At 39.8% G+C, this 128353-nt stretch overlaps 4 protein-coding genes and 1 pseudogene across 12 annotated transcripts; 1 reads left to right on the top strand and 4 right to left on the bottom strand.

Annotated features, from left to right (window-relative positions):
• Window positions 1-2709: 2709 nt before the first annotated feature.
• On the bottom strand, window positions 2710-26645 carry LOC120544431 (SH2 domain-containing protein 4A-like). The gene is given in 9 exon segments (XM_039778164.1): window positions 2710-3978; window positions 3980-4029; window positions 10160-10442; window positions 12103-12141; window positions 13169-13271; window positions 13457-13601; window positions 17030-17600; window positions 18294-18448; window positions 25966-26645. Coding segments are annotated over 7 exon segments (975 nt in total). The 5' UTR covers window positions 17217-17600; window positions 18294-18448; window positions 25966-26645; the 3' UTR covers window positions 2710-3810.
• Window positions 20350-29589, bottom strand: puraa (purine-rich element binding protein Aa). The gene is made up of 2 exons (XM_039778166.1): window positions 29402-29589; window positions 20350-24636 (listed from the first exon to the last, which is right to left on the bottom strand). The coding sequence occupies exon 2, from the start codon at window positions 24553-24555 to the stop codon at window positions 23698-23700; it is 858 nt and encodes a 285-aa protein (XP_039634100.1). The 5' UTR covers window positions 24556-24636; window positions 29402-29589; the 3' UTR covers window positions 20350-23697.
• A 1809-nt stretch (window positions 29590-31398) lies between these two features.
• Window positions 31399-101701, top strand: nrg2a (neuregulin 2a). 5 transcript variants are annotated; one of them, XM_039778161.1, is made up of 11 exons: window positions 31399-32047; window positions 63411-63576; window positions 64715-64833; window positions 84259-84379; window positions 88567-88625; window positions 92202-92225; window positions 93832-93934; window positions 94245-94368; window positions 94509-94636; window positions 94903-95124; window positions 98523-101701. In XM_039778161.1, the coding sequence occupies exons 1-11, from the start codon at window positions 31639-31641 to the stop codon at window positions 99175-99177; spliced, it is 2130 nt and encodes a 709-aa protein (XP_039634095.1). In that variant the 5' UTR covers window positions 31399-31638; the 3' UTR covers window positions 99178-101701. The 5 variants fall into 5 exon arrangements, with proteins under 5 accessions (XP_039634095.1, XP_039634094.1, XP_039634097.1 ...); XM_039778160.1 differs by lacking the exon at window positions 88567-88625 and adding an exon at window positions 88102-88178; XM_039778159.1 differs by lacking the exons at window positions 31399-32047; window positions 88567-88625 and adding exons at window positions 52298-52516; window positions 88102-88178.
• A 5030-nt stretch (window positions 101702-106731) lies between these two features.
• LOC120544407 lies at window positions 106732-109033 on the bottom strand (annotated as a pseudogene).
• A 12758-nt stretch (window positions 109034-121791) lies between these two features.
• Window positions 121792-126577, bottom strand: slc22a6l (solute carrier family 22 member 6, like). 5 transcript variants are annotated; one of them, XM_039778111.1, is made up of 11 exons: window positions 126158-126577; window positions 125557-126067; window positions 125363-125466; window positions 124998-125152; window positions 124699-124867; window positions 124428-124551; window positions 124207-124322; window positions 123897-124111; window positions 123683-123791; window positions 122332-122437; window positions 121792-122081 (listed from the first exon to the last, which is right to left on the bottom strand). In XM_039778111.1, exons 2-10 carry the CDS (start codon window positions 125953-125955, stop codon window positions 122356-122358), a joined length of 1473 nt encoding a protein of 490 aa, XP_039634045.1. In that variant the 5' UTR covers window positions 125956-126067; window positions 126158-126577; the 3' UTR covers window positions 121792-122081; window positions 122332-122355. The 5 variants fall into 5 exon arrangements, with proteins under 5 accessions (XP_039634045.1, XP_039634043.1, XP_039634044.1 ...); XM_039778109.1 differs by having other exon boundaries at window positions 122332-122535; window positions 126158-126576; XM_039778110.1 differs by having other exon boundaries at window positions 122332-122535; window positions 126254-126576.
• Window positions 126578-128353: the final 1776 nt, after the last annotated feature.

Raw genomic sequence — 128353 nt, 5'->3', positions numbered from 1 at the left:
TGCGTGAGAAAAACAACACTATTGAACGGCCTCAAGATCATGGTGCCCCCTTACAGTTTGGCGTAAACACGGAAGAAGGATTTAGTGTCGGTCAGTGCATAAACGACAGTGAGACGGGTGCCCTTGGCAAAAGACAAGCATGTTAAACTTAATGGGTTCGTGAATCTGATACCCCAATAAGAATCCACTTCAGTGCCAGTCACTATTCCTTTACTAGGACATGCAGCACCCATGTGTATATCAACCTGTGTCTGGACCATGGGTCTACCGCTGGTGTGTGAGTTTGTGTGTGTGTTCATGCAGACCTGAGAGTAGGAGTTAATGCAGGCAGGGCTGTGGCAGTCCTCCCAACCTCAGCCAGATTAATCATGCAGGAGAGGACACAGCAGGCCCCCGTTTATTCTTGCCTGGGGTGAAGCTGCCCGCATGCTCTGTATCACATGGCCTCGCCCCCTCTCACCTTTCTCTCTTACCGGGGTGCTGTGGGCTGGGAAGAGGGGAGGAGGGTTATTATGGTGTGGTGGAACGCCACAGCACGCAGCAGAGCTTTCTCCTCCACACTGTTGTTTTTTTATCTCTTCCCCCCTTCACTTCCTTCTGTGAGGGGAGGCAGAAAAAAAGAGAAAAAAGGCGTCCATCTCTCTCCGCAAAGGAGACAACAACAGCCCTATTTTTTTTATCTTCCGTCTGAGGGCCCTGACGACAGCAGTGGCCAGGCTCGGTGGAAGAAGAAGAGAAGTGTGTGCAGGGAGGAGGGGGTGGGGGGCATCCCACCAAGGGACTTGCCACAGATATCTCCTGGAAACCTGCTCGACGGATGTCTGTGTGCATCAGAGAGATACAGCCACAGCCATTGTTGGGCTCATTGGGAAACAGAAGAGATTGAGGCAGGCATCGCACAGTTGCGTGCTTCAGCATTTTGCAGTATGTTACTGGTACCTACAGTGTGTGTGTACAGTGGAACCTTATATGATTCATGTTGGGGTAATATTGTGAATTCTTCAGGATGAGTGCTCCTCACTGTAAAATTGATTGTAAACCAGTATATATATATATATAAACCGTATGCTTTGGGGATTGCTTCACTGTGGACTGTTTGTCAAAGCAGATGCACTTTTGTGAAACATAATAGCGACACTGGTGCCTACCTATATGTTGGCCTACACACATACAACAAGATCCATGTGCATTTGGACAGTAGTGCATTGTTTGGATGCCTGCTTTACTGCCAGTCTTTTCCTAGCCTGACAAGCCAAGCCAGACCACACATCAAGATGTTGGATCTGGGAACTCACCATTGGCAGGGCTCAATCGCAGGCGGGATAAACGGCTTGTCTTTCCAAATTCCCTCAGCCCTCATAGCCAACCAGAGCAACACTAGTTGATAGATTAAACTTTTACCTATCCGGATTCGGCCAAAACTCCGTTAAAAACTTCCTTTTTTTTAAGAATGACTTCCAGTGCCGTTCTTTGTTCTTTTCTCAAAGAAAAGCTTAACTCCAAGTCTTCAAGAGTCGCGGCCAAAGCCGATTGAGAAAGACCGCTGTTAGCCAGCAGCAGCAGCCATCTTCTTTTGTTTTTGTTACTCTAACCCCAGATTCATGAAATAGACATTATCCTGCCAGATAAATGACAATGAAGATACTATACAGCAGCAAAGGGAATTTGTGACTTTATCATTAATTGTTGCTACCTAGCAGAGTTTCAGGAGCAGGGCCACACCTCAAACACGCCTCTTCCGGTATTCCTATAGATACCCACCTAACCCTCTCCTCTCATTCGTTCCCGCATTCTGCACCCCCTCCCTCTTTCTGTTCCTCTCCTTTCTCCTCTTATTTAGATCCTAAGGTGGTCCGTCGTGCCGGGCGTGATATTTCTTTTCCCACTATGGCCACACTACTATTGGCCAGGTGTCCATGCTTACATGTACAGGTCCTATCCCCTAACCCTAACCTTAACCACTCAAGGTGAAATGCCTAACCCAACCAATCGATCTGCTTCATAGGGCGGGTCTTGGCGTAGCCATAGTGGGATTAAGTAATTTTGCGCCCGGGGTGCTACGGGTAGATTCCATACCAAATCCTCCCCAAACGCGCGAATAAACATCAAGTCAACTAATGACTACAAGCGACTTGCGTCTCGTATTCCAATCATCTTTCATTATTAAATTGTTTAAAACGTTATCTGGTTGATGGTGTGGTCCTTGCTAATGAATCACATATACAATGTTGGAGTGTTGCTTTTATTCACCCCAGTAAGCTGATTTGTTACAGTGGAGATGTCCCTTAAACAGATTAGCCTACTGCCAAACATTAGCCAAGGTAACTGCGATCTGAAATGGAAATCACAGACAGAAACGTGAAAATATGGCACACAATTTTAGCATCGGCAAACTTTTTAGCATCGAACGAATTTCATTTCAAAGCTGTGGGAGCATTGCTGGAAATTAAGCAGGAATTGTCTGAACAGCTAAAATTCAAATTCAAATTTTACACTGGCCCTGGTAAAGCATGTTGCATCTGTATTTGTGGAGGCTGACAGTAAAAAAAATTGCGTGTATTCACAGTGAACTAGCTGCAAACTAAATGGCATGTTAGAGTTTTGGGTTGAATTCTCATCAATCTTTCTCATTTCCTACAAGACATAAACAAAATATATGATTTTGTGGAAGAGACAGAAATAAATATAATAAAAAAGCACTTTTAAGACTTTTAAGAGTAGGTGTACAAGTTACACAATTTTATTGTTTCTTTGATTGCACCATACAAACTTGAAATCAAAGATAAAAATGTTTAATTTTACAAGTGAGCATCGTAGTAATGTTAAACATCCCATTACAAAACATATTTCCCCCTATAGAAAATGTAAAAATGTACAACCGCACATATCTAGAATAGTACTGAAAAAAATGCAGAAGAGTAACACTGGATTATTTGGCATCAACTGTCTAACTTGATCCACTGGGAGTGACAGACGATGAATTTGGCACTGTCATTGGTCCACAACAGGTCACAGTGAAGCTCCTGCCAGGTGGCAGAGGGAGACATACATTGCATTGTGACAAATAAACAACCTTAGAGTATTCCCAAAGAGGAGACAGCAAGATGAAGGAGGACCCTACTGTGCCTTATTCCACCTCATTATGCCTGCCCATGCCCATTCTGTTGTCACTCGTGTATCTGCATATGCGCTCATGCAAACTGTCTCATAAGAAACAATGCAAAAAAAATTCAAACAAAATTCAGAATGTTAACACATCTCCACCACAAGCAGAAAAACAGTCAGACTAAATTCCACAGATTTTCATTCTAGATCACTGCTGAAAACTGTAAACAAAAAAACCCCCCAAAATCCTCAGATTCTGTTTGGGTCTGGTCATAAGTAATACAAATAATGTCAATGGTAACAATATTGTGTTTATAGGGTTTATGAATTGGACAAGAAATTGTGTGTTCACACAGCCCTGCCAAAGCATCAACACCAAGTGAATAAATGTGATAGTCATCAATTCCCTGGAAAAATACATATACATTGCATTCAATTGCTTTGGAATTTCTTTCCCACAAAGAGTGTTTACAGTACTGCAGCATCCAATAATAAAATAAAACCATTACATTCAAGCATTTCCATTGCTGGGTTTAGGAGTGACAGCAACATTGTGAACATTACCATGTTCTTCTTTTCCACCTTTGGGAATTAACCCACTGGCTGAAGCTCCAAATTAGGGGCCTGACGTTGTCCAGTGTGTCTTTATTTGAATCACTGGGATGCTTGAAGCTTGGTGGGCGTCTCTGCATCAGTGTGTGAGGATTACCTGACAGTAGGTGTGGTCGTTAGACGCAAGTGGCTAGGCTTGGTGGGGAGAGGAGGCTTGATGCTGCGAGAGGGGGTCTGTGTGGGGGTTGTAGTGCTTTCGGCACTGAAGGTTTTCATCAGCTGAGCTACCCGGCCGCCCTCGCGAGTTGGTGTGCTCCTGATGACCGGCCTGCACCAAGGCAGCCCTCCGAGATGCTTCTGATGCACCAATATCTGAGAAAAGAGATTGTCAGATTTCCTTAAGAGTTCTAACATATGGGTGACAACCTGACTGACATACACACAGCGGTGATTCATTTTGATACTTTATTTATGTATTTATTTTAAAAAGTAAAAAAAATATATATATTGAAATTTGGAGTGTATATTTCGAATATTTCAAAATTGGCTCAAAATTAATCATTTAAAAACTCAAAATTCAAAAATACCATCTGCAGAATCTTTACCAAAATGTATTTAAACCTTTTTGCGTACTTTTATTTGTCAGTGCATTTGCAGTTTCCTTGTTTTAAGTGCTACTCTCTGCATCTGCCATACACTGCACGGTCATGAAATAAACTCTTCTTTTTAACTTCCTTTTTTAGTACATAACCATTGCTTAATATGAATTTTCTCTTATTTTTCTCCTCGTTGTGTATTATTAGGGGTTTTTTTCTGGGCTGTGCCTGTCTTCAAGCCAGGACCTTGTTTACTGTAAACTACAGCGGTTCGTGTCTTGTTGCAGCTGGAAACACAACACCTTTTGGGATCATGAGAACATAAAATCCAGGTGAAAATCAGTTTAAAACCATAAACAATGAGAGTTACAAAAGCAGCAATCCAGTCTTCACACACCAGCCGATAATTTCCTCTCTCCAAATACTGCGCCTACATTTTTCCTCACTATTTTCTACCTGCTTTTTTCTCCTTTTCATTCGCCTCCCTTTATCCCACTCTGGTTGAGCAGAGGTCATCCTCAGTGGAAGTATAGTAGGGACACAGCTGGGTGTAGTTGGTGTGTGCATGCGTTCGTGCGTGTGTGTGTGTTCGTGCAAGTGTGTGTGTGTGTGTGTGTGTGTGTGTGTGTGTGTGTGTGTGTGCGTGCATGCACGCTTGCTGAGGTACTGTGTTTGGAAGAGGGTGTAATTGAGGGAGGAATGGAGGGAACAGGAGTAATGGAGGGGAGGGAGGGCCACAGGGACGGCAATGGAGAGCAGACAGACGCTGCTCAGACACCAGAAGGCTTGAGGAGCCACATATTTTTAGCGTCATCCCCGGGGGACAGAGATATGTGAGAGCGCCCGTGTGCACGGCTACAAACGCACACAAGCTCTCTCTCTCTCACACACAGACACACACACACACAACACACACACACAAAATGAAGTGAAAACATGCACAAGCGTACACACAGTTTCTAACAGTTGAATTTCAAAAGACACACATACATTCTTATGTTACACTCAGGTCCGTGAACGCTCACACACACATAACACAAACGTGCATCTTCGCACTGCCATCCTGCTCATGATCACGCATGTATGTAGCCATCTTGGACTAACAACACGGCAAAGAACATAATCACACACATGGGCACAGAGGTAGGGTACAGCCAAAACCACACAGGCACTCCCAGGGCCAGGAAACCTTAAAGCTCCTGATTTCTCGCAGGCATGAGAGTGGGTACCTAAAGTTGCCTTTAAGCTTGTATTATTGTTTATTTTTGTTTACTCTCCTCGCTCTCACTCTCTCTCCCTGTGGCTCTAACACCTCCCTCCACCTTTCTCTTCATCTTCCTCTCCCCCTGCCTTGCCCTGCCTTCCTCTGCCCCCTGACCCGCAGTTCCTGTGTTAATGTCCTCTCGCCGCACTGCGTGGGCTTGCCTCTGATTGTCTCGTTGTGTTGTGTGGTCACCACGGAAACCCTGGATAGGCTCCAGCAATTGAGGCTGACACACATTCAGGCACGCACCGAGCACACATGCAGTTAAACTCAGAGATACGCACAAACACAGACACAGGCACATACACACTCATGGCCAGAGAGTTTTTTAAGCTCAGAGCCTTGGTGCAGGTCTGAGCTGAATGCTTAATAGAGAGACAGAGAGATAGAAAGAGAAGGAGAGGAAGAATTTGTGTTATGTGCATGGACTGAAATAGCTAGGCCTAATACAAATATACATATATATTGTATGTATGTATTTTTGTATATATTATTTATATTGAAGCAAAACCCTAATACCCTCCCACAGGTAACCTGACTAACCTGTCTAAACACACCCAAAAAATGCTGAAACCCCATGCCTTTCTGCCTGAAACTGCCCAGCAGCTGCACTCTTCGCCCTGTCAGCAGAAACAGTCATTAAAGCTACCTGCAAAAACACACAAACGCATTAAATCACTCGTCAACAGTGATTAATCTCCCATTGGGCATTGGAACGCCACTCCTTACATCTCAGTCCAGCTCGTAAATGTACAGCAGGAGGACAAAGAGGGGGGGGGAGGGGGCGGAAGCAGTGTCACTGACCAGGCTAGCACAAAAATTAAAGACCAATCTATCTCTTTAAAGACCTCCACGTCTCTGGCAGAAAGAGAGGAGGGGGGGGGGCTCGGGTGAGGAGGTGGGGGGCAGAAGTGGGGCAGAGGGCAGAATTCCCGAGCAGCATGTCTGTGGACTGAAGGGCAGGGAGGAGAGGAGGGGTGTGTGTGTGTGTGTGTGTGTGTGTGTGTGTGTGTGTGTGTGTGTGTGTGTGTGTGTGTGTGTGTGTGTGTGTAGCAAGCAGGGGGGGTTGCCCTCCTGTATGGGGGCTGGGGCCCCTGTCACTTATCAGCTCTGGCTGAGCGTCGCCCAGGGCTAGAGTCGGGAAGCAGCGCAGGAATGTGTGTCCTTCCCTCCGAAGGTGAAGACAGAGGAGAGGAAAGCCGACCGACAGACAGAGAAGGGTTTATAAACACATGCATACACATATGAACACACATCGCCAGCTGCTGGAAATTTATGCACTTTCATGCTCACGCACATTATGTGAAAATCATATGACACGTTAACACACTTTACACGCTCGCTCCCTAAACCTAAAATACCTTATAATATGTCCCTCCTCTTTAGTTTTTATGCAGATGACACGTACCTTTAACATAGCATCAAGTTATTGGTTAGCCTCATCAGTTTCAGTTTTTACAGATTTTAAAAGGAAAAATACCCAGTTTTTTTTAGAAGGAGTAGATTGGTTTATACTGATTTTCAGCCAGATTTTGTACGCCCTCTGCCCCAAACAGTTATGTTTCCTGCTGAGGGAGGACACAGATCATTGCACTTTGCAGAAAATTAGGTCCTCTTGTGACCTGACAGCACAGAGGATGCTTCAGGTAATAGACACTGAAGATAAAAATGGCGAAAGAGGGATTAGTCATTATTAGCAATTCATTTTCATTAATTAAATTAACATTATTTCTGTTAAATGCCATTTTTTTGACAACACTAAAAATTACAAAGGAAATTAATAAATTAATCAGATTAACTCTATCCAACCCCAAAATCCCTCTAACTCTTTCCTGACATTTGACAGCTACATCTTCATCATCGTTACTTTCAATGTGGTACTATGTTTTATGATGTCCTATCTGGTTTAAGCAAAGCATTATTAGTTTTCTCATGGCATTCAATCAACTTCTTGAACTTCTCAAGTGTTATACTCTGTAGGTCAGAACATGTTTAGTCCAGCTCCAGTGGGTACATGCAACTACAATGAGTGTCACTAAAGCAGATTATTAAGTTCATCTTCTACAAGTGTTGTGTGGGCCACAGTCTCTGCTCACAGGATGCAGGAATCCCTGTCATTACCCACATTCAAAAGAAAACAGCTGAGGCATGAGCCTTATCCTAATCGGCCTCCTCCTCTCCTTTGGAATAAGCTTCCTGCCATTGTCAAGGACAGACACTCTGTCAGGATTTTTTGTCCACAGTCAAGACACATTTATTCTGCACTGTGTTCAGCCCACCTCTAACTCCCACCAAACCAGCTGTTCCTATCCCTTTCTTTTCCTTTTGCCTACATTTGTCTATTATTTGCTGCCCTGGCATTGCTCACTGGTCTCATATCCAGCCACCAATGTGGGTGCAGGCACGCGCGCGCACACACACACAAACACGCACGCACGCACGCACGCACGCACGCACGCACGCACGCATGCAACCATGATTTATTGGAATTGTATCTTTAGTTTCTTCTTTATAACTAGGTTTTAGTCATGTGTGTTCTATAAAACTGTTCTTGGTACAATTGATAAATCACCCTGAAAGTACTGAGCTCACTGCACATGCATCCACATACAGATGTCTTACATGACGGTATTAAGAGCAGAAATTCCCTACTATTTAATTATGATATTCCATGTTCAGTCCAGTCTAGTTCAGTCAATATCTGCAAACAATACTTCCAGGATTTCACCTCTTGGTGTACAATATTAAGAGCTTGTTAGCTCTCTTGTTTCTGGCTTGGAAGAGATTTGCCGGGCCCCCAAAATCTACAATAAACTTCCAGGAATGTTCAAAAGGAACCAGACACCAAAGAGAGGGAGAAAGTCAACGTTTTTAGGGTTGATCATTTTGCCCGTGTAGACACAAGATTTAACAGACACTGTTGTGTCTGTTAAAGATTTTAAAGATGTATCTAATTCTGCATTCATTTCAAACCAGACTAGTTAAGCATGGCATTGACCCAGCAAACCATGCACAATCAGTGTTCAAGGGAATAACAAAAAGGGCTCCTGCAGATGGACCAGGGTTGCTATGTATGTTTCATTCTGTCTTTCTGTGTGTGTGTATACTGTTTTGTATTATTATTTATCAGCCACATAAGAGAATATGATAGTTTTGACATTTTACTCTCCCACAAAACATTCAAATACTGAAGAAGTCTTCCGTTGCACTTAAGCTTCTCTGTTGATTCGTATCTGAAACCACTCAATGTCTTCCCAGAGGAACAGTTGCAGTGTGAATGTGCTGTAGGATGTACATTTTTCCAGCAGAGGGACCTTATGGAGATCAGATTTTCTATCCAACTGGACTTTTTTTCAAAGTATCATTGTTTTCCACTAGATGGTGCTAATTTCACTCTTTCATTACTAATGTTTTCTAAATAACTGGGTCACTGTATGGTGAATGAGTGGTCAATTCATGAAATTGGGTGCTGTGTTCAGACAGAAAGCTTGGGAATCACAATGATAATTCAAACAAGAAGTAATCTGTGCAACATACTGTAAGACGCAATGACAATTATATTATTTTAAATTAAATTATTATTGTTATCATTATATAACTATAAATGATATTATTCATATCGAGGCCTAAGATATGAAGAAAAAGATCCTTCCTATCTACACAATGAGCATCTGCATGGACAAAGGCAGAGATTTGCAATACCATAGACCATACATCAGACCCAAAAGACAGATACAGTATCCCACTGGTTTGTGTAAAATGCTTGCGTGCATTACAAAGTTCCAGTTGTTACTGGTTTAATAACGACAAAAGGCTGCCAAATAGCACAAACAACATTGTGTAAACTCTTAAACTCTTGTGTGTCTCTTGGCTTAAACAATGTGTGCAATCCACAACATATGACCTTCTTTTCACATACTTTTCACATACTGATAAAAAGTGAATGTAGGGTCTCATATAATATCAGTCTGTCCTCTAGCACCATCATTTTTCTGGTTATATGAACAATGCACCTCAACAAAGCTAGTGCTTATTGACGATTCCGCTGCTAACATGCGCCCTTGACAAAAGGGAAGCCAAACGAGCAGGTGTGTGTTGGCGATGTGGTACCACAACACAAATCCCAGTCATAGAAGCTTTTTTCCCCCTCTAGGCTGGCCTCTTTTGACTCTGCCAGTCCATAAAGATTCCAGCAGGCTGAGGCACTATTTGGCGTGCTCTTTAGGTTTGGAAAAATAAATCCTTTTTTCGTGCTGCAGCACTGAGAAACCTGTCTAGTATGAACTTTGTTCAGACTGGTTCTGTTCAGCTCTCTGCAGCCATTATTGCTCACAGAGAAGAAGCAGTGGAAAGGGGTTCTTTTGTGGTGATTGCCATGTAAGCTAGTTGCAATAATGTAGCCTCAATTTCTAACCCACATCTGTGTTCAGTCTTTCTCCGTAATATAACATCTGACTAAAAAACATAACAGAAGTTATAGAGTAAGATTCACGGATATCCAAATTTCAGGAATACCTGCGTTAGCTGTGTATCCATTATGTCATCATGATGGTGATGTTTGTGTATATCTCTTGGTTAGTCAGCAAGTGAAAGACTGTGGGGAATGGAACCGTCATGTAAGTGTGATGCTATGTTCACTCACCTTTCCCACCCTGTGATTCCTGGGGCTTGTGAGGTTCCTGTGAGTGCAGGCCACCTTTGGTTGTTCCAGAGTCTATTTTGACAGCGCTGCTGGGGGAAGGGGATTGTGCATCGGTGGCCAGCCTCAGATTTGCCAGGCCAGGTCTCGTGTTGACAGAGCCTGGTGCTGCATTTGCAGAAGATGGTCTCACATTGACAGGGCTAGCTCTCATGGGAGGCCTGGAGCAGATGGAGGACTGGGGAACTGACTTCTCCTCAGTCGCACTGGCTGACTTCGACTCAGGCTGCAAAGGGAAGGGTGACAAAAGAGGACAGAAGAGCGCGATCAGTGTTGACAGCTAATTCACATACAGTGGAATTACTGTCATGTTTGATTAAATCATTGGAAAAATGATTCACCAAATTACAGCTCTCCAATGACTACACTGCGCCACAATGAAACACATAGAACTATGACCACTGATTAAGAAGTAAAGGATGTGTGGAGTAAAAATTATAAGGCGTCTTGGAAATCAAGCAGCCTCGCTAATCTTCCTTCCTGATCTAAGGCTGTCTTAATCAACAATCTCACTCTCTTCTCCTCTCTCAGGCCGACTCCTTACCGCTCTAAATCAACTGGAGAAAACCTGCAGCAGGACTAGCAACAGCCACTAATACATCTGCAGCACCAAACCAGCCTCTTTCCCGTTTCCAGAAACAAATCACTCTACCTACAAACAAGACATTCAACAGAATAATGAATCTTGTAAAGGTAGGCTCAGGCTGTTAGACCGGCCAGACCTCCTAAGGCATGGATGGTCATTGCCACATCAGTCTGGGTTGCCCAGAGATGTGTTTGGGCCTGTAAAATTATGGTATCTATCTATATATATATATATATATATATATATATATATATATATATATATATATATATATATATATATATATATATATATATATATATATATATATATATATACAGTATATATATATATATATATATATATATATATATACAGTATACATAAGAAGTGAGGAGAGACATCTCCTTCTGTGGCAAAGAGGAGGGAAAAACGGATAACCGAGGAGAGCTCACGCGCCCAAACCTCAAGAGACTATCCCACAATCCCATCCATCTGCGACTGACGCATTCTCTATCTCTGGCGTTTTAATTCCCCGATCAAGTTCACCAACCATCTGTTCTAGGGCAGTCCAGAAATCCTGCCTTGTCTGTGATTCAGCTGTTCTTGCAGCGCGTGTCACCTGCACACCCACACCCACACATTTGCGTGCACATAAACACAGAAAGAGAAAGAAAGCGAGGGGAGATGGAGCGCACACTCCCCAGACAACCCAAGGCTGGAGCGATGATGGAGCCAGTGGGAGGACAGTTCAGTTCAGCTGTTCCCCGGAGAGAGCTGCGAGGGGTGCAGCAGCTCAGACGAGCGGGAGCACAGAGAAGGAGAATGCTGGGAGAAAGCTGATCTGCAAAGAGGCTGGGAGTGAGGGGACAGCTGGCCTAACCACTATTTCCTGTAGCTCACAGAGGGTGGGACTGCCATGAAAAGACACATAGGCACACTAAAGCCACATTTCAGCCAAGAGCTGAGGAGTGGATTGCTATACTGTTCGTCAAATCTTGCTGCGATATATGTGTTTTAAAATGTGTTTTTTAGTGCAGAAGACACTAGAAAGTAAACTGTTCTTTGCTTTATAAACCACTGAGAATGTATACTAAGAGCAGTAAAAATATGTTAAATGCTAAAACTGGATTGCAGCAGCATCTATACAGAAAAACCTACAATTACTTTAATTCACAAATACGTTGTCTGCTGCTGGAGGTGATGAATGCTCACTCACTGACACCTGTGGGTTTAACAAAGACATTACACGAGTGTTACAGGCCATGATGCAACCCCAGAGCACAGAGCTCAATTAGAGCAGGCAGATGCTTCAACTCACCGGCAGAGGGAGTAACGTGCTCGTCTCCCCACACTTCCCCTGTTGGGAGAGACAGTGCCATGTTAGATGATACTAGAGGCGACACGTCATCCTCCTTAACTTTGAGTCAGTTCAGTACTTGAATGAGCAGGGAAGAACAGAGCAAGAGTTTAAGAGTTAAGTAAGAGTTAATCATATCAAATATTGCAAAACGTATTTTAGAAACATATATGTGCTGTGGGTGTGGTAATGGGACTGCAGGAAAATCATTCTGGCTGGGATGCTTATATTTCCACTGAGTGAGCAGTTTGCAGCTTTAGCTCAGAGAACCATCGTGGTCAGGCCAGATGAGACCCCGCTCTGGCTCAGTGTGTGCAAGGTTGCCATGACAATGCAGCAAATCTCTTATAACGTGAAAAAGGAGTCCTACCATCCATCCAACCACCCACACACACACACACACACACACACACACACACACACACACACACACACACACACACACACACACACACACACACACACACACAGTTTGTCTGACTGACCAGTGATTCTATATATCTATTCTATTTATATCAGCTTTTTTTTATATCTTTACGTTCATATACAGGTTTGTTTGATGAAATAATAAAGAGGCCAGAAGACATATTTTTATTTTATTTTATTTTTATGTATAGGAATATGTTGTAAGATTTCACTTTCTATGCATAGGCCTATTTAGTGCTTATGAATTTAGTGTATATGAATACAGGCCTAAATATGAGTTGATATAAATAAGAATATTTATAGTAATATGTCTGCATTAAAAATATTGTTAGTTTTACTTTCATGATTTCAATATAATTTGTTTTTTTTTTGTTTTAAGTGTCTTATCTGTTGTCATGTTTATTGATTTGTGTGAACCCCAGCATGAGCAGCTCTGTAGTACAGCAGTTCTGTATCAGCTAATGGGGATCCTAATAAAATCCTAAAATCCTAATCCTAGACAGTAGTTTCACATGAAATCATTTTTGTTCCCCAGCTTGAAAATCATTACGACGGACAACATGATTTGGTTTCTTAGGGCCACAGACAAACAGCTACACACCTTTAAATTCAGTGAAATTCCAGGTTGTGTTTCAGGAGGAAGGTTCTCTCTCTCAGTTCTGACAGGTTCTGTGGTTTTTCTGCTCTTCAAGATGGTTTGGTGGCTGCAAAACATAATCAGACCACGCCATATCAGGATAAAGTTTACAACAAAAAAAACTGATAATCCTTCAAATCACAGTCTGTAAACAACACTGAAACACTAATAGATACTTCCATGTTACATGCTGTTCACTGCCTGTAATCTAACAAATAACCCTGTCTGTGTTAAATTACAAAAGTATATTACTTTGCATTGTTCTGAAGACTCTGCGCCTTCTTTTCTCCAAGTCCTGAGCAGATGAATTTGGAGCTCAGCTCATCCACCTCCCCGATCACAATGACCGCCACATCTCCATCCCGGCCGAGAAGCCAGCTCACATTCTTGCTGTTGGCTGGAGGACACACACACACACACACACACACACACACACACACACACACACACACACACACACAATAAGAGTTAGTTGGCTATTGAAACACTGAGCATGAAAATGTTTATAAATGTAAATTATGCAAAGATCCTTTACTCAAAGAGGGGCTAAAGAAACGAGAAAATAAAAAAACACAATATCATATTTTTTTAAGGAAAATACATTGAAATCAAACTTAATAAAAGAAAGATTTTTGAAGTAATGTGTGCCATCTAGGAATTTGACCAACATTTGTAGTTTTATCCAAATACTACTTTCCTGCCTACTAGGGGTGTTAAAATGAATAATTGCATCGTGATGCAGACCTAGACGATTCTGCATCAATGAGGTGACAGACCACAATCGGTTAGTGCCTACTGATGTTACTTGTTGATTTTTCCGTCGCTGCTTTTTTTGTTTTTGCCTTTTGTCTGTTGTGTTCAGACTCACCATTCAGAAAGTGTCTTTTTTAGGAGCAGATATCCAGATATGGAATCGTTGACAGGATAATTGTAATCAAATCGAATCGTGAGACCAGTGAAGATTTACACCCTTACTGCCTACATTCTCTGACCTTTTCAGGATATTGAAAGTCATAATTTGTAAACAATTATTTTGAGGACCCCCTCGAAATCGGATGATACATCTCAAGGGGTTTATCCTAATAAACAAATTTGAACAAATACTGTATAGATAAATATTTCAGGTCTCTCATATAAATCACTTGTAGCTCTGTTCGTTCTGAGATAAAATTGTCAACTTCCTCACCAGTGTATCTGATAAATTGAGGTTGCTGTTTTCGTTTATAGACCGACAGGAGCAACAGCTGGTGGGGCCCAAGAAGCAGATCACAAATGCATGAGACAGGACTTTCATATGGATGATATAAGCTGAGCTGACAGGGGAAAACCCTGCCCTTGTTTTTGTATAACTATACTTGTGAGGTATATATTTCATTTACTGTTTGTCATTCCCTAATCTGAACTAATTCTGACATGAAACCAAACTTTTAAACCTAATCCCAGTTCCTAACCCTAAAATACCAATACATGAGATGTGTTGTTACACTCTCTTTATTTGTCTATATTTGGGAGGACTTTGAATCCACACGAGCACAAGCGTGCAAGCACAATAGGGCACACACACTTTCACGACAAACAGCAACGTCACTGCTTTGTGACTAATGTGGGAAAGTATAAAGTTACTTTAGTTTGTTGAGTTAAAACAGGACAACATACTTTCATAGTGAACTGGTTTTGCCAGCCTGCCCTGTTGGTCGTATTGTAGCAGGGCATACCAGGATGACTATGAATAAACAGGCGTCAGAGCATACCTTGGTAAACAAGTTATCAGCCCAATCTGGCAGCTACAATCACAACACTATTGTCAGGTGAGACGAATCCTGTCAGCTGAGTAAAGAGACATTTTGAAGATTAATTGTGTTGGCATAGGTCATGGGTCCTTTCTGTAATAAACAATGTTAAGACACTGTTTCAAATGTACTTCCATATCTTAAGAACAAAGCCAAGGTGACTAATCTGAAAAAAGTTTAGTCACAGAAACTCTTCACTGAGCTGTGTCTCTGTCTCAAACGAATCTCACCAGTCTGCATATACCATAAACACGTGGACACAAACACGTCAGCATATAGTCAGAGTCAACGCCAGCTTAACCACAGCAAAAGTCCCATGAACAAACTCAGCATGAACAAACTCAGCATGTGAGCCCACAAGGCTAGCCAGATCAAATCTAACTCTCTCTTTGTTTTTCAACACACATACATTTCCTGCACACTTCCTGTTTCGCTCCCTGCTAATTGTGTGAGAGATTGAGTGTTGACTCACTTCCTATTTTTACACAGAAACACAAACTAGCCACCATTTCCTCTGCGCTGTAGACGAGGGCAGCCCGTGTGGAGAAGAGTTGTGACCACGTGATCTCAGCCTGCAGTCTCCATCCAGCCTCCTAAGGACAGCTGCATTGGTCATTAAGAGATAGAAAGAGTACTGTTCTCTCACTCTGCACCACAGTTGATAGTAAGTGCTTTGTTATGAGCCAAGACAAGACAGATCACATTACGATGTCACTCAGAGTTAATGCACCAACTGCAGCGTGCTTTTAATTAGCTTTAAGTCATATTCAAGTGGGATTTTAGCAACTGCTGTATCCCTCCAAACGTCATCTACAGTAGTGATCCTTCTTTGGAATATAAAAACAGAACACTGTTATGTCAGAGTCATTACACAACCCATTTGTCATAGTAGTACTTGCTACCACCAAAGAGAAAATGCAGACGGGCAAGATTCTGTAGTATGCATCAAACCAGTTTCAGGACAGCCTTTTGAGTTTCTGGTTATGTTGTTTTGTTGATTGCTGCATGTATTCTGTTGAGTCCAACTGTCACTTTTAAGCGGTAGGCAGTTCCTGATAAACCCATTTACTTTTTACACTGCTTCTGCATTTCACCCCTTGCTGACATTTTTTTTAAAACTTGTCATCTCTGTCTATCTAGTTTCCATCAAACGCACATTCCAGATATGAGTGACACCTCTGACCCACTGAATATTCTTCTCTGTCGCTCTTAGGCTTACCCTGTATGGTGTGACTGGGAACAAAATGATCTAAGTGAGAGCCCGAGAGCAAAACTATGTGCGTGTGAACACATACACACACACTGCCACCTACTTTACATTCACCATTATGTAAATATCTATCATAACAGCACATCTTAAAACACTATTAATACATGCCTCTTATAGTACCCTCATTTCAGGGTGAATATTATTTTCCCATGACATGTACTTTACTTGTGTAAATGTTAACATCACTTGATATCATCTGTGAGTGTGATGTCAACATTAATCCACCAACATCATCAATCTGTCGTAATTGTTTAGGACTTCAGATATAAATAGAACTTCATGTAAGTGAAGTATAAATGATCTTTGGTTTCTGTCTGTGTATCATGCTGCATTACATACACATTAATGTGGAGCAGCTGGTGTTTGTTAGCCCAAGTTTGTATTTCAGGAAACTTTTAACTTGCCAAATGGACTTCAGGTAAACGCTGTGCCTGTCTTGGCAAACAGCTGTTGAGGTGTTGAGGTGACAGTATACACAAGCTACAGCAGTGACAGTACATCCAGCAGCAAAGGATATCTGTCATAGCCAATGCACACATGCTTCTGCAGTGCTTTGCAACTGTCAGGTAATTCACAGCAAACATCTTGACTAAAAGGATTGAGAATGTAAGCCTTAAAAAGGGGGGCAGATGGTTTCTGTGAAAAGCTTTGTTTAAAAGCACGACAGTCAGTATGCTTGAAAAACTAGAAGCTGCACCATGTTGCAGCAGCTAAACAGGAAGAAGAAAAGTTCACAAAGGTATTGATGTGTTGTAGCATGGTTACCTTGTTTTGGCTTTGTTCGCTTGCACTCGGCGTCCCCCCCTTCTCTCTCTACTTTCTCCTCCCGTTCTTTCCAGCGCCGCACCTGCTCCTGGCGCATCTTCAGGAACAGAGTCTTTTTCTGGTCCTCATTAAGAGCATTCAGCACATCAGGGTCGATGTACATGTCCTTTAAAATCTGCTGCAGCATGCTGGCGGCTGAATGGTGGGTTAACTTGGTACCACCTGGCAAAGCGGTCGGAGGTGCTGTCGTTTGGCCAGCAGCTTCTTGAGGTAAACAATGTTGGTTTATCGCCTCATGTCATCAGAAAAAGACTTTCATGGCTTCTTTAATTCTAAAATCCCTCTTATTGAGCCACAGAAATTCGTCTTCATAAATAAAGGTGGATGCTCATCCTCCCACACACACTTATGTGCATAAGGTACAATCTCACACGCGCACACACACACACGCGCGCCCACACACATACACACACACACAAAACCCTGTTTCCTTTCTGTGTTGTGCTGACAGTTTCCCTACCCTACAAATATGTCAGTTTCCTTTGTCTTTGGAGGTCATCATTGGCACAATCTACAAGAAGAAAACAGAAAACACTTGAAACATTTGGAAGAATATGTTGTGCCCTATAGATTGTACATTTTTCTCAATGTCCTATATATTTCTTGATCCCACCTTTGCCATATTCTTAAACGTTTCCTTTTTCTTCCAGTCATTCCTTTACTGTTTCAGTTGGTATCTTGTCCCTCCCTACGTTAACACGGAAGAGCCCAAACCCTGTTTCTAAGCTGACTGTAGCCCAAAATGGGTGGAGATTCTAAAGGAATGGGACGGTTTCTGTCATCAGTGGCCCTCCTCCCCCTCCCCACCACACATCCCTTCCCAAACCCATGTTCCTTTCTCCCCCAAACTCCCACGAGATAGCGGCTCCATTTTAACATTGTCAGTTTCTAAGAGAAAAAACAACAGGGTCATAGCCCAGGACAGCATGAGCCGGTTTCTCTAACAAGGGGATTGCAATGGACTCCTCCAATCACTGTGGGTAGTTAAACAATGGCTTCCACATAAGCAGCACTTGGAGGGAAAGAAAGCTTGTCTCAGACTGAAAACTATCACACTGGTGAAATACACATTGGTGTCTACTAATCACATTGTAGGGTGCAGAGAAGGGAACCCAGGGAAAGGGGGGAAGTGAACAGAAAAAGTAAGGGATATAAAAAAAAAAGGGAGCTGTAAGAGAAGGGTAGAATTTGCTGAAGTACTCACAGTAGGATGTAGACAGCCGCTCCACAGCAGAGTATGCTAACTAAGCTGAGAGAGTCAGAGCGCCTGTGGGTCCTCCTTGTCTTTGTGTGTATGACTGGGCTGATGACATCACAGCATTCCATAATCTCCCTCCCTCTCTCTCACTCTCTCTCTGTCTTTATTTAAAAAAAAGGGGAAGAGAGCAATTTAGGAAGTTGACCTCCCACATAAAAGAACTTTTAAAGAGTTTAAAGAAATTTTAAATGAAAGGGCGTAAAATCCTTAAACTAATCTTTCAAGCTCATTTTGCCATTACTGCTGTAACAGTGCATGTAAAAATAAAGGTTGTACAACACTCTTGAATAGGCATAACCTACATTTTTTTAATTTCCTGTAGTTTTAACATACGCCTACATATACTTGATAATTATAACACATTCTGCACCCACGCCTTCTTGTATCTTCTTCCTTTAAACAATAAGTTTATACTTAAGAAATTTTCATGACGGATGTCTTACTAATAATGCCAGGTACTGTGACATTTAAATCATGAGCTCAGGTGGTGTAAATGGTACGTTTGGTTCAAGGACCTTTTATTTTCAGCAATGTTAAAACAATAAAACATAAATAGTGGGCTTAATTGTATGTAGTGATTCTAAAGTTATGTACATATCCTATGCAAGTAGAAGCCCTGCTAAACTGTAAATGTGCCCTGTAACATTTGTCTGTTGTTAATTTTACCAAATTGAAGCCAAAGGCAACTTTCTTCTTCTTCCATCTCCTCCTCTTCCTTCTGTTTCCGAGTCTATCATTTATAGGTAAAGAGCATCCTCTAGTGGCCAAAACCAGAGAAGCCTCATATGAATTACGTCACCACCAAAACCAACCTGCTTCACCATAGAGCAGTAAATTACAAAGATGAATAAAAATGGATGTTAAAAATGAAGGAAGCATTTCCAAACATATGCAGAAAAGCTCAGCAACACCCCAGCACAAATAAATATACATGCACGAACACAAAAGGTAAGAAGTGGCTGGATGTTGTAGGGTACATTGTAGCAGGCCATTCATTGCACATTGCTGTCAAGGAGTGCTCAGGTGATAATTACCATTATGCAGTAGCAATACAATATGCATTTGATCAAGTAGTTCTTTCTCTGCTAGCACTAAGGCAGCTGGACCAGACTAAACCTGTAATATCAGTCTTCCCTAGCAGCATTCCTGTGAAAATGAGCTTCATTGTAGCATGACTGACAAACTCACAGATGAAAATAAAAGGAGTTATGTAGCCTTTCATCAATACATTGTACATTCACAAAGATAGTCTTGGTTAGACTTAGTACAATTCATCACCAGCTGTGATGCGTTGCACTTGTGCTTCCAAAGCTGTGATGACCTAAACCGATCTCTTGGATGAAGAGCAAACTCAGAGAGTGAGTTGGCATCTGGGCTGGAGTCCATCTCAATTTAGCACATCCCCTTTGGTTCTTTCACCCTTCCTCCTGGCCAGCAGGGGGGCCAAGAGGCTGAGAGACCATCGACTTCACAACATGCCTTTGAGCATGTCCAGACCCTGCACTCTGACCTCCCTGGAGAATTAGTGTTTGTGGTGGTGGGACATAAGAACTTAACTCATCCTTATATTAAGGATAGATGGTCTGGCAACATCTCCCTGTCATAGAAACTCGGCCATGATTTTAGAGGCAGAAATAACACTGAGGCTGCTGAGGGATAATGCAGTTTTAACATCTTCTACATCACACCATTGCATTAATATGCATTTAACCAGAAAGCTAACTTGTGACTAGAAATCCATCGAACTTGTAAATAGCTATTAACTGAAAAGTATTAATTAAAAAACGTTGTAACCTGCTTTTCTTTTAATCACTGTAGCAGTATGGCAAACCTCAAAACCCATATCAGAGGGAGAAAAAAATAAGTTATTAGCAACCACAAAAAAGTCATGCAGGTTGTGTTGGGTTGATTAATAAGCTCTTGTTTCTTTAGTGTTATATGAGAAGTAAAGCTCTTAGAACAGCCATCGTTGCATACAGATGATCACAAATAGCAGTCGGGATGAATAGAGAACAAAGTAATGCTTTATTTTACAGCCTGGTATTATACATACATTACTAATGTAGACATGAGTCATCAGTAACTTGCCATTGCAAAGTTTGCATTTTAAAGGCTGTAAAATTAAGCTTTAGTAATTAGCATCATTGTAAATGTAGAGTCAGACATTGTGGACAACACTACATCAAAATTAAACAAACATACTTTTCATCAGTGATCTGTAGACATCTTGGGAAGGTTTTTTTCTCTTGAACAAGAAATGAAACAGAAAAAACATACATTTTGAATGTAGATTTTCCCTCATTGGGTAAATTAAATTTATTTATTTTTAATTTGTCAAATGTACATAAATTATATTTAATGCATCAAAACCAAATGAGCAAATCAAATACTTCATCTTTAAAAAAAGAAAAAGAAAAGAAAATAAGAGATAACGACATTCTTTTTTGAGATCATTTTAAACAAGTATTGGTCAGGCATTTAATTAACCTGGGAAAGCAAAGTGCTACACACAACAACCACTGAAGACAGTTCACCATACACTTTAATGAGAATTGGACTGAAGCACCTTTTCTTAGCTTAAAGCTAAAATGGAGATTTCACTGTTTTTTTAAGTTTTCCTATTCACAAAAACTCCATCGTGTGTTTAGTCTACCTTCAACAACCCATACGCCAAGTTTACCCTTTCCTAAAGAGAGGCATACTTGCAGTGACATTGTTCTATTTCAAGTTAAAGTACTATGTGAACTGCTTGACCCAACAGGCTGCTAAGACCTTGGTTTACTATATTTTACTCCAAGATGGAGATTTGAGTGCAAATAAAGGCATACAACTCCTTCATGAGAAATAAACATGGAATTCAGTCACATGCTTTCAAATAGTAATCATATATTTAATTGATATACATATATTGCCACCATTGGCACATACGATATTGCACACAGTGATGAAATGTTGCACAGAAAAAAAATAGATATTTTTTGTGGGCGAAAACATTCCAAAATTACAAATAATGTGGAATAACGCTGAAAAGGTAAAACAAAAAACAAAACAAGACATGCTTGTTGCTCCCCATTAATTGAGCGACTTACAACTTACACATAACTACCCAAGCCAAAGAACGAGCATTTCAAAGGGGGGCTTTCCAACAAGAATGTATATCATTTCAGGTGACTACCGATGTTCCCAATCAGCCCCTGCTCTCCCAGCTAATGCGCTTGGCCAGTGAAGAGCCAACTCTTCTGCATCATCTTGCATCTAGGTGACCACCCCCTTCCATGTTTACATGTAGGCCGATACCTGGATGGCTGGGGAATGGGCATGGCAATGAAGTTAGGAAAGATGGGAGGTAGCAGAAAAAAAGTTAAGAATTCTGCTCCAAATTTTTCTTAAGAGTTTGTAACAAACCCGTTTAGCACCACGAGTCGTGCGCTAGCACAAAAGGGGGCTGAGACACAAAAATGGAAGAGAGAGGAAACTAACAAAAAGAAGCCAAACTGCGATCCAAAGCACCAGGCCAGCGTGTAAGCATGCGGAGTGTGTAAGGCACCAGGTTGTTTATATGCTGAAGAGGATGCTCCCAATCAGGTATAATTTAGGCTATACCAGAGGCTCCAAAAATAGGTGGTCAAGGACTGTCTAGTTTGCTGGTTTCCAGTCAATCTAAACATGGGAGCAATCATTTAATTCAATGCTGAGGTAAATATGACATTATCTGATTGTTGTCAGTTTCTCTGAAGTTTACTGACAGTGTTTATAAAACTGCTATCACACATCTATGAGATGCGACTGAGCTGGTTTAGAACCAGTTGTTTTCCGTGTGGCAGCCCAAATATTTACAATTAGACCAAAATAGAATCTCATCACCCCCGGTTAGATATTTGGGATTACAAATCTGAAGTGGAGCTATGAGGATGTGTCCAAAGTAGCCCCACTGAACTTCACACCTTCCGATCTTAAACTTGTAGGGATGGGCAAATCCATTGACACGCTACTGGAAGTTCACCAGCAGGTGAATGGAACCCTCTTCACCTTGGCTTGTCCCGTGCTCCTCAGTGGCCCTTCTCATAGGGTGATGATGATATTTTGATTACTGTTCGCAAGGTCGCTCCTTTTACAATCGTGCTTTGAAACAACTTCCGTTGCAACTACACCAAGCATTTGGATGGAAATCACTCGGTACTCAAAGTTGAGATTCGTACACTACAGGCAGATAAAGATACATATGGAAGGGTCCTTGAGCCAATATTTTGGGAGACCAACGAAATCTGTCTTAGTGCAGATGAGCATGCAGCAACAGCACTCCTTGGCACCATTTGGACTTTTATGACTGAACAAGATCACAAAATGTTTCAGATGTACTAACCAATAATGCTCTTCTGAATTTTGCATCTTTTTTTCAGACCACTAAGCCAATCAGCACAGTATGTGTAGGGAGTTGTCTTGTTAAGTAATCTGCAATTCAGGCCATTTGCTACATGTTGTCACTGCATTTCCTCTATCGATTACACATTTAGTACCTTTAAAATGAACACATTGCATTAACAACGAGACACAAAGGTAGTCTATAATATATCCATCTGCATGGCAACAATTTCAACTGAAACAAAATTACAATATTAATATTTCTTTGAATGCCTCTGGCAAACGTCACCATGTCAAGATCCATTGACCAGTTCAATATATTTGATTTGTATGCAATGCATATTGCACGACAAATAGAGCACTTATTTCATTTGATGAAAATGCTTATATGTTCCTTTTATACTGCATGACATCTAACCAGTTTTCGAAGCAGGCCTAGCCCTCATATGATTTATGTGTAAACACATCTGTACTCACAGGTAAAAGGTAAATAGGATGGCAAGTACATGTGACAACCTTTTACACAGTTTTTGAATTTTGGTTTTAAAAATTTAAATATCTGATTTGTGCTGAAGTCATTAGCTTGAAAAGGAAACTGTTTTTCCTCGGTGCTCGGAATTTGAACATTGCAAACATTTTTTTTTTTTACAATAGCTTTAACTGGTACAAAAGTTTTCTGTTAATAAGGGAAATAAACACTCAGTTCAATATTGTTTGTCAAGTAGGAAACAATGTTCAAATATAATGTTATTACTTTGTTTAGCAGCCTGTTACTGTATTAATGGTGGATAAGTGGGATAACATCCAGCGATGAGACAACATGTCATAACTGTCAGGTTGTGGAGGTTTCTTATATTGTGGGTGATGCTCCCTTGGAGTTAAACCATTACAGTTAAATCTTTAGATTTCTTTCTTTATACAGTAGAGTTTTTAATTATATTTCTCTTGTTATTTTCATTACTCTTGCATGTTTTTTTTGCTATCTACATCAATCCTCGTCTCCATCGTCCGCCTGCATCTCCTCTTGTTGCTGCATCTCGCATGCCCTTTTCTCCCGCTGTTTCTCCTGGATCTTCTTCATCTCCTCGGCATATTTAGAGAAAGTAATCCCAAATTTGGACCACACTTTGTAGGGCACCGTAATTGAGTTGCGGTACGTTGGCTTCACCTCGCTTACCCTCATGAACACACCATACTTATTGGATCCGACGTCGAAGAAAAACCGTTTGTTGTCCACAGTCAATGATGATCCTTCTGGCAACTCTGCAGGTTCGTCCTCTACACCGTAATCGTCAATAAGTTTAGCCAAAGCGTCACGAAACTCAATAAGTCCCTGGGCAGGCAAAGCAATCGTCTGGCCTTGCGTGGATCCCAAACCGGGCCCCCGGTTAACGGTCTGTCGAATCCTCAGAAACCGTCCCCTCTGGTTCTCTTTCAGATCCATATAGTATTTCCGATTTTCTCGGACCAAGAACTCGCTTTTGAGTGCTCGCCTGGGTTCGTCTTGTACCAGCGCCGGGTTGCTCGGACCCAGCTGGGCATAATGTTCGATGAAGTCCCCCAAGTAGTCACGGAACTCGACCGCCACAGACATGGAGAGAGTGAGGCGGCTCTTGTTTCCACCGGCCCCGACTTCTGCTATCTTCAAGAAGCGGCCTTTCGCGTTCTGCTTAACGTCCAAATAGAAGCGTTTGTTTTGGATGTCAACCCGCTTCGACGCCAGCTCTTGTGTCTCATGCTGGAGCCCGGAAGCCGAGCCCGCCCCTCCTGTCGCTGGGTTCACGGGACCGAAGCCTGGGCCCGTGGCTGCTCCTCCCTGCTCACTACCACTGTCTCTGTCCGCCATGATGCTGCCTGCCTGCCTTCTCCCTCTGTCTGCTGCAAAGCCACGGTCAGCCACAGCAAACGAAAGGAACTCTCGCGAGATCTACAGAGGTATAAAAAGGCGAGGGGGGGAATCGTTAAAATTCAGAGCGAGGACGCATAGGTAGTTTTCTCCCACAATGTGTAGGCATGAACTGTCACTTCTATCGAAAACGAAACCAACGGTTGAGAAATGAGAAATGTATCTTTCGCAGTCTGGTTAAGAAACAGCCTCTGATAAGGACGGTGTTGTTGCTGCCTGGAAAGACCCTAGCTTGCCCTCTGTTTCAAAGTAAGAGGAGAAAATACGTATCTTTCCATAGCACTGTGGCCTACATCACAAGTGTCTCTGCAAACGTTTAATGTAGGCCTACAAACGATTAATTAGTTTTGCTAACTTAACACAAACACATTTCTGCTTAATGGACCTAAGTGTGAGAATGTTGTGTACGGATACAACGTTGGGCCAAACTCACTTAAAATCCAATCATAAGAAATCCTGTCAAGGCAATCAGATCCCTCAAGTAATTCTTAATCATTCGTGCCCTAAGCAATTCATTACGGCTCATCACCCAATAAAATATAAAAAAAATATATATATATATTTAACAGCACTGTATTAGTAAGCTACTAATGCAATAACATGAGTGAATTATTCTTTTGCCCACTACCAGCCCTGTAGCCTACAGCCAATGGATCCATAGGTCTGGCTTTAACTCGACAATTTTAACCTTCAACTTAAGCCTAACATATGCCTACATATAATTTGTCAACTATGTATTTCAAAACGCACTCATGTGGATTAAGTAGCCCTATCCTGTTTATTTTCAATAAATACATTAAAAGTTGTTCTCTTCAAACATGCAGCACAGTAGGCTACTTGCATGTCGGGAAAAGGGCCTTTTAACCCATGGCAGTGGTTTTAGGAACAACATTTAGGGATGAAACGCTTAAGCCTACCTCAACACATTATGTCAACTAGTTGATGTCATGATAGCATAGATTGCCTCCACGTCTAGATTAAAAGCGATACAAATAGGCCTACCCATCTTTGAGGTTTGAAAAAGAACAGATAAACCTGGTGAGTAGGCCTATTCTTCCTTCAGTTAACTGTAGTGATCAGCTTGAACTCATTTGAGAAGCAATATTTTCACAGAGAATTTTTTTTATTTTTATCAAAACGTCAATAAGACACTTTTAAAACAACTCCATCCGTATACTCACTAGGTCTATTGTCCAAACATATCGCCCAATTATATAACATTATCTGTGCCTATAGCCTACGCTTGCAGCAGTGTGTGCCTGCAGCACACGAGAAACACAAATGGAATAATAGCATTATTTTTTAATCTTTGGCCTTGGGGCGACCATCAAGTCAAGTTATTTCCGTTACCTCTAAAGTCATCTGATTTATGACTTCAGTCCACATCTTCTAGTCAGGAGACTATTTTCAATGTGGCCTCACCAGGTGTCCAGGCTTGGTCTGAGCGTTGTGTTGCAGTAGAGTGGCTAAGATGCTAATAGGCCCACCACTTCTTCATTGTTAAGTAGCACACTGTCCAGGCCAACTGCATGCTGCCATCACATTTAACAACAAGTGATATTAATTGTGTCAGATTTGCTTTTTTTCTACAGCAGCACATCTGCAAATAATACCCATAATTTGCTTTGCTCTTATTGTGTAGGCTAGTTTGTAGGCTACAGCATAGACTGTTATTGTATGAAAAAAACAAAACATGCACATGTTTAAATGTGGGCCTACACATTCATGGGCTATCAACATTTTAACACAAATTAATAGGCTACATACAACATTTATCTTTTAATGGTCATTTGTGAAAACACTGTTCCCATACTGGCGATACTTTCTCCACAGTATTTCATCTTCTTTGTTGTCCACCTGGAAGCAAATTTCATTGTGCAGACTTTTCACTTGAGAAATCTATATGCTACAGAGGCCTTTTTCTTTAGCCTACATTCGTTTGTGCCAATTTGCTAATATGTATGAATTTATGAGCGTTTTAATATTTCTCTCAAACAACTTTGGCATTCCTGGCAAATTATAAGGACATGAAAAATAAACCTATTGTATTTAAAAAAAAAAAAAAAAAAAAACGCTGAAAGAATGACGAGTGATGAATGAATGATGAGTTTTATATAAGCAATCAAAATAATAAACCAGTAATTTGTTTGCATGTTAAAAACGAACTCAGTATAGTATATTTTTTATAATTCAATCTGGCCTTTAGGGATCATAATTTCAGTCAATAAAGTCGAATAAAAATATTCAGGACGAGAGAAAGAATGTCACGTGTATTTTACGCCTATTGTGAAACAGCTATATGAATATCCAGCAGCCTACAGACGCAGAATCTCATTTTAATCCACGCACGCCTTCTCCACTTTTAGGTCGATATATCTTGGAGACTCTTTTTGTGCGTAATAAAAGCGTTAAATGTTGATGTGCGCCGACGCCTGTACTCCTCAAAGTAAAAAGGATGGGCAGCAGCTGAACTCTTTAAATTAGACGTGCATTCAAAATTCGTTCAGTCAATAGGCATATTTATTATGCACTTCACATCTTCAAAGGTTGAGCATTGGTCCTTAACATTTTATTTAGCTTAAAACAAGTCGATTGTTATACTAATGATGGATGGGCAAATTCTGTAATGACCTCCGCCTAGGAGTTAATAGTTTCTTGGTGCAGTATGTTTATCTGTTTGTCAGTAGGATCACGGAAAACTGGCCCGAAACTTGGTGGGAGTGGATTTGCCTTGGCGAAGGTCTGCGCTCTCCGACTGCTCTTCTAGTTAGATCTGTGATCCGCATTTTTAGGTTTTGTGAGTTTAATGTTTAAACATGCATCATATTTTATTTTTCTTCTTAAAAAATAAAATAAATCTACCACATTGACAGACTTGTTATGAATAAATAAGAAACGTGGACATTTCCTCAGTGTAGGCGTCCTACAGGCTTGAGGCCTGCGTTGAGTTATAGGCCTACATGTAAAGGAAGAATAACCCAGAAACTAAAACACCTGAAATCTGTTTACATTTTATATAATTTATACTCCACTCCTACTAGACACGTATAACGGAGTATTGTCACACGGGGACATATTAAGACATTTATATTTATAATGATTTTAAAGGCCTCTGTCAAATGTTGCTTTGCACATGTAGCCTAGGCTATGTAAATAAATTCTAAATACTGAATAACCTTTTGTAAATAATAAAACTTTCCGCAATTCATTAAGTATAGGACTGACATCATCCTAAAGTTAATTAACCAAATAATATGAAATGGACAAGTATAGATTGTGATATTGAGTCAGAATGTCAAAGGTGAAGTAGCCTAATTATTTTCGGTATTATGAGGCAAAAGCAATTACAAGTAATACAAAATATTATATTTGATTAGTATAATATTAAAACAGATTATTGATAATAACAACCATGAGCCTTAAAACGCTGTAATAAACATGCTAAGAAATATGCTTAAGTGACGTTCATTTTATTGAAAAAAAGTAGTCTAAAATAACGTTTGGGCCAAAACATTAAGCTGCTTATTTAGTTCTACCTTCATGTGAGTCGACGTGAGCATGCCGGCCTAAAGAAGTTACAGTGCCCTTTAGCTTATTTTCTCTTTCTTAACTTTCATATTGAACCTTAATAAGTTTAGATTTTCATTCGGATATGCCCTGCAAAGGTCTCCTGATCGCCTCCACAGAAATCATCACCAAAATCTAGTAGGCCTACTAATGTTTGGGGAAGTCAACATTTAGTAAATTATTGGTGATCTTTATAAGACAAACCAGCATTTGAGTAAGCAAAAATGAATTTAAACTAAATAAATAATGAAAAGGGCAGGGCAATTTATATACCTTTTATTTCATTCTGATGTTCAGAATGAGGTAGGCCTACAGAGGCTTTTTATGCTGGAACGTGTGCATGCTAGCCGTTTGGTGGTTTATCCTCGTGAACTTTCCTTTCCCAAGCTTTTCATTCTTTAATTTATTTATATTGTTATTGTTAAAGCAAAGCAAAGCTGGCCTCACTCTTTTGTGACGTGCTCTTTTGTTTTAGTTTTTTTGAACCAGGTATGGGATAACAAGAATCTGGATGCATGCACAGGTAGGCCTAAGTAATTCCTATATTATTTTCCTAGTGAAAGTCAAACGAGGATGTCTTGTTGTTTTGGTGTAATCCTTTTCTATGTACCCTGCCTAAAATGGAATATCCTTTTCCTCCTGGGGCCTCAATTGCCCATAAAAAATGGAATTGTATCCAACTTTCTAATCCAAAACCTCACCATGGGACATGTTGCATTTGTGTCTAATTTACTTACCTAATAGGCTATAGGCCCTGTCTCTGTGCCGTGGTTTCTCAGATGCTCCGACAGACCACAAACAACCTGTCTAATAAGCCATCATCAATGACTAGGCTACTTGGCCTATTTTTCAGACCGATTTGTAATCATGAATATGAATCAGTAAAATCAGTTGTGCTTGGATGCCGGTGCCACGTCCAACTCAGATTTCAGCCTCAAAGAAGGTGTCGTCGCAGTTTGTAAAAGGCAGCCGCTGTGATCACCTCACAAAGTTTTGCCCTACATCCCAACACCGGAATGCAGTGGCGCTGCTCCAAATGCAGCTCCATTATTATTTCAGACGCACGGCCGTATGCTGTAGATTATGCTTCTGTAAAATCTGCGAAGCAATGACATATGCTTGGATGCACGTTAGGACACTTAAATGCTGCAGGACAGTAACAATCTAGATGACATGTAAATAAAGCGTCATTCCAACCAAGCGAGATCCCATAACCTACCTTACACCGCTTGGTCTGAAGTGGGGAGCGCCTTAAAGCCTCGACGGTGTGCAGCAGAAGACGAGACAAGGAAAACAAGACACATGTGAATGCGCATGGAGGCCTTTATGACGCCACAGCGGACTGCTTCTGCTTGCTTCACAAGATGGACAAGAAACGGCGAGTCGTGGCACGGAGAGCGACACACGCACAACTTCAACGCCGCACGCTTCACCTCTGATGTCAACACGCACTGTGGGAACTCAGATGGCATACGCCTCCTCTTGGTGCTATTGAGGAATTGCAGCTTTGCCTTCTGATGGTAACAGGTAGGGCAACAGTTTGTGCAACTGTAATAGAGAGGGCAGTGTCTAAATAAGTTAGTGAGCATGACTGTCAACACGTTCAATTTGGGGTCGATATTATGACGTGTCTCACTCTGCATGGTTGAATCTTTCAGGGAATGAGTGTTACACCATGTGCTCCATTCTCTGATGATGTTACAAGTGTTGTTTAAAAGCACATGGACAGTTAGTGTTACAGTAAACAGGGCTTCAGTTCACACAGTAATACATGATTGTATGGTATACCGTCTCTTACATCAGCAATATAGGCCTAATCTAGAGGGCTTGCTGAATTTCAGCACCACGGAGAGCAGCCAGGTCTGTGTCAGGTCTGCAGGACATGCGCATAAATGAAAACACAAAATGTGTCTGTGTGGGTGTATTTCATGAATTTATTTTCTATTTTAATACATTTGCTGTTTTATGTAGCCTACAGCATTTACAGCAAGTGTGCTAAATTGCTCTAAATACATTGTGGTCAGCAGATGTCGCTCTTTGTGGATACTGTCAGTACAACATCCTGTATCCGCATTCTGATTGGCATTTAGGCTAAACCAAATTTTTTTTTTTTTTTATTATAACCATAACTTGACCTAAATATTGCCATTGATGATAGTCAAACGTGTTAATATTCCAGTGTTAAATATTTTTTCTTAGTTAGATCTAATCATGTGTCAAAGTGCTCCTTTTATAGTGCTATCATGTGAACACGTCACATTAAGCTATATTAAAAACAGAAAAGCATACTTTTATTTAATTTTCTCCTAAGGTGATTAAAATGTTTTTTTTTTTTCCTTTGCTTTGGACCCGAATATTGCAGCTGTTTTAGCTGTATGGATTTTATGCGATGCTTCAACATCAGTTTTTTTAGAGGCAGAGCAGCGAATGTGACCTGAATGCAGGGCATGACTTAATGGGATGAGACGCAAAACTCATTCAAAACAGTCTCTTGAAGAATCTGATATGCTTTCGCAGCCTTAGTCATCGCAGCCATATGATTTTTCTGGGCCCACCGGACTATATGCGGCTGCATTTTTCAATGTGAACATATTTCATTTTTGGAGTAATGCCTTGGCTACAGTAAAATGCGATTTTGAGGAGGGACAGTCATGGATTTAGGATTCCGTTTGTTTCATTATAACGTGAGATCGCCGCTGATAAAACACCATGGAGTGATTGACATACAGTAACTGGATTTTGGGAGAGAGGAGATCGACCCTTTGGTCCATCGGTTGCCTGTATATCAGTGCTCCAATCCTGCGTTTTTGTTGACGGAGCCCCTTGGCAATCGGCATTATTTTCTCTCTGTCTGTGGCTAGTGGGGGAAGCGGAGGGAGAGCCACGGTGGAAGGCGCCGTATTAGCGTTATAGCTGCCGACCAGAAATATTGTTTTATTTTTTGGAATGAAACGTGGCTTATGTTTTGCGACCGGGCTACCAAACTTGTGGTTCACTGCAGCATTTTGCGTCTTTTCCCTCCGCTGCAGATGATACAGAAAACCATCATAGCGGTACCCCACCACTGCAATTTTTGGGCAAAGATAAGAGTGGCGTCGTCTTGCAGTTAAGGCTACTATGGCAGCATAGGGTGCATCTTCTGGATGGGAGAATCTGCCAATTCCTTGCTTAGCTTATCTAAAATGCCTTATTATTAGCAGAAAGCAGTGACTGGATTTGAAACCCAGCATCATCCCGCGGTTTCCCCGTTTCAAAGCTGCTGTTTACCCATTGGAAATCACTCGAAAAAGCAGCGGATCCCGATGGCATGGACACTTATGCAAGGTCTGCCGCGCTGCCGCGCTACTGGAGCCTACTTGCTGTCTCTTCATTCAACCCAGCTCCATCGCCATCGCCCCGCAGCCGAGAGAGCCCTGCCGCAACGCGACCAGCGACCACCGAGCCAAAGCAGGCGGCATGAGGCTTGATTCAGTACATTTATCCATGCTGGTCATCGGGGTCTCATTCGCCTGCTACTCCCCGAGTTTGAATTCCCTGCAGGACCAGGTTTACAAATCCGCCGTGGTGATCGAGGGCAAGGTGCAGTCTACGCCTGTGAACGTCTCCGCGGAGCCCTACCGTGTGAATGTCAAAGTGCTGGATGTTTGGCCCCTAAACAGCGGGGGTCTGGAGCGAGAACAGCTCGTCACCGTGGGGGAATTTGGATCTGAGGCTCCGTGCACCAAAGTGAAGAAGAACCACAAGTACATTTTTTTCATGGACCCTACTGACGAGCCCTTGGTTTTCAAGGCATCGTTTGCGCCTCGGGACACGAGTGTGAAGAACCTAAAAAAGGATGTTGGGAAGATCTTGTGTGAGGACTGCGGTAAGTTAATGTAGGCTATTGTGGATTACCGGTGAAGTCCAACCCGGAAGAATGAACGGTCTGTTAACAGCCCCTTGGTTTAGGGCTTTTGGTAACAGGTGAATTGTGGTTATTATGGCCCCAACATGGTTTGGAATCAGTGGGTACCAGATAGGTGCCTAAGGGGCGTCTATGCAGCAATTTTCGACAACTCTCGCAGGCTCCCATAGCCCACATGATCAATCAAACTCTCTTTCTCTCTTCCATTCTCTCTCTCCTGAACTGCATCAGACATGCGCCTCGCACTGTTGCTTGTGAGGAATTGCAGTGTGTGTGTATCGAACTATCTGCATCCTGCAAACCCGCATTAACCTTTCAGGCACACTCTAACGCATCTCGTAGCCTACTTCATAGGCTTCATATACAGCTTTCTATTTTTTTTTGTTTTAAATTGTAGCTTGTATGAACATCGAGCACATGCTTTTCATGGAGCCGGTACAATTTCAGGACCAGGGACAGCGGCCTGTATCACCGATATCACGTGTGGAAAATCACGCTGCCCTAAGCAAATTGGTTCCTAGGTTATATTTAGGCTCACGCCCTGCTTTAATGCTTTAATACCCCCCACACTGTGGCATAGCCTATCTAAGACCAAGTCCTGTAAGCACACATACATCTTAAGTGCTATAGAGGGCTAGCAGTGTGTGGTATAGTCCTAACCTGTAACCGATGGGGTTGTTGTTGAAAAATATGAAATGATCAACTTTACCACCCAACACTTTAGGGTTTTCTCTTCTTTTTTAGATCCATGCACAAGTGGCTCATGGATGGACTTTGGTCAGTAGATGTCTTATTCATAATAAGGCGTTATTTCTGTTTTAGTATATTCATTGTTACTGATGATATTCAAGTGCATTTATATTTTTTCAGTGGTTTCTCCTTTTCTCTCCCACGTGCTTTGTAGGATTTTACAAATGAAAATGATTACTGATCATTTTGTTTAGGCTATGCAAGTTATTGATTGAGAACAATGCAGCATATTGTTGCACACAGGTGTTGATGCAGTAGGCTGCACACATATATATGTATTAACTTGCATGTGTATGTTAAGGCACACATACATTTTCCTTAGTGTTTAGTGACAAAATTCATTGGGCGCACTTTGCACTTCTCAACAGCTCAAATGCCACCTGCTCTTCACCAGGGAAAAATTAGTCTATACTACTTTAATTTATGTCTGTAACTGGATTTTAAACACAGGGCTTGTCACATAGCCACCCCTTTACTTGTGTCTACAACTAATGTCCCATGGTGGTCAGTCTAAAACACAACTTCAAAATGTGAGGCAGCTTGTCTTCCATACTTTGAATGTTTTGAGCCAAAATGAGCATATGTCCCACATAGAATAAAAAATAAAAAATAAAAATCTTTTGCTACCATCATATTGGCACACGCATTTGTACTGCACTCAAGTATTGGCCTAGAACATGATGTGTGCCCTGTGCCGCCGCCTTCTTAAATCCTCTTAGTCTGTACTCATGAGACACAAATGCTCCCCTCTCTTCGTGATTTTGCTACACTCACTCTGGCTTTTAAACTCATCATCCCATTAGAGAGGTAACACAAAATGGACCTTATTACCTCTTGAGTTCTTTGAACAGCCCACACATCCCCCGTCAATTCTTCTGCCACTTAGCAAAGCTTGTCAGTGACGTGATCAAACTGGCACAGCCAACTGTATTACCTGAGAGAGTTGCCACACCCGCTTCCTGGGCCATCTCTTTTATTCAGTTTAAAGTACCCAACAACATCGCTCATGTTTCTCTGGTGGGCCATTGTAGTTGAGGGGCTTCTTACTCAGTGTAATTAATCTTCTCACTGTATCTTTTCTGACCCTGCCTCCTCCCTAATCATGCCATTTTTAACAGCCTTTCAGATAGATAAACAGTCAGTCCCATGACATCTTGTCCCTTTGAGCTCATTAAGCATGGACTCAAGATCAACAATGTTCTGTTAACTGCTTCTTTCCCTCATATTATGTGTCTTAACACTGTATCAGTGCATCTATATTTAAGGCCATCACATCTTGGCCTTGAACCTTGAACTGCTGCTGCATATATTCCAAATATTGCTTCAAGGCCCACTTAGCACAAATAAAAACATGCCTTGAATCCCTCTCGTGCAGAGGCACACAAGCTCCCAAGCGTGTGAACCAGGGGAATGAACGTACATACTGTATAACTCACACAAGTGATGCAGTTGTTGTCTTCCGGCTGCCTGAAAAACAGGCTACCTACAGTGCTTGCCACCTGCACCCTAGGAGTCTACTGGGAGCTCTGGGTTTCTATCAAAGGAGAAAAGAAAACAATAAATACTGTTGTTTTGATTTAGATTACAACAAACATATGCAAACACTCATGTTAAACTGTTAACTCTGTCTTCTCATGGCTGCCAGTGTCTCAAGCAGATCATGTTGTATCTGACTGGAAGTGCAACATTGTCTCTCACATTATTTTACTGAAAATAAAAGAGTAGTACAGACTGTAAACATCAGTCAAGTAGTATCTACTGTATCTAAACACATGGCAGCAAGTATTCTCTGGAAATCCTGTGTTGCTTTGAAATTTGCCCAACATTTAATCCAGGCACATGCATATTTGACACATTTGTTTTACAGAATTAGACAAATTACATGCAGTGGATGGAGAACATGTGGTATGAAATGACATTATAAGGCCCTCTGATATTCCTCAGTGCACACTTTGTATGTTCTTCTCTCTTTAGCTTTTAGCTTGGAGGCCGGCATGTCCATGAGTTAGCCTCAATCATGATTATCTTGTTTTACCAAACTATTTTGATTGTGTGCAATACTGCTTTTACTGAGGGTATGAGATGACAAAAAGGAAACATGACATCTGAAAATGGATATGTTTTCAATTGGAACAGACTCTGACAGCTTTTATTATTTAGCATAACAATTATGTTTTTTGTCCATCATGGCTTAATCTAAATCAAACGTCTGTAATGAAAAAATGTGGTAGGTAGCTTTTTGTCTATCCATAGACCTCATTGAGGAGACCTACATAATTGTATTTTGTGTGTGGGTGTGTGCAGACTGGTGGTGGGAGCATTGTGTCAGTAAAGATCGGTGCAAACACTTATGCACAAAAAAAGGTCATCTGAGTCGAGGAGTAACACATCGCCCTAAAACCGCTTTCACACTCCTCACTCTTGTGAGTATTTATTTATTGCTAATTTCTCTGAAAGAAATTAATGTAACAATGTTACTGTGAATGCACAGTCTATCACTAATCTGTCACCGTGAAGTCCCACTGTATGCAGGTCGCAGCTGCTGCATTGAGGTGGTAGACAGGCAGAATCTTGCCCGGAGCTATGTATTTTTCTGTGAATTGAGAGACTTCCCCAGAAGAGCTAGACATAAAACATGAATGACAGCTGCTGATGGCTACTGGGTTCTGCTGTTACACCACAAGTTGATCTGACAGCAGTATGAATCAACAATAATCTACAGGCTGGTCATTATACCCTAATAACGCACTCAAGGGCAATGTAGCAAACAGTTGTTGATTGTGACAAAGGGGCTCATTTACCGTATTTCACTATTGTTGTGGACAGGATGTGTGTTAGTTTTAGATTAGAATGATTGAAGTGTTTTCAACTGTCAATGCTGTAGTGTCTCTGGCTCAGGGCAGAGGCACAGGCTAATGAGATTGACCAGCAAGAAGCATGGCTTGTTTCGACTGTGTGTTTGGGGGATTGTTTGTGTTCACTGGGTCATGTTATGTAGTCTTTCAGCCCTGCTGAATCTCCGCTCGGCTACTTTACTCCAACAAGACAGCTTGATGTATATTTATAAGATGTATGAAAAAAGGGCATTGCCATTTTCAGTAATTGGCCCCTCATTTTCTTCTCCTATTAGGCACTTTCTCACAATCATTCAGACTTTTACTCCACATTTCTAAACACATCATTTTACAAGCTATTATTATGACAGAGTGAGCATATAGGGTCTCTATGTTTTGTGTCTACAAAAGTCACAATTCTGCAGTGGCAGACCCGTTTTCCTTGGTCGAGTCGAGGTTTACTGATTTAGGGTCGTGGTTGATTCCTGTTTGAAGTGCACAGATTTGTATGTTTGGTAGTAGTATTGTGTAAGCCAATAATTTGTCTAGTCCACTACTGTGTCTTTTGATTCATTTATTCTGTAAAGCATTGTGAAGCTCTGAAGACTGATGCGTGTTTAGGGAGGTTAGATGACTAATACAGGAATTTAAATTTCTGTTCTGCTCCAACTTTAATCTTTCCAGCAATTGCATAAGTCTAGGCTTCCTTATCGATCTAAAAATTAAGAAGAGTTTTGGAAAATATTTTCTTAACTGGACTTTAAGCCCTTTAAGTATAATTGTGTTTTAATATTTCATTAATTTTCTAACTAAATTTGACATAATTGTAATATAATTGTAATTAGCATAATTCCTCTAGTGTTTGTACTAAAGTGTGATTGTTTTCCTACTTTTTATAATTCACCAAATGTTTATGTGTGCAGCATCTGCTGTTGTATAGCTGAAACTAATACAGCCCTGCAATAATCAGGGTAAAGAAATGTTGTGTATTGTTAAGAAGATCTAGTCAGCAGTTAGTTAAGCTGTTCTTTCACTATCATAACACACTGACCAAAATGTTATGCTGCCATTGCCCTCTCTTAATACATACATAATATTGATAGCTCAGTGTAGTTCTGTAAGTTCCTCCATTCTGTTTACCCACACACAACTTTGGAATTGTACTTGAAAAGCCATATCTTACATCAAACCAGTAGCTTATAACAATATGCTGATTAATATTGCATGCTGTAGGAATACCCACCTCATTTTCTTTGATTTTATTGGATTCTTTGAATGTGGTTAAACATTTATGGCATCTTTGGCATATAAAAGTGAGACCAAATGAACAATTAAAATAATATATATATATATATATATATATATATATATATATATATGATCAGTATTAGTAAAGAGCTTTGGTCTAGGCTAACCTGCGTTTCTTCTTCAGGCTAACTTTACATTGTGCTAGCTAATATAAAAGCCACCATACCAAAGCAAAGTCCCACAACTGCAGAGTAAGTTTTAGATTTAGAAATATTATTAATATCAATAATTTGGAAAAAGCACAATATAACTTAATGCTAGAGGGTTACATTTACTTTAATTGGTCTTTTGCAGAGGGACATTACAACAAGCTGCCAAACACATGAATTTTGACTCTAGGGGCCCTATCCTGCACTCAGCGCAATTGCCTTTGTACACTGACGCATGTATCATTCCTATTTTGCACCCGACGCACAGCGGACTTTTCCCTCCACAGACGCACGTCGGTAAATTAGGGAATGTATTTGCGCTCCTGGGGGCGGTTCAGCGAAAAGAGGAGGCGTGTTCCGGCGCAAACGTTACTTTGTGCTATTCTGCAGTTTCAGAAAACAATTCCGCCACTGACCAGGAAAAACCTGGTCTAAAGTCAGTGGCGCTAGTCTAAAGTCAGTAGCGCCTTATTCAGATGCTATTTTAGGGGCTTGGCCATAATGTAGCGTGTGCACAACGCGCAGACACTTCTCTCATCTAAATGGATGCAGCAGTTCCCATTTTTGTAAACCATACATAATTACAAAGGAAAATATTACTGAAAATGCGCTTCAGGTGTTTGGATAGGTCAGGAGGCACTTCACAGTACAGTCCTCAAAAAGTCGCAGCATTCTTTGTGGCTTGTTGTGTTTTACACAACATTTCCATGAATCATGGATGTGTTGATGACATAAATGAGGAAATATTAGAGGACTTAAGGAGACGTGATGTTGAACTACGGCGGGATCTTGTCCGGGAGTAATGCGTGATGCGCTCCTGTTGGAGCGGGTGGACGGAGATGGAGTGGGGGGAAGAGGAAGTTTGCGTTTGGAGGTACGCTCCATGGCTGCAGCAATCCTCTCCAGACTTGAGGAGATGCGCCCGAGTGGCCGCTGCAACATCGCCACCCGGCCAAGACGGGTATTTATTACTTTCCGCATCTCGCATCGGCAGCTCCCGCTGGCGTGCGCCAGGCAAATCTGCCGTCATAATAGCAATCCGCCATGGAACAAGCGCCCTGCTCTTAAAGGGAATGTGAGATGACGCTCTGATTGGTTTATTTCACGTTACGCCCAAACCACACCTAGCTACTTCAGACCAACCCATTTTAGATTTGCGTCGGGCGCAAGAGTCATTTATCCCGCCGGTATAATAGCAACAGCGGCCGAGATCCGCCCACAAAGCTACTTGCGTTTTGCGTTTCATACTTGCGTTTCAGATCGTTAAAATAGGGTCCTAGATGTGTATTAGCAGACAGTTGCCTTATATATTCAGCTTTTTTGGTAAGAAAAGCTGTCTGGTGCTACTGGAGCAGAAAGGGGATCAGTGATGTGAATTTTGCATCACACCCTTTGTAGCTCAAAGATTGTTAGCCATTTAGTCAGGGCAGACAAGTCTTTATGACAGTTAATGCAAAATAATCCCATATAGCATCTGTCTTGTTAAATTCACAGTGGTTTAGAGAATTGTTGGCACAATAGTTATTAAGAAAAATCATTACCTGATGGAGTATCTGTCTTTATTTGACCTTTCTCAACGTGTACAGTTGGACTTGTCATAGACAACCCCAGGTGTAAGAGGTAACAGTGGTTGCTCGTATGTTCCAGAAAGCTATAAGACAGTATGCCCTGGGGATGAGATCATGAGCATGGGAGGGTGACAAGGTTCCATAATAATCCTGCCAATGTCCAAATTTGAGAAAATTAAGCGAAAGTAAGTAAATCATTTAGATTTGTCAATGTCTTTTCTGCACTGCAAAAAAGCACTGAAATTTGACTATATTTAGTTTTGTTTCCCTTTCATTCTAAATTTAATATATTTCTCCAATGTTCATATTGGGCTAAAGGAATTCCAAGATTAGGACTTGTGTGAGATTTGTGGAGATTTTCTGGATTACACTCCTAAAAGACTTACAAAACTGAGACAGTGAAAACAAAGTTGTGTTTTGATAGACTACAGTATAAGCCAAAAACCTTGGATATTAGTGTACATGCTCTTATCACAACAAAAGATCCACATCTGATGACAAATCATCCTTTTGATGAGCTACAGCGCGGTTTGCTTGTGAAAGCTCAGACATTAGTTGTTATTACTTCCTAATTCTGCACTTGCTTCACCACAGAACCAACATACTACATACTATTATGAGTGGTTTAACATGAGTTTAGTTCTAAACAAATGGTTTAACCACTCTGCTGTGACAGATATTTTCCACAGTTTTGAATGTCTGTTTAACATACCCTTTGATTTCACACACACCAAAGCAATGCTTTGAATAGAAATTCCCATGCTGTAATACAGAATTATGTCTGGGCTCATGGAGAATAATGGGCTTACTCTAAGTTCAGCTGGATAAGAACTATGATAAAAAGTCTGCAATGCCATGAAATTTAAGGCTTGTAATGTTATATCAATGCTACAAATAACTGCCAACTGCTTCGGTGAGATTATTTAAAGTATTTGTTAGATGTTGAGACTGAGGAAGTAAGGTCATGTCAGCAGAAGTGGTACAAAGTGGGCAGTTAGTTTGTTTTCTTAGATTAAATCTGTTAAAATGAATGGCAAAATATGCATTGTGCATTTAAAACTTGTTTTATCTCCTTACTGTGTTGACATTTTGTATTAATAATCAATCCTTACCATTTTTGTATCTATGTCAGGTTAGTAAAATATAGTTTTGTCGTATTTTTAAAGTAATCTTCTATGTGCAATAATTGTAGGGAGAAGATATTATCAGGAATCTGGTGGATATCATCTGCTTGTCTTGCTGCATGCGCGCCAGTTCTCCCCCCCCCCCCCAACTTTTAGAAACTTGACAAACAAGTCACCCATTTTCCTATGTTTACAGAAAGCATTGGTGTTTTATATATAACGTCTCGTTTCTAAAGTCATTGGTATCCAGTACTGCTGCAACACTGCAGCTTGTAAACAGCTGGCTGAAATCCGCCATTAGACAGAAGAGCAGGATTTGGTCGGCTGCTTCTGGTGTGAATGTAGATTAGTTTTACAGTTCGTACATAATGTCACAACCAATAATCTCCGGTAATCTCTGGTTTAAATTCATCAAATGGAATGAAAGCTGCTTTTGGAGCTGCAAAACTATTTAGAACAGAATTTCATGTTTTCAGAGAGGACACACATTTAAGTCTTACGGATTCCACAGCTATGTCCACTAGGTCTGAATGAAGAATATGCCTTTTATCAAAGTAAAGAATACTAGGCCAATATCTGGGGGGCAGTCAGTGGCTCTTTTTATGTGGGCTTGAGAGACCTTGATATGACTATAACAACACTTAGATGGGTCATGTAAGCAGTTATATTACCATGTTACTAAGATCTTATTTATTTGTAAAATGATTATTGTGGTGTTTAGCTTTATTATTAGAGGGTTGTTTGAATTATTACTGCTGAGTAAGCCTTTCCATCACAGATGTCACAAGTTGCATCATTTGCTAAATAACTTAATGTGTCTGATAGTTCTACATTATCCAACTGTATTTATATCTTGCATTCAATCATTAAATCTCAAGTCCCTTGCATTAAAGTTGCAGTCGCAATGAAATTACATAGTTGCAGAACTGAAATAACTCTTGAACAGTGATGAAAAAATCCTAATCCTTTTATATAGTTAGTTATTTCAACTGTGTCCCTTTTGTATCACTATAGGCTACGGTTACTGACTAGCAGCAAGCACCTATTTTTTCAGTAACAACCAACTTCTAATCTGAGATGACAAAGAAGAAGTACATTACAGTACATATCCTATTAAACAGAACAGCAGTCAAGCAAAAGGAATTAGAGTATTTTGGCTTGAGTCTTGGTGATCACAGTTTATACCGTGTCTCTGCTTTTCCAACAATTAGGACTCTGAATTTTTCAACCCACTGAAGAATGTCGCTTCACCACAATGAGGCAGTATATGATCAGGAAGCAGGAGAAACAGCAAAAAGTTTAAAGGGATGAGTCCGTTGGGAATGTCACAGCAGTTGTTAGACTCCCTGCCCCTGCGGCTGGAGCGGTGTCAAAAACACTCAAAAGCCCACAGTCACGGCACAGCCTGTGAGATATGCACAAGACAACAACTGTGAAAGTCACTGCCATTTGGGTTTTACTTTGTTCACAATAGGAAGCCATCTTTCTAGTGTTACTCCTATGCTGTTAATACTGCAGTCAGTGTATTATTTTGCCTAAACTAACTGTAATGGTATCCCTCGGGGAGAAGCCATGATGTACAGTGTTGGGCCTAGGTCAAAAAGATGCCCAGTAATAACACTGAGCTGTTGTGTAGATAAAAACATCCACAGTTGCCCCCAGTGCTGGATAAAAAACAAAGAATCAGTAACATTTAATGCAGCAGTATTAGATATGATTGATACCTTACAAACATGGTGTCCTGAATACAATTGTCTTTCTTTTGTAATCCCAATTAACATGCCAACATTAAAATTATCCCTGAGACAAATCACAAAAAACATAAATATGGAACACAAACCTGCTTTATAATATGGCCTATTCATTTTCCCACCTGATACAGTACCACTGTTTATATTGGCCTGCTCTTTAGACTTGTATCCTACTGCGTTATGAAGGCAGTTTAAGTTTGCCCTGCCTTTTGAATCATTCAGTAATTTGCAGCTATCTTGGGCTGCAATACTCTTCCTTCACAGGCTGCAGCCAGTGCATGTAATTAAATATTTAAAGCGTTTTTTTTTTTCTGAGCACAGCATGAAAGGTTGTTGACAAAATTAACCCTTTAAAGTCACAAACAGTATCAGAATTAATCAGAAAATCAGGGGCCAAAGTTTAAAAAAAGCACATCAGTAATAGACAGTTTGAAAGGTCTTTTTGTCTTGTACTATAATTTAGCATCACCATTTTTGTCATTTTGAGACCAGAAAACCACAACAGAACAGAAAACAAATCAATCATTCAACACCATTAATAAAACATCATTGTCCGTCTGTTTTGGCCTAGAGTCTGGAATGTGTTGTATTCAGAAAATAAAGTAGTTTTATGCCCTAAATCTGTACGTGGCCAACAGATTGACTAATACTTGGGTGAACAAAAGCTGCCAATAATTTCTTTCAGGGCTATTAAACCTTCTTTCATATGTATTTTGCCTTGTTTACATCTATCTACAGTTCTATTATTAACCCTGTTTTGTCCGGTTATCCAGCTCTGAATCAATGCATTTAAATGGCATAACTCTGAAAAATCCAAGTAAGCTCATTTTTCAATGATCTGAAATCTAATTAAGCTGCTTTGCTTCCTCAAATAATAAACTGGTTATTGTGACATATAAAATGTTTTTCTACCCACTTGTTATCTCTGCAATCTCATACTGACACAGAGTTAGATTCACAGTTGATGGATACTTTTTATGAAGAGTATAATTGCCCGTTACACCAGAGTTGTTGTCAGGAGTGTCAAGATCACTGTTGAGCTCAACGTTGTTTTGGCATGTTGTAAGTAACCTACTTTTGCTCCATCCAGGAAGGCAGGGTGAAGCTGGCGGGCACACATTTTCATGTTCTTTCTCTTGTAGATCTTTCTAGCTGTGGGCATAGCTCCATAGAAAACACATTCCATAATATTGCATGAACTGGTTTATAGATGTCAACAATGGTCCTCAATCGCAGGGTATCAAAGTTTTGAGTAAAAAGCTTGTGTCTTCAATGTCAACCTCAGCTTTTGTCACAAAACATTAAAGAATATGTGCATTGTCTTGTTGCCAATGCCAATCGAGGCATCAAGTTCAAACTTCAACAATGTTGCAATTTGTGTATGCTACGTATCTAAATTTTTGATGTGTGTATATTTTTTGTGTTTGGTCATAGGTGCTTTGGCGAGTCTGTTTTAAAAGTGTATGTAAGTCCGTGCTGTTTAGAATATGCAGGTTGTAAAATTGATTTATTACAGCAGTTTGTGCGTGAAACCTGCTCGTCAGTTATTCATTTGTAGCTCTGGGTGCTTCTTCATTACATCTCACCAGGGTGTCAGGTAGATTCACAGGAAGCAGCATGACAGTAAAGGACAGTGCAGAAGATAACATTTCACTGCAGACTCATTCATTTACCACAGGCCCCCAGTCCACTGCTTCACTATACCGTGCACCAGTTTCTGTGTCCTATCCTGGTTTTATCTGTAGATTTGAATACCCTATTGGCAGTGTTTTTTAGGTCATGTTATGATAATGAAGTTTGTAGTTCCAATTCAGAAAACAGCATTTACTGGGACTGGCATGCTACTTATATTCAGTTACAAAACTATTTGAACCCACATATTCTACCTTTTTTTAAACATAGGCTACATGAACTAAAACAAGTCTCTTCCATTTCCTGCATCACTTTCAGCTTCAGAGAGTTTCATAAGGTAGGCTATGCACGCAATTGAAGTGTTTGGGTGTGTTATTCTTTGGGTAATTGTCTGAATTTCTATAAAGTGCATTCACTATAATTCTGTGTCTGCAAGCATATGCATGTTTTCCTGCGTCAGTTGTAAGATGGCTAGTTTGTCTGTATTTGCACAGTGATTCAAGCTTGATTAGTGCCATGCAGTCCTGAAAAATATAATACATTTAAGTGAGCGTTTGTCCAAAAGTGTAATATAACTGTCAGTTATAAATGCCCAAAAGAAAGCACAGTGTCCATGACAGGAACTTCAACAAAACGATAGGGAACAAAAGGATCATGGGAAGGGCAACTGTGTTTGTGTGCAGCATGCCGAAGTGTTGAAAAGAGGGGCTGCCGTCACTCCCGCTGGGCGCCTCCCGGTGTATTTAAGGGACGTGTCCGGCCATGTTCACCCCACACACACAGCACATATCCTGAGAGAAGGTTTGTTTCCTCAGGTATGTTGTAGGTGTGGATTTATGTGTGTCTTAACATGAAAAGACTTTAAACAGAATGGAATGGCTTGTTAGCAGTGTTTGGAAGTAGACCAATACAATATCATGTTTCCCTCAACAACGAAGGGATCTCCTACTTTTAGCCAGAGGTTTATATCAGCAGAGTTTAGAGAAAACACGCATTCATAGCGGAGCGGATATGAATTGCCTAATTCTGTGGTCCATGATTGAGCTATGCCATCCTGAACGTAACACAGAGGAGGAGCTGATACAAGATTATGACTCTGCTGACTCACAGAATAGATTGTAAACAACTTGACACACACATACCTGAATATATACAGTATGTATGTGGATATTTAGACACATTTCAATTCACCATCATCCCACTATAAGAAGACCAGATACTTGACACCCACATCCTCAGCGACTCATGCGTGCTTACTGTGTTTCTAAACACTGTGACGCCATCAAGTTGTACATCCTGGAGCTTTTCCAGAGTGAATGATTTGGGAAAGATAGTGAAAAATCCCCACAGTGGTTTCATCCATTTTTTTAAGGACATACTTTAACTTTACAAATAACACATCTGAAAGGTTTAATTCACACGCAAAGTACAAGGGACACAAGATTGTTGCTAATTTTGACAATATTTGGTTCTGATAATTAAAGCATGCGTGTCTGACTGAGATTACTCCGGCATGTACTGTATGTGTGCGGGGGCGTGTGTTTTGGTAGTAGGCTGTTTCTCTATCCTTTACCCTTGCTTTCTTCTGACCTTCCACCAGTGCCTCTGCTCATTATTGTGTTGCTTTAATCTGGAAGGGACAGGACTTGGTGCAGAAGTGTATTTATCTTCCTGCACAAATAGGACCTCTTTCCGTCTGGTCCCTGCTCAGCTTGTTGTTGAAAGATTGTGAGCAGCGTAGAGCAAGCTTCAGTATGTGCGTGTGTTTGTGTGTGTGTGGGTGCGAGCGTGTGCACGGGTGAACTGAGATGTGTCCCAGCTGGCCCACAGACCAGCACACTAACCATCACCTCACTGCAGCAAATGCAGACAAAAGAGTTATATATCTCCCCTGTGATATTGATACCCCTTAACTCCGGGTAGGGTTTTACCCTAAATGAGAAAGCGACATTCCTCACAGAGATCTGTTGTACGTGTAAAAGCCACTAAGATCAGTGTTACAGAATGGCCCTGTAGTGTGTGTCCTGTAGCCCCGTTTCCGCTTTTCCTCCATCAGATCTGGTAGGATGTGTACTTTTGCTATGCATTGTCTAGGCATGTTTCTTTTCATTCCCTTGTTGTCTCCATGACATTAGGCCTGCAAGCCGGCAGTTATCATACAGCAAATGGCTATGGGCCAGGGAAACAGTATTGGCAAACCAGCATTACAAAACAACACGAAATGTACCATCAAAAATAATACAAAGGATGGCTTCTCTGTTTATCCTGTCAAAACTCTGTAAAGCCATTCTGGTAAAAGTTTGACCTCAGTTTTTACGGTCAGCGAGTTGATACTAACCTGTTCTACCCTGTCTACAAACATGGTTTAGTATTATAGCATTACTGCATGGCTTTTTGAGCAATAATTAAAACTCTTTTGGCTAAAACTCAACTATTAGATTTTAGACTAAACCCTTCATACTGCTCCTCCATCACTAAGCTGCTCATACTGGTGGTGGCTTGCCTATTTAGAACAATTACAGCTTTAGCTGGCTTTGACCTCCTTCTTAGTACCGGGGTTGTCAGTCACTGGTGCGCTTGCTGCTGAATTTAACTTCTTCTAGAGGAGTGGAGAGGGTTTTCTGGGCCTGTGCAGTCATCCTGTCGCTCTAAGATGACCCATGTCTGGCTTGCCAAAGCACAGTGTGAGGCTATCGTGGCACAGAAAACTGGGGCTACTCTCTTGCCCACTTATCAAGCTCACTCAGTTTGAGACCGCCTTGATCTGGGCTTATGCCGCCAAAGCGTGATCTAAGCTTACACATGCGTAGTGGCCTGTTTTCCAGGAAAAGTCTTCATTGGTGAAAAACAAAGAGATAAGACAGACTGTTGATAAGCTCAGCCAAAGCAGGCAAAAGCAGAAATGCAAATGATTTGACCAAGAAGCTGGTTTTACTCTGTGTGAAACTCCTCAGTGTCCTCATTGTGACATTGTTTGTGCTGCTCTAAAAGCACATTCTGGAGATAAAGGACAAGTGCAGAGCACAAAAGGAATTTGATTTGATGCGAAGAATGCAAAGCAGAGAGCGGATGCACGCATGTTTTTGAAGGGGGACGGTTGCTGATAAGAGCACAACCATCCCTTGTTTTCCCTTGTGTAAATTTACACTTCTGCAGTTTAAAGTCGATTTTAAACATGCATGAAAAGTTGATTGACATATTAGTTTACAGTGAAGGGACATTTATTTCAAGCCCCTATTTAAATGTTTATACTATTTGCAGTCATGGGCTTGGTCAAAAAGACTTGTGAAAGTTGGGGAATCATTTGTAATCTTTCCTGGGATTAGGATTGTGAATAATACAGCTCCATCCTGTCCAGGTGTGCATTTACAGACAATACAAATGAAACCATTTATGGCTATACTGTACATTAACAATTTTTCTGTAAGACTCATTAGTTTCTTGGATTGTTATTCACATATTGTTTTCACAATGATGATATGTAAGATGTATAAAAAGTTGGTTTTCGAGTGAAAAATGGTTGCGCCATGGAAAGAAAAACACAAGCCTGGTGTTATGCTGTGATTCAGATGTGATGACTTAAATCTGTTTCGTAAATGAAATATAGGGCACCGGTTTGTATTAGGTACACTATGAGTTGGAAAAAAAGGTCAATTTTGAACACGTCAATGACCAATGTGCTTCTTCTATTTACATGTGGATGCACCTGTGTGTTTGTATGCGTATGTCTATGTGCGTGTTTGAGGGGGTATGTTTGTATTTGAGTGTGACAGTGTATACTTTGTCGGCCTGAGGACACTTAGATTGAGTGTGTGCTGTTCTCTCTGGTGAGAGCACACATATGTGTTTGCATGAAGACCTGGTTCTATGTGGGTGTGTGTTTGATAAACTGTGAGAGCATGTGGGAGACTGTTTGTCTATTCATCTGTGTGAGAGCAGGAGAGACAGAGCAGAATGAGGAGGTGGAAGATATCTGCTTCCAGCCTCTATCTTCAAGTCAATCTGCTCACAGTCACACAAACCTCTTTATCTCTCCCTTAGACAGAAGGGAGGGAGACAGGCAGAGAGAGAGAGACAGACTGAGAGGAAAGGAAAAAAAAAACATTTAAAAAGAGGAAAAATACAGAGTAAAAGAGAGATTCAATCAGGCAGTCTTAAGAAGATAGAGCGGATTTTTGTTTAAGAGGATCATCAGAGTCATGCTCAGACAGCATCTGTCATTAAAAATATTTGTGCTATTTCAGTATCACAGCAATAGGCTATTATTGTCCAATTGAGAAGCTCTTTGTTGTCAGGATGCAGCACGTCAACTTTGATACAAATCAAGCGGAAAATTTGCTACTTTAGCCACAGTGGAAGTTGAGTGGCAATTGACATCCTTTACAACTTCTGTCTTTTCTCACACACACACTTCATCACATAAACATGACTGATGCCAAAAAGAGGTGTCAATATCAGTCATGAAACTGAAAAGCACCCAATTGTGTCTCACTGTTGGTCTGTCTGCCTGCAGAACAAGCAGAAAGAGCAAGAAAAGAGAGAAAAAATCAAATAAATCAACCTAAGCTTAATTGCAGGTCTGACACAAATGTATGGCTGTCATTTGCAGTGCAGCTCTGGCAGCCGTCCACATAAGGAAGGCGATCAGTAAAATTTTGGAAGCACAGAGATCACATCTGGCAACAGGAACGTGTGTGTGTGTGTGTGTGTGTGTGTGTGTGTGTGTGTGTGTGTGTGTGTGTGTGTGTGTGTGTGTGTGTGTGTGTGTGTGTGTGTGTGTGTGTGTGTGTCCGTGTGTGTGTGTGTGTCCGTGTGTGTGTGCGCACGCGCACCGTGCAACGAAACTGCCGTGGTGCTGGCCTGATATTGTAGTATTATGCCCCATTGGCTGATGAGTTGCTATGCTCACCTCTTGTTGCTCTCAGCCCCAATCAAACCTGTCACAATATGAGTCAGCATGGCCATAAGTGGAAAAGATGCCTCTTACCATTTAGATCAATCAGTTATGTGACACATCAGTCAGATTTTATCCGTTGCGGAGCCACATCTGTAGCTGAGAGAGGCACTGGTAGTGTGGTGTGCTCATGGAAGCTGGATAATGACAGATGGAGGCTGGAATAGAGCTGGAGAACTGAACAAACTGAGCGGCTAAAGAGCTGAAATCTCATTTTCTCAGTGGCCTTGAGAGTGGAGCATGCTCAGTGCTGATGCTTGTCATCTCTCCCTCTCAGAGATGCTACTGCAGTGCTTCCCAGCAGGCTTGGCACAGGCTTACTCATGGACATCTCTCTTATGGAGCAATACAGTGGCCAGGCTGCAGCTGCTCAATGGATACCCCTCTCTGTGTTTCGCTCTGTTTCTCAGTTTTGCTCTGTCTCTCTTCATCACTCTCCCGTGTTACCTTTCTTTTTATTTCTGCCTCTCACTCTTCCTCCCATTGTATTTCTTACACATTTGTTCCTACTTTCTTGCTTGCATCCTTTCTTGTCTCTCTCTCCGTCTCCCATCCTCGCTCCGCCCTTACACATCTCTCTCGCATACTCTAGTTGCTACCCTTAAGACTGTGGTTACCATGGTGACAGCTATGTGCTGCGGAAACGTCAAAGACCTGAATCCACCCAGGATCACTTCCTTGTTTAAAACTTAAATTCGTTCTAGCTGTTCCTCTCTGATTTCTAAATACCAAACAGGCATGCTTGGTTTGAATTCATCCATCCATTTGCTATGTTGTAAATGAGGCAGTGAATGGGATATCTGGTCTCTTTCTGTGATCCTGATCTCAGCTGCTGCTGAGCAGAGTCATTAGTAACACTCAGATTTGAAATCTCGGTTGACCTTGGCACAGCCGACCTTGAGAAAATAGACCCTACCTCGGGCCTCCAGATGTCACTGACATTGATTTGTGTGATGTCTGTCTTTAAGGGGGCTTCACCAGCCCGTATACAGGGCCCATCATACAGAAAGCCACTTGCACAGACACTCACAGCACATACATATTAACACACGGAAAGCAGCAAGACTGGCGACATCAACCAGATTATATTCATGTGTTTTTTCGCAATCTTCTTGGTCTGTACTTACAAGATACTGTATACTGTATACGGCTGCCTGCCCTGTTGTTCCAACAGCACACAGTGCATGTTCAGATGAGGATGCAGATGCCTTGTTAAAAGGTGAATATCAGCAGGTGGGGCTGTTTTCTCTCATCTGATGAAGAGGATATATTTTCACTCCCAAATCTTTTTTTTCAGATTTTTTACCTTCTGTCCTCCACTGTTCCCCCCCCCCACGCCCTCCCCTGCCCTTGCCTCACCTCGGAATGTCAAGACTACAGACATGTGTTAAAGCAGGCACTATACCCTACTTTAAGCCCCCCACACCCATAAACACTTTGTTGGCTAAAAAGCAGACAGATGTAAACAACACAACCTAATGGCTGTTTAAAGCTATTATGTCTAAAAAGATAAACTCTGGTGCCTGTGAAAGGGCAGGAGTGCTGTTGAGCAGTATCAGTGTGATGATGTGCAGGTATGCTGTTGTTAGGAGGGAGCTGCTCAGCTCCATCATAATGGAAAGCTGTCTCCCTTTTTGGGGGGCAGCGAGGAGGGATTTGGAGGCAGGCAGAGATGGGGCCTGTGGAGCATTTATGAGCAGGGCATACAAAGGATCCATGTCCAACTTTTAGGGGTTGGCTCCATTTCTTTCTTTTTTTTTATTTGCTCTTCAAGTGATGCTCCTCCCACACTGGCCCACTGTGCCCCTCCACCTCCAGACCCTGATCCAAGGACGGCCCACGGCTGTTGAAAAACAGCAGATGCTTTCGAGTAGACTGGAAAAAAAAGAGAGAGATTTAGATGCACATGTCCATGACCATATTTGTGTCCGGGTGTAAAAAAAAAAGCAGTTCATTTCAGACTCTAGCTGTACTCTACAAGCTCGTATACAAAAGCTCAAGCTTTTTCAGAGCTCTTCACACAATCTTGTGAACAAAAAAATCTAACCTAATTTTCATACAGTGTGTAGTCTACTAGGACTCCAGTTTCTTCCCCCTTAGTGTATGTGCATGTACTTTTTGCATATCCATGTTTTATGTAACTCTGCCAAGTGGGACACAGTTGTGAGAAGTAGTGATTGGAAAACGACATTTTGCATCCCTACAGCTACATGAACATTTTAGAATTTGTTAACATATTAATGTCCATACTAACCCCGAGGGTAACTTGCTCCCAATGCTTCCACAGCTATGTGCAGTACACCCTCATAACTCATGTCAGCTAATGATACATTTCACTAACTTGCATCTTGTGTGGCTCGACTGGAAGACTATCGCGGGATCTTGAAGGAGCAAGTTGAGAAATGTTGTGGGAGGCACAAAGACAATCTAAATCTACATCCCATCATCCTGAAAGTGGCGTTTCTTTTGTCCTGACGTCACAGATACTCACATTTCTGACACATACATAAACTGCACGCCCACCCGCAGACACACGGGCCTGGGAACAAGTCTCATCTTGCTGAATAGTAGAGGAGGAAGCGAGTGTTGAGGTTGGAGGGGGATAGGGCGGCAGTGGCAGCTCTCATAGCCACTGCCAGTCCTCCGTTACCTCTGCTGACAGATTAGATCATCAAGAACAACCACTGGGACAAGTAGGAAAATCAGTATATTGAACCTGAGTGGTGAGTCACATCTTGGCCTTGGTTTGACCCCTCCAGTTTTGTTGCCCACAGATGAGGCTTATGCTATTAAGTGCGCTGACCTGTTAAGACATGACCCTTCTGCTGCCCCTTTTCCAATTCCTGCTGCTCCTCGGAGGGCTGGACTGAGACAAATCCCGGGAGGGCCCCACATATGACTCATCTATAGATTTTTTTTTAACAGACGAGTTTCGTTGAGAGTCACTCTGATGTTGTTTCGACGTGTTTATATTGTCTTGACACACAGGACAGCAGAATTCAGTCAGCATGAAATTAGAAAACTTCAGTATAGCGGCTTAAAATAATCCTGCGATCATCATGTAGTCACAGTTTGGGCTACGCCAAATGAAGATAAACAGATTAGCCGCAGCGTTGTTGTTGAAGTTATGTTTGCATTAGATATTGTTTCACACAAACCTGAGTAAAATATCCTCATGTTGTATTATTAATTGTATTATTTGTTGTATTGTGAGTCAATTGCCAATTTTAGAAAATTCTATACAAATTTCTCGAGCAACACATGTGCCGCTTCTTAGTCATGCCCTACCTTTATATGTGTCTCCCCTTGCCCTTTTGTCCTCTATGCTTTCAAACTGTCTATTATTAAATACATAGAAAATCAACGCAAAGGTGAGATGCCAACTCACCTTTCAGGAAGAAAAAAAAAGAAAATGGATCTGACTTATTTGCAGAAGGCCATGGTCTGGTATCATATGCATTACGCTGAGTTTTTAAAAGGTAAAAGCTTGTTTTAATGGTCCTAAATCCTTACTGCTGCGTGGACATTGATAACACCTGGCTAACAGCGACAGTGAAAGAGCGAGATACAACCACAGACATGCTGGAACTTGCCTGAAGTACCAAGAGGGGAATTGACAGACAGGAGAGGTGAGGGAGGGGAGCAGTTGCAAAGCCAGAGATGATTTTGTGTAATTTTGCAAGAAAGCAGTCTGTCGCAGATTGTGATCTGACATTCAGCACTTCTGACACCACTCTCTTGCACATATCCGTAGAATCTGCGCTCAGCAAATCTGAACCAGATGTGAAGTGTTTTGGGACCCAGACATCAACCTGGCAAGGGCAGGTCTCCGCCTAAATTATTTGGAAGGGGGTCAGTAGTGCAGAGGGGACAACCTAAGTGGTCTCGCTGCACTTTAGAAAGGAGAAGATGCTCCCGAGGTAGGAACTAGAAACAACATTGGCTACAAGCAGGGCCACTTGACCAGTGCCTCTCTACCTTTCTTTCCCTATTTTTTTCTCCCTGCTCCCTGCTCCCTGCTCCCTGCTCCCTGCCTCTCCCTCCTCTCCCTCCCTCTCTCTCTCTCTCTCTCTCTCTCTCTCTCTCTCCCTCTCTATCCCTCTGCCCTGCTGTGAGTAGGTGGTTCCTTGCTGTTCTTGATTGGTGTGAGTCTAAATAGGAGGAGAGACGCTCTAACAGGCTCAGAGTCTGGTGGTGCCCACTTGCCACACGTTCCCAAAAGGACTATCTGTTTTTTTCCCCTGTGTCTTCTCCTGAGAGGATTAACTTTCTTGTGACAGCATGACGGAGACCAAGAGGAAAGGGAAAAAGAAGGGGGTTAAGAAAGGACAAAAGGAAAAAGAGGGTGATTCCCCTACAGGTAAAAAGAAATTCAAGGCGGTTTCTGTGTAACTTTTTATGTATATATATTTGTGTGTGTGAGGTAGTGAGACTGAGAGAAAAAAGAGCAAGATTAAGTTTGTGTTACTGTATCACGGAAGTGTGGGACAAAGTATGTACCCTCTTGGCTTGTCAAAGCTTGCCGCTAGGTTGTCACATGGATTGGTCTGCTAATGTGGACAGCGTGTAGAGGCACATCTGGTTTTGGCAGTACTTTGGATTGGTGGGGAAGTTAAATGATATGACTTGTGTACAAATCAACTAAAACTGAATTTTAGCTAAACCAGCTCTGGACCTCACAGAGCCAAAGGAAAGTTGTATTACGAGCTCTATCAAAACGAATGACTAACTTTAACTGTGCTTTGGTTAATTCATTGCATGAGTTTTACAAATGCTCTGCTACATATCAGAGGTTTAAAAGAAAAAAAGTCAGCTTTTTTAACCGTTTTATCATAAAAGTTTGTATAGCAGAAAACATTTCATTACACACTTTATGACAGGGTTAAAGATCCAACTGTTGATACAGTTGCTTTCATCTGACTTATGAGTATGTTGTGAGTCATCCAACATTAAAATCTGTCTCTACATTAGCTGGAAGCTACTTTGACTTTGGAGTAGTATGGGAGCTGCGTGTCTTTCAGATTCACAAACGTAGCAATGTGCTTGCTCAGTGGTGGATCCCACAAGCTGCAGCATGTCACTGTAGTTTGACCTCAGGTCATGGGGAAGCCCAACCCCCGTTTCAGTGACACTTTAAGGACAATAACAGGATTATCACTGTGACTATGACTCCTCATTCTTGGTTTGGTCAGATAATGTATCTTTAACAGTATCTCTTGATGTTGGTAGCCATTTTGTACCTACTGATGTCACTCCTCAAGAGTGGGTTTATAATTTTCAAGATTTTTTATGTAGACAATTTTTGTAGGCCTTCTAGATATTTAAATTGTGCCCCTTTTCATCTTAAAGGTGCTACTGTATTTGTTTTTGGCATCCATGTTTAATTTTGTTTTATTACCCATATAAAGTTGAATATATAAATAATTACCAGTCCTGGTTCCAAGTTTGATTGTGATATAAACATGTTAGATAAACAGCTCCCAGAACTACACGGCACACAGAGTGCTTGCAGAATATTTTTTTGGTGCTTTGTTATTCAACGAGCACAGCTACCGTGCACAGAGAGAAGAGCTGCGTGTGATTTTCTTTAATTTTCACAAAATGACACAAACGAAAATAATCTGTTGTTGTTGAATGTCATTAACATGCATTTAACATAACAGCTGATTTGTCATGTCTAGGGCTGGGTATCCTTAAAAAAAAATTTTATACCGGTAACAATACTTTTTTCAATACCAATTTTATAAAACAAAAAGAAATTTCAACAATACACATTACGGCACAAATCTTTTTATTTATTTTTCAGCTGCTACTATGTGAGCCCCGTCTCTGTGCGTAACGTAGAGCTTTTCCTGCGAGTCTCTACGATGTGTAACATAAGACAGCCAATCACAGACATTATTTAATCTCGATAGAAGCATGCTGCTTGCTTATTGGCTCACTGACTCTGATGAGATTTACTCCTTCTTAGGTATTGAACTTTGGTTTTGATTGACGAGGTATTTTTAGATACTCAGGGCCAGATGTACATACATTTGCGAATGTAGCATTATCAGCGCCAACCCGTGATACACTCACGTCATATTTACCAAACCTGCAGTTCATCGGGTAATCGGCGTCTTTCTCCGCCCATTATACCGTAAATTGCGCACATCTTTCTATCATGGATCAGCCACCAAGTCAGTCAAAACAGTGAAAACAAAGATTTAGCGGTAACAAAGTTGATCTGCTTGTTCATGAGGTAACAGCTTGATGCGTGTTATTTCGGCATTAGTGGTGGGGAAATGTATGTATTGACTAGTGCACTGTAGCAAAGCGTTAAGTATTTGTGCTATGATACGGCTGAGTGCAGACTGCGATATTCCCACTGCTGATGCTATGACTGTTTGAAATGATCCTGATGCCAATATTTGTGATGTAGCGAAGAGTTTAACAACTGCTGGAATGGAATGTGAACGCTGAGTCTGAGATTCATTGTCATCTGTGAGTTCTTCTAGTAGCCTAACTGTAATATTGCATGGCTGCTTAATCTGTAACGCTTAATGATTTTGTGTTCACTCAAGTAAAAAAGTGTGATACTTGTGGCAAAAATCTTTTCAGCTCGTCTCCTTGGCCTATCTTCGTCTTGCTCGGATTACTGCTGCCCTGCCATTACACCAGGAGGCATATGCGAGGAAACCCGCTTGCTTTTAAGAGGCGGAGAATTTTCACCGCAAAATAGAGGCGCGCTTTCACAGGCGTTTTTTGTACATACCGCGGAATACATAATAAGGCGCACTTTACGCTTCCCCTCCCATCTCTTTATGGGAAACTCCCACTTTCACCTTTACCCTCCCATGAATGCATATGCATGACATGGAAAAGCGCAATTTGCCATTTTCAGTCCCCGCGACAGGCAGTCTGCGCTTTTACCTCAGTGCGACATGTTTGTACATACCTCGCCATGCTTTTATGCACACGTGGCGAAACACTTACGCCTGAAGTGGGCGCAAAAGCGTTAGTACATCTGGCCCTCAATATTTTAGAGGCAATTCGGTCGGTGCCTAAAAAGTATTTAATTCGGTACCAAGCCCTAGTCATGTTAGTGTTAGATGTAACCAAAACATGATAATCTGATCTTGAATCATAATTTTCCTCTTGAAAATGAGATCTATCTTGGATTTATTACAAAACTAGGTAAATAGGTAACCTGTGTGAAACTACGTGAATACCCATTGTAAAATGGAGCTTTCAAAGTAGGCCAAAAGGAAGACAGGTTCATGGGTGATGCTTGTTGTGTCTGCTCTAATGTTACTGCATGCACCGCATCAGGTGTGTACTGGGCCTGAGGCTCCAAAAATAGGTCATCCAAAATAAAAAGAGCTAAACCAAACACAACTTTTAAAGATGGATCCTCCACCCACTACTTCAGTCTCATCTGGCTCTTTAATAAATGTTACCAGCTTTGTAATTATCCATGAATGACAGCGCTTTTTTCTAGGTTTATCAATAGGTAATGTTCAAAAGAAGCAATCATATGCAAATCTGGAAACAAGTCTGTACAACCAAGAGTGCAGCTATGCGTGATCTATGTACAGTATTACTTCACAAATAATTGAATGAGTAGACATGTATACAGCATCAGAACAGCAGCTCTCTGTATACTATACCTTTGCTTAGTTCAAAAGATAATCAAAGATTTTTTTTAGCTAGCTAGCTTCCTTCACTGGTGTGCTATGCTAAGCATCACAGTTCCACGAAAAATGTAGTGAAATGTGCTCAAACAGACAAATGGAGATAAGAGCCTGTCTTGTTGCATGGTAGCTGTGTGTTTGGAGAGTGCATACATTCACCAAAATATAGATATAAGAGTTGTTATTTGGACAATTTTCTCGTTTGTCACACAAAAGCGTGACCCTTTGGGCAATTTTCCCGTTTGTCACACAAAAGTGTGACCTGGCAGTTACATTTAAGCATGTAAAGGTCTACAGTGAGTATAGGAAGGCAAATTACTTGCTTATACCAAGTTTTTGTGTTTAAGCAAAAAGTCTTATTGCCAATGTAACAGTTTTCTGGGGATCCACTGTTGGTCTCAGAGCTTCTAGACATGGGATCAGCATGTTCTTCGCAGATTTTTCATTGCAGCTGGTCAGAAGTTGTATCGTAGTAATTTTTATTTTTTATTTTCTTGTAGTTGTGGCTTAATATGTGTTGTCATATGCTTTACATTTTTCAATTTGTTTAAATGCTAGACCTGATATTTATTTCAAATTCTTCAAGATGTTATTACATCTCAATGTTTTGCATCGATGAAACCTTATGCTGCATTGTGGATAATAGGGTATACAATGTCCTCTGTGTGGAAGAGGTGTGTCAAAATATAATTGTATGTAATATAGCCCTGGAGCTCTGGAGGTCAGTCAACCATCACCGACATCACAGGAACAGGACAGTATTGTCTTGTGTATCATATGTTCCCAGAAAACTTACATTTTCCACATTTATTTTAGGAGATTACCTCACAGCAGGTACTTCTCAGCTATAATTGCCCTTTCCCTGGCTGTGGCGTCTCCTGGATTTGGATCAGAAAGTATTTCAAAGTGTTGATTTATGGAATTCTGCTGCTGCAATGTTACATGATGATTTTCCTTTCCGGTCTCTCTTTTTTTTTTTTGTTGAAAGGCCTGTGTATTGTGACTGAAAGTCGATCTTCTTTAAATAATGTTTCTAATGAAACAGGCCCAGGGTTAGAAAGGGAAAACTTTTGCAGACCCAAGACATTTGTGCCAAACTGTTGGTCCTTATTCGAAAGAAAAGACCCCTTATGTATGGAAACATTTTGCAACTTTGTTGTCTTTTTTTATAAATAAGACAAGGAGAGCAAAATGTCATCAATACAGTGCAACATGAATATATGTCTCTCTTTTTCAATCAGTAGTTAGCAATCCCTGTGTAATCTGCCTGATGTACATAAATATTCTCTTGCTGGTGATGTTGTTGTAATCCAAAAACTTCTACCATCTATATTTTTTTTATGACAAGACAAAACACAATAAGTTCCTTTCTGACTGGGTTTGTGTGCGTAGTGAGGGTGGTAAGAATTACTTACAGAAGTGAAGAGTTGGCTTCTTCATTTTGTGCCAGATGCTTTTTATCATGTACTAACACATTCCACGCCTTTACAGTTGAAATAGAGCTACATAAATTATTCAGCAACAAAATGTTTTATAGAGACCACCAGTCAGAGGAGGTGGTGAAGTCTCAGACAACCTCAGCTTCCAATTCAGGTATGATCTTGCTTCATATAATTGCTATTACAAAATAGCTTTTTAGTGTGCTGGTACAATAACAACTGGAAACATGAAAACAAATTTGGAAACCCAGCTAATGTAACTTCAACTGAACACAACATACAGCATTATATGTCTATAAAATACCTGAAATTCGTGAATAGATTTTTTTTTTTCCAGTGATAGTCTCAACATAGCTAATCAAACCCACAAATTGGTAAGCAAATAGAAGTCTCTCAAAGGGCGGTTCTCAAAGAAAATGTCTAGAGACAAATTATGACAAGCTTTTAATCGGAAAGCAATCTGCAGATGAAACTTATGAAATTGCTGGTTTACCAAAGAGCTTCCATGTAATGTTGCGAGAGCCTGTTATGCACTTTAGTTTGCTGTGCTCTTATAGAGTTATCCATTTCAGCAATTACTTTACAAGTGCCATTTACAATACCAATAGAAAATAAATATACATATTTTGCAAGAAATTGCATCAATGTAACATCTATGGTTTGACCACTTGTGCTTGATTTCCCTATCCTCCCATTTTTCTCTACCTCTCTTTATGTTTCTTTCTTTGTAAATTAGTCAGCAGTATTTAAGCAACATTCTCACCCCTGATAGAAATGCCTGTTGACCAACTTCAGCAGCCCGGGTTAGGAAGAGTGCAGATGTAGTTTTAACCCAAATCCCCTTGTCCATCTGAAAGGGTATTACACGTCCAGCAGAAACAGAATAACATCTGCATCCCATCAGAGTCCTCTCTTTCTCTATAACTGTTGAAGTGTAATATAGTATTTGATCTGGTTTGATCTGCCAACTCATGACATCTCTTTGGCTTTCTTTACTAGCCTGTATTTAACGTTGTCTCCTTGCAGTGTACATCCAGTGTATGTGTGAGTTTGTGTGTTGGGAGCGTCCGCTCACAGTGTTATATGGGGGAGTTGTGACAGAAGGACCAAACCATGGTGAAACGCAAACTAAAACCAAGAGCTGAGAATTGCTTGGAGGTTGCATAGAGCTATATACTGGGGCTGGTGATAGTCAGTGGAATCAGTAGTATTAACAACCTGTTCACATGACAGGTAGTCATTTCATTGACAAAAATGTTGATTCGTGGAACAATCTTATAGTTGTTAATCTAAATGTGTTATTAAAATTGGCTATATAACTTTAGTAACATAATAATTTATTTGTACATCATGTGGCTGCCACTGAGAAGCAAATGTCAAGGAAGTGATTATTCTTATACATTATTTGCATGCGGTTTTTTGTAGCACAGTCACACAACAGTGACTACAGTTGACAAAACTACTATGGAAATTTCCTGAACATGAAAATCATGTACAACGCAACCATGGTTTTGGCACAACGGGACATAGTGGTCACAGAGCTGACTGTGAGCAAAGATGTTCTCACTTTGTTATTTACAGTAACTTTTTGTCATTCAGGTGCTCTTTTACACACACACACACACACAGTAAGCTATTGACCATTTACACCATTGTTTTAACTATAATATAACTATTAATAAATATATATATATATATATATATATATATATATATATATATGGCCAAAAATATAACATGTAGGCCTATATCACAAAATCAAGTCTGTAAGTTAGTATACTGTATGTTGTAGTACTGCAAACATCTAGACAAGTAGCTCAGTAATGTCATATGCATGAACATAGAGGTTTATGTAAAAGCACCTAAAGTAGTACATTTTGAATATTAAATTCTCTTGAATAACAGAATTATCGCAAAAAAACAGTTTGCAGTTAAAACTGCAGTTTTAGACTGCTTAACCAATGAAACAAACCTAGACACCGTTTTGTAATTGTTCAGTGTGGAGGAAAACCTATTCTCTGGCAGAAACATGGTGACATGAACATTTTGGTCAAATATGTTGAGGGCACCAAACTAAAAATGGGGACCAGTTCTGCTGCTTGTAAGCACATATGAATGATTTGGCTTACTTTGGTCCTAATTTAACCAAAGTAGTAATAACTATTTTTCAATTTACTGTACATCTAACCAGGAGTTCATGTATTGTGTTGACATTGTTTACTCTGCTTTTTTAAAGACTGGATGATGTGCAGAAACCCTGGTAAGAATTGTAGCATTGACCAAATCAGAATAGTAGAACTGATTTTGATTTTATTGAAGTTTGACATGCAGTGTTGGACATCTCAAAATGTTTTACTGTCACAGAGAAACACAAAACATAAGTTATTCATTTGAGTAAAAGAAACTATTAGGATCATGCCTGTAGAGTTTAGTGAGAGAAAAGTAGTGTTTTGAGTCACATATAAACAATGTAGCAGATAATTATTTGAGGAAAGTGTATTGCTTGTGGTGGGAGGCTGTTGAAATGATCTCTTTGAACAGATGTTGTGTTACAGTGACTAGTGTGCAGTGTCTGAAGACCATTTCCATATGCAGAACCCATAGCCGTCTCACCATGTAATTTGTCTTTTGACAACGTGCGGTAAAGTGACATAACACAAGAGTAATCAGGGATACTTTGTCTAGAAGGGGAAACACAAAGGCATGCCTCAGATTCCTTTTCTAAGCTCCTGGAAGTAAAACAGAAATGTTAACTCAATATACGAGCAATGCATTGTTAATTCATCAAGTGACTTTGTTTTTGAACCTCTTTCTAGGCTGAGGTTTCCAACTGTTACCCAAGGCATGAGCTGTTGACACGCCAGTTAGGCTTCTATACTCAAATTTGGTTTTTATAGTCCATGTCTGCAGCTGCCCCTCCGCATCAAAAAGAGAGAATCAGGCTGTTGTTGAGGCAAGGGTTTATCGTTGCTGCCTGACACTTTTTCCACTGGTGTAATGGAAAATGAGATGGAAAAGTTGTTAATGGAAAACCATTTGTCTCCAAGAAATTATTCTATTCCCAATGATAATCACTCTTTATTTTATTGTTGGAAAACATACATTTATTCATCAATCAATTCATAAAATGAACATGCTTTATGCCAAGTACAGTTGACTTGATTTTACTGTACTTAAGTTGTGTCCATTACAGTATTTACTTTATAGTGCTCTGTTTCACATATGTTATTCCAAACATGAGAAACTACTACATAGTATATGTAGTATGTTATTTTATGATTTAGGAATTTATGGATTCTTAGGCATGTGTTTTGTTAATTTATTTTGTGTTACGCAGATTAAGGAGCTGGGAAAAAATATATATTTTTAACATGGACATGCGGACTAATCTCTATGCAGTATAATGAACATCTGTATCTCAAAGCTAGAGTGTCTGATGGACTCTTGTGTCTTTATTAGAACTGTATCCTGTAGAATGAGCAGACCCTCTTACACATCTGGCTCATTGTTGGTTGATGAGAAGTGCAGTCCTGTGTTTCTGTAACTTTTCAAGGCAAGGACAAAGCTTGTTTAATTTGCTTGGCAAGGACAAAACTGTGTCCGGGCGTACTAACTATTCTTTCTTTATGGTGCAACCTCATTCCTGCTGCTCACTGACTATGACTGACAAGGCTTTCCTCGGGCAGTGTGCTGGGTTTAGTCCAGCAGAGTTGAGTGTGGATGGAAATAATGTACATCAGCAGACTTGAGAGCATGGACTGTGTGAGTTTTAAGTAAGTCATTAGATACTGCAGTATAAAATTATTTTATCTTTAACTAGATCTGAATGAAAAGTTTTTTTTGCCAAATTAAATTGTGAAACTTAAGAAAAGCTCATGAAAAATGTGTGATAATCAAACATTGCACATGTGCATATATTATAACCATGTAGTTACAAAACTCTGTGTCATTACGGACAGTACAAATGATTCAATGTTGGTAAGTTTCCATTAGCCAGCGTAATATGAAAATTAGGGGGATCAGTAAACCATAGAGAATTTTGCTGTCTGATCTTTATTTAACATCAAGTCCCATATAGTACATTACATTTGTTAAATAACAGGAAATGTTTAATGAAGAACATCTGGAGCATCAGGAGTCTCATGTTCAGTATATGGTCTATATGGCTTGAGGCTATCGATAAACACACACCACTTGAGTTGATTTGAAATAGTGATACACGGTAAATGTGCAGCCTTAATAATGTTATGACTTTCAGCAAATTATTTTTACAATTTCCTACTGTCACAAACCCTTTTGGGACAGTAAAATCTTGAACTTACTGCTGGAGCAATCGCAGCACAAAGAGCCATCCTGAGAATAAGTTCAGGTTACTAAGTGCCACAGTACAAAGGCACGTCTGTAGAATCTTTGTCTTTATTTTCCAAACGCCATGAATATCATCACTCACATTCTCAACAGGAAGCTGTTCACAGATAAAAGTCCACTGTCTTACCAGCTATAGAGTAATTTTAGTAACAAAAAGCTGCTATTTAACTAAGAATAGTTGTTTTCCATTTAATTGAGCTGTTTGTGAGCTATTTAAAATTTGACATTTCACTATCTGTGATCCAGTGGAAATCAGCACAAAGTGTACTACATCTAATATTGTTACTTAAGTGACATCAAAGGTCTGATCACTCTAAGATTAGTGTATACATTAAGCTAATTCCATTTACAGTATAGCATGCTAAAGTGAGAAGTGGTTCAATGCCTGGTACCAAGGACATCCACGACTGGAACGGAGAGGTGTGACCTCTGGCTCTATTCAGGAGTATTAGTGCCAAGCAACCAGAGGTGGCAGGGCACACTGGATATACTCGCAAGGTACTTGGTTACAGAGACAGAGCTCTTTAATATCCACATCTGCCAGGCATACAAAGCTGTTTGCATGTGATTACTTGTGTATGTGGCTAGTACAGTGAGTTGAGTTAGAATAATTAATAAACAACAGTGACAAAGAATTGGCATGGGACGATTCCAGTTTTAGACCCAACTGTACCCCAAAATCTATCACAACTGTCCACTTATATCCACAAAGAAAATTCAAAATGCAGCATCATTAAGGTTTATTCTTTCTGTGCAGACATGTCGCCTTTACCAGGTCACTGAAGTAGGACAGTCTCTCAAAAAAGAGGACGGCAGGGGATAATTTTGGTGCACCTCTATTTCAATGTTTAATTGAAGTCATTATTATGTATACTTCACTTTGCTTGTCATGCTTTGTTTGTCTTTATTCGGCCGTCATCCTTTAGAGGTGATAAACAGCAAACGGCTGTAATTTGTCGGACTACGCAGTTTAGCACGTGCATGAAATTATAAATGTCACACAGAGAGAGAGAGAGAGAGAGAGAGAGAGAGAGAGAGAGAGAGAGAGAGAGAGAAAGAGAGAGAGAGAGAGAGAAGCCCATGGTTGACCCTTGTTCACCCCTTCTCTCTCTCACTCCGCCCTGGATGAGCCTTCTCCTAAACATGTGTGCAGCTGTCAGCTGGCAAATGTTTGTGTGAGTGTGTGCATGGATGTGTGCATTTGGACGAAGATCAATTTTCAATTTCAATTACTTTTTAAAGTTGTAAATAGTGAATTTGTAAATCTAATATATAATAGAATATACTAAGACCACTTTTTTCTCATCACATATATATAATAAAAATGGCAGTATAACATATGAACATAGCTTAGTAGTTTTGATGTTGTCATTACAACAGACTAGTTAATAATGTCAACGTTTGGGCTTTTCTTCTTTACCCGTTGCCTTTAATTGTGCATCAGTTTGTGGTTGCAAATGTCAGCTTGTTGATGTTTGCTAAATATTGCTTCAGGTGCTTTATAACAGCAATGCCAGAGTGAAGTTCAGCCTGTTTATTAGTCTGAGGCTAAGTTAATAATGTCTCTAGTGACAACATCTGTGGTCACATGAGAGAATTGTTGGCTCAGTCCATAGAGATGATGATTGGCTCTGCTACTCTGTCCTGCTTTATCTCACTGTTTCTCCTAAAACACCAACACACAACCATAAACAAACTGTGCAAACCAAACTATAATCAAGTTTGTGTCTAATGTGGTTAATAACATGAACTTTTTCTTTTTCCCTCCTTTCAGCTGCGGCTCCAAAGTTAAAACCAATGAAGAATCCAATGATAGTGGATGAGGGAAGCAAGCTCATAGTTAAGTGTGAGGCCACAGGGAGCCCTTTGCCCACCTACAGATGGTTCAAAGATGGCAACGAGCTGAAGAAAAGCAAAAAAGTCAAAATACGGAATCGCCTGTGAGTACAAGTCATCCATGTAAACTTAACACAAACCGTGTAAGATGAAAAGAGACGGAGGTACTCCAAAGTCTAAGCAAGGTGGCTATTATCAGCAGACTGTGCTAATGCAGTTTTTCATTAAACTGAAGTTTGAAACTAATTAAAAAATCAATATAGAAGTTGAATAAAAACATGTATGTAATGTTTGGGATTACCAAGACTTATTCCTTCATTGAAATGTAGTGTAATTATTAATACTAAAATCAAGCCAATTTATCATCTCTCCTTATGCCTATGTGTCTTTCTTAAACAAAAAGAAGGTACCTGTGGAGGCAATAAAACACATCCACCCTCAATTCACTACATTCACAAATTACCTTTAGTCACGTTTTGCTTGATGGAATACAACCACCAGCTAATGGTGCCCATACGTTTCAATATAAATTGCTGTTCCCTCTTCCTGGTTTTCTTCTCTGTTGTGGGGCCCACTGCACATGTCCTGGCCCCGCCTGCTCAGTTACTCTCAGCCCATAGAGTTTACATTGGGATGACATTACACATATAAATGAGGTTGTTGTTTTTTTTACACTTTAATCATTCATAACACAAAGAGTCATAATTGGCATTTTTTGCAGTTTGAGGTGTCCTGCCAAAACTTTTACAGATGTCTCTCTAATGATAGCAGCCTATTGCTTTTTGGGCTTTGCTTTTTTATGTTGCAGTTCCACAGTCGGCTGCTGGGGTAACTCAGCAGCAAGGCTGACTGGTGCCACCATATTCAGCTCTCTTAATACATCCGTGGTCCTGTTCCACTCTCTCAGTCAGGTTGGCTTATGATGATTTAATTTAAGGCAACTGACTGTAAACCTCCTGTAAGAATATTAACACATACTGTAAAACCAAGAACACCTTTTATAGTACAGTATGCTAGTAACACTTGTTCCTATGCTTTCTTGTTGTAAGCAGTTTTCCCCTCAAATTTGGCCCCAGAGAAACTGATTATGTAACCCTATCAAAGCAAAGAGCTGTTGCCATGCTGCTGCTTGCCCTGTTGTCTGCCTCGCTGTCCCCCATGTTACCACTTGTTGCGTTTCCATGCCATTTCCTCCCTGCCCTGATTCCCCTGACTCAGCTGTGCGATCGTTGTCTCCCACAGGAAAAACTCCACAGTCCAGATCAGCAGAGCAAAACTGGAGGATTCTGGGAATTACACATGTGTGGTGGAGAACCGGCTGGGAAAGGACAACTCCACTGGCACTGTTAACGTCCAAAGCAGTAAGTACTGACTCCTAAGCAACAAATGAAGTGGCACAGTTGTACATTGTTGATGCTCTTATGACTGCTCTCTTGCCAAATGAGAGATGAAAAGGAGCCATCGCAAACAGGCATGTAACAATGGTAACATGCATGAAGAGCAACTGTCCACACATGTGGCCCATTAATCAGTGGAACAGAGGAACTTGGAGATGAATGGAATTGAAATGCAATGTATGGTGTAATCTCTTAATTTTTCATTCACTGCAATCTGCTGGCAATGTGAAGTCCCACAAAACTACACTGCACAGTGCCTTTGACCGTCACTAGCACACAACAAAAGCATTGGACTATAAAATGTAAAACGTTGCTCGACAGAATATGAAAGTTGTTAAAAAAAAAAAAAAGTGTCTTTAGAGTTTGTGATAGAATCTAACAGGCTTGTTCAGTAGTGGTGTGTGTGCATTGCTGAGTTTTGCAAAGTACTGTAGCAGATGAAAGAGTTTTGATAACAGCTGCTTCCATTTGGTGGGGTGGCGAGTTTGTGTTTGTTCCAAGCAGTGCGGGTAGTGAGTGTATGGTTGCTGTGGGTAGCTTGTTGGAATGGACGGAGATAGTATAAAAACCTTACAGAACAGATACAAATCATGTAGTTTTGCTTCTGCCTCTTGATATTATCTGGTTCCAGACTGTCAGAGGACAATACAGAAGGTTATCTGGAACACATAAGTCAGAAACTGGATGTTCACCTGGATCTGAAGACCGTTATGTAATGTCTCAAGACTTTGATGCTGTGCAGACAAGGGGCTGTGATGTTGAGCAGAGTCAGTGCAGATAGTTTTTTTTTTTTTTTTATCGAACGTAACGTGCATGACGACATTTACATGCTTTTGCAGGTGAACCATGTCTGAGTTGACTAGATTCACGTATTCACAATACTGTTACTGCTTTTGGAGAATCCGAAAAAAAGTGGTAGGTCCCGCATACCCCACCAGAGAGGAGATACTCTCATTCTCATTGCTGACATTGCCAGCAGGATGACATCCCACACTGGCATGAGAGGTATAGCTGGTAAGGAAAAATGGAGGGACTGGAGTTCGGCCATCACTCTGTGTCCTTGTATTCACATTCAGGCACAACAATTACTCCCCCTTCTCTCTTTGTATTTATCAAGGCCACCTTTTAGCGCTATTGTTTACCGTTCGCAGACTTAAGCTGAGCTGCATTATTAGAGTAGCAGCTCTTTTCAGATAAAGAAAGGGCCCATTGTGTTTGAAAACACAGAGATTCTCAGTGTTTCCAACATGTATGTTTGAATTCCAGCAAACAATTGTACAGAAAAGAAGTCATCCATCTTGTATTTAAATGGGGTGGAAAACGCCTCTTTTTTATTTTCCGACATCTAAAAAGCTTCAGTTGAGTTTTATAGCCAGATCCTGTGATTTACAGCATACTGTACGCTTGTTATGACGCTTGGCTTTATTCCAGTGTAATGATATATTTCTTTTGATTCATGAGCATGTAATATTTAAAGGGTCAGTGACGCAATATTCAAAGGCCCAGACATACCATAACATTAATGAAAAGTTAAACAGTAATCACTAAGTCGTGTTAGTTTAATGGCAATTAAATAAAATAGGTAAAATCATTCTGTACGTCCAGCAAAGGTCGGAGGAATCCCTGGTGGTAGCACCTGTTTGCCTGAGTGTTTAATGAAGGCTCATGAACATGTGACTGGTGGCCCATGAAACTCTATATGAGTGCTTGTAACGCAACAATATCATTCAAATATAATATTACAAAGCAGTGAACAAGTGGGCTGAGACGTACAGTAGCCACAATGGATAAAACATGACATGGTACACTAGAAAGTGTTTTTACTCACAGCACACACTGTTTTAAAACATGATATCCCTACATCTGGTGCAAAATATTATCAAAATATGAATATTATCTTTGATAAACTGGGTGCAAATAGTTAAAGCTGATATAAACACATTTTTGCACATATTTGTGTGTGTTCTTTGTGTGGCTGTCAGTACAGACATTTCCTTAAATCACTCCTGGATATTTAAACAATGCCATCACTGTATTTCCTATCATGTGCTGTGATCATCAGATGTCTGTCTCCGTGTGTTTTTGTTTGTGTATGTTCGAATGTGCCCTTTCACTGTTCAATAAAAAAGTCCCATTGTGTTACAACAGCACGCCTAGTTCCGTCATGCTTCAGGGGAGAAGGCAAGACAGGGCGAATCAGGGGTGGTATGTTCATAGGCAGGGGGAGGGCGTCACTGGAACTACATACGTCAATAAAAGGAATTGTCAGTAAACAGTGCATGTTGCTGTGGTTGTCACATGCTGATGAAAGGCTAAAATCAGCAGATGTGTAAGAAAAAAAAGACACATTGCATTTGCAGAGAATGTTTGTGACAATAATGGGCTCTCTCTGCCGATGAAACAGGTTGGATTTAAAAACATCAGTTTGAGCCAAATGTGTGCTTGATTTTGATCCAGTTGACACATTCATTTAGAACAAGAGCTGCTTTTCATCCTAAGGTCATACGAGAAATGGCTATTGTGTTAAAGGGCTGCAGTGGAGTACGTTTGCCTGCTGCAGTATGTTGCCAAAGCAGCATGTACCCGCAGTATTATCTGTGTATGTGTGCCTTCTAGGGAGGGAGAGCAAGGGGAGGGGTGCAGATGTAGATGGACAGAGAGAGCAAAAAATGAAGAAGAGAGCGTGAATAAAGGGGCAGACGGGGGTGGGGGTGGGGGGGAGGGGGATACAAAATAAGGGAATGCATGACAGGAAGCAGACAAAGACATTAAGGTCGAGAACGAGAGGGGTATACAGCTAGAGGAAAGAGAGACAGACAGTGAGGGAGAGAGAAAAGTATGAAGAGGAGGAAGACGGGAGCCTGTGTTGCAGAGGAGCCTTTCACACCCATTTCAGAATGCAGTTAGTGCTTGCTTGCTTTGTCCGAGGCACCTACTGTATCTGATGTCTACTGTCATGTGCTTGAGCATGGGTTTTTCCCACCTGTGTTGTGCCAAGCATGCTAACACAGCTTGAACCTGTTTCATCAATGAAATATCGTAGTGACTTGCGCAGACAAAAAGTGAAAGCTAGCGATCGTAGATGTTAAAGTCAAACAGCAGCATCATTCTAACCCTCACAGTGAAAGAGAACGTAGCACATGGCTGTGCTTGCCTGCTGTCTGTTCTGGTGAAGGCAGACTTTGGGAAACCATCACTCAGCTCCACCACATGGCGAATACAGGCCACCACAAGCTCAGCAGCTCACACAGACTCCTGCACTGTATCACTCATTTGATTTGACTTATTGTGTTTGTGTGCGGTGGAGCGTGGAAGTGCTATTGATTAATATTTTATTTTTTTCCTTATCTCATCATTTTACATTACATTTTAGAGGTACTTTGAGTTGATAATATGCACAGCATCATGGTGTGCAAATTGCCTTGGGCGGGGAAAAAAAAACCACGGTGTTCAAGGCTGAACCTAAACTGAAAGTGAACCCCTCATGCATTTTAAAGCACGCAGTACATTTTGGCTTTATGCCAGCCATGCAGTTTGCCAATAACATTGAATGATTGGACCTGTGTGGTGATTTTACTTGTGTCTGTTTGTTTGACCAGCAGAAGAGAAACACACACTGTCAGCTGTTTGAGTTCCAGTTACTGTGCAATTTACTCAGCGAAGATGGTTGGATGTTCTGCTGAGTTAAACGTTGCTTGTTACCAATGTTTCAGCCTTAAGACTCATTCTGATACTCTCTCCTTCTCCATGACTGCATTTAAGCTGTTTTTGAAACATTATATCAATCAGCGGAGCAATTTTTACATTATTTTTTAAATCCCCAAAACTTTCCTCTCCGTTTAATTGCTTGTATTTTGTATTTCAGCTTTGTGACAGTATGCATAAGAGTCTACAGCATGTGTGTGAGTGTGTGTCTCCTGGTGGTCTGGAATATCATGTGTCCTTTTAGCAGTTTCTGTAACAATTGCTGCCTTTTTCCAGAGTGGTGTTTCCAGCATTATACCCAACCCCCAGTGTAGAGGACCAGAGACCATTTGTTGTCCATTTGGTCTGACCTCTACCCTGTAATCAGTCTGGCATGGTAAGACTTGCTGGCCTTCTGCAGCATGGTGTAGTATATCATTGACTGTTTTCAATAAGGCCAGAATGAAGGAGCAACACCAGTCAAAGTTTGCTTGGCTCCACGTGGCTTCAGATTAAGGCCTCCCATTATCCTACAGGCTGCTGTGTTGTGATAAGCACTTGTGAGGCAGCCATGTGTCTGCATGCTGCAGGTCACATCCTTGGGGGGTGCTGTGCGCAGCTCCACTGAGAGAGGGTGTGAGCGTCCAGGAATGTGTTGATGGAAATCACAGCTGAACATATGATTGCTCCAACCTCAGCAGTCATGCTGGGGCCCACCAGCAACAATGTTGCGCATGCATGCACGCAGGCACACACACACACACACACACACACACACACACACACACACACACACACACACACACACACACATATATACATGCACACATGTGCACGCACCTTGACATGTTTCGCTCCCCATCATGAAGCCAAAGCTGTCACAAAACCAATGGTTAACTAACTTAAAAGGACACAACAGAGGACAAAACAACTATCTAGCATCTCAGCAGCATTGTGGTGTGCTCAGTTTGTTGAGATATAGACTTTACAAGGTGTTGCAACCCGGTCACACATACCATGATTTGATCTTTGCTAAATCTGACTTCAAACTACTGCAGGAAGGTGAATTCACTACCTCATGTACAATGCATTGAATATGATTCAGCTAAAGAAAATACTGATTTCTCAATTTAATAGTTTTTGTTGATGCTTACCTTAAAAGAATCAAAGGATGGTTCTGATTGGAAGTGATTTGGCTCTACAGTGTCGAGCCATTGAGCGTATGCCAGAAAACCAGACCAGCAAGAGAAAAACTGAAAGTGATAAAGAATAAGAACATTTTACACTTTTAGTAACCAGTAAAGTCATTGAAATGTTATGTAAAGCAGATGTTATACTTAAATGTATATACGTAAAATATAGACCACACCTGGTGTCGTAAAGATCTCCTCCTTTTGCATAGCTGCAAAATAGTATAGTCCCCGTTGAAACCTTTATATTATATATCATATTAATATAATAAATATATATATATATATATGTATATATATATATATATATATATATATATATACATATACATACACATTTACATAATATCATGGATAAATACTATACTAGATACCTGAATCTACCTTAATCTATGGATAGTAACACAAATAACAAAGGCAACTATAATGTGCCCAATGCAGCAAAAATGTCCACAGGAGGAAATCCTGTATTACCCACTGTATTACTTAGTTAGCGTTACCGGGAGGTCATATAGTTGCAATGAATGTTTTGCCCAGACAGAAAATCATTCATTTACAATTAGAGAATATGTTACCGATGCATCGTTGCGTTTTAAGTGTTGCATACAGTAACTTACTTTGGATCGTGAGTTAAACTGGGTATCACAGTCATTGTGTCACGAGCCAAACATAAGCAAGAGTTTGTTGTAGCAACCAACGTAATAATAACTTAGATTTATATAGCGCTTTTCATGAAACCCAAGGATGCTTTACACAAGTACAATTTGACAAAAAGAAAATAGTAGGCTAACACAAACGAAAATAAATAATAACTTGGCGCTAAATGGAAGGGGGCTGTGATCTCATGTAGGCTACTGACGTACGACCATGTCTCCCATTGTAAAGTTATTTTATGAATGAAATAGACATACTACATAACTATCTAGGAGAAAGAGGGACAATTCAGGGGCGGTTTTGAATCTTTTACAATCCCGTAATTGTCTCCATCTGTTGAAAGCCCGACTGAGGTTGACTCGTCTGTCACTTTCCCTTTTAGCTTTAAGTTGTTCTTCGTTTAATTTCCTTTTTTTTCTGTGATGGCCCTGTATTAGCCATAACTACAACAGATAACTTCTAAAATAAAATTAAAATACAGTAAGGCCTATATAAAGATATCTCCTTCTACCTTTTACCTGGCTGGATACCCACTAACAGGGTTTTCTGGTGTTAACACTGAAATCTGTGACCCATCAGAATGTGTGACTGTAGAGCCAGTCTGCCTGCCGTAAATCATTTTGTGACTTTGAGGGAAAAATCGGACCCGGGTAAAGGCATTAAAAAAACGATATAAAAATTGCGTTCTTTTTACTGTTAGTCTCGTTTGCTGTTACAGGTCATTTATGATCATCAGATGGAAATTGACACAGTTTCAGAAACATGTAAAAGTTACCCATAGCTACTTTAACCAGTGAAATCATGGTTAATTTCCTGTGGTTGGGTTCATTCCTCATACTTGCTGGAAAAAGTCGGTGACACACAAGAGAAAAAGTATCAACTGATGCTGTGTCACGCTTTGACTCATGTTTTGTACAGTATGATTCAATAACCTTTTAGACTTGTAACGGAAAGACATTATTTTTTGGGGTTTCTTAATTAATATTAACTGTTAGAGAGCAAATCTAACACAAATAAACACCAGACATAAAAAACTCCCACAGCTTTTTTTTCTGTTTTTTTTCCCAGTTATTGGTCTCTGTCTTACGTAAGTGAAGCATTACAGTAAGTACTACTTTGAACTAGATAAACAACAACTTCCTTCGCTCCTTCTATGTCTCCATTTAGTCAGCAGAGTAAAAACAAACCATACTCACTCTACTACGCAAGCAACAAGATAAACTCATCTCTAGTGACGCTAAAGGATGTTAGTTGTGGTTGTGGCTGAATGTGGAGTACCTGTATGCCAGTCAATTCTATTGATTGGTGTGGGTAAGCAGCAGCAGCCATGTCTGAGAGGAACAGGCCTTCACATCTGCCAAGTGTTCTGTATTTACAGGCCGCTGGAGAACAGCTTGTCAGGTTCTGTGGATCAAGCTGCTGTGCTATTAGTCATGCCCACTTTTTCAAAATGATCCTCAGTCCTGGGGTCTGGAGAGGCATTTCTCTGAGGTGGCTGTTTGATTGCACCTGAATCTTAGGTCTTGACAGTTGGCAGGTTTGACCACAAAATCAGGATCAGGTTTTTGCTCTGTGAAGCAAATAGGATGTTGTAATCTAAAAGAAATGCACAGCACAATATAGGGGTGGGGAAGAAAATCTAAAATCGTATGTATCTTTGATTTGATGATTTTCTTTGCGACGATTGTTAAAATCGACTTTTCTCTACAATCAATATTTTTTATTTATTTTTAACCAATGATTTGCCTACATATTTCTGTTCATATGGTACCGCTGACGGTGACTACATCATATCCGTTTCCGGCAAAACAGACCGAAAGCAGAAAATGCAGAAAATCCAGGTTATTTACGTCTTTACAAATGAAATAAATGTCAGACTGATGGACATGTGATGTCTTCTTAGAGAACAATTCGTTTTTAGAAATGTCTCATGTTATATTGTCTCAATAGTGTATCATTCAACTTTTGTTTTTGTTAAACAAGGAAAAGAAAATCGCTATACTCAATACTATTGAATCGCAATAAATTAAAATCGCAATACGAATCGAATCAGCCCCCACGTATCGTGATCAAATCGAGATAAAAGCATGTCGTCCCAGCCCTAGCATGAAACAAACTGTTGCTAGCTCGGACAGTGCGTTTTTGAAATGCTGTTGAATGTCTGACATTTAAAGTTAACAATACAAGGAATTGATCCTGATCTTGGCCGTTGGAAGCAAAACAACAAATGATGTGAACAAGTTTCAGTAACCTTCGTTACCACAAAGTCCTCAGTTCTACATGGTGTAAATCTGAATTAATGTTGCTCCAGCTTACAAGTGTTAAAAGAAACTGTTTATGTTTACACCAGCTTTCCACAGCACAAACAAGAAAATGAAGAAGTTGAAAATAACTTTGACATGAAGGTCAAAATGTAATATCTAAGCAAAACAGTGACCACACAAAACCAACATTTTAAAATCCAATCAATTCATTATTTTCACAGTCCAAGCTAAAATGTCATCAGCTGCAATGAGAAAGTTTGTTATCCTTTCCGACATCCCATCTTACCTCACAGCAGCTGGAGTGTGTCAGAGTTCAGACCTTGTTTTGATCTTCACCCACAATAATGTTTAGTTCTTGAGGCAGTCACAAAATCGTCACTTCGCCCATGCTGCGTTTTCTTTTTGTTTAATGTTAGGGCCTTTCTGTATTAGTGGGCAGCATCCGGTACAGTCGGAAGATCCACAGTAGATGGAAGAGTTTATGTCACAGGCGGATGAACACCCACAGCATCGTAAGCAAGCATCGTGCATCATCACTGAGCCATCTGGATGTTATGTGATGTTACAAATGGGTTCAGTGTATACATACAGCGCAGGACTAAGGAGTACTATATACGGGACATTATATTTATAACCTTTTGTAAACCCTTTTTCAAATCTCAGCTCAGTTTTTAGGTGTGTTTCTATGTTTTCTGACACAGCAACAGGAGCATAGTTTACGGAGCCCTCAACAACTACCTCAAATTAATGTGGTAGAAGATAGGTAATGTTAGATGGTTGACACTTTTTGACGGATGCTATGCTTGGAATGAGTTATTGGCTTTGTACATATGTGCTAATGTGCTAGAGAAGAAGCAGCTGCTGAATCATATCATTATCAGAATCAGAGAAAAAAGTAAAAGATCTTAAATGAAAAAAAGTTTCTCAAAGTGTCATTACATTTAGCTTGCTCTCTAAATTCACTTTAATCATTCACTTTAATCCCGTCGATCCCACGCGAGAAGTGGGCACCCTCAATCAAGTCTTTGCAAAAACAACTAAGTTATTAAAAATCAAAACCCAGCTCATTTTGTAGGATATCCAGTAATCTCGCTGTGTTATGTGGGACAGTTAAGCCCTCAGTGTGAATGAGTGAGGATATTGCTATGTGTGTGTGGAAGGAAGCAGCTGTTACACTTGAAAAGCTGAGTGATGTGAGCAGGAGGTGACATGAGGTTTTGCTGTGTGCAGGGCTTTGTTAACTCTTCCAGGGCCCGGGACAAAATTTAACTTCATAAGATTCCCTTTCAGGCCCCTCTGGTTGACCCCAACTGTGGGTGACTGTGCAGGATTTTGTTTTACCTTTCCGAGTCACTAATAAGCACTGGTACACGCTATTTGTTAATATGATTATCTAAAAATTATTCATTGCATCATAAAGGCTTGCTCAAACTGAGTGAGTAATAATAAGCAGGTGCTTGGAAGTCCAGTGAACAGAGCCAGCACACTATGAACTGAGGGTTTGTGCAATAACTATTGTTCACCCACATCAAACTAAATCCCTGCTCCTCCTATTACTTAGCATTTTTCAGAATTAAAGGTGAGCGATCCTGTGTCTTCGTACTTTTTAAAGTTTTCTTTGAGCACAAGGGAAACGTATACTTACCATTCCATTGCTTAAAGCTCAGGAGCCTAGTTCTGTAGTTTGCTTGCCACAGCTGTCTCTCATCCTAAACCTCCCATTACTCCATCACGCTGCTTCCTTTTGTTGGGGATTTTGTAACTGTGTATTCATCACATCGTGTTTGTTGGGGTGAGTAAGTCCTTTCCTGGGGATTCTGTATGGGGTGCGTCAGCAGCGTGGAAGGCATTTGCTTTTGAATGTGTAGGTGTGAACTGTGGATAGGCCTCACTTTAATCACAGATGAGTGAACTCATCCTTTAGTATACAGTAGGCCAGCAGCCTAACAAATGCTCCGTTTTCAGGATGTACAGCGTGCATGCGTGCATGCGTGCGTGCTCGCTCGTGTGTGTGTGTGTTTGTGTGTGTGTGTGAGCACTTTCTGGCTTTTTAGGGAATAGCAGAGGGAAAACCTTTAGTCCTTGCAGCTGGCCACTACTGTAACTGTGAGCAAAAGACCCAAATATGGAGCTGTGGTATATGTCTTCTGTATCTGGTACAAGGTTGCAAAGTCTGCATTTCCTCAATGAGGGCCAGCTGTTAAAAATGAAGGGCAATCGAGAGATGCGGATGCTTCAGGGTTTGTCCTTTTAAAGTGATGGTTATGTAGAATCGTTTTGTGATACTAATATATATTGTTTACATTTTTGGAAAATTCTGATTGTTTCTGTAGGTAATGTCTTTGTATGTCCGGCTCACTAAAACTACCATCAAATTATTATTCTTTCTTTTCCAAACGAGCTCTTGCTGTTTCTAGTTCCCTACATTTTGTATCCTGTAGACAAATCCGAGTTGTATGCAGAAGAAAACATTACTGCAGTGGCATCTAACTTATAAACCTGCATATAAAACTGTAATAAATGTAAAGGATTTAATTTTTGAAGTGCCCTTTTCCCAGAAATCCATCCAGGAGATCTGGTAGAACCAGTAATATGTAGAAAATATTGTCATAAAATGCTATTTAGATAAAGGTTACACAGTAATCTATAAAATGTAATGAAATTTAGCCAAGTACACCGTTAAATCAGGCTACCTTCATGACATCTAATCTTAAATCAGTCAGACTTAATTCACTGTATTAATTGTGTACATCCCCCACGATAAATCCTTGTATCTCAAATATGCCATTTTCTCCAGATTAAAATGTAGAAAGTGGAGACATCTCCTGTTGTTGCTTCAGCTGAGCAACATCTAGATAAATGTCTCTTCAGCAGCAGATGCTGCTAGAACAGATTATTATTCCTCCTTTTCAAGTTTCAAATGTGGCACCTTCAAATCACAACTTTGCTTCTCTGACCTTTACCGCCAGTGTTGTTGTGAGTCAAGTTTAGAAAAAAGATGGCATCGGGTTCAGTGGCTCTATAGTAAATGACCATATGTACCGGAAACATGGTGAATTTTCCCTTTTAACCAGAGTGATTTATTTCTGAGTGTACGTTCTCACTTAAAGGTGACATTAAAAGTTTTCTGCAGAGTTGTCCTCTTGCTTCTCCTCACATTGTGCTGCTAATCTGTGACTGCAGTGGCCAGAGAAAGACGCAACGATTCAAGTGCAAGGACGCAGGAAACCTTTTCAGGTTGTAGTTGAAAAATGAAAGCAACAGGTAACATCAGACTCGAAAAAAGGAAGCAACAGCAGCGGGAACACCAAGCTAAGCCTAGGCTGCTTCTGAAAAGACAGAGCAGGAAACAGTCCTGTCTGGAACTGTTCCACGGAAAAACACCATGTGTCACTTTGTTGCCAACTGCGCACATTCTGGTGCCCACCATCCTCCATAACAGCACCCGTTTATGCACCCGCACCAATCCCTGCCCTTCCTAAGTGCACTTTGCTTCTTTGCAGTGCATGAGCAGCTGTTGTGCAATCACACACTGGGCAGCTCTTTGATTTCACTTCAGTGCTGAGATGATTGAGGCAGGCAAGACCAGGCATATCAGCTATGTGACTGAAAAATGGTAATAGGAGACAAGAATATAAAAGAAGACGCACTGGTTGTGGTAGTGACAGTCTTGCTGAAGAGTGGGTGGTAGATTACTGTTGGTGGCAGGCTCCATTTTGTTCATTTCTAAACATTCCTCTTTCATACTGAAGGTGTTTGAATTGTGGATAATTTTCTATTGAAAATAAGATTTAAGTGCACTCTCATTCATAATGGGTTCTTGCATGTGTCCTACCTAGAGTAAATAGTAATTTAATTCCTCTTTGGGTATTTGACATGAAATCTCTTTTGCTTATTTTGAATGCTTGAAGAAACACATGCTGGATATTGCCATTGATTGGGTGTGCCAACAGTATACTGCATGTGTGGAAGTAGGTCCGTGCTTGTTTTCTGTTGGCTTTGGCAAGCTGAAATATTTTCCAACTTAAGATCCTGTCAACAAACCTTTTCTCAACCCTCCTCTTCTCTGAATTAGCCCTGTATTCATCTCTTTTTTTTTCTTTCTTTGCATTTGTTTCTGTTTTTTCCTTTCATTGCTGCTACATTTGTCTGGATTTGAGCTTCTGTCAAAATATGTTGCGATTCTTAATCTGAAAATGAAAACATGTATTGTTTGCCATTTATTAATGAATTATGACAAGTCAAATAAGGTATTAATCTTTCATAAATAGAAAAGCACATTTTCACAGTACATGCAGCAGATCCTCCTTGTAGAATATGCAATGTCTACAAACAATGTCCAGGCATATATCTTGCTTTGTTATTGGTGTAATTTGTCTCTGGCTCCACTTTCAATAGAACTATATAATACCACCATTCAGTACCACTACTATTACAATATAGATAGCTAAAAATTACTGTCTGTGTCATGCATGCATCATCTTAACCCTCACTGCAGCTCTTTCACCACCTCAGACCCAGCTGTCAACAACTTTATACTGAACCAAAACCACACTCACCAATTTGGCCGTTTGTACTTTTTCGTTATGTTTATCTTATTTATTTATTCATTCCATTGACAGTTATTTTCAGATTGCAGAAAGGAACATAATGCACTCCACACAAGTGTAGCAAGAATGTATGCAATATGAATTAGCCTTTAGTATAGAGATAAAATATCTTTGTCCTAGCTGTAACAGGAGACATGTCAGACCTTCTCTGCCAAGAGTCGGGAGGAGGGGGGAGGCAAGGGTGGGGGGGACTCCGAGCTTTTTTCTTGTACATAAAACTGACTTGTGGAAAAGCATGTCTGGGTGGCAGAGCTATCACAGATACCATCCTCTTTATGTGATTCCTGAAGGGTCTGTACTTAAGACATTTATCACTTTCCCATCCGACAGATTTTTTTTTTTACCTGAGTTTAGGTTTTCTCATTGTTTGAATCGTGATGATTTACATTGTCCGATAAAAGAAAGCGTTAAAGGCCCTGTGTGGTATTGCAGTATGGTGCCACCTGTTTAAACACTACTGCCCAGCTAGCACTTTATTTGGTTTATATATATATATATATATATATATATATATATATATATATATATAAAAATATATATATAACTTAAAGGGTTTTGCATGTGCATGTAAGGCCAAAAGGTTTACATTTGTAAGATATTAAACATTAACGTGACTGATAAGTTCAAGATCTTAATGTTAGATATGAATTTTAGTTTTTGGACCTTCGTGTCCCTTTCATCTTCCTTGCTTCACCACAGAAATGCGGTACTGGCAGAGACGGATCCAATCTGCACACTGTTTTCACTCACTGACATACTCCCAAATAGGCTACATAATTTATACTTTTTATCCTGATAACATTGCTTTTAAGAGTGAAAACACAAAGCCATAACAAAGTCCAGATGGAACCGATCCACCGCTGGTTAAATAACTGCCTTGGCTTTCTTCCTGTAAAGAATCAGATTTTGTCTTGTGTTTTGAGATGGCTTTCTGTTTAATTGCAGAAGAGAAAAAGATGAATCCAAGCTGTAGTAAATTATCAACATTTGTCATAAATTAGGGGGACATGTGAATAACTCTGCACCGTAGACAGGCCAATTGAAAATGTATTTCATTAGACAATTCAGCATTCGGGGTTGGGTTGTGAGGTGCAGCGCAGGGCTAGGATTCAGTGTGAGGGCTTTTCTGTTTGCTGCATATGCACAGGGTGCCTCAAAAGGAGAAAAAAAACTGTGCAATAGGGACCTCTCTTTTCATTTTTACGATTTTCCTAGAATCCTTTGGAGAGCGTGGAAAGACAGGCATGTTTATGAAGGTTTCCAGATGGTCCTGCCTGCACCCCCAGCTTTTCTTTTCAGTTCTTGGGCTATGAAGGATTAATCAAAGTCAGTGGCAAGAGCTGATGGCTAAACACTGTGGCTCTCAACCTAGAGGAAACCCCTCTTCAACTCCAACACAGATTCAGCCCCTGGGCTACAGGGCAGAGGAAAGTTGAAACCTGAGGATTAAAAATCAAGCAAACTTAACTAAACCCTGGTCATATAAGTGCAGATAAGTGCTGATCTCCTCCACGGGTTAAAGGAATTTGTCTCCGACATCCAGCCAGGAAAGCAGAGTCAACCTTGACGACACCTGAACTCTGGTCCCCTTTGTGAGGTGGGGGACTGTGCTGTGTGATATTTATGGATTCTCTGTTGCATGTAAAGATTTTAATGGAGTTTGATGTCATTCTGGCCAGGACTCAAATCCTTTTGCAGTGATTGAATGCATTCTCACTGTAATTCAAGACAAGTATCAAACGTCCATATGATCAGGCTTTGTCTCTCTTTTAGCAACCATTTTTAGCCTCACCATTACCGTCTTGCCGCTTGGGGACAGATGCAGATAGAAGTGCTGTCTTTGGAAAGAAGCTGATAATAACCAACAAAAACACAAAGGGGTTAGAACAAAACTGTTAATTTCCAGATAAGAAAAAGCTATTTTTGTTAATAGTGCTGTGCACCGTGACACTGTCATGACACATGAACCCTAACCCTAACTCTAACTTGTCAGGACAAAAACCGAATGACACTTAAAGACAGAAGCAGTATGTCATAAACGTTTATGACTTGTCTATAATGTTTATGATACGTACACTCTTATGTATGTATGTATGTATGTATATATATATATATATATATAATGCATGGCAGTGTAATGTACTTTCTTAATGCAAAAATCACTGCCACTCTTACCTGGCTGAACAGCTGCTCTACATGGCAATGATGAACACACACAGCATTCACTACAAATGTTATGATACCAACTGTCAATAGACATTGCTGTGGTCTATTCACAGCAGCCTCACTATGTGATTACAAAGAAGTCCACTTCAGATTGGCTATTCGGATTCAACACTATTCACATATTATGACTCCCTTTGGATAGAATAATATAACGTAAAAGACACAGACCACATACGGTCAAACACAGATTAAGAAAAGACATAAACTGTATGAAAGATTGCAGTCAGTCGTTATGTCTGTAACCCAGGTTCCCTGAGTTGCTAGTCCAAACAACACAATATATGTATAACAAACTGCCAGCTATTATCCTTGTTGTTTAAAGACTCAGTGTCAAAGATTGTTGTAAAATTGCAGATATGTTGAATTAAGTTGGAAACAGTTTCATTCATAAAGGAAATGTATTCCCACAACCAAAAGTTAACTTGTAAACTGTATTACAACCACACTAGTACAATAATTTAAATATAATTGTATTATCCACATCATACGCCCCTACATGACATGCTCCTCTGTTGTTTGTGTTTGTATCACTAAACATGTCAATAAATTTGTAGGCCTTGTCATTAGTTTTAATCTCAAGTAAACATGTGGTGCAGCCTGAGTAAACACTGTATTGGCTGAAGCAGATCACTGTTCTGGTTTCATCACTAGGGACAGAGTCTGTCTCTACCTCTCCTTGTATGGGTTTTCCAATAAGTGAGAAAACTTCTAGAGCTTCTAGGGGTCTAGAACTTCTAGGGGTCTAGAGCTTTCAGTCATTCAGCCCCCCACCTCTGGAACTCTCTGCCCCATTACATTCAACACTCCACGTCCATAACCACTTTCAAATCTCACCTAAAAACTCATCTTTTCAGACAGGCTTACTCTCTTTAATTATTTTTCTTTTTTTTTTCTTCTTTTTTTTTCATTTTTGCTTTGACTGAAATGACCCCACCCTTTTTCTTGTTCTTTTATTAATAGTATTATCATGATATTGTATTGCCTGTTTTTCTGATTGCTTTTTAATGGATTGAATGTTTTATTGCTGATTTTGTAAGGTGACCTTGAGTGTTTAGAAAGGCGCCTATAAATAAAATGCATTATTATTATTATTAAAACTACTAGTTGTGATATCTGTGCTGGTTTTTCATGTTAAAGTGCTGTAAGACTTAAGTTGATGGGGCCAAAAGAAGCTATGTGGGTCACTACAACTCTTGCCGTTTGTCTATCGTAAGATTGTGGTGAGACTAAAGCCTTTTTATGTCAAATATTTCTTGGAAAAGAGAGACGGAGAAAGCATTTTGTGTTTACTGAATACAAATGCATGTTTTCACCACACCACGCCATAAAACTTGGTGGAAGGGTGTAGAGAACCCGTTAAATTTTGGATTGGATCCGAATCACAGGGCAGATTCACATTAGTTTCACTTTCGTTAACATTGCGACATACAGTCAGGCGTTTGTGCTGCATTCATCTGTTGTCGAAATAATGGGGAAAATTAGTTCCTGACTGGAAAAAAATCACATTCCATTAACATTCTGAGATAGGACATGCCTTGGCGGAGGTCTGCCCTCACCAAGTGCCCTTCTAGTTACACAATAATATTATTTCTGAATAAGGATTTTTCAACAGAATACAGTTCAATGGTATTGAAAAACATCTCTTGCTGTAGAAACACATCATTTCTATCATATATGCCAGACTCTCACAATCCAATCAACAATGGACAACAAAAGCCCATTGGTTTGAGTTAGGGATGATGGAAAGATTTAGTTAAAAGTTAATAAAATAATCACGTCTTTCCTGAGGTCTTAAATTTAAATTTTTCCCTAACCTTAACCAAGTGATACTGCGCCTAAACATAACCATTAACTCAAGCTTTATTTACTTTGAGTGGATACTGTAAGAACATTCCTTATTATGTTAATAGAAAACATTGTTTCTTTCAAAACGTATTTACTGTTGCAAATAGTAGTATATAATCATCATTTCTAGGAGACAGGCACCATTTATGTAATGATGGAAAGGCCAGCAAACTAACTGGTTGCTGCTACATCTCATGGAAACACATTCATTCTCTGCGTTTTTGAAATTTTCTGCCAGCATTTATGTTCATTCTGACCTATGGATTGTTCCCAGCAACAGACACAGTGGCTAGTTAGACACTCTACCACTAGCTGCAAGTGAAGATGGGAAACCATAACGGACTCTCGTACAGAAGGTCCATGGCACCTCAAGGTCATCAACATTTTACTGCTGCTCAGCAGGTTTTTACATACTACTGTATAAGTTTTACAAATGTATTATAAAACCTGAAAAGGGTGCACATGTGTGATTTATAGATGCTCGCAGCATCAGTTCAGCTGCACTTCCCTGCTTGTGCCTCCAGCTGTTTGAATCAAAGTACCGTAACCATACTTTAAACTTTAAACTTGACATAATAATCTGAATCGTTGAATCTCCACTTCTTGATAGTTCCTGGTGCCTTCAAGTTTTCAATATATACTAAATGTTTTCTTACGTAGGATGTTCACATGGGCCAGACTCTAGCCACAAATATGATGAAAATATCAGTATTTGATGTAGATATGTTAATGAATTTTATTTACAGTTTTAGTGTGCCCAGGCTCTGTATGCTGTCCAGCATTTTGTAGTATATGATTTTGAGGTCAATACACTTTATAATTATATATATATATATATATATATATATATATATATATATATATATATATAGATAGATAGATAGATATATAGAATTATTAAGCGTTTTTTGTAGAAGATGTGCCTCCCCTCCCCAACAAAGTATCAATATGCGGTTCTGCAATAAGCTAATTTGGGGCAATAATCACCTAAACTAAAATGCATTCTCAAAAAGTATCAGATTATAGAATTTATGCATTTGACGGAAAATGATGAGAATGAGTTAAAAAAAAGTGCGTACATTGAAACAGATTTGGTATGACCAGTCACCAGATAAACCTGTCAAGGGTTCAAATATCAGCCTTGAACCTTTCTGTGTGAAGTTTACATGTTCTCCACCTCCCTGTGTGGGTTTTTCCAGGTCGTCTGTTTTCCTCCCACAGTCCACCCACATGCAAACCAGGTGGACTGGAGATTATGTGTGAGCATTATTGTCTATGTGTTAGCCTGCCCCTGCAAAGGACTGATGATCTGATGATCTGTCTACACTCCCCTCCCTTTAACCAATGCATTCTGGGATGGGCTGCTGCCCCAGATAGAGATTCACGCAGCTTGTTTTGCCGCCTTTGTGTTTGTGCGTGTCTTACAGTTGAAGACTGCACAAGATTCGAGCGTAGGAGGTTTTTACAATGTTTTGAGGTTCCTTTCTCCCGACAGCTTTGTCTGATCTTTTTTACGAGGCGTTTTACACACCAGCGCTCTGAGTGAGAGGTCAGGTGTGACGAGGTAGTTGTGATTAACTGGTAGACCTTGAAAGGTTTTTGGAAAATGTTTTGAGGTGACAGTGGATTTGTGCTGTGTTCTGTTGGAAACTCCTGCAGAACAATAACGTGACAGCCTATTAGTTAATATACCACCTTTTTAACTCCAATAATGAAAGGTCAGTTATAAATCACAACTCATATCAGCATGTCTCATCAAATTAACAGCTGTAGATTAATGTCTTGGTTTGTTGTCTGGATGGATCTTTTCATTAAGAAATCTGTATGTCTGCCAGAGCATGAGAACCACCTGAATACATTCCGACAGTACCACTGAAAGAAGGTAGACATGGTATTTAAAAAAAAAATAACATTTCTGGTTTTAGTTATACTGTAATATTGTATTTGGAATATGCAAAGTGCTAACTTATTCCTGTTCCTCACATACTCACACTGGCACGTAAAAGCACAGGCTGATGTCATATGTTTGCTTTGTTTTGCTAACTAGCATGGGAATTCATCTCTGTTCTTTTAGCTAAACCAGAAGTGCGCTTCTGAACAAGACAGAGCACACTTCTCCAACCAGAGGAGAGAGTCAAACTGATTTCTTCAATCGTGTAACAAATGGGAGTTGTGAAAGCTTGTCCTGGTGGCAAATAGCCTACTACAGTATATGTCAGAGCCTGTGGACCAGCTGAATAAAATCCTAGTGTGATTTCTTGTCACAACATTCATGAGTATCTGAAGCTGATGTTGTTGTAAAGGTCTTCCAATCAGAAAACATTTGTATTACTACCAACAAACTGTCAGGTTCCGCTAAAGTGCTAATAGCGTCTGACAGTAGGTACACGGCTGCAATCACGTGTCAACATCTGACACGCAAAGAACACTTCTCCCTCCTCAAGCCCAATCCTGCATCTGCGCACCTCTCTCAGCAGTCCCCTTGCTCCTCTTGAAAGTCCCCGTTTTCGTCCCGATAAGCAGACCTTATCCCAAACATATTATATCTGTTCAGTCAGGGGGGGTTAAGTGCAGATGCATAACATTTTGGGCCATTCCAAGGACCTGAGTCAATACGTAAACAACTCCTACGCTATGTCAGGGAAATATTTATCTTTGCTCATAGAACTTCTTGAGATAGTATCAACACTGCTTAGAGGCACAATTGCATTTGTAGATGGAAAACTAAGAGTTCTTGTGGAAATACAAGTGTATAATATGAGTAAAGCTGAGAATACTTTTGGTGACGCAAGACTATCATACTGATAAAAATAACAACCAAGTTCTTGCCTCCTTGTTTTATTTCTAAATCATCATCAAGAGAGTACCATTGACACAAAAAAAGATGAATTAATGTATTTCTTTTTCTTTTCTTAGTAACCACAACGCCATCTCCGCGCTCAGGCCACGCCAGAAGATGCAACGAGACAGAGAAGCCCTACTGTGTGAATGGCGGCGACTGTTACTTCATACATGGTATAAATCAGCTCTCCTGCAAGTGAGTTATCTCCTTTTTGTTTTTGGAATCACCTTAAAATCTTTATTTTCATCGTCAACCTTTCTTCCTTTGTCTTACAGTCTTAATGAAAGCTCCTTTCATGACATTTTTACCTTAGTAATATTCCAAACGACACATTCTTTTAATGCTGCTGTTTATTTTTTCTGATAGCACTTGATTTCCATTATTCTTTCTTTACAGCAGCAGCAGCAGCAACACATCACAGGGAAATGCTGCCAGTCTGCCTAACAACCTACCTGTTGTGTATTTTAGCACTAATGATGGAGTGAGGCGGTGGTGTGCTCATCCTTTTAAGTCATGTTTAGTGTACAGGAGGGCTGCACATTAAAAGCTTTTTCAAAATGTCATGAGTCACTGGTTTAGTAGTGAGCAAATATTTATGCCTGTTAGAGGCCCCCAGTGCGGTAAATAGAATCATTGCTTATATTTGAGGTCCTTGGCAGAGGGGATCAAGACCTGTGTGTAAAGTGCGCTGGAGGAACCATGTATATGAGCTTTTTTTTTAGGAAGAAAACAGATTGACATTATCACTGAAACAACATTTCAGTTTTTATTAGACTCGAGGTCAAGAAACAATATTTTGGCACGATGTTCACGAGGAGTTATCATTTAAAATAAACTGGTTTTTTTCTCTCTTTTCTGTTTTCTAGAACATTTACAGATTTTTACGTGTAAAATGCAGTGATTAGTCAATCATCAATAATATATAATAATATAATATCATAATCAATCGCAACTATTTTGATAATCATTTAAGTCACTTTTTAAAGAAAAATACCAAACATTTGGTTTGGTTTTCTTAGTCTTTTTTCATATTACACGGAATGTCTTTGGGTTTTGGGCTATATGTCGAACAAAACAAGCAATTTGAAAATGTCAACTTTTGCTTTTGAAAATTGTGATGGACATTTTGAGATATTTTCTGACATTTTACGGACTGAAAGATATCAGTTAATCAAGAAAATGATCGTCAGATGAATCGATAATGAAAATAATTGTTAGTCTCTAATCGTGAAACCTAATAGTATACTTATAACACAAAATATGCACATCATCTCTCATCATGGTGGTCAAATATTATGTTGCATGTTTTGTTCGACCATATGTCATCATAGCATAAGTCCCCTGGCTGGTTTGATATAGTGCTGAAACATTGGCGAGGCTTCTGTGCCCAGTTGGCCCAAGGAAGAATGCTCGACAAGCTATGAGGACATGGCTGCATCAGCCGTTCAATACGCTGTGTACAAATTGGAGGCAGCAATAACTCAATTGCTGCATCTAATTCACTCACAGCCAGGGCATGGGTCCACAAAAGTTTGATAATGCAGTGAAGGCCTGCAGGGATTTGTTGCCCCACAGCCATCTCATTCAATATAGGCCAGGCTTCAGTGGGTATTAATCACTGGCTAAACAAGTCCTGCAGACAGCTAGCCCTACTTTAATGCCCTGCTCCTTCACTTTGAGGTATAAACTTTGTTTTGGGGAGATGTAAGGTTAATAAATGACCCCAAGTAAGTAACTTGCTAAAGTAAACATATTTTTTCTGATGATTTACTTCACATAAATGAATTGTATAAAAAAAAGGAAGTTAGCCTCTTTTGAACTATCAATCACATATTAATAAATAATGTTAACAAAAATCACTAACATAAGGATGTCTTTTAGTCTTTTACCATTTAGTTAGATGTTTTTTTTTATCTTATATCTAACATATAATCTACATGTGTCTATATGATGTGACAATAGAAAGGGAATCATTATTAATTTCAAAGTTTAATGAACTTTTAGTTTTCTCAATTTATTAATCATTTTAGTCTATAAAATGTTAGAAAAGTGAAGAAATGTTTATTTTTTTATAATTCCCTTATGCCCTGGTTTATTTTTAAATTGATTTTTTTGTCCAACAATCCAGAAGGTATTTACAATTATGTAAAACAGAGAAAAGAAGTTTCACACCGGAGAAGATAGAACTAGAGGATTGTTGGGGATTATCAAAATAGTTGCAGATACATTTTCTATCAAACAATGATTGAGCATGGCCAGGTTGGCTCAGTGGGTAGAGCAGGCGCACATATACTTGGAGGTTTATGCAATGATTGAGCGACTAATGATTTCTGCTCTGTAAAAATGTATAAAATGACATTTGCAGTCTTCATTAAAACAAAGTTATTTCTTCAGAAAAACAGAGCAAAAGCAGAATCATCAACAAGGTCAACAAATCACCTCTGTTGGACTACTGTATATACACTATAGTATGTAGATGGTCTTGCTTCATTTCTCCTTACACATGGTACAACTTTCTTTGTTTCCCTTGTAAATGTGTATTTTGATCAAAGAATAATACATAATGGTAGTGATTTATTTTAAAGTAAAGATAAAATAGTGGTAATATGGTTTGCAGCTGTACCACCAAGGACATTTGCACGCTTATCGGATTTTTAAATGATGCAGTGACAGTTTATTTCTTTCATCTTTCAGCCAAGTTTCCTTGGTTTAGGTGATGCTATCCCCCAGTTGTACACCATCACTCAGGATGAGTAATTTAATGCTGAATGTTATGGTGCTCCTGGGAGGCGTTGTGTGAAACCAGTAAATCACGAGCAATGACCTTTGTTGGACTGGTGGTCTAGTTGTAACTGTGAGTGGAATGCCGGTGCCCCTAAAAGACCAACTGCTCATCCTAATGGGATTATAATGAGGAAATATGGTTTGGCTCAACACACTTGATGGTGATGATACAGTATTCTGTCTGCAGTTACAAAAATGCATACAAGCTACATGTCAACTTTTCTTGACTCTGACTTATGTTTCAAATCAGGTGTAAAGAGAGTTGTCCAGTGATGTTTCCCCATTGAGAAAATCTTCATTATTCAAATTATTCTTTCAGAACTGGAAATTTAGGATTTGATTTCCTCTTGATTTGACTACTTTAACTCCTTGTCCTATGGTATTGGTTATAAAACTGTGACATTTGGAGGTCATGGACACATACCAGGCTCTCAAGGCACCAAGAGAAGAAACCACATTAGCCCCCTTACTTTTTTTTTGTTGCCATTTTTTGTAGCATCCTAGGACTGATTTATTGATCACCTACAAAGTAGTGCATGGTTTATTCCCAGATACATTCCACCTTTTTGTCCATACACTCATCAACATCGCTTCTCTCATCCCCCAAAATGTAGACCAAGGTCAAAAAGCCAATGGTATCATCATTTGCTTTTCTAAACATGCCCTTTAATTTACTTTTTTTGATTATTATATATCATTTATGTTTGTATTTCTTTTATTATTATATTTTGTAGTTAACTGTGGGTCACTTTAAGTAGCAGTTTTGATCTATTGTAATCCTTTTTCACTTTTTTTTTTTTTTTAATACGTGGAAGGTGAAACAGTTTATTGGTTGTTTGTCTTACCTATATATTTATAGTATTGTTATCATTATTAATAATAACAGTAGTAGTAATTCATTTTTTTATTTATTTGAATGGGAATATGACCAGGTGTCCACAGTCATCACTAATATTGGGTCATCTTTGGAAGTGAAAAAGTTTCCTATGGTTTCACTTTATTTGTTGTTGCTTTATCTATATGGCTTCGCTGGGACCATTAACACTATGTTTTTGGATTTACACCCGTAATATTTACAGTGCACCTCACTTCCTGTGTTTTCATTTTCATAACACTTGTCTGCTCCTTCCCAGATGTCCGGATGGATACTTCGGCCAACGATGCTTACAGACTGAGCCGCTGCGGTTGTACATGCCCAATCCTTTAAAAAGTATGTCCACTTGATATGAGCAGCTGAGAACAGAGGCTCAGTTGTCACTGGATGACAACCAGCCCCCGACCCCACTCCCAGTTCTCTTCCTCTTTCTCCTTCTCTTTCTCCTTCTCAGGTCAAAACCCAATGAGCTGTGCACTACACCATGCACACGGTGGTATCATCCATGGGAACACTCTGCTTTTGCTGTCTGTAGTTGTGCTGTTGTTCTAATTCTCTCTTTCTCTCCCTCCCTCCCTCCCTCTCCCCGTCTTCACTTTTTCTTTCGCATACTCTCCGTTTACTCCACCCTTGCCCTCTCTCTCTTTCTGTTTTCTTTCTCTTCCTCACTCACCCACCACCCTTCTCCTCCCTCTCTTTTTGTGGCTTTGTTTCTTTCCATCAGGTGTCCAAATGACTTTACTGGTGATCGCTGTCAAACCTACGTTATGGCCAGTTTCTACCGTATGTCAATTTCCTCTTCTGTCACTCTGTCAGACTGTCCTCGTGCCATGCGTGCATGCTGGGTGTAGAGAGATTGAATAATTTCCTGTTATTACCTAATAGATGTGTCTGTGCCTCCTTTGATGACTCATTCACAAGCTGGCATAGTTTAGTAGAGTCTGTTGTGTTTGGTCTGCATGTGATATAGTTTGCCCCTTTAACTCGCAGTGTGTTGCATGCGCACTCTCAGAATACGAGCTGATAGTAAGTTTGATAGCGATAGCAAGAAGTAGGCGGATGAATTTAGATGCTATGTGAAAGTTGATTTGCGAAAAGTCTGCTGCATGTAATAACACAGTCTAATGGCAAAACAATTACTAAAACACTACCTTTATCTCACTTACTAATTATGCTTGTTTATGCAATCAGCTGCAAACACAAGCATGTGATTGTATTAGAGCTGATGAATAGAGAGACAGGTCTGAACAATTACCATTAACTAATAGGCATGACAAATGATGAATCTGTGGTGCACCGGCTTAACTGGTGAAGAAACGTTTGTTGAGGGCCAACAAGATATGTCATGTAGGATTTCTTCATAAATATATCAGTTTGAAATTGTGACGCCTTTTAATACATGCATCATACGTGCAAGTTATTCTTCACTTTTTTGATTTTATATTAAACATAATTGGGGATTTCCTAAATGTCCAATCATTTACAGCAAATATTTTAAAAAGGTAGTGTTCTCACTCTGTGGATCACAGATGCTTTAAGTAAAATATACATTGACAGACAGGCATACAGATTTTTTGAATACTTTCAGTTGCAGCCAAACATCAAACATAGTTGAGTCCACACCTGAACATTCTGCAATTTGCATTTGTTACAAACATTGCTTCAGAATTAGCAACAAAATGGTGCTCTCACAGAAGTTGTCCTCAGCATAGAGTTAATGCGCTGCGCTGGAGTGCGTGTCAAACAGCTTTGCCTGGGGTAAGAGAAGCCAACCCTGCACCACTCCACACGGCAACATCAAAAAACACATCCATCAACTGCAAAACTAAACCAAAATTAGATGACGCTTTGTGGAAACTACAGCTTGATAGATCTTGCCCTTAAGGTTTTTCGATTTGAAAACCATCCACTATTACATGTTGGTTGATTACTTTCAAGTAATCAACCAACATAGTGATATCACCAAGTGATATTAAAAGGAGTGACCTGGCATGAATGAAACATAAACATCTGAGATTTATTATTTTTTTATTTTTGTTGTACTGCACATTGCTGTAGCTCCCTCCTCTTTTCACCCTGTGTGTTGAGCTCTCTGTTTTAGCTACAGTGAGGCATCACACTTATTTTACATCTTTGTTGGAAGTCGCACATCCGCGGTAGCTAGGTAAGGACTACTAGCCAGTGAGAAGCAGAGTATTAGGGCGTGCCATGCTAGCAGCTAGGCGAGCATTATAACGTGTGTTACAAAGTGACACACGTTCGTCATGGAAGTAAAGGCTGGACTACAATAGAGCTGTTTGGAGCAGTTTGTGAATAGTGTTTTCTGTTGGAGAGTGGAAGTGCCTTTGGGGTGGACTTTGGGCTTTTTCACTTTGTAAACCTATAATGTGCACAAAACAGATATATAAGACAATAAAATAAAGGGAAAAAGCCAAAAATCATAATATGATCACTTTAATAATATAGGAGAAAACTCAAAGCCTATAATTCATGTAAGATAATACAAAGAATCTCCTGGTATCTTACTGCATATTTGTCAGCATCATGTCTTTGCAAGCCCATATGGTTGCAATTCAATGTAACATTTACAGTTAAGTTAAATAACTAACTGCATCTGCTTTTGGAGTTGCCTGATATTGCTTACAGAGTCTCGTTCCTGTACTTTACTTGTAGAGCTTACACATACTGTTTGTTGTATGTTGGCTCAGAGTGCAATGCGAAAACCCCCTTCTTAACTACAAGTAATTTCATCTCACATTAAGTCGTAATGCACTGTGCTGAAATTACTTGTTTTTTGGCAGACAGTGGTGTGTTGGAGCTCTTTTCCCTACACTATTTTCTGCATTCTGTCTAACTTCAGTGCAGCTGTGCGACTGAATCAAGGACAGCATTCATTTCCAGTTCTCAACCAGCCACATTACTGTAATACAGACCAGGCTTTGATTACTTTGTTTACATGCGTACAGGTTCAAATCAATTACCTGACTATTCGTAGTAAAGAAGATTTAAAAGAAAGAAGATGAACAGTTAAAACAATCAGACTAAATGTTCTCTGTCAATGAAGACTCATAATTTTGTATTTAAGGCATCACCTCTAAACTAACAGTAACGAACGCGTGTCATTTCAAATAGAAAAGATTAAGCCTCCTCTCAGTGTATGATGTAATATTATCTCATTGGTTAAAAAATGCAGATCTATAGTAGAAATCAGGTTTATGAAATCCACATTCAGACAAGATAGATGTGCTGGATGTAGCCTTTAAAGTGAGCTTTGTTTTTTTGGCTAACGACTTAGCAATCGCTAATGGCATCTAACATATTTCACATTTTCTCTTCTCAATTAAGGAGAATAAATCACATTTTCTCTCAAAGAGCAGGCACATGTGTACACACACACACACACACACACACACACACACACACACACACACACACACACACACACACAATCCATTCCATACTTAAAGACCCGCCTCCTGGAGGGGCGCCTCCCATCCCCAGGAGATACCAAAGAGAAGGAGGATGGCTTCTGCTCCTCAGCCATAAGGGCTTGGCTTAACAAGAGCATGTTTTTCATAAGAACAGCTGGGAATTGCTTCAGCAAGTGCACTGCCAGAGATATGGACTCAGCTGGCTGGTGCAGCCTCCCAATGGCCTCACTCTGCCATATAATATAAAGTCCAACTATAATTCTTCTCATTCGGCGTGATTATTCCGATACTGTACAGATACACTCCTTCTAACTTGCCTGTTCATGTGATGGGTGTGTTCTGGAGATGACAGTGTAGCGTTTTCTAGAAAGCACAAAACTAGCACAGGTAATCTCGGCAGATGACACATATTTCCACCCATACAGCAATAATGAGAGTGGCTATGCGCCTAATATGTCCTATTCCCATTAGGAGATTTTGTTTGGATATGTAATGAAATTGCACTCTCTGCAAACCTGAAACCTTCAAAAATCACTTTCAAAATGTAGAAGTGAGGTGCCTCCTCTGATAGCAAGCAGACTGTGTTGAGACATACAGTAGATAGAAACATAAGAGGAAGATCCAGAGCCGAACTCAATACATGTTGTAGTAGATTATATTAGACATAAAAATCAGAAATTTAAAATTGTAGTTGTGTAGCTGTTTTGTGTAGTGTGGTTTGAAGTGTGTGTTGCATGCTGTAAGTGTGTTCTTGCCTTTGACGTCACTGACCGCGTCATGCTGACAATTACTGACAAGTGTTTGTTGTCTCAGTTGCTGTATTGCCTATTTTGGTTGCTCCACTATATGTTAGAAGGTGCCACTCTCTTAACCTGGTCTTTTGTTTCTTTTTGTTCTTCTTCCAACTGTCAACCCTCTGCAATGGCAGAGCATCTTGGGATTGAATTTATGGGTATGGAACAATCCATTTTGACTCTCAGTCCTAGCATAGCTACTAAATAGATGTCCTTCATTTTGACTTGCTCCCGTTCTGTCTGTTAATCATATCGTCCCTCGATTAACCAATCAATCTCTCGACCGATCATACCATAACTCATTATAATGACAAACCCTCAGCCGATGCAACTGCTCATCCATCAATCATTAACATGGATGTCATCGCCTGCATCTCTCATACATGTGCAATGGAAAGTAGAACTATTAATTAACTTAGGTTCTGTCTCACTCACAGTAGCATATTTTCCTGACTGATTTTTGGTTTCTCATTCCATCTGTAACAAGCATGATGTATCATGTTTTTAGTTACCAGATGTCTTTCCTCAATCTTGAACTCTATCCAATCCTTTTAGTCTCTAGTGTCTGTTTTTTCCTTTGATATGCCATCTATTTCCTTTTATTTATGTGTGATCTTGTCCATGTTTCTTGCATCACCCTGCCGTAAGCATAGCTGAAATGTAACTTTGAAGTATAAAATAGATACCTGTGTTACTGGTTTGAATTATCCTATAAGGACTACATGCTGTGATGTGAGCATGCAATGATATATTTAGAACCTACAGTCATGTGTTTCTTCTATCTGCCCCTATCTATCATCATCTATCATCCACCTTCATTGTTAGCTCATGTTTTCTGCTACCTTTTCCAGAAAAGTGCTTTAGTGGTTGAAAATGTAGAAAGAACGCTAAAGGCGTCTTTTTACAGGTCATGTAATTATACAAGTACATTTAAGTACTGGATCATGAGGACATTGTGGTGTTATACCAGCACCAATATCATTTATGAATATGATTTATTTATGGTGTCAGAACCTTGACACAAATTGGTATGCCAATGTAAAATGGCTCCTTCAGATAAAAGGACTACAAATTCAATTCACTTTTATTACATTATTTATCAGGGAACACAGCACACATCTCTTTGCTCCATCATTTTCTCCAGGGACACAAATAGTCTACTTCAACCTCACGCAAGCTCTTCTCTGGAAAAGCAAAAAGCACCAGTCAAGATATCTCCAGTTTCATATTTATTTATATTTCCTTTCAAAATGCACTTGTTCGTAAATTATTGTAAAATAAGATCTCACAATTGTGCTTACTGAATGCCTGAGCAGATGAAGACTTCTATGAGTGAATGAGATTGTTGATCAAGATCATGCCAAATTTCCAACATGTGCATTGGTGCTATACTGCAGTTTGCAGGTTCTACTCATCATCTACTTTTAGAGAATACAGTTGCTTAATAGATCAGTCTAACTCTTGCTGAGCCCCTGCCCCCACCCACGCCGCTGTTGCGCAGGCGGCAACAGCATCTGTTATATTTGTGATTATGTGCAAGGAAAGGTTTGACTGTGAAGTGAATTGTCAGGGAAGGGAAGATGAAGCTTCATACTGCTCAGGATTTAGTTGAGTAGAAAATTTAGCAAAGTAGAAAGAAATGTAGATTAAAAAATGTGGGAACCTGCACTTTCAAGACACTAATTTTGTTTTCCTGTTATTTCTCTCTCTATGTGGTGTGTGTGTGTGGGTGCATCTGTGTATTTGTGGGTGTGATGTTGACAGAGGCAGAGGAACTCTACCAGAAAAGAGTCCTGACAATCACGGGTATTTGTGTGGCTCTGTTGGTGGTGGGCATCGTGTGTGTGGTTGCCTACTGTAAAACCAAGTAAGTGCTGCTGATAAATGGATCAGCTCATGTTGCCTTTCCTTTCACATTTCGAACACCACTTGCATTTTATTAAAGAATAACTGTATACTCAAGCTGCTGACGTACTTTTTGCAGTGCCTGTAATATGCACCATAGGTGGGAGTAATAGATTACTGTGTTTACTGTCTTCAAATGTAGTCTTTTTATATTGCAGATAAAATTGTAAATATACAGTAGTTCTTACATCAAATAAAAAAAGGCATAATGTTCAATCACTACTTAAAGCATAAAAAAGGGTGAGAGAGAATGACCGAGATTTGCTCAACAGGAAACAAAGAAAGAAGATGCACAATCATCTGCGACAAAACATGTGTCCAGAACATCCCAATCGTAACCTTGCTAACGGACCCAATCACCCAGGACCAGGCCCAGAGGAAATCCCTATGGTAGATGTGAGTTTCTGAAAGGATTCCTAACATTATTAAAGTAAACAAATACAGATGTACACCAAAAGGTTTTTTGCTTAGTTAATCAAAGCTTGTCTTTTTTTTTTATGTTTTTCCATCTGCCAAATCCATTTTTCCCCACACAGTACATATCAAAGAATATCCCTGCAACTGAACGAGTCATACGGCCTGCAACAGAGGGATCGCTCCCTGCCAGTCATGCCTCTTCCAGATCTCACAACTCTTCCACACGAGCCCATTCATCAACTCACAGGTGAGCATGCACCATACAGTAAGTGTGTTTGCCTTCATGCCTTACACAGTCAGCACTATCGTCTTCTATACAAATCTCCCCCAAATCGATTAATTTGGTTAATTGGTTAAATTATCTGCCTGTGGAAACAGGAGAATCGACTGGTAAGCTTCTTTTTGAAAAGGCATAGTTCTTTAAAAAAAAAAAAAAAACAAGGATAGAAAAAAAGAATCACACTGGGACACGCTGGGGTGTGTGCATGTTAACACCTTTTTTTTATTTGTCAGACATGAGGAACGGACATGGAGCCTGGAACATTCTGACAGCATCCTCTCTGACTCGCCGGGAATGATGTCATCACCCGTGGGGACCAGTAAATGCAGCAGTCCTGCCTGCATGGAGGCACGGGCCCGGCGCGCTGCACACTATGGTTACTCTGACCCTCATCGGCCGGGCCTGCAGTATGGAGACTCCTTCGACTCGCTGGGAGACTCTCCGCACAGCGACAGGTGGGAAACAGGCCTGTGTGGCGGATATGGCACTGGGTTTGTCCTTAACATTTTGAGAAGTTTCCTCTCTCTGCTGGTTCTCTCTCAGCCTCGAGAGGCCAGTCAGGGCACTCTGAGAGACACAGTGGAAACTCACACACAGCAGGCATGATGATGATATACGCTAAGGTAGGCAAGAGTGAAAAACAGTGCTTATTTCAATTGGGAACTCTGTGCATAGAGCCAATTAGCATTATTCCCTGACCATTATGTAATTCTGATTGGCTAAAGCAAAAATTCACTTTAGTTTTCCTTAAGGAACAATGTGACATTTTGGGAAATACACTTATTTGCCATCTTGCCCAGAGACAATTTGATCTTTGTGTCACAGAGAAAGGTCCAGGATGAGTTTAGCCTAGCTTAGCACAAAGACTAGAAGTAGGAAGAAGCCGTTAAATGGTCAGAGGTGAGGAAATATGACTTTCAACAACTCCAAACCTGTCTGTCTTTGTCCTACGCCTATTTCCATGCTGAAGACACAGAAATATCTAATCTAATCTAATCTTCTCATGTGACTCTGGGCAAGATGGCAAACACGCATATTTCCCAAAATGTCGGAGTGCTCATTTAACACGAACCAGAACTTGACTGCTAAAACTCCATTGATTCACTCTAAATAATGTGCTTTCAGGTCTTCCACGTACTTAATGTCACCCATGGCCTGAATTTGAACTTGTTTTTAAGTGCCTATAAGATACACCCCCTGCTTTTGTTATAGGGCCCAATAGTGATCCTCCAAATCCCAAAATGCTCTCTCTGCTCACTGCTCATGTTTTGAATTCCAACACATTTCACAGCTAAGCATCCATAACGCAACAAGCCTGCATTAGCATTTAGCTCAGAGGAAATTTGGGGATATAGGAGCACTATACTAAAATTATGGAGTGTACGTTAGCATCAACACAACACCCATAAAAACAGTTGGTTAGGTATTTTTTCTAAAGGTACACATATTTGTTGAGGAAAAGCCCATTTAGGTAGAGGAAGTCAGTCTTTCTTGAACCTGTAATTGAAGACCCTGTGTTTAAGGTTTGAAAAAACATGCTAAAGTCACCATACATGACGTTGTCCTTTCCTTTATAGCTTATACACAGGCCCTCATTCACCTTTGTTTAAAGTCTTCAGAACCAGTATTAATGCAATTTCTTTCTTCATGGAACCTTGATTATTCTCAGCATCAGCCAATCCATTTCAGATGGGTCATCATTAGAAAAGGTGCCATGCAATGATAGCTCAATGGATGCTACTGTAAGCAGTAGGCTTGAAGAAAACGTGCCCAGTCAGTCAAACCACATAATATCCCGTGGACATTTAGATGGTAGACTCTCACAGAAACTGAGCCAAGGTGGCCACAAAGCAGACATCCTTTTTCCTGGGACTACTTTTAAACAGACTATAAGTAGTTGGGCTTTGTCATAGCACAGCCCAAGTATCCTCTATTTAAATGTGCAAAATGTGCATAAGATGCATGGATGAAGCCGCCTTTTCAGTCTCACAGACAAAAAGTGAATAGGTCAAATGCATTAAATATACATTTATTAGAAAAAGGTGTGCAGTTTAGAAGCAAACCCTGGATCAGTGTGCATAGTGACCTCAGATCATCTGCAGCAAAGGTGTAACTGGATGAGCCAGTTGGTGCCTGCCTGCTTTTTGGCTGCACAATGTCCCATAAGCTATACAGCTTTTAAGTACGTAACATTCAAGCCAACAAAAAGCACACTTAGGACAAGATGTAGACCTCACACACCTAACACAATAACTCATGCCTGCTATTGCTGAAAAAAGCTTACTTAAATAGTTGAATATTCAAATCAGGTCCAGTTTAGGTCAAACTTTACAACAGCTGAGCCAAAATGAAAGTAATGGAGCAAGGAAGTTCCTAATGTCTTTATAGCTGCATGTATCCGTGGAGTATTTTAAAATTCCAAAAACGACATGACTGACAGTGTGTCCAACACCAGCTGCTGGCTGCAGCAAAAATTTAAATATCATATAAATTACAAGACTATAGGCATTTGATCTCTGAACAAATAGTATCTAAAGCAAATGATCAGTGCCTTTAAAAATTGTCAAAAATGAAACAGACAAGATGTGTCTTCCTTTGTATGTGCTTGAGCTCTAAGGTATCAACAATGCCAGCATACAACAAGCTTGTATGCACGAATAGCACTTTGGCCAATAAGTTGTTATGCAGGGCCAGATTGCATAACCAACATTCCCTCAGAATTATTCCAGGTAACAAGCGCCTCATCCATCATGGTAACAGCTTCTGTATTATCAGCGGAATCAGTATTGTAGTGGGAATATCTCAGGCTTGTGTCTCACATGGCATGTGTTAGTATCCTCAATGCAATGAACAGTCAATACAAACACTCTGATCCACAGTCAGTGAACTATAAGTTGCTTTTCAGATGTGTTGACTAATGTTTAGTTGGTTTGTCATTATGGCATAATGACAGTAGGAAAGTGATGTCACCCATAAGTTTCTGATTCCAAATTTGGGCAACTAGGATTTGAGCCTAGGTGGAGGAGAGATGGAATAGTGGCAACCATGACAACTGAGTGTGTGGCTCAGACTGTTGTCAGTCGAGAAAACACATCCCAAAATGTACCTGTCTGTAAAGTTTAATATTTACTTTCTACGTTTAAGAGTCTAAGAGTCATCCTTGGTTCTGTATCTTCAAGAACCTCCACATTGACTTCAGCATTCAGCCATGGTGCCCACATGGCTATGGCACGTTTGACCAAAGCTTCCCAAGATAACCACCGTAACTATGAGTCCATTAAAAGGATACAGGATGGATGAAGTTTCAATAGATTGCACCATAATTTTATTACTCAATAGCTGAAATAAATGTGCAGAGATAAGGAGCTGCTTAAGGTATGGGAGAGGATTAGGAATAGTAATACTTTTGCAAATCATCAGCATCAACCAATAGGATATAAACAAAAGATGTGGATCCAGAATAGATCCCTGGGGGACACAGGAAAAATTGCCAATGAAAGACCTTAAGATCATATAGAATTTTCTGAAATAGATCATTATTTTAATTAAATGTCAATGGACATTTAAAAAAAAGTACAGTCAGTATGCCCAGTGTGCAAACTACCTCACAGCTGTTCAGCTCAAGGGAAAATCTAAGTTAAATCTTTGTATGGAAAAATACTTTTTCTGTTGAATTGAATATTTTAGTGCCCATTTACAGCTTACTAGTAACTTGGCACAGAAGGTGCAGTGTTCATTCAGTTAACAGAATGCCTTGGACACATTCAGCCTGCTTTCTGTACACTCCTCTTTTTTACTTCTGTTCTTTGCTCTTCTCTAATTAACTATTTATTCCCCTCTGTATTTACTTTAGATATGTGTCAGCCCTGACGTCACCAGCCCGCCTCTCCCCAGTGGATTTCCATTACTCATTGCCCTCGCAGGTGCCTACCTTTCAGATCACATCCCCCAATGCCAGCCATGCCATGTCTCTCCCTCCTGCTGTCCACAACCCCTACCCTCTGGAGGATGACCAGCCTCTGCTGCGCCGCTACCAGGTGCCCCTTCACGATGCCCAGTGCCAGGAGCCCTACCAGCAGCAGCGTCGCACCTATCTAAATGACAGCAGGGGCAGCCTGCCCTCCAGCCCCTACCGACTGGCTAAAGAAGAAGACTATGAGACCACCCAGGAATATCTCTCCTCTCGGGAGCAACCAAAGAGAAGTGGATCCAGTGGAACTGGTAGCCGGCGCTGGCGGAGATCCAGACTGAATGGCCACGTAGCCCCACGTGGATATGAGGCATCTCGGGACTATGGGTCTCGAAGCTGCCTAACAGATAGTGAGTCAGAGGAGGACGGTGAGAGCACGCCCTTCCTCAGTATGCAGAACATGAATGCAGAGCCCTCCACCATCTACAGGCCGGTGGACAGTCGGACTTCTCACTCATCGGGGCGGCACAGTGGGCATGGGAACATGCCTACAAGACTTACACACTCACGCTCCAAACCGGACAATACACCTCATTAGAGTGAAAATGAACCAACAAAAATCAATATAGTATAGACCTGCATCTATAAGAAATATTTTTATTTTATATAACTGACAGATATTCTAAACAAATGAAATATTTATTTTCATTTTAGCAAAAGTTGTCTACTAGTTAACAGCAAAGACTTTTTTATAGGGAAAACTCTATTTATATGTACATTTTGATTTACAGCATAAAAAGATGTGCCAGTTTTTTCACAACGTAAAAAAATAGAGTAATATTGTGGTGCCTTTTGCTGTATGCCGATGCCAGAAGGCCAGTGGAGGTTTTGTAGCCTTTCTTATATGGACGCCTCATTTTTTATACACGTTATGTTTTTTTTTCCTCTCTGGTTTACTGTTTTACTTTCTTTCCAAGTTGCATTCTTTGAGGAGTCTAGCCCCACTGGAACATAACCCCTTCCATGTCACGCAATATAAACCACTTATACATAAAGTGTATGTTTACATTAATATAATTCACCTGTAGGGTTTATGATTTGGGTTCTAATAGAACGGCTGATAAATACTAAGTAGATCCTTTTTTTCCCTCTGACTAATGTCTAGTGTGTGTGTGTGTGTGTGTGTGTGTGTGTGTGTGTGTGTGTGTGTGTGTGTGTGCGCATGCGCGCACGCGCGCACATGCTGTGTTGTGTTGTGTGTGTCTGTTTGCCAGTTTTGCTTGCATGTATTTGTGATTTTAAGATGAATTTCATTGTGTGTCGTGATGACATCAAACGTATGGGTCTACTGGTGTCTGAAAAAAAGTGTGTCAGAGGTTCACAGAATAGTGCTTTATCAGAACAGTGACCCCAATGTAGGTGGACAGGTAAGGCTGCTGTAGGGTTGTATGTTATGCAGGTCATTGCTTGATGTGTTTACAACTATTCTGCCCCTTTCTTAGCCTGCCCCAAATAAGTCCCTTTTTATTTCCCAGCAGGTTTTCCTCATGTTAGTCTGTTATGAGGCCAACAAACACTGAGCCGCTTGGCACAGGGGGACCCCTGCCATCAGAGGTGATGGCAAAACAAAAAGATTGCATCTGTTTTCACTCAACTCAGCCCCTAATCCCATGCCTCATCGTCCTTCTGTGTCCATTCTGTTTTTGTAACTTGTGTTAAAGCCCACACAGTGTCTCAGGATTTCCACATGCCCCCCTACCCCCTCCACTTTAAACCCCATCACCCTCTTCCTCAACTTAAGGTCTACCTAAGACTATGGTTCTCAGATAATAAAGGCCTAAATGTTAACATACAGTCTACCAGTTTCCTGAACACCCCCATACAGAAAGAAGGAAAGTCAAGTGGAAGCAGCTCAGTGGAGAACAGTGCAGAAAATACTAGACAATATACATGAAAATAGCTGTGAAACTTTGGAGGATCATACAATGCAAAAATATGCAAACTTTCTATTTTGCTGTTTGATTACATCATTTTCTAAGAGGTGACTGTAGTGTGTTGTGTGTGGGGAAAAAAACAATGTGATCCCTATAGTGTAGAATGAAATAACATGATATAAATGCATATTTACATGAGTTAGTTTTTAAAGCCATTATGCAGCCATCTATAAAGTTGTCAGCCTTTCTTGTTCACATACTCGTGTCCATTGAATGACTGTGTCCATGAATTGTTTTATCACTTGATTTAGACCGCTCCACGTTACAGGCACACTTCCAAGTAATGTCAAATAGCATCCAGGTAGTGTCTCCTCCAAAAGTACTGTGTACTGCTTTGTCTTGTTGAAAGATCTAGTCATTTCAAATTTACTCCGTAAATGATGATCATTTTTAAGCTAAACATTGAAGCCCCCTGTCCTCCACTGAAGGAAAAGTAAATATTTTAAAGGTAATTTAAGAAATGTCAAACCCGTTGAAAGTGACTCAGTGAGAGAGAACAGTTGATGTTTCATCACTGTTGGTATGTTTCTACTTCTCATAAAAAACAAAAACTGTATGCTGAATTATCAGATTATTATTGGTTAAAAAAACTTAAAAATATGTATCTGCAATTCTAACTGCTATATGGTAAATGCACAGTGGTATTGTTGTAGAGAAAGGTCTTTGGTTGTCACAGCTCACGTGCAGATATTACATTGAGTTTCTCACATCTGGGTCTAATTTTGTATGTCTGAAAAATGCAAAAGAAGACAGTGCTCCTCTAGTTTAAATGTGAGACTCCCTTCACTTTGCCAGTCCTCTCACCCAATTGAGATGCTATCAGGCATGTCCTGCCAGTCTCTTCTGTTTAATTTTATGACCCGCCCTCCCCCACCCCCTCACCTGACCCCACCCTCGCTTGAAATGTTTAAACACCTCTCCTCTGCATGTCCTTGTGGTCACGGTTAGATGGGTGCATGGTAAAAAAGCAGCAGAAAATTCTTTTCCAGTCAGTGAAAGTGTATTTCATTTAACATTCAGCAATAAAAAAGAACCTTTCCCCCATGTCATTCCTGAAATATGCTAGGAAAAAAAAGAAAAAAATGGGAGATTGTCATAGATTGTAAAATAAAATGAAAAATGAATCCACCTGTTCACATGAGAAAATAAATCTTTATTCATATCATTTTATGATGTAGTTATTTCTGGAGAGAGCATTTCGGTTGATCTTTTATGTTAAGGTTTGACTCATCTGGCATACGATACATGGTGTGTCTCAGGAGTACACACATAACATCTGATATATGTTTAATATAGTGATTGGGGGGGTTAGATCATATGGAGACTGTTTCAGATGGTAGTTGTGCTCTCTGAAGTCGTAGCTCATACAGTAAGTGCCAGACACGCAAGGCACACATCCTGCTTGAGAGATGATCATTGGTACATTATATAACTAAAAGTATGGACCTATCCTCAAATAAAAAATAAAAAAAAAACACTGAAAGCTTTAAGAACAATTATCTTAATCAATGTGTGCATGCATTTATTATACTATATTATTATAATTATATAATATAATTTATATAATAATATTATTATACAGGTCATGATTAATACATTTTAGCTCATAGTTTTTGAGTTGATCAGATATCGATACACCAATGATTTAGCTTCAGATTTAACTTTAGATTTAGCTTCCGCATTAGCATAGATACACAACAGCAAGATTCATAAGACACACCAAAAGAGTTCCCCTTTGTAAGACATGAGTGGTATCCTGTATTGTGTACAGTAATATTTCCTCATTTAATAGAAACACATTGTATAGCTATAACAGCAGTGTTAATGGGAATGAGTTGGAAGTGCAACGGCACTGCATTGCTCACTGAACATTTACTTTACTTCTGAATGTTGTTTGATATCCAAGCATCTTAGCAAAAACATGGAATATCAATGCTGGCAAAATCCTTCCATATACAGTTCACCATTTCAAGACTGTGACATTGCAGTATAGCAATTCAATGTCATCGTATTAAATAATACATTAACCATTACATATATGACTTGTAAAATGAGTTCACAAAGTCTGACACAATGCAATCTTGCTCTTAGCCCTTATCATAGGAGGAATAACATTCAAAACAGAAACTCTCTCCGTCAATTACACTTTACTGTGTCTTTTAGAAGTGGAAAAAAACTTCCCATTCATTGAATTTTGCCCACATGTAGCCTATTCATTGATAACATATGGACAGAGGTGTATAAAGTACTAGAGACCCATACTTGAGTAAAAGTACAAGTGCTATATCAAAAAAGTGACTTGAGTAGAAGTAGAAGTGCTCTTTAAGCACCCTACTTAAGTGGAAGTACTAAAGTATTCAACATTTTTTGTACTTAAGTATTGCAAGTAGTTTATTTTAAAATGTACTACTCAAGTACTAAAAGTAAAAGTACAAGTATTGTGTTATGTAGTTATTAAAGAAAGCAGTCACATTTTGAATATTTTATTGTTGGGGTTCAACTATTTACTTGCATTACAGGCAGTCACAAGCTGTACATTGCTGGATATGAAGGAAGTATCTGAAATATACCCAAAAAGGTACATTAATGTCACAGCTGTTATGACTACTATTATCTGAAATAACAGTGGGTTATTAATCACTTATTAACAAATACTGAAATAAAATGTGTGATGTAGTGGAAAGTTAGCAAGCTAGCAAAATAAAGATAAACTATCAGCTTCACATCACAGGGTCAAACGGTTAACATTCAGTACTCACTGCAGACTGAAACAACTCAGGAATAGCTTCATCTGCTGCAACAATAACTAAATATAAAGAGTACAAACTTACATCGTCTCTGACTTCTGAACGGGCAACTCTAATGAAAAGAAACACGACAAGATCTCTGGGATTTTATTTTTATAATTATCGTACGTAACTAACGTAGCCGTAACTACACACGTAACCTACACAGTCTCCGTAGCATGAGGAATTCACAACAGTAACGAGTAACTATGCAGCACATAAAAAATGTATCGGAGTAAAAGTATTAAACTCATCGAAAATATGTACTCAAGTAAAAGTGGAAGTAGGAGAAAATAATAATACTCCAGTAGAGTACAGATACAGCTTTTTAGTATTTAAGTACAGTAGTAAAGTAGTTCTACTTCGTTACTATACAGCTCGGCATATGGATACCCATGATTCACTTTGTCATTACAAGTCATGCAGGCTTTATTTAGTCTGTGAGACTCAAAAGTATAATCTTTAAAGAGTGGGTGACATTTTTACCTTATTTATGGGACACCAGTGGTTATTATGCAGACATAAAGTTCTTAAGTAAAACCTATGAGTACTCCTAGTACTTAGGAAGTCTGTACCAATAACTCATTCCTTAAAACATTAACATGTCATTCGGTCTCCCATAACATTCATGAAGTCAAAGCTGCATCAACAGCTGACAAAGTTAAGAGAGAAACACTAGGATAATGACAAGAGCTGGTAGAAAATCCCAAATTTAAGGTGATATCTAGCCTCATATATCTATATTAATATAATATTGATATGCTGCCCAGCCCTACCTACACATCATAATTCCCCTTTCAATGAAAAGAGTATCACTGTAGCTGACTTAATTTGTTTATTAGCTTCTGGTTACTTTAATGCTAGATTTTTTTGAAGAGGTTGTACAGCGAGTTATGATTGACTAGTGTTCCAGAAAGAGCTCCTTATAAGAGCCAAAAATTCAAAGAAAAGAAAAAAGTTGTTTAAAGTCCAATGGCTTTTCAGAAATTTGGATCATTAGAAGTGCATTTTAACCTCTTAAGGTTAAAACGTCTAAACTGAGGTAGAATGCCGAGTCCTTGCTGTGCAAAAACAAAAAAATTGTAGAAGTATATTAGTTAATGTGAGCCCCAGCACCAAGAGTGTGTACATCAGCTCTTTGCCCTCTTTGCACTGAGACTGCCCTTTATTGGTTACTGAAGGGTAGGTTGCTTTTTTATTTATTTATTAAAATAAAAATTTAAAAAATCTACTTGTTCATATGAGAAAATAAATCTTTATTCATATCGCTTTATGATGTAGATATTGCTGGAGAAAGCTTTGCTCTGCATTTTGATTGCTCTTTTATCTTAAGGTTTGACTCATCTGGCATACGATACGCTGTGTGTCTCAGGAGTACACACATAACATCTGATATATGTTTAAAATAGTGATAAGGAGACTGTTTCACATGGTAGTTGTCAGACACACAAGACACACATCCTGCTTGAGAGATGAGCATTGTTACATTATATACCTTTTTTTTTTTTTAAATGGACCAATCCCCAATTTAAAAAAGAAAAAAAATATACTTTTAACACTGAAACCTTTAGGAACAAGAATCGTAATGATGTGAGAAATTACAGGTCAATAATCTTAATGGATGTTTGCATGCATATTTTATACGGGTCAAGATTTAATGTTACATTTTAGCTTATAGTTTCTGAGTTGATCAGACGCACCAATGATTGTTTAGTTTAGCTTCCGCATTAGCATAGATACACCACTAGATGGTGGCACAACAGCAAGATTCATAAGTCACACACCAGAAGAGTTCCCCTTTGTAAGACATGAGTGGTATCCATAGACTGTATCAGTCTATGGTGGTATCCTTTTATATATGTCAATGGTGGTATCCTGTATTGTGTATAGTAATATTTCCCCATTTAATAGAAACACACTTTATAGACACAACAGTGGTGTTTATGGGAATGAGTTGGCAGTGCAACTGAATTGCAGCGCTGAACATTTACTTTACTTCTCAATGCAATTTGAGATTCAGGCATCCATCGTAGCAAAAATATGGAAATATTATATTATTGTTGAATGTTAAGTTTCTTTTATTTGTTTATTGATTCAAAGCATTCAAAGTGAATGTCCATACAAATATTTAGATAATAGTTTATTAAACTTCCTCCAGTTTAAAAGTCACAAACTGGAAAAACATTTTTTGTTTTCCCAATTTTAAATATGTTTTTCGTTTATTTATGTGACACCAGAGGTTGTTATGGAGAATATAAAGTTAAAAAGTAAAATTTACTAGTACTCCTAGCAATGCATATGCGGACTGTTAAACATCTTAAAAATGGGTTTGGAGGCCCTCTTTAATTTGTTTTTAAAGGGCAATACTAGAAAAAAAAACAGCTGAAAGTGTACAGGAGATACAGTACAGTATCACTGTCTTGCATAAAATGTTAGAAAATGGACAGTGAATTTAACTTAGTTAGGTAAATGTTCAAGTTTATATTTCACAGATGACGTTGATGTGCAGTTATAGTTCAATATATAAAGAACATATTACATATCACATTTTACTGATTTATGGAACATTTGACAGGAAAAGATGCGTGAATGTGTTTTGTAAATTTGTTTGTAAGTTGGTGTCACTTTTTTTTTTTTAAAGATGCCGAATGTTTACTAAGACGACGAATTTCGTGATTTACATGCCTAAGGTTATGGTATGATCATTTTGTCAATGAGAGAAGACAGCAAATAAAGGCCATAAAGGTTAATAGAACATATAGTTTGTGCTGCAAAACACCTAAGGGTGAAAGTTAAATTGATCAGAAAATGGACAGAACACAGTTTTGCCAAACCATGATCCCCTGCTGCTGATAATATTGTCCCAATAAATCCATGAAAATGTATCCCCTCAAAATGCACAGCCAGCCCCCCATTTGCTGTAGATTGCAGTAAACTTGTATTTTGGTATTGGTAGTGAAGTTATTTCTGTCTCAACGCAAAGTAATCCCAACTTAACCCCATGTGTGTATGTATTTGTTGCAGCCTATTTGTTAAATCAATTCTATCTTCTGAACAAAACTGGAGTAGCCTGCAGACTTCTAAGGCAATGTCCACTTTTCAAATTTTTCAGCGAAAAGCAATTGAGTCAGTCCAGTAGAGAAATTCATAAAAAGAGATCGGATTTCTTCAATAAACAAAATAAACTGAAATAAATTAATTAATACAGAAGATAAAATAGTGTAATAACATAAGGTAAATTTACCTCAAAAAAACTAACTAATTGCACAGGAGTGGAACATTCATCAGATCACTCTGTTGTTTCTGTAATAAAATATACAGTTTGGATGCATGTGTTTAAACCATGGATGTGGAACATGGTTTAAACATACCATAAGGTACTAGCAGGTTGATCAAAATAGTGACTCCAGCGAGGATCAGACCACCACATTGTGATGGACGTCGTCCAATAAAACTCATAGACACAGTTATGACGACTTTAGCAGGGATGTCAACAGCTCCGAAGATCACTTGGATTAAGTAGATGTCCACCCCAAACTTTTGCAGATCCATAGCAAGACCATAGTAGGCAAAGCTTGTTGAAAACCTACGTTAGTGTATACAAAAACATGCACAATGTCATTTCAATTTCATAGAAGGTGCTTAAAAACTGCCCCTGAGTTTGCAGTGCAGGACATGTACCAGACAGCACTCAGGCAGATTGTCATTGTCCTCATTGTGGGTGTGCGGAACAGATCCAGGACAGAGTAGGAGCCCTGCGAACAGGACATCTCTTTCGTCATGGACTCTCGCAGCATCTAGTATGCAAAAAGAGAGAGTTCTCTCAGTTTCAAAAGTATTTTATACACAATGATAAACACAGATAGATGATGCAATAACACAAACACACAAAGTTCCCTTACTTTAATGTCGATTTTGTCTCCCTCTTCACGCCGTCCGTTAAAATTGGCCACTCTTTTAAGGTTCTTGATGGCTTGTTCGGGCTTATTACTCATAACTAACCATATTGAAGATTCATGAAACCACCTGTGTGAGATATTTGTCTAGTTTATTTGTTAATAGTACAATAACTTTATCTTTGATCACTAAATCTTTGCAATTTTAAACATGAATCAGTAATTCTGGTTGTAACCCAAACTTATATTTGCAGTTCAATACTCGGCATCTCACCATGAGATGAGGAAGAAGAGATAGAAGGGCAAGGACACAGCCAGAGTTAACCACCTCCAGTCCCGGATGAAGTAGGCTATGACTGCCAGGATCAACTGTCCCACTGTGTAACTGTAACCTGTTATTGTCCCCACCACAGTTCGCACACGAGTGGGGATCCACTCCACAACTTAAAATTGAAGAATCACAGAACAAGAGATATTTTGGTCCAATTAGTACTCTATCATCAGCATGCATGTTGACTCTATCCAGTTAAGTCATTCTACACTAATTGTACTCATATTTAAAAGTTACATGCATGGTTGACTGTGCCAGATAACTTCCTTATTAGTAACAAAACCACACAATAAAGTAGGGAAAGATTAATGTTACCTGTCTGAAAGACCTCCAAAGACAACAGCTCCCACAAGCACACCTCCCATGTAAACTGTTTGTCCCATTTGCTTTAAAGAGCGCAGATCACACACCAAATGCAACTGACGAAAAATGGAACACAATTTAACACACGTGACAAAAAGACATATACACGTTAAAAGCAACAAAAAATGTTTTATTCCTACTGTACATCAGATATGATCGTTGAGCTCATATCAGTCATGTTATAGGACCATCCGTCTGTGCATCCCTGCAGATCAACATCCAAACCTTCCTTAGTGTCTCTGTCCTCCCCTGAGCCGGAGCTCCCGTTCAGGAGATGCCACTGTGGAGTAACGTAACGCTGGCACCTCTGGGGCTTCCCTATCTGGTCTTGGGACACTGTGATCAGCAGCATTTGGGCTCAGCTGGGACTGAGACAGGTTTGTGTGTGCGTTGCAGTAGTGAGGAGGCACCGCAGCCACAAAGTTCTGCAGCAGGTTGTGACTGGCCATCTACAGGACAGGCATGCAGAGAAGCGTCACATGCAGGATCTGGAAGCGTCCTGTGCTCCCCAACTGCTCTAGGAGATCCCCAAAAGCCATAGTTTTGTACAAGCACAACTCCGCAAGATGACTTGATGTTAGCGGCGCTAGATCCTGTTGTTGGTATGTTCCTTTAGAACACTTGGATGTGCAAAAAATAATGTTCTAGCCCCTGTGAAAAATATTGAAGAAAACACCGCGAGAACTAACAGAGTTTATTAAAGGTGTTTGTTATGTAATAATACCAATTGATAGACTTACTTGCTGAATTTAATCTTCTCGCGCTACATAAATATCTACAAAATAAAATAAGAATGGGGGCTCACAAAGTGTAGCACCTTAAAAATAACACATGATACCTTCAATTTAAATAAAATCCTGGCAAAGTGTTCCAGAAAGAGGTCCTTAAAATAGCCACAAAATCAAAAAAATAAATAATAATGCCATCTTGCTGCAGTGTGTCAACATTGGTAAAACCTCTTGAGGTATTAGTAGCTCGTTCACTGAACACTGAGGTAGAATGCAGAGTCCTTGCTGTGCAGAAACAATATCTTATTGAAGTTTTTCAGTTAATGTGAGCTCCAGCATCAAGAGTGTGCACGTGACTATCCTCAGCTCTTTGCCCTCTTTGCAGTGACTGCCCTTTATTGGATACTGAAGGATAGGGTGATGAAGAGTCTGTGTGTGTGCGTGTGCGTGTGTGTGTGTGCGTGAGTGCGCACCTGTGCATGACGTACACATGTAAGGTCAACCTAAAGTAATTTTGTTTTATAGGTAAGTGTTTTCTTTGTCAGTTTCTTTAATGTTTTCTGTCACCATGTGAGTTTTCAACACCATGACCCTTGCTCATCCTCTGTCACCTCGTGTTACAAAACAGATTGCAGTCAATAAGTGACTATGTGATGACAATTCATCAACAACAGTTGTATGTGTTCTCACTCATTTAAGTCATGCTGACTGAGAGTTATGCAACAGAACCAAGAAAAAGAAAACAACTACAGCAATGCACTGCGATAATTTATATTTCTGTATTGTGTTTGCAGAGTAGATCTGAGAAAAAAACTGAGACATATCTGTCTGGGTTATGCTTCCTTATAATTAGTTTTGAGGAGTATGCGTTTATGTAATGATCAGCATGAGATGTCAGGCTGAATGAAGCCCCAGGTGCACCAAAGTAAATCAATAAACTTTCCGTTTTTTCAGCTGCCAGACTGGGATCAGGAAAAGATTTGTCGTTTTAAATCAGTCCTGCTTCAGGGTGTTTAGTAGTTTGAGCCCTAAAAGTACAGCTATTTGACAAAATATTGTGAATATGCAAAGACAATGTCGGACTCATTAGTTTTCTCTGGACCCCTACCAAACCTGATCAATGATGAAATGTACAGCTGCATGTCATCCTTCAACCGCTGGTTGTCGGAATGGTGCCCAGCTAATGATGTGGGCTATGTGAATAACTGGGGGGCGTTCTGGGGAAAGTCTGGTCGGATTGAGAGAGACGGCATTCATCCCACCTGGGACGGAGCCGCTCTCATATCAAAAAATCTGACCGAGTCTATTATCGGTCATAAACCATGACAACCCAAGTTTGATATTAGTAAACAGAGGTGCAGTACTACATGCTCCTCTGTGCTTCCGTTAGAGCAGTCGCCCACTCATAGTCTCATAACCACGATGTCTTTCCCCCGACTCAGATCGGTTAAATCAAAGGTAAACAAAAGAGGTGCTATACTTAACAACCTAACTGGAATTAAAACCACTGCAACGATAGAACAAAATAGGAAAATTAGATGTGGACTATTAAATATTTAGTCTTCTAAAGCAGTATTGGTAAACAATTTGATATCAGATAATCAAATTGATTTATTCTGTCTTACTGAAACCTGGCTGGGCCATGAAGAATATGTTAGTCTAAATGAAGCAACTCCTCCCAGTCATATTAATACTCAAATTCCTAGAGGCTCAGGCCGAGGAGGGGGAGTTGCAGCCATCTTTGATTCAAACCTGTTAATTAATCCTAAACCTAAACTAAATTATAACTCGTTTGAAAGTCTTGTTCTTAATCTTCAACATCCAAAATGGAAAACATTACAGCCAATTATATTCGTTGTTATTTACCGAGCTCCAGGTCTGTATTCTGAATTTTTATCTGAATTCTCATAGTTTTTATCATGTGTAGTCCTAAAATCAGACAAAGTACTTATTGTAGGTGATTTTAATATCCATGTGGACGTTGACAATGATAGCCTTAGTACTGCTTTCAACTCATTATTAGATTCAATCGGTTTCAGTCAGAGGTGAATAAGGCGACGCACTGTTTTAACCACACCCTTGACCTTGTGCTGGCATATGGTATTGAAATTGAGGATTTAATAATATTTCCGCAGAATCCGGTATTATCAGACCATTCTTTAATTACTTTCGAATTTTTACTACCTGACTATACTAAATTAGATAAAAGCTTCTACACTAGATGCCTATTTGACAGTGCTATAGCTAAATTTAAGGACGATATTCCAACATTTAAATCAATGTCATGCTTTAATATAACAGAGGACCTTTATGTTAACTTTAGTCCCTCCCAAATTGATACATTTGTAGACGGTGCTACGACCTGCCTACGGATGACTTTAGACTCTGTTGCTCCCCTCAAAAAGAAGATGATGAAGAAAAGGAAACTAGCACCTTGATATAACTCCCAAACTCGCAAATTAAAGCAAATCTCGAAAAACCTTGAAAGTAAATAGCGTTCCACCAGTCTCAAAACCTATAGGAAAGCCCTCAGAAATGCCAGATCAGACTATTACTCATCATTAATAGAAGAAAATAAGAACAACCCAAGGTTTCTTTTCAGCACTGTAGCCAGGCTGACAGAGAGTCACAGCTCTAGTGAGCCATCTATTTCTAAAGCTCTGAGTAGTTACGACTTCATGAGCTTCTTTAATGATAAAATTATAACAATTAGAGATAAAATCCATCAACTTTAGCCCTCAACTTCTAACGGTTCATCTTTAAACACAGGACTGCTAGAAAGAACGACTAGACCTGACATATACTTAGACTGCTTTTATCCTATAGACCTTCAGCAATTAACGTTAAAGGTATCTTCAGCTAAGCCATCTACCTGTCTCTTAGACCCCATCCCAACGAGGCTACTCAAAGAAGCTTTACCCGTGGTTAACACTTAATTACTAGATATGATCAATATGTCTTTATTAACAGGTTATGTACCATAATTTAACGTAGCTGTGATAAAACCAAATCTGAAAAAAACCACCCTCGATCCTGAGGTCTTAGCAAACTATAGACCTATCTAACATTCCCTTTCTCTCCAAGAGAAGTAGTTTATTTGAGGACCTTTAATCAGGATTTAGAAAGCATCATAGCACAGAGACGGCACTGGTGAAAATTACTAACGACCTTCTAACTGCTGCAGACAAAGGACTTGTCTCCATACTTGTTTTACCCAGATCTTAGTGCTGCATTTGATGCTATTGACCATACAATCCTGTTACAGAGATTGGAATACTTAGTTGGCATTAAAGGAATCTCACTAAGCTGGTTTAAGTCCTATTTCTCTGAGCAATCTCAATTTGTTAATGTTAATGATAAATCCTCCAATTACGCTAAAGTTAGCCATGGCGTTCCACAAGGCTCAGTGCTTGGACCAATTCTATTCTTCTTATATATGCTTCCTCTTGGTAATATTATTAGGAAACACTCAATTAACTTTCACTGTTATGCGGATGACACACAATTATACTTGTCAATCAAATCAGACAAAACCAGTCAGTTAGTTAAACTTCAAGCATGCATTAAAGATATAAAATCCTGGATGACCTACAATTTTCCGATGTTAAACTCTGACAAAACTGAAGTTATTGTGCTGGGCCCTAAACACCTCCGAACCTCATTATCTAAAGATATAGCTACTCTGGATGGTATTGCCCTGGCCTCCAGCACTACTGTCAGCTATCTAGGAGTTATTTTGTATTAGGATATATCCTTTATCGCCCATCTAAAACAAACCTCAAGAACAGTCTTTTTTCATCTTCATAACATTGACAAAATTAGGAATATCCTGTCTCAAAACAATGCTGAAAAACTAGTCCATGTATTTGTTACTTCCAGGCTGGACTATTGTAATTCCCTACTGTCAGGTTGCTCAAATAAGTCCCTTAAGACTCTCCAGCTGATCCAGAATGCTGCAGCGCTTGTTCTGACAAGAACTAAGAAAAGAGATCATATTTCACCTGTATTAGCTTCTCTGCATTGGCTTCCTGTAAAATTCAGGATTGAATTTAAAATCCTTCTCCTCCTAGAGTTGCAGCGTCCGCCTAGCCCGGCCACCTGCTTCTCTTCATAGTCGTCAGATTAATAATATAAGTAGAGGGAGGCAGGCCAGTACAGCCCGATCCGGCAGGGGAGAGTTCTAAGCCCGAACAGGCACCTCTCCTTAACCTGTCTCTCTTAGTTACGCTGTTATAGTTCTAGACTGCCGGGGGACTTCCTTCCTTCCTTTGACACACTGAGCTGCTCTCTCCTCTCCCTTTCCATTTGTGTGCATCCCGTCCCAGAAATGCTTGTTACTAACCTAGCTCTGAGGAGTTTACTCCCCGGAGTCCTTATGTTTTTTTTCACCCAGCATATTTCCTTGTAGTACGTTGGCACCAAGATCTTGGTTGCAGCTGTCAACCTGCTGCATTCCCTGCTAAGCTCTGCGGTGCCCTGCAATGTCATGCTGCGTCCTGCTGAACCCTGCTACTTCCTGCTACGTCCATCCATGCTCTGCTGTGCCACGCTACATCCTGTAATGCCCTGCAGCTCCCTGATATGACATGAACTACTACGACTACCATTTGAAGTCACTGTTCCATTATCTTTAATGTGACTATTATTGCCACTGTTCATCACATCCCCAACCGGCACCGTCAGACACCGCCTACCAAGAGCCTGGGTCTGTCCGAGGTTTCTTCCTAATAGGGAGTCTTTCCTCGCCACTGTCGCACTGCTTGCTCTTGGGGGAATTATTGGAATTATTAGAATTGTTGGGGCTTTGTAAATTATAGAGTGTGGTCTAGACCTACTCTATCTGTAAAGTGTTTCGAGATAACTCGAGATAAATTGAATTGAAATTGAATTGAATATGTATGAAACATTTTTTTTAAAGATAAGAGAAAAGATACACACAAAGTTGCATACAGACGTCCTGGGGGTCTAGACTTTTTGTGAAATTTGGACTACAAAAAAAAATAAAGCAGAGGGTTAGGGGTAAAAACAAACAAATGTTAAATCAGGATTCAGAGAGTTAAACCAGATACGTTTCGATGTTTCAAGTTTCAAGGACCATAATTGTATATTCTGGGATTGAATGAGTAACCAACAACAAGAGAACATTGAGTACAGTACATGCAAAATACATGTTGCAATGGGATCAGGTGTTCTTTCATGTACTGTAGTAAGTCACAGTGAGTGTTAAGAAATCTGCTCGGGCACGTTATGAACAACAAGTGGACAGAAATCAGACTGGTTTGATGTGACTGAATTGACGCCATTGGGATTGCATTGCTTCACTCAGTCAGTCTCTTCTGTTAAACTGGCTGGACTACAGAGTTGTGCACGACTCATAGCTGTGTAAGCAAAGAGGAAGACTTAGGGAGGACCTCCTGTAAAATATGAGAGTTACTGCACTCATGTAACTTTGTGGCTGAAGAAGCAGTCAGCAAGAAATATTTTAAATTTCATATTTAAAGAAATGTGTAACTAACTTCACATTACAAATTAAATGTTACAAATCATTTCAGTGGTTCCCAACCTTTGTGGTCTGAGGTACCCCCACAGTCCTGTCAGATGAACTCACTTGCCCCTTCATCGATACCCAATGTATCTTCTAAATGTATAACACTCATTACTGTATAAAATTCTAACTGCTATATGGTAAATGCACAGTGGTATTGTTGTAGAGAAAGTCTTTGGTTGTCACAGCTCACTTGCAGATATTTCACTGAGTTTCTCACATCTGGGTCTAATTTTGTATGTCTGAAAAATGCAAAAGAAGAAAGTGCTCCTCTTGTTTAAATGTGAGACTCCCTTCACTTTGCCAGTCCTCTCACCCAATTGAGATGCTACCAGGCATGTCCTGCCAGTCTCTTCTGTTTAATTTTATGACCCGCCCTCCCCCACCCCCTCACCTGATCCCACCCTTGCTTGAAATGTTTAAAGTGATGGTTCGAGTATTTCACCTCTTTTTTTTTTTTCCACCCCCAAACCCCCGCTTTTCTCAGGGTCTTGTTATACACTTCGAAGCCAAGACTTCCAGAAGCTTTTCTCAACTGGGTCGAACATTATAGTGAATAGTTAGCGATGGGCTAATGGACCCACGTTTGTATCTCGTAAGTTACCCCACTAATAATGCCCAAAATTATACTAAACGTCTACAGTAGTACAAATAGGTTATGCACTCATAAAACGATGGATTGGAAAGTTTGTAAGTACACCAGAAGTTTATGTAAATAACACTTGCCTGCTGGCTTCTGCTCTCTGCTGTTGTTGCTGTTGTAAGACGAGTGCTTAGGGCCGTCTACAAATTACAACACCGAAAAGAGATGCAACAAAATTATTTTTTTATTTAACTTTTTTTTTAAAGTAAGTGCTGTAGTATAACTAGCAGGAGACAAGTAATAATTGAGGTACGTTTGGAGACATTACCTTATTTAATCATTGAATTAATAAATATTTTTGTTGTATCTCTTTTTGGTGTTGTAATTTGTAGACGGCCCTAAGCACTCGTCTAATTGCAGGTAGCAGAAGCAGCAGCTAGCAGAAGAGAGCAGGCAAGTGTTCATAAACTTCTGGTGTACTTACAAACTTTCCAATCCATCGTTTTATGAGTGCATAACCTATTTGTACTACTGTAGACGTTTAGTATAATTTTGGGCATTATTAGTGGGGTAACTTACGAGATACCAACGTGGGTCCATTAGCCCCTGCGCTAAGCTATTCAGCTGATAACGCTACTCTACGCTAACACTCCCAATGTTCGACCCAGGTGAAAAAAGTTTCTGGGGGACTGTTTGGCTCGAGGTCATGGTGCAAAGGACCCTAGGGTGAAATTACTCCTCTGCATGTCGTTGTGGTCACGGTTGGGTGGGATGGGTGCATGGTAAAAAAGCAGCAGAAAATTCTTTTCCAGTCAGTGAAAGTGTATTTCATTTAACATTCAGCATTAAAAAATAACCTTTCCCCCATGTCATTCCTGAAATATGCTAGGGAAAAAAAAGAAAAAAATGGGAGATTGTCATAGACTGTAAAATGAAATGAAAAATGAATCCACCTGTTCACATGAGAAAATAAATCTTTATTCATATCATTTTATGATGTAGTTATTTCTGGAGAGAACATTTTGGTTGATCTTTTATGTTAAGGTTTGACTCATCTGGCATACGATACATGGTGTGTCTCAGGAGTACACACATAACATCTGATATATGTTTAATATAGTGATTGGGGGGGTTAGATCATATGGAGACTGTTTCACATGGTAGTTGTGCTCTCTGAAGTCGTAGCTCATACAGTAAGTGCCAGACACGCAAGGCACACATCCTGCTTGAGAGATGATCATTGGTACATTATATAACTTAAAAAAAAGTATGGACCTATCCTCAAATAAAAAATTTAAAAAAACACTGAAAGCTTTAAGAACAATTATCTTAATCAATGTGTGCATGCATTTATTATACTATATTATTATAATTAATAAATATAATTTATATAATAATATTATTATACAGGTCATGATTAATGTTACATTTTAGCTTATAGTTTTTGAGTTGATCAGATATCGATACACCAATGATTTAGCTTCAGATTTAGCTTTAGATTTAGCTTCTGCATTAGCATAGATACACAACAGCAAGATTCATAAGACACACCAAAAGAGTTCCCCTTTGTAAGACATGAGTGGTATCCTGTATTGTGTACAGTAATATTTCCTCATTTAATAGAAACACATTGTATAGCTATAACAGCAGTGTTAATGGGAATGAGTTGGAAGTGCAACGGCACTGCATTGCTCACTGAACATTTACTTTACTTCTGAATGTTGTTTGATATCCAAGCATCTTAGCAAAACAATGGAATATCAATGCTGGCAAAATCCTTCCATATACAGTTCACCATTTCAAGACTGTGACATTGCAGTATAGCAATTCAATGTCATCGTATTAAATAATACATTAACCATTACATATATGAATTGTAAAATGAGTTCACAAAGTCTGACACAATGCAATCTTGCTCTTAGCCCTTATCATAGGAGGAATAACATTGAAAACAGAAACTCTCTCCGTCAATTACACTTTACTGTGTCTTTTAGAAGTGGAAAAAAACTTCCCATTCATTGAATTTTGCCCACATGTAGCCTCTTCATTGATAACATATGGATACCCATGATTCGGTTTGCCATTACAAGTCATGCAGGCTTTATTTAGTCTGTGAGACTGAAAAGTATAATATTTAAAGAGTGGGTGACATTTTTACCTTATTTATGGGACACCAGTGGTTATTATGCAGACATAAAGTTCTTAAGTAAAACCTATGAGTACTCCTAGTACTTAGGAAGTCTGTACCAATAACTCTTTCCTTAAAACATTAACATGTCATTCGGTCTCCCATAACATTCATGAAGTCAAAGCCGCATCAACAGCTGACAAAGTTAAGAGAGAAACACTAGGATAATGACAAGAGCTGGTAGAAAATCAAATATCACAATGTTTTTGACCAAATACCTTGATATGGATATTGCGACGATATTGTAGGGTTGAAAATTGGTGCTTTCACAAAATACACAATGAGCTTTTTGATAAATATTCACCAATAATGTGGATATAATGATGGTGGTTAAATGCAAATAAAGGAACAGCTAGAACAGTTGGGTAAGTTCATTATACTGTAATGCAGCCTGTAAACCAGGAAAAGACAACACTTCATATTGTCATATTGTCATATTGTCATATTACAATATTACGACATCCCAAATTTAAGGTGATATCTAGCCTCATATATCTATATCAATATAATATTGATATGATGCCCAGCCCTACCTACACATCATAATTCCCCTTTCTATGAAAAGAGTATCACTGTAGCTGACATAATTTGTTTATTAGCTTCTGGTTACTTTAATGCTAGATTTTTTGAAGAGGTTGTACAGTGAGTTATGATTGACCAGTGTTCCAGAAAGAGGTCCTTTATTTTGAGAGCCAAAAATTCAAAGAAAAAAAAAAGTTGTTTTGCTGTAGTGTGTCAACATGAGTAATTAGCGTTTAAAGTCCAATGGCTTTTCAGAAATTTTGATCATTAGAAGTGCATTGTAACCTCTTAAGGCATTAGTAGCTTGTTCACAGAACACTGAGGTAGAATGCCGAGTCCTTGCTGTGCAAAAAAAAAAAAATTGTAGAAGTATATTAGTTAATGTGAGCCCCAGCACCAGAAGTGTGCACATCAGCTCTTTGCCCTCTTTGCACTGAGACTGCACTTTATTGGTTACTGAAGGATAGGGTGATAGAGAGTCTCTGTTTTCTGTCCCCATGTGTGTTTTAAACACCATGACCCTTGCTTTTTTTTTTTTTAAAGGTCCCATGACATGATGCTCTTTGGATGCTTTTATATAGACCTTAGTGGTCCCCTAATACTATATCTGAAGTCTCTTTCCCGAAATTCAGCCTTGGTGCAGAATTACAGCCACTAGAGCCAGTCCCACAATGAGCTTTCCTTAGGATGTGCCATTTTTGTGTCTCTAGCTATTGAGGAGGAGAGAGGGGGGGCAAGGTGGAGGGTGGGGGTGTGGCCTTGACCAACTGCCACTTTTCTCGTTTGAAAGCCATGATGTCTCTCTCCCATGGGTTGGCCAAATTCTCTGGGCGGGCAAAGCAGAGAAAGGGGAGGTAACCTTGCTTGTTATGACCTCATAAGGAGCAAGATTCCAGAACGGCTCATCTGAGCTTTCATTTTCTCAAAGGCAGAGTAGGATACTCAGGGCTCGTTTACACCTATCACCATTTTAAGCCAATTGGGGACCATAGGCAGGCTGGGGGAATGCATATTAATGTTAAAAAACCTCATAAAGTGAAATTTTCATGCCATGGGACCTTTAACCTTTATTTATTCAGGGAAGATTCACTGAGAGGAAGCCTCTCTTTTGCAGGATCACACTGATCACATTCACACAGTTACACATTCATACCTGGAAGCTGCCCAGTACAACCACAGTCTGATCTGCTGGCCACTGAGCAGCTACACTTATCCTCTGTCACTTCGAGTTACAAAACAGTTTGCATTCAACAACAGTTGTAGGTGTTCTGACTCAGTTATGCTGACTAAAAGTTGACATATGCAATGCAATGCACTTAAATAATTTGTATTTCTTTAGCCTATTGTGTTTACAGAGTACATGTAACAAAAATATGAGATTATCATAGATTGTAAAATACTGTAAAATAAAAATTAAAAAAAATCTACTTGTTCATATGAGAAAATAAATCTTTATTCATATCGTTTTATGATGTAGATATTGCTGGAGAAAGCTTTGCTCTGCATTTTGATTGCTCTTTTATCTCAAGGTTTGACTCATCTGGCATACGATACGCTGTGTGTCTCAGGAGTACACACATAACATCTGATATATGTTTAATATAGTGATAAGGGACCGTTCGGTATTTATGGAATGGACCACCGGAGGAAAATAGGGGAGGGTCATGTCTTTTTATTCTTTGCTGGGGGGAGGGTCGCCCAACATTTTTTACTCTGGGAGGGGGGGGGGGGTCACCCAACTTTTGTATTCATGAAAAGACCAAAATTTCAAAGTGGCTTGTTTGGTGCATATTTTTCCATTTAGCTCTCAGTCTCGGCCCCCCATCAGCACCCTAGCAGATGGGTCTGACCGCATACGTGGAGTTTGCTGGGGGCAAGAGCTATACTGTCTATGGGCAAGAGGCGTACTGCCCCCCTGGTGGCTGAGACGGGTAATTGCATTGTTTAAAAAATGATTACATTTGGTATTACCAGAAATTTTATAAATATTTTAAATAACACAAAACAACTAAATGGTGGTAGGTAATACATCTGATTTCATATACTGCTTTAGTAAAAAAAATATTACCTGACTGACGATGGGAGCAGCAGGACGCAAAAACCGAAAATTACTGTTGCACTGGACATCTTGCCATGCCAACGGTGTCATAAAGGTTTCCTAAATGCCATATATATAAATTTGATGTCAGCTTGATTGCGCGTTTTGTGTATATTTGGACTTTTATACGTTTATTCCACTTTGTTTAAACGGCGAAGTGGAGAGGCCTCGTTCACCTGTTGGACACCGTGACATTTTTTGTGGATCTACTGATCGCTGTGGATTACTTTTTTTCGTGTCATTGGATTACTGCAAAATACGGATCTTTTTTATTAACGTGTCTTAATGTTTTATGGTGTGATTGCGCTGCGTTTGGAGAGGCATCTCAACAGACTGTAGGTCGAACACTGATTGTTCACTTTTACATTTTAGTTGAATTATTCCGCCACCGTCTGTCTATTGCGTTCCAGGACAGCCGTGCCGCAATTGGCGATTGATTATTAGCTACCCATGTGTGCTTGTTGAATGGTCTCCATGTTTTATTGTTTTTTTTTCATGTGAATACTAGTTTACTAGAGGAGTAACTTAGTATTTGAAGTAATGCAGTAATGCAGTCCAGTGTGCATTTAGTTTCCATGCTTATTGTGTTTCCCCAACAACGTTAGTGAGTAAATCTACTGAAATGGCCACCACACCAAAAACAGAGGAGTGGGATGCGTCAGATGATAAAGCAGAGATTAAGCCGCATGTCTCATAACTGTAAAAAACAAATTGGCAGCTGTACGTCTTTACAAAGCGCAAACTAGTATAAAAGGCATCAATGAAATGTTGGCAAGGGTCATGCCTCTTTTCCTAATTATTTTGGAGGGTCATACAAAATGGATCGTCGGCGAAGGGAGAGTCAAGTCTTTTCTTACCAAAGCTCCCAAAACTCCTCCGGTGGCCCCTTTTAAATAAATAACGAACAGTCCCTAAGGAGACTGTTTCACATGGTAGTTGTGCTCTCTGAAGTCGTAATAAGTGTCAGACACACAAGACACACATCCTGCTTGAGAGATGAGCATTGTTACATTATATAGGCCTACCTTTTTATTTTTTTAAATGGACCAATCCCCCCAATTAAAAAAAAAAAAAAATAATACTTTTAACACTGAAACCTTTAGGAACAAGAATCTTAATGATGTGAGAAATTACAGGTCAATAATCTTAATGGATGTGTGCATGCATATTTTATACGGGTCAAGATTTAATGTTACATTTTAGCTTATAGTTTCTGAGTTGATCAGACGCACCAATGATTGTTTAGTTTAGCTTCCGCATTAGCATAGATACACCACTAGATGGTGGCACAACAGCAAGATTCATAAGTCACACACCAGAAGAGTTCCCCTTTGTAAGACATGAGTGGTATCCATAGACTGTATCAGTCTATGGTGGTATCCTTTTATATATGTCAATGGTGGTATCCTGTATTGTGTATAGTAATATTTCCCCATTTAATAGAAACACACTTTATAGACACAACAGTGGTGTTTATGGGAATGAGTTGGCAGTGCAACTGAATTGCAGCGCTGAACATTTACTTTACTTCTCAATGCAGTTTGAGATTCAGGCATCCATCGTAGCAAAAATATGGAAATATTATATTATTGTTGAATGTTAAGTTTCTTTTATTTGTTTATTGATTCAAAGCATTCAAAGTGAATGTCCATATAAATATTTAGCTAATAGTTTATTAAACTTCCTCCAGTTTAAAAGTCACAAACTGGAGAAAATGTTTTTTTTTTGTTTTCCCAATTTTAAATATGTTTTTCGTTTATTTATGTGACACCAGAGGTTGTTATGGAGAATATAAAGTTAAAAAGTAAAAGGTACTAGTACTCCTAGTACTAATGGTGTATGTGTGATAGTAATACTTTATCCTCTACATGCTTTCTTTGGGGGAAAATGATGTAACATCAGGTAGGTTTACTCATTGATTGATTTCTCAGAATCAATTACCCTTTTTTCAGCTGTTGCTGTTGTATTTCTGTCTCCCATTGGGTGGCACTGGTTTTACTGTACTTAAATTTAAGTCATTCATTTCTTTCTTCTTCATCTGACTTGTTTGAGTAAATTTAGCTGACAGTGACTCAGACAATTTTAAATAGGACCTTGATGTGAAATAATGCTGAGTAATTGGGTTCAACAGACCGTAAGTAAGAAAAATCACACACATAAAAGACATAAATGCATAGGTGTTGATTGGGAAGAAAATACATTTTTGTTTACAAATACAGGATTGTATATAAAGTAATGATATATATATATTTTTTAAAAGTAGTCCAGCAATCATACGACACAATAAACTTTATATGGCAACCAAACAAATAAACAGCAGTAACCATTCTACTTTCGTTAACATGTCAGCAAAAACATTAGGAGTTCAATACAGATGCCTTCATGCAGCCTGCTTTAGGAGATTGGCCTGGGTGTCTTGCAGGATAATTGCTTCCTTTGGTGGCATTTTGGAGTTTCTCCCAGATCCCCTGTGATTACAATCGAAAATGCAAATGTAGGTAAATCTGTTTCTCATTCTCTCTCTCTCTCTCTCTCTCTCTCTCTCTCTCTCTCTCTCTCTCTCCCTCTGTCTCTCTTCAACTGTCTCTCTCTGTTGTTGTTGAGTAAACCATAATGATAGACCTACTGTAAAGGTCTGACCTAGAGCCCTCCCGTTACTAAAATGCATGTTTTTTATTTTGGGACATGCAGGGATATACTGCTGGAGCTTGATCTTACCTGTCCTCCACGTCTTCTATTGTGTCAGGAAGGGGTGAGCCAAGTGTTTCTGGAAGAAATATTGCAGCCACTCCACTGAGAATTGGAGCTCCTCCGTAGATTAAACCTGGAAGCCAAGGAATGTATTCGCCCGTGAGAAGCACCATAGGGGCTACCATGGCTCCTATACGAGCCATCATGGATACCCAGCCCATGCCATTCTGACTGAGAGAGAAAGAGAGAATAAACAGCCATAACTACACTCTTCCTTTAAACCAGTGATTGCTGGTAATAAAGTAGCAATGCATATGCGTACTGTTTTTATTTTACTAATTTGGGAAACATCTTAAAAATGGGTTTGGAGGCCCTCTTTAATTTGTTTTTAAAGGGCAATACTAGAAAAAACAGCTGAAAGTGTACAGGAGATACAGTACAGTATCACTGCCTTGCATAAAATGTTAGAAAATGGACATTGAATTTAACTTAGTTAGGTAAATGTTCAAGTTTATATTTCACAGATGACGTTGATGTGCAGTTATAGTTCAATATATAAAGAACATATCATGGGGACAGGGGGTTTTAAGTTACTATAACTGACCTGGAAAAGATGCTTTAACACGGTTTGCTTGTTGGCGTCACATCTCACATTTTCTTGATTTATGGAACATTTGACAGGAAAAGATGCGTGAATGTGTTTTGTAAATTTGTTTGTAAGTTGGTGTCACTTTTTCTTTTTAAAATATGCCTTCTACGATTTTCGTGATTTACATGCCTAAGGTTATGGTATGATCATTTTGTCAACAAGAGAAGACAGCAAATAAAGGCCATAAAGGTTAATAGAACATATAGTTTGTGCTGCAAAACACCTAAGGGTGAAAGTTAAATTGATCAGAAAATGGACAGAACACAGTTTGCCCAAACATGATCCCCTGCTGCTGATAATATTGTCCCAATAAATCCATGAAAATGTATCCCCTCAAAATGCACAGCCAACTCCCCATTTGCTGTAGATTGCAGTAAACTTGTATTTTGGTATTGGTAGTGAAGTTATTTCTGTCTCAATGCAAAGTAGTCCCAACTTAACCGCATGTGTGTATGTATTTGTTGCAGCCTATTTGTTAAATCAGTTATATCTTCTGAATAAAACTGGAGTAGCCTGCAGACTTCTAAAGCAATGTCCACTTTTCAAATTTTTCAGCGAAAAGCAATTGAGTCAGTCCAGTAGAGAAACATCTGGCTCATTCATAAATAGAGATCGGATTTCTTCAATAAACAAAATAAACTGAACTAAATTCATTAATACAAAAGATAAGGTAAATTTACCTCAAAAAACTAACTAATTGACATTTATTTGTTGCCAAATTAGGCTTACCGAATGATGGTTGGGTACAGTTCTCCAGAGTAAAGGTAGCAGCAGTTGAAGGAGGCAGCAAGGCAACCTTTACCCAGTACAGCCAGACACGTCCGTGCAGTCGTTTTATCTGCACAGGAGTGGAGCATTCATCAGATCAGTTGTTTCTGTAATAAAATATACAGTTTGGATGCATGTGTTTAAACCATGGATGTGGAACATGGTTTAAACATACCATAAGGTACTAGCAGGTTGATCAAAATAGTGACTCCAGCGAGGATCAGACCACCACATTGTGATGGACGTCGTCCAATAAAACTCATAGACACAGTTATGACGACTTTAGCAGGGATGTCAACAGCTCCGAAGATCACTTGGATTAAGTAGATGTCCACCCCAAACTTTTGCAGATCCATAGCAAGACCATAGTAGGCAAAGCTTGTTGAAAACCTACGTTAGTGTATACAAAAACATGCACAATGTCATTTCAATTTCATAGAAGGTGCTTAAAAACTGCCCCTGAGTTTGCAGTGCAGGACATGTACCAGACAGCACTCAGGCAGATTGTCATTGTCCTCATTGTGGGTGTGCGGAACAGATCCAGGACAGAGTAGGAGCCCTGCGAACAGGACATCTCTTTCGTCATGGACTCTCGCAGCATCTAGTATGCAAAAAGAGAGAGTTCTCTCAGTTTCAAAAGTATTTTATACACAATGATAAACACAGATAGATGATGAAATAACACAAACACACAAAGTTCCCTTACTTTAATGTCGATTTTGTCTCCCTCTTCACGCCGTCCGTTAAAATTGGCCACTCTTTTAAGGTTCTTGATGGCTTGTTCGGGCTTATTACTCATAACTAACCATCTTGAAGATTCATGAAACCACCTGTGTGAGATATTTGTCTAGTTTATTTGTTAATAGTACAATAACTTTATCTTAACTTATCACTAAATCTTTGCAATTTTAAACATGAATCACTCATTCTGGTTGCAACTCAAACTTTTTTTTGCAGTTCAATACTCGGCATCTCACCATGAGATGAGGAAGAAGAGATAGAAGGGCAAGGACACAGCCAGAGTTAACCACCTCCAGTCCCGGATGAAGTAGGCTATGACTGCCAGGATCAACTGTCCCACTGTGTAACTGTAACCTGTTATTGTCCCCACCACAGTTCGCACACGAGTGGGGATCCACTCCACAACTTAAAATTGAAGAATCACAGAACAAGAGATATTTTGGTCCAATTAGTACTCTATCATCAGCATGCATGTTGACTCTATCCAGTTAAGTCAATCTACACTAATTGTACTCTATTCAGCTAAATATCTTACTGAGCGAGAAGGTGTTGAGTCCCAGGCCGGACAGAGCCATGCCACAGCCAAAGCGGAACACACAGTAGAGGGTGAAGGAGTTTGAAAAAGCAACACATGTTCCCGACACTGCCATGAGCAGGTTAGAAATGAGCAGGAGGATGCGTCGACCATATCTAGGAGCCAGATGTATTTGGTCAGACTATATCAAATTATATGACTTGAATTTGTTGCTATTTTTTTAGCAAAACTGCATGCAGAAGAGTCAAGTTGTCCTATGTGATATTCACTCATATTTAAAAGTTACATGCATGGTTGACTGTGCCAGATAACTTCCTTATTAGTAACAAAACCACACAATAAAGTAGGGATAAGATTAATGTTACCTGTCTGAAAGACCTCCAAAGACAACAGCTCCCACAAGCACACCTCCCATGTAGACTGTTTGTCCCATTTGCTTTAAAGAGCGCAGATCACACACCAAATGCCACTGACGAAAAATGGAACGCAATTTAACACACGTGACAAAAAGACATATACACGTTAAAAGCAACAACAAAAAAATGTATTCCTACTGTACATCAGATATGATCGTTGAGCTCATATCAGTCATGTTATAGGACCATCCGTCTGTGCATCCCTGCAGATCAACATCCAAACCTTCCTTAGTGTCTCCGTCCTCCCCTGAGCCGGAGCTCCCGTTCAGGAGATGCCACTGTGGAGTAACGTAACGCTGGCACCTCTGGGGCTTCCCTATCTGGTCTTGCGGCACTGTGATCAGCAGCGTTTCCTCTGGGCTCAGCTGGGACTGAGACAGGTTTGTGTGTGCGTTGCAGTAGTGAGGAGGCACCGCAGCCACAAAGTTCTGTAGCAGGTTGTGACTGGCCATCAACAGGACAGGCATGCAGAGAAGCGTCACATGCAGGATCTGGAAGCGTCCTGTGCTCCCCACCTGCTCTAGGAGATCCCCAAAAGCCATAGTTTTGTACAAGCACAACTCCGCAAGATGACTTGATGTTAACGGTGCTAGATCCTGTTGTTGGTATGTTCCTTTAGAACACTTGGATGTGCAAAAAATAATGTTCTAGCCCCTGTGAAAAATATTGAAGAAAACACCAGTTGTGAGAACTAACCAGAGTATATTAAAGGTGTTATGTAATAATACCAATTGATAGACTTACTTGCTGAATTTAATCTTCTCGCGTTACATAAAGATCTACAAAATAAAATAAGAATGGGGGCTCACAAAGTGTAGCACCTTAAAAGTAACACAATACCTTCAATTTAAATAAAATCCTGGCAAAGTGTTCCAGAAAGAGGTCCTTAAAATAGCCACAAAATCAAAAAAAAGAAAAATGACGTCTTGCTGCAGTGTGTCAACATTCTTAATCAGTTTAAAGTCCAACGGCTTTTGAAGCCTGAAGAAGTTTGGATTATTAGAAGTGCACTAATACCTCTTGAGGTATTAGTAGCTCGTTCACTGAACACTGAGGTAGAATGCAGAGTCCTTGCTGTGCAGGAACAATATCTTGTTGAAGTTTTTCAGTTAATGTGAGCTCCAGCATCAAGAGTGTGCACGTGACTATCCTCAGCTCTTTGCCCTCTTTGCAGTGACTGCCCTTTATTGGATACTGAAGGATAGGGTGATGAAGAGTCTGTGTGTGTGCGTGTGCGTGTGCGTGTGCGTGTGTGTGTGCGTGAGTGCGCACCTGTGCATGACGTACACATGTGAGGTCAACCTAAAGTAATTTTGTTTTATAGGTAAGTGTTTTCTTTGTCAGTTTCTTTAATGTTTTCTGTCACCATGTGAGTTTTCAACACCATGACCCTTGCTCATCCTCTGTCACCTCATGTTACTAAACAGATTGCAGTCAATAAGTGACTATGTGATGACAATTCATTCAACAACAGTCGTATGTGTTCTCACTCAGTCAAGTCATGCTGACTGAGAGTTATGCAACAGAACCAAGAATAAAAATAAAACAACTACAGCAATGCACTGCGATAATTTATATTTCTGTATTGTGTTTGGAGAGTAGATCTGAGAAAAAAACTGAGACATTTCTGTCTGGGTTTTGCGTCCTTATAATTAGTTTTGAGGAATGTGCGTTTATGTAATGATCAGCATGAGATGTCAAGCTGAATGAAGCCCCAGGTGCACCAAAGTAAAACAATAAACTTTCTGTTTTTTCAGCTGCCAGACTGGGATCAGGAAAAGATTTGTCCTTTTAAATCAGTCCTGCTTCAGGGTGTTAGGTAGTTTGAGCCCTAAAAGTACGGCTGTTTGACAAAATATGTATGAAATACTTTTTTTTTTAAAGGGAAGAGAAAAGATACACACAAAGTTGCATACAGACGTCCTGTGGGGTCTAGGCTTTCGTTAAATTTGGACTACAAAAAAACAATAAAGTGTTAGGGGTAAAAACAAACCAATGTTAAATCAGGATTCAGAGAGTTAAACCAGATACATTTCAATGTTTCAAGTTTCAAGGACCATCATTTTATATTCTGGGATTGAACAACAACAACAAGAGCACATTGAGTACAGTACATGCAAAATACATGCAATGGGATCAGGTGTTCTTTCATGTACTGTATTAAGTCAGAGTGAGTGTTAAGAAATCTGCTCGGGCACGTTATGAGCAACAAGTGGACTGTGGTGTAATTGGTAGCGATGCTGTAATGCTATGTGGAGAGGAATCCGCTGACACTGTTTCTTGATTATAAAGGCTTATTTACATCGAAGAAATCAGCATCAATTTACAAGCCCTGCAGAGCTCGGAGAGGACCTGTTTTCCCAATTCTCCAGTGGTCCTCTGACTTTCTTTGTTTGAACATGGTATATATTCTATAACATAGATGGGGGAGGAAACAATACTTTGACCAATGGCTAAAAGCCAACTGGCCTTGTCTCGAGGACCCACTGATAAGCATGACAGATGTTTTCCAGAGAGGTGTCTTCTGAAAGTAGAGTAAAGTTCATACGAGGTCTCCTGTCGAATCTTAGATACCAGTCCTAAATGTTCAGATAAAGCTCAAATACATGTTATATAGAATGATCAAATAAAATAGGATGAAAATACACCTCATATTTCCCCCCTTCGAGACTAATTAAGTCTTGAAACAAAAAGAGTAAGATTGGTACAAAATAACACTTTCCATTACATCATGTTTCTTGTAGTATAACCTTAGCAATAATACAAATGTCCATAGAGTGTGAACAATTTCAGGAAATGTAAACAAACATTTTATGGAGTGTAAGAGCGAAAAACCTGTCTGGCAGCTTTCTTCACAAATATCCATCAATCAATCCAGACAGGAAAATTCTCACAGGCCCCTCTGCCCCAGGTGACCACCTTCAGTACTCCAGATCAATT

This window comes from Perca fluviatilis, chromosome 16 (genome assembly GCF_010015445.1).
Source record: "Perca fluviatilis chromosome 16, GENO_Pfluv_1.0, whole genome shotgun sequence".
Lineage (NCBI taxonomy): Eukaryota > Metazoa > Chordata > Actinopteri > Perciformes > Percidae > Perca > Perca fluviatilis.
The sequence above is the reverse complement of the archived record's forward strand: the minus strand, read 5'-3'. Positions and strand labels throughout refer to the sequence as shown.

Excerpts from the sequence above, each read along its gene's own strand:
- slc22a6l (XM_039778109.1), bottom strand. The coding sequence starts at position 125,955 with ATGGCTTTTGGGGATCTCCTAGAGCAGGTGGGGAGCACAGGACGCTTC. Across the intron at positions 124,868-124,997 it reads ACTCAACACCTTCTCGCTCA|TTGTGGAGTGGATCCCCACT; the intron begins GTAAGATATTTA and ends TTCAATTTTAAG. Across the intron at positions 124,112-124,206 it reads ATCTGCCTGAGTGCTGTCTG|GTTTTCAACAAGCTTTGCCT; the intron begins GTACATGTCCTG and ends ACACTAACGTAG.
- nrg2a (XM_039778160.1), top strand. The coding sequence starts at position 31,639 with ATGAGGCTTGATTCAGTACATTTATCCATGCTGGTCATCGGGGTCTCA. Across the intron at positions 63,577-64,714 it reads GTCAAAATACGGAATCGCCT|GAAAAACTCCACAGTCCAGA; the intron begins GTGAGTACAAGT and ends TGTCTCCCACAG. Across the intron at positions 84,380-88,101 it reads ATAAATCAGCTCTCCTGCAA|ATGTCCGGATGGATACTTCG; the intron begins GTGAGTTATCTC and ends GCTCCTTCCCAG.
- puraa (XM_039778166.1), bottom strand. The coding sequence starts at position 24,555 with ATGGCGGACAGAGACAGTGGTAGTGAGCAGGGAGGAGCAGCCACGGGC.